At 39.4% G+C, this 144,179-nt stretch overlaps 6 protein-coding genes across 13 annotated transcripts in view; 2 read left to right on the forward strand and 4 right to left on the reverse strand.

The window, feature by feature from the left end:
• The first annotated feature begins 212 nt into the window (after positions 1-212).
• ctnnal1 (catenin (cadherin-associated protein), alpha-like 1) lies at positions 213-63,560 on the forward strand. Of its 2 annotated transcripts, none has more exons than XM_059349579.1 (19): positions 213-546; positions 37,941-38,130; positions 42,685-42,872; positions 43,640-43,759; positions 45,143-45,232; positions 45,497-45,667; positions 46,932-47,132; positions 49,387-49,473; positions 49,769-49,927; positions 51,956-52,048; positions 53,788-53,938; positions 54,936-54,973; positions 55,062-55,112; positions 56,125-56,279; positions 57,146-57,194; positions 57,755-57,811; positions 59,995-60,114; positions 61,827-61,910; positions 62,400-63,560. In XM_059349579.1, the coding sequence occupies exons 1-19, from the start codon at positions 451-453 to the stop codon at positions 62,568-62,570; spliced, it is 2,271 nt and encodes a 756-aa protein (XP_059205562.1). In that variant the 5' UTR covers positions 213-450; the 3' UTR covers positions 62,571-63,560. The 2 variants fall into 2 exon arrangements, with proteins under 2 accessions (XP_059205562.1, XP_059205563.1); XM_059349580.1 differs by having other exon boundaries at positions 53,788-53,929.
• Positions 63,561-64,046: 486 nt separating this feature from the next.
• abitram (actin binding transcription modulator) lies at positions 64,047-66,418 on the reverse strand. The gene is made up of 6 exons (XM_059349583.1): positions 66,255-66,418; positions 66,027-66,078; positions 65,200-65,329; positions 64,986-65,062; positions 64,830-64,899; positions 64,047-64,520 (listed from the first exon to the last, which is right to left on the reverse strand). Exons 1-6 carry the CDS (start codon positions 66,334-66,336, stop codon positions 64,383-64,385), a joined length of 549 nt encoding a protein of 182 aa, XP_059205566.1. The 5' UTR covers positions 66,337-66,418; the 3' UTR covers positions 64,047-64,382.
• A 13,196-nt stretch (positions 66,419-79,614) lies between these two features.
• sla1a (Src like adaptor 1a) lies at positions 79,615-85,366 on the reverse strand. Of its 2 annotated transcripts, XM_059349582.1 has the most exons (8): positions 85,202-85,366; positions 84,694-84,789; positions 84,286-84,385; positions 84,022-84,108; positions 83,656-83,759; positions 81,962-82,093; positions 81,273-81,402; positions 79,615-80,361 (listed from the first exon to the last, which is right to left on the reverse strand). In XM_059349582.1, exons 2-8 carry the CDS (start codon positions 84,764-84,766, stop codon positions 80,160-80,162), a joined length of 828 nt encoding a protein of 275 aa, XP_059205565.1. In that variant the 5' UTR covers positions 84,767-84,789; positions 85,202-85,366; the 3' UTR covers positions 79,615-80,159. The 2 variants fall into 2 exon arrangements, with proteins under 2 accessions (XP_059205565.1, XP_059205564.1); XM_059349581.1 differs by lacking the exon at positions 85,202-85,366 and having other exon boundaries at positions 84,694-84,919.
• An 18,676-nt stretch (positions 85,367-104,042) lies between these two features.
• ccn4a (cellular communication network factor 4a) lies at positions 104,043-113,587 on the forward strand. Its single transcript, XM_059349358.1, has 5 exons — positions 104,043-104,338; positions 108,721-109,009; positions 110,045-110,299; positions 112,078-112,274; positions 112,556-113,587. Exons 1-5 carry the CDS (start codon positions 104,291-104,293, stop codon positions 112,853-112,855), a joined length of 1,089 nt encoding a protein of 362 aa, XP_059205341.1. The 5' UTR covers positions 104,043-104,290; the 3' UTR covers positions 112,856-113,587.
• ndrg1a (N-myc downstream regulated 1a) lies at positions 113,382-129,519 on the reverse strand. Of its 2 annotated transcripts, XM_059349356.1 has the most exons (16): positions 129,365-129,519; positions 124,698-124,772; positions 123,613-123,648; positions 121,003-121,108; positions 120,586-120,706; positions 120,194-120,256; positions 120,035-120,095; positions 119,187-119,273; positions 119,018-119,074; positions 118,812-118,915; positions 118,656-118,712; positions 118,515-118,566; positions 117,382-117,429; positions 116,875-116,910; positions 116,487-116,538; positions 113,382-114,938 (listed from the first exon to the last, which is right to left on the reverse strand). In XM_059349356.1, exons 2-16 carry the CDS (start codon positions 124,752-124,754, stop codon positions 114,682-114,684), a joined length of 1,194 nt encoding a protein of 397 aa, XP_059205339.1. In that variant the 5' UTR covers positions 124,755-124,772; positions 129,365-129,519; the 3' UTR covers positions 113,382-114,681. The 2 variants fall into 2 exon arrangements, with proteins under 2 accessions (XP_059205339.1, XP_059205340.1); XM_059349357.1 differs by lacking the exons at positions 123,613-123,648; positions 124,698-124,772; positions 129,365-129,519 and adding an exon at positions 121,525-122,120.
• A 14,456-nt stretch (positions 129,520-143,975) lies between these two features.
• Positions 143,976-144,179, reverse strand: part of si:rp71-45k5.2 (uncharacterized protein LOC560783 homolog) — a 3,223-nt gene continuing 3,019 nt past the window's right edge. For all 5 annotated transcript variants that reach the window (XM_059350073.1, XM_059350078.1, XM_059350074.1 and 2 more), the window contains one exon: positions 143,976-144,179. This exon is cut by the window's right edge and continues 741 nt beyond it. The gene's annotated coding sequence lies outside the window, so the exon portion shown is untranslated.

Raw genomic sequence — 144,179 nt, forward strand, 5'->3', positions numbered from 1 at the left:
GACAGGGGGGTTCAGATCAAAGCAAAGCGATCATCCTGATTATCAGAAAAATGATGAAGTGCACTTTGTAAAGCCTTGAGCTGCACATGTGAAGCCAGCAGTGATCGCCTGAAGGTGTGTGTGTGTGTGTGTGTGTGTGTGTGTGTGTGTGTGTGTGTGTGTGGTTGCCCACAGTGGTGTGCTGCAGTCCGCTCCCTGCCGTTGTTGAGTACACTACATGGACATTAGCGGGCGCAGCGGCACAACCACCGAGCCGGAGTGGATTAAAACAGCGTGCGTGCGTGGAGAGCCACTCGATAAACGACTGTGTAACCAAGTCAGAAGCCCCGGTGTGCAAATAGCAAGTCTGTTCCACCGGTTTGCAGCCGCGAAGCAGCAAGGGAAAGGCTCTTAGTAAACTCAGTAGTGCCGTGCATTGTGTGCCAGGCAGGCAGGGAGAGCTCGGCGGGAATGGCTTCATCTCCGTGCGGCAACAGTAACTTTGATTCCGGTCTGGAAATCAAAACTCGCTCGGTGGAGCAGACGCTTATTCCCTTAGTATCGCAGGTGAGTACACTTTAAACGTAAAACAACCCGTTGTGTTGTTATTTCTGACCCGATTGTACTTTAAAATGCACTTCACAACAACAGCCATGTCCGCACACATGAGGCTAACTTTGATTCTCGTGTTTACCTGCTTATATTTCCTTCTCGTGTTGTGTTTAAACACTGTCCCACGTGCAGTTGCATTTAAGTTTCATGCTACTTACTGTTATTGCTGTTACTAATAATTTATTACAGTTTACGACTAAGTTGTTAGAAGTTGCACATAGCAAAGTCCAAAGAAGTCAGAACTTTAACATGTAAGACAGCCAGGGAGATATAAATAATAACAGACTAAAGACAAGTTTTGTTGTTGTTAGGCAGAAGTTGGTGGTCTGTAGAATTATATAACATGCTGCAATGTAGTGGAAAGAGGAAAGTAAAAGGGAGAGCAATTAAACCAATGTTCAGCCATCCAAAAACACCTAAATCACTGTGATATTAATCGCTTTTCTTGTTGGAGATCTCTCCTGGAAGTCCTCACACTGCTCAGAAGGGCATAAAAGTTCCCCCAAGAAGTTGTGTTCTTGCTGCCCTTTGCCAGTCCTGAACTGCACTGACTCCCACTTCTCTAATTGGGCCACTTTGAGGCACGTGTTTTGTTTTTCAATAAACAGAAAAAGAAGAAGAAAGACCCACTTAAAGCCACTGCACTCTTGCAGCAACTCTCCCCTTGCAGACTTGAAACAGTAGCCCTGGCTTTAAGAGCACGGAGCTTAGGTCAATGAGTTAATTAATCATTTTATTGTATGGTGCAACAAAGTAGGCTGCAAACTCTTCACACTGTTTTGTAATAATTTGTTATCCATTAATGCCATTTTAGGGTTTTAATGTCTATTTGAGGAACAATAGCAGCTTCTGCTTTTACCAAGACTGTTTTCCACTGTTGGTTCCTGGGAGGTGGGTTGCATCTCCTGAATAGGGGAGTGACCAGCAGTCTTATAAATGCTAATATCCCCTTGTTGTGCAGGAGGCTAAAGAGTGACAGACCTGTAAATGTAGTGTTGTGAGAGAGGCGCCTCACTGGTGGGTTATCACAGTCTGTACAATAGCACGATGGAAGGTCCCTGACACTGTCCTTCCCCCCCTGTGAACACTGAAAGCCTGCTTCCTCCCTCTCACGTGAGAGATATAAGGTCATCCTGTGGCTTACTGAATACATATGGGTTGTCCTATGTAGCCTGTTCATTCATAAGTATGCAAAAAAAAATGTGTAGTTGAGAAATCAAGGGCATATTGAGGTAAAGTTATACCTCTGATGCAAACAGCAAATACTGAAAGACTATTTTTACTAAGCACTGCTGTAATTTTGTGCAAAAAGCATTGAGTAAATCTGCTGTACTCTGCGTTATCTTAATAATAATTACGCTGCAGCAAACTTATGGTGCACTCCTACCCGCTGAGAACCCTGGCTGAGCTCCAGCCTGTAGTATAGAAGAATGTGCTGTATACTGTAACGGCATTCAGCATATAACAGTTCGCTGTTGAATAGTGAGCCTCAAGGACAATCTTTCCTAACTTTTTTTTTTCTCAGTGTGAGGCATGTCCCCATAGCAACAGAGCTCTGCAATGCTGAGAGAAACAACATTTCCAAGGGCCGTTCTCTCTATATGTAATGTGTTATTGTTTTTATTGTGATGTCATCTGGAGGACGGTCACCCAGTCGGTGCTGACCGGGACGTTAGTTTCACCTGCTGGGAGAGCTTTTCATCCACGGGGGTCATATGCACAGAAATCACTCAATTACTGCACATATGCACAACATGTTTTTTTAGAGCTGAAACTATAAGTAGATTAATAGAAAGATTTCTTTCGAGCACAAATTGTATTTTCAAATGTTGCTGTTTTTTGTTGTCTTATATGATATAAAAATTAATATTTTTAAGTCTGTTGGTCAGACTAAACTAAACATTTTAAGATGTCACCATGAGCTCTGGGAACTTACGAATCAGAATTTTCTGATATTCTATCAAACACACCGTTCTATGGATCGCCTCATGTTTTTGACATTATGCTTTCAAACAAACCCTTGTTAAGTGGATTTTCATAAACTTCTATATATTAAATTAATGTTATAACATATTACCTCCATCGGGACAGAGGAATTTGTCCATATTGCCGAGCTTTCATAATCACTGAAAATCATAAATTATATTATATTTAAATTAATCAGCTAGCTCTTATGTTCATGACTTATATGATTGTTGTGTTAATGTCCAGAAGTAGGTGTGGCAGCCTGCTGGCTAATTGGAAATATGAAAATAACAGGAAAATGCACAATAGTTATTGTCTTTGGCATTCACAGACATCCTAAGCCGGAGCTGTGTTAGGGTGTTTGTGCACAGAATCTAAACGCCAAAAGGAATCTGTGTGACTTGTGTTTGTTCCAGTGGTCATTAGAAAGACTGATGTTTCACGCCGCTGTGGTATTCTGATTACCGCCTTAATGTGAGAAAGATAACTCAGTTAAGCGGTTTACGTGACAGTTCTGAGAATGAGTATTGCCTTACACCGCTTCTAATTGAATCATTATATCTAGTGTAAACACACTGGCTGTGTGGGCTGTTTTGTGTGGCTTTTCTTTTAAAGGAGCTCTGTGTGTGTGTATGTATGTGTGTTTTTGTGCCTGTGTGTAAGATCATGTGCTGTAGGGGTCATTAGATAACTATCAAGGAGGAAATGAAAAAGCAGTGTCAGTGAGAAAAGCCGGCGCGTGATAAGGTATCATGTTGTGCACTACCCCTTTTTTTAATTTCATTATGTATCTCTCCTCTCCTCTCCTCTCCTCTCCTCTCCTCTCCTCTCCTCTCCTCTCATGACGTTGATATCCTCAGGCCTCTGTTATCAGCTTCACTCCCACCACGGTGTAATTATAGGCCTGGGAGTCTCCCGGTCTTGCACTGCATACACACAGCACACAGTCCCACCCACCTCTTCTCTTTTCATGCAGCTTGTATGTTCACCTGTCTTATTGAGTCCTGCTGTGTGCATTTATCTTTTTGACAGTGAGTTTTTAAAGCCGACTGCATTCCTTCCGTCAGTGCCGCTCAGAGTTTTTGCAATTTAAATGATGCCTGTGTCGTGTTTTCGTAATGCGGCCACCTGGATGCTTTCTATCTGCATCCCAGATCAATTTGACCATTCAACCTTTTTAAAACTCTTCTCTGATGTGCTTTACTTCACCTTTTCTGCGACAGCTATCTCCATACCAATTGACTTGCATTGTGAGGTGCATGGTAAGGGTAATGAATTGCTCTGGTGGTGGTCAAAAATGTAATGGGCATCACACAGAGAGAAGGGAAACTACGTGAATGTGTCTGCTGTTGTGTGTGTCCTACCTGTGATGTGTTCTGCAGCCAGCTGGAAGGCAATTAGCAATAATCTGCCACTTTTTTCCTTGAGATCTCATTCCTTTTTTTGAAGTGGTGATTAGTGAAATAACAGTTCTTTTCCTGGGTTTCTTTATAATTGAGGTGTGTTCCTAGTAAAAACACACCCTCCCCATGTGGGTGCGGACATGGTGGTCCTCAGGCTGACGAGGTGTAAGGGTGTTGTTTTGAGGTAAAGAAGTGTGGGAACCAATAAGAGCTCGGGAGTGAAATCTGAGACTTTGATCAGATCGCTGAACATTTAAACACTTGTGACACACTGGCCTTGTGATTACATAGCGATGCTGGCTCCATCACTTTTTTTTGTTGCAGGGCTAAGCCAGGAGTTTCTTAAAAGATTTTCCAACTATAATTGGGCCTGGAAAATCCGTTTTCTGTCCAAGATTGTTAGTGTCGACTTTGTCATGCTTCCAGGGGTTCTGTTGTGCTTGCAATTTTAATGTGCTAAAAGGACTGTGGGTAAAAAAGCTTTTCCATCTTCATTTCGCTCACAAAATGGATTAAAATGGCATATTTATTACCCAAACAAAAGCTCAGTGGCAGGTTTGAGGATGTGATTTGCTCGGAGCATTAGCATTTCGTCTCATAAATTCCGCATTAAACAAAATGCCGGACAAAAAACAGCTCCATAAACACACTCCTGTTTTTAACAGCTCTGTAAGCACGGCCATCGCTCACATATTCATCCGTCATTTCGGAAATATTGAAAATGCAGTTTTATTGAGGCACGAGGCACTATTTCCTTCTTTAATGTTCCTGGTCCTGTAGAGGGCTGACATGACAAACGTCCAGGTATTGAAGTTGTTTTTTATACCCGGACAGAGAGGCATTACCGTTGCCACGAGCCCTAACAGATCTGCTTCCTCCAGCCGTATGATGATAATGAAGACAAATGGGTCCCTGGCATGAAGGTGAAACCACAGGAGGATTACAGTGCGCCACAAGCATGACTGCATGTGCACTCACAGTCACAGACCAAAATATACTAGCCTCCTGGGAATGAGACAAAATAAGCCTTTATAGTGTGTATTTGTGAGTGTTTATGCCAGAAAGGATCGGGGCGGGGGATTCCAGTGTGGTTCGTGTGTTTTTGTATCTGCATACGTTGGTATGTGTGATTGTTTGCTCACGGACAACAGAAACTACATGAATCTGTGGTGCTGGTGTTTGAGGTTTCATGTGGAGGCACCTGCAGCTTTTGTGTGCTGTGTGTCGCCACATAACTTGTCACTTCGTTTCAACCCTTGGAGGCCTCGACCAGAACAGCATTGCATCTGATAACACATTTTAGGCGCAGGTCAGATCGTCACCACAAGGCCACCATTTTTCTTGTTTTGCCATTATCAGTCGAAGATTTTCAAGAAGGGCCAGCGGATAAAGACCCTGTCACACATCCAGTGCAACATTAACCAGAAAACGTCCATATCAGTTGGACTGAACATTAAACGGGTCATTTACCCAGTACACTCACTTATTTGCTTAAAACCCTGATTCCCAAAAAGTTGGGACATTGTCAAAAACATAAAAAACCCAGAATGAGATAATTTGCTAATCCCTTGTAACATACACAGTCATGGAAAAAAATATTAGACCATTGTTTTCTTCAATTTCTTGTTCATTTTAATGCCTGATAAAACTAAAGGTACATTTGTTTGGACAGATATAATTATATCATGATATAATGACATATGTTTTTTTTTGACAATGATTTTGTTTATTATCAAGAAAACCATGGAAAATGGCTAGATATCAGCTCTTAAATTCAACTCTTATGAGCTATTTTTGTTGTTATCATTACATCTGTCCAAACAAATGTACCTTTAGTTGTACCAGACATTAAAACGAACAAGAAATTGGAGAAAACATGGGTGGTCTAATAAGTTTTTCCATGACTGTGTGTGATTGAAACCTGCCAAAAGACAGTATTTTTTCTTTTTTGTAATTTTACACTGAATTCTGTTTTTATTGACATTATACATAGCGTCCAACCTTTTTTAGAATCAGGGTTGCATACAGAAGTTGTCTTTCCTCTCTGAGCCAGACGGAGCATGTGGTTTAGTGTTTTGTTTCGCATCAAACATAAGAATCGCAGTGAGCCTGACTCCCATTATTGTTGTGTAAATGAGGATGTGAAGCAGGTTCTTGCTCAGTGGTAGGTGGTATACACAGGCAGTCAACAGCCTTGTGTCATCAAATTGAAATGAGATGTAATTGCACTCAACTCCCCCTGTTTTCGAGTAAAGTGGCTGCATTAGTCAGCTAACTTTGCCAGTTTAGAGAATATACGTTCTTTTGATGATCACACACACTGCGCTAACCCTCCCACCCCCTTACTCTCTGTCACATCCACTTCTTTGTATCTCTCTGACACACACACACACACACACACACACACACACCAACGTTAGTGGCCTGCATGACCAGCCTTTCCCCCTTGTCCTCCCTCTTTTGCTCTTCTCACTATTGCTATCAGGGGAGTCATTACAGATCGCTGTTCTCTTTAAGTGCCGATAAAAGGGTCTGTCTCACATGTCGATCGGTTGCCCTCTCCTGGGCTAATATACTTCCACATGAGAAAGTTGTGTATTTTTGTGTGCATGCACATGTCTATGTGTGTGTGTGTGTGTGTGTGTGTGTGTGTGTGTGTGTGTGATTGCACGTGTGCGCTCAAAACCTCTAAATAACCCAGCCTAAAGGGATCAGTCACCTGGAGAGAACGGCAGAGTTAATTTAATGGTGAAAAAAGCTATCTCACCCTCTGCCATTTAAGTTATCTGAAGGCTGTGGCTAATAGTGATAACCGCTTTTAATTGTCTCAATGAAAGCTTCTGCCTACCAAGATGTATTGCCGTAGCTGGAAGGTTGATAAAGTATTGATTAAACATCCTTCCTATTATCAGAGAGACTCAAAGTGGCACAGTGTGCTCACATAGCTCAGAGTCTTGCATTTTGTGTCAACTGGAAATGGAAAGCAATTTCAGGGACCTGTTCACTATTAAGTAAAGTCTTCTGATGGCTTTTTGGTCATACAGATCATCAAGAAACAGTCCATAAAAATCTGTTGATCGTGACTTCTTCTCAGACCAAACCAGGACATTACCTCTGCAAAGATATGTTACTTTTTTTTATTATTCTATTATTGCTATTACAGTTAATTTAATTAAAGCAACTATAAAGAACTTTAACTTTGTGTTGATTTTGGCGACTCCTGTGGACAAAAGTGGACTTGTGACATAAAGATCTGGCTAGTGCATGCATTTGGTTTTGGACTTACGAATAACTATATAGAAACCTTCCCGTTGTTTGCGTAAGCAGGTTATATACAGGCATTATATTGAGCCTGTCCAATAACCAGTTAAAACATCTTGTAGCTGCTTTCATCTCAGCTCCCTGTTTAAATGCTTCTTCACCGTGTTCAGCTTTCATGTTTCTACGTAAAGGGTCCTTGAAGGCCTGCAAAAGCTATTAAAGGCCGTTTTATTTAGTACCAAGTGGCTGTCTGGCCCATTACCAGCCCATATTTACAGTATATTCTTAGTTTATAATGATGAGATAGTGATGAGACGTCTCATCTCGAAGTGTGAGCACACAGGAAGAGATCTCTATCAGCGGGGATGTGGTGCCTAATGTAGCATGGCGTTTTGTGTTGTCCAGCCTGACTGGAAGCGCCCTGTGGATAGAAACAGATGCATAAACACACGCCCAGAAGCACAGACAAGGACATACTTATTGACATTAATTACTCTGTAGTCACACAGAGGCCATCTGTGCAACTGCAAGAAAACAGCACAACAGTTTCCCTGCTGGTCCGTCTGAAGCTGAGGTAATATACATGTTGTCAAACTGGATGTACCTGAGATAATAAGATAGCAGAAATATTGTTTGGAAGTATTTATGTATCAGCACTAAAAGCAGGCAGATAGATAGAGACTTGGACAGAAACCTGATGTGTTACTGTACATACTGTCAGGACAGAGGAGACTGATGACTGCTGGAGGACAACCCACTTACTGTAATCTTGTTGGCATGTGCCCTCCCACTCGTCTTGTCATGTTTTGCCAGAGATATCGTATCTATATTGTCTGCTGCCTGGACAACCACAGGTAAACAGATGAGTATTTGGCAGGCAGCTGTTTGTAATCCATTGCTTTTCTGTTGGCGGCTCCTTGGCTCGGTGCGGTGATAATTCCAGCCTTGAGCACATGACATTGACTAGGACAGTTGTTGCACAATGTGAGGTCTGGCCCTTGCTGGGTTAAGCTCTGCAAATCCTGGGGAAGGCAGGAAACCTTGCCATTTGGGAAGATGTTTAAAAAAATATTGGTGCATGCCTTGTTTAGATGAAGCTATTTCAATAGATGACTTTTAGATGCTTTGTTTCAACTGTGTCCCCTTATGCTGCTGTCTACTGTAAAATATATTGATACCACAACATGAATAAAGTTTATATTAATGGATTTAGGATTGAGCGTTATGGCAAAAAACTACCCTCTTCCTGATACAGGTTATTTTCCATCTTGATTACAAAATATATCACAATTTTGCCTTTTTATTGCATGTAATTCAAAAAGTTATAACATGATGAATCCAATTTCTGTATACTTTTGTATACAGCACCTCTATGATTCATCCCAGCTTTGCTCCAATGCTCAAGAATCAGAACGTTAAGCATCCAAATGACATCATTTTAGCAGTAAAGCAATTCGGCCGTTGATTTTTTGACATCACTATAGAATCTATATATAACACATATAGGAAATTATATATTGTTTTGACAGTATACATTATCCAGCCTGTTCTCCCGTCAATCACATCAATATAGGTCATGTGTACAGGCAGCTAAAAGGAGCGATGTCTCCGTATTCCACCGTTCACTGTAATGCGTCTGCCACCGTCTTGCTAACGTAGTAGTGATTGACAGCCAAGTGAAGTTTAAAAGGCAGTTCGGTTGGAGGTTGGGGTAGCGGATGGGTCGAACGAGTAGCTGACTTTCACCCAAGAGAGTGGGGTCTGCATCTCGTGAAAATAAAAGTAAACCATTTTTTACTTATGTTACGTATTTAACATAAATTGCGGCAGTCACGTGACCCTTGTAACTACTTCACTTCCAGCATTTATGTACATTTATTTACTGTGTAAACTGTTTTTTACAATGCCTTTTGCCCTAACCCTATGGTCAGTGGTTTTACAACATAAATCCACAGAAAGAACAGTATTACAGAACAGTAATAGAATGCGCCGCACATATGTGCTGTGAAACTCAAGCCACGATATGTACCTACTACGTGCCGTTATTTGTGTTACTGACACACAACCTCTTCTGCCGTTTCTGTTGGAGAACTTGTTGACTGTATCATATCGCCAAGGCTCCCTTCTATTATTGTGTTTGATCTAACTTGTGTTCTGGAATTTCAGTTCCCACGAGAGATGTAAACAGGAAGCTAAATGATTCCATGAAGTAAGTCTGTTAGCTGTGGGCTACTCTTCCTCTGGATGGAGACTGTGGCTATGAGCCTGCCACTGGTTGCATCTCTCATGTGGCATTCTCCTTCCCCTTATGCTATCTATTTTGCAGGAGCACTGACTCTGCATCCTGAACTTAGCGCTGCCCAAGACGATTGTGATTGGTTTAATGAAATACAAACAAGCTGCAGCAAACAGCAGAATGATAATGGGTGCAGCCAGACGTTCACCAGAGCTGGACGGAGGATAGGTCTGGCTCATAGACTTATAAATAATGGACGTAGTCACCGTGACGTCACCCATTGGTTTGTGGACTGCCCGTTGGAAGCCTCGAGTTCAGCGTTATACTCGTCGCCATCTTGCGTCGCCATCTTGTTTCCGATACCCAGAGCAGACCATATATGGACTGTGGCGGAGCGAGAGGGATCTGATCACTGACTAAACTAAACGTCCTCTTTTCTATCTATATAACGTCCTCTTTTCTATCTATATAACATTATATATAACTTTATTGACACGTCGCCGTGTTTACGCATTGCTCTGCTTCTCTCCTGATGACGGCTTGCCTTGTCAGTGACCTGTCAATCAAAGCTAGAAACGCCCCAAACGATTCTTTATCTTGTATTTTCTTCTAAATGGGGCCATTATTAGAACTATTGACATCAAATTGTCTTGAAGATCATTTTTAACTAGTGATTGAGACCATAGTGTTGTCCTGAAAAAATTTTCTGAGGTAATAAATCAAGTCAGAAGTTTTCAAATTTAGCACTGAAATGAATGGGCAGATTTTTTTTTAAGCCAAACTTAGCACCCCCTACTGGAATTTTCGGTGGATTGCAGGCTTAAGGCACTTCCTGGTTGGCCTCCATGCTCAGACACGGAGATTGCCACCTGGTCTGGCTATGCGAGACTAGCTGTTGGCTGCAATAGAGCCCTGATTTTAAGCCTTTTTTCTTATTTATTTTGGCAAATTGGCACAATTTTCTTTAAAATATATGTTTTATAAGGGTGTTCATGGACGTTAAGTCTCAATGGACAACAGAAATAAGGACACATTTGACTGAAATAGTGGCAATCAGACTTTGAGGGTTTTTGTACCCTAAAGTATTTTACTTGCCTTTCATCTCACGCAGTAACTTTGCCTCACATCTCCCTCCCCACCGCGCTGGAGAGGAGTGCATCACAGAAAACCTTTGCTCTATGCAATAGGCCAAACCAATACCTCATGATCCTATGCTGTCGGTCACAGCATCACTGTTTCATAAAGGAAATACAAAACAAGATATGTGGAAAACTTGCTGGAAAACTGGCTATCAGTATGATATAATAAATTCATGAAGTATAGTTGCCTAATGAATTCTGTCTTTTAAGGTCATAGAAAACAGAAATATCTGACGTACATCCCAAAGCTCTCCAAGTCATCATGTTTGTTCTCCTCTCCTCAGCAGCAACATTGCTGACTGTACCACAGAGGAATCCTTCAGTCTGGCTTGTATGTGTTAATTGCTTTCTTCGAGCGTCTTTGAACTTCTCCCCTCTCGATAATGAGTTCTTTTAAAGAGATGAGGTTTGACATGACAGAACAAAGACAGTGTGAAGGACAAGAAGAACACAGAATACCAAACATTTTCTTATCTTTTCTAATTCTGAATACTCAGAAATTCAACTACTTAAAGTCGGTTATGTTACTCCAACATCTTTCCCGTGGTTTAACTTATACAGTATACATTATATATATATGTATGAGGACGTGTTATCTGTTATATTTATATGCGAATGTGGTTTGATCAGCAGTTATCTAATAAATTGTACTGTAAACTACTTTTGATCTTGTGCAATAGTATCACTTTATGAGGCCATAAAACCCAGCAGAGTAAGACTTTAAGTAGTCGTTCTGAGCACACACTGGAATTCTTCACTTTATGATGTGAGTCAAGGGTGTTGGCGTGTGGAAATATCAGTATGTAAGATGCTATAGCACCTTGTTTGTATGCCTTCCGCCTTTCCTCTGTAGCTCTGTCCAATTTCCTGATTTTGTTTTCCTGTCACACACCTTACTCTCATGCGCTTTCATTCCGTCTTCAGCCGTGTGCTTAGTTTCTCTCCCCACTTCTCTCTCCACTTAGCCCCTTGTTTTCTCCCTTTTAATCTCAATCTCTCCAGAGAATCCAGTGTCCCTGTATCACCTCATTGATTATGCAGCCCAAAGAAAACCTAGCCAGAGGCTACAAGTCGTGCACAGAGCTGAAAAGTTCAGACTTAACTATTTCTCTAAGGGATCTTTTACCCTTTTTTTCCCGCTGTGCTGTAAACTGAGACATAATCCTCAGCCCTGCACCTATTCTGAGGAACAGCAACGGGAACAGCATGTAACCAGCTCAGCCAGATTTGGCTGTCCCTTTCTTTGACACAGAATTCCTGAGAGTGATCAAGATGACGGTATTCTTTCCATCTTTTGTCTGATCGACACATATCTCCAGGCGAAATGTTTTTGGAAGCAAATGCAGCATTGCGAGCACAATTGTAAGCAGATATGATCTAAAACATTGTGAAAAGACTTAGGAATAGGACAATCAGTTTAACTTGATACTGGTAAGATTACACAGTGGCAGTATGATGTTTCTGAACAAACAGGTTTTGTTCTCAAATACTGTGCAGGATGGTGCAACATTTAAAGAAGCCAGATTTTCACAGGGAATTTTAAGTTGTCTTTTCAAACGGCAGCATCAGTCGGGGGTATATCTATCAGGCCAGCAGCTGTGGAGGAAAAGACACAGCAGTGTGAATCCTCTTTAGATTGCCCTGTTATGTAAACCAGTTCACAGACAATTTAAACTGGCCCAAAAAATAGTCTATCAGTCAAAGATTCAGCCTGTTTCTGATGCCCCGTCGTCCAACCCGAGTGACGCTGGTCCCCGATCGATAACCTGAAAGTACCTGCTACCTGGCCCTATCAGTATGGGGAGGGTGCTCTTATCTTGTCACTGTTTCTGGGTGACTGGAGCCGGTGGGTGACAGCTGGGGGCCAGCCAGCCGGGAAACACAGCCCAGCGTGGGTGAACTTACAAACACATACACAGCCAACCCCTATAAATAAGTTAAAGTCACTCACCTTCTATAAATAATGTTCCAGTTGTTCTGGACGTTCAACCGTGTCTGTTATCTGAAGGGCTAAAAGGAGCTTTTTAAGTTGCTGATGACATAAAAAGTTTACTTTTGTTTGAATGTTAGTCTGTGATGAGAATTATCTGAGTATTTATCATGGGTTGGACTTTATTTCTCATGTTTAAAAATGGTTTTATGCACCGTTTTTAATATCACTGGTACTGAAAGATAAGAGCCAAGGTTATTTCCTGTGAGTTGTGAAACAAAAAAACACAAGTCCTGGGATTAAGCTCACGCTAACCAGATGGATGGACTCAACAGAGGAAGTTGGAAAAAAAGAATAAAGCAGGTCATGTCATTTTCGCTGGCTGCACAGTCCCACTTTGAGCTGCCATCTGTATCAGCAGAACTCCATTAAAAAAATAAGGAAAATAACAATGCAGCTCTAATTACTGACCAAATGTACCAAGGAAATTAGACTCGCCATGTTTTCTGAACCTGTCCAAGCATCTCCTGTAATTTGGCAAACACATGATCCACCAAAGAGCACGGAGGAATATTTGTCAGTGTTTCTCATTACTGTGAAATGGACAGAAAAAGCAGTACGGTGAGGGTGACATTCTCTTCACAAACTGAGGAACTGATTTTAGGAGCTGAATTTATTCTATTTTGTCGGTTTTTGTTTTGTTGTACAGCGTGGAACACTGTAGTACCACTGATTGTGGTGCTGTTTGATAAGTGATATCTGGTTCCAAATATCAAATAAGCTATCAGAAACTCAAATATGGGGACACCAGCTTACTGCAACATTTAATTGTAATTTTATACATTTTTAAAATTTTCATTTATAAAAAAAACCCCAAAGAATTTTAAGTTCCATGTTCTGTCATTTTCTGATTCCATTAATATTACTCAGGTTTTAGGTTTTTACCGTGGTATCATTTCAGCATTGCTATTGAGATATTTAATAGAGATGTGAGATAGATTTTATCCTGATACTTGAGTCATGATATATTATTGCGATTTTAAGCATTTTGCGATATGGTGAGTATTGCGATACAATATATCGCGATTTAACTGTTTAACTGCATTTTGTGTCCACAAAATTAAATTCAATCAATAATTGTTTAGTCAAATAAGAGAAAATTCTCACTCTATTCATCTCACTTCAGTGTTTTTATTTCTCCTCAATGAGAGTCCCACAGACTGACCAACAAATTATTCAGTCAAACTGAACTGAACTGATATCAAACATGTATGGACGACAACAACTGCAGCATTTTCTCAAACTTTCAAAAACTTTAAGATTCACTGTTCTGAATTCTTTGGAACGAAACATAAAAAAAGCCTAATTTCGACAACTCCCCGACTCGGTATCCTGACGAACACATTGTCTTTGGATTCCTTTCATATGATCCCAGTATCTCCAGTATAATCCTTAAACTGAGCCCGTTACGGCCTCCAAAAAACGTCATAACGCTAAATATCGATACTTGGCGGACATGAATCAATATATTGCCACTCAAAATATCGCGATATGCTGTATCGGTTTTTTTCCCCCGTCTCTAATATTTTGTGAGGGTATTGTATTGAAAAAAATATTTTTGTGTGGAAACTAAACACTAATTACTGCTTATGTATGTTGAGGCTCGTTTGTTTTCTTTGCGGGAGTAATAGAAATTCTCAGATCTAAGTTGTTTGACATACTATGGTTGACTAATAAGAAAATAAATAAATAAATAATAATAATAATAATAATAATACATATTTATTTGACATTAAGTGGCTATATATAGAGATACAATTTCTTATTTTGAAGTGTTGAGTATCAGGGGATAGGCCTAGATAAGTATTTTATACTTCAGCCTACTCCCTTTTTTTTTCGAACCAAAATGATATAAGGAGATGCATATTGAATATTAAGTTAGCTGGTTCTTATTTCTATCTTATTACTCAGACGGGGCAGATGCATGTATATGTATTGGGCTTTATATACTGTATGTGTGTAAATATTTATATGTTTATGTACATCTGTTTAATGGTGCCTATGTGAATATGTGTATGAACATGTATATGCATCTAGCCTACGCTGTTGTAGTTTATGTTGTTTATTTTTTTCGGTTCGAAAAGAAGAATTAATAAAAGGGAAAAAATAAAAAAATAAATAAAAGGCTCCTGGTACAAATAAATGGTTATTGGAGGTTTAAATAGATCCTGAACAGTGCTGGAAATACTTGCAGACATGGGTAAGTGTCATGTAGTGAAAGCATGTTCGCTAAGCCCCCCATGAGTGTGTGTGAAAGAGCTGGTGTGTCACAACACAGGCCATTATGCAGTCTGAAGTGAGGGGGGCTGCATTCCTTCACAGGGCTCGTATTACCAGCTCCAACAATGTGTAATAGAGTGCTGTCTGAAATTGTGTCTATGTATTGTTTATAGGGGCATCACGACTCGGGTCAAAAGTCACATTCTCAAAGGGTGCGACCTTTATGAACTCTATACTGGCTGGTATGCATGAGTTAGAGCCTTCTCTCCCCCCAAGGGCTTGAACTTGGCCTCGCCTTGTTCACTCACCACTTTCATCAATGAATCATCCCGGTCGGCCACTATCCTTCTCCATTGGGTTTGATGTTTGGGTTGACGCACTTCATTGACTTATTAATGTAGTCATTCACATTTTAGAGTCTCTCTCTTCTCAAATGTCAATCCTTCAAGACCAGATTATTAGAACTACCTTTTTCTTTTCCCTCCTTCTGGGAGAGGGCTCGTCTCGCCGTGGGGATAGTTTGCGGCCATGTTGACTTTCTTCCACACCTGACATCTTATCTTCCCATCTCCGTCCTTTCATCTGTGAAGAATTTTCAGAAGCTCAAAAACCAGGAGGGCTAATAATCTTGGAGGTAGCGTGTGAGAATTATTTTGGCGCTTTCATCCGACACTTTTGTTTTTATTTGATTTGTGGCCCCAATAGGCCAGTTAGAAACAAAGCCCCATTTTTCTCTGTCACTCTGCCTCTTATTTAAGAAAAACAGGCCTTATTATATTCCAAGCAAGCCAGTGCCTTAGTGTCAGGTGTATGAGGTCAGCGTCCTCCGAGCAGCCACTAAAGTCATTCTTTTTTTTCCTCTGCAGAACATGTCATCACTGTAGGAGGCTGTCACAGAGCCTGGTTAAGCCACTTTCACACACTGTTCACCGAACACTATTATTTGTCCATTACTTGTAATTACCCATCATGATGACTGATGGAATGTTTTCGAGGGTGAGTTGGCAAGCAGTTAGGATTATCCTGTTGAGGACTTTATATAATTACCCAGTCATTAAACACGGCTCAGTGTGAGGACAACCTGAGGGGGGCGACTCGCCAATGGCTCCTTGTTGTGTTTGTACCTCCAGGTTGTGGAAGCCGGCTGTTGTCTTCATGCTATGTTGCATCCAAGAAAGTCACTCTGGGACAAAGGCTGCATCACTTTTCTTTCTCCAATACTGGCATTATACCCTCAAGATTATATTTTTGAGGCCTGTTTTACAAACCGAGCCGATGACGATAATGACGGTAGAACGCAGCCTCTAATTGTCTTGATTGTTCTGGATTCGTCTGAAATATGTTGCGAGATGACTGAACTGGAGGCAGTTCTCTGACAGGTTGCATCGATTTACAGTTCCGCCTCTTTGGCTTTTACACAGGTAGTCATCAATCTTTACTGGCGGGCCAAGAGATCCTCACTGAGATAATTGAGGAGCGGAATGAAGAATACAATAGAGCCTCATCAGGAACTGGAGTTTGCCCTTTTCAAGTGCTTTCATATCAAGTTACAACCACACAAAGAAATGACGGAGGGGGATAATCAAAGTTTGGCGTCAGATGGTAGGAACAAAGTCGGAACAGTGCTTTGGGCCACATTGTGTTATTTTGCGCGTCCAGAGGTTTCAAAGGGAAAGATTTGTTACAGCCTATGTAAATTTTTTCCTTGTTTCTTTTGAAGGTGCATCATCCCACAAGGTGAGCCTGATCTAAATTATTCAACTCCTAGGAGAAAATTATTTTCATGGTTGCCTTTGTGGAGTTTGTCGGCTTTCGTACACAGTACAGAATCCAGTGCACCTTGCGATTGTGGGGTTTAGTTATTCATTAGTTGCAAATTTTGTCTGTTTATGCGCCCCAACAACAGGCCATGTCTGTGAATGAAACCTTCCACTGAAATGTTTTTGTTGTCTTTGCCTCTTCTCTTCCTGGATTGTAACCACTTGCCTAATACAATTATATGAATATTCTATCACAGAGCTGCAAGTCTTGTTCAGTTAGTGAAACAAAATGTGGCTTCACTGTCCAGGCACAAGCTTATTTTTTTTATGAACCAAGCTGTTTGAAAGTTCTGAAACTATCCCACTGAATGTTGCCTGCAGCCAAATGTGGTGGAGAGATTGGAGACCTCACATATAGATGTAATATGTGATGGCTCAGTGTTTTTGCTGCTGTGTTTTTCTCCCTTTGTTACATTTCCTCGCCAAATTAAACAACTGCCATATCCCTGTAAAAGATTCACTCCCAGGCAAAAGTACGACAAGCGTCTCTATGAAATAACCTGGTCTCCTTTGGAACAAAGAGCCCAGTGTAGCCTGGAGAAAATTGTAACTGCATGGGGTGTACATTTCCAAGTGGGTGGGATCTCATCTGCATTGCCCTGCCGCCCGGGCCAGAGATGTCTTTGATATTATGTCTTGGATGTTTTGGGAAAAAGTTGCTTAGATCAAAGATGTCTGTGCTGTCAGACTGGCTGTCTTAGTTTCAGTATGATTACAGTGAAATCCACGTGAAAGATTCTTTGTGCTGTCAGTACCCTGTGCTGTTCTTGTCTGTTTTAGGTTTATTACAAGCTGACATTACTTCCTTCACACTTTGAGACCCTGTGAATCTCCGCTACACTATGATTTGCCTATTTTTCAAGGGTTGTTTTTTAAGGCATTACACAGTATTTTACATATTTTTGAGATAACCAAGATGCCTGTTTTGTTCATTTCCCGCTTCTGAAATATTTGTCAAACCCTTAAAGTGAGATGTTGTCAGTGCTATTCAGATGCAGATGCCCACATTCCAGGTGCATCACTATAATCATCACCCACACACTGCTAGGAAAAAGTTAAGCTTATCTCCAGCATATAGGCTATTGCTACACTAATGTTACGCTGAGGAACACTTTGATGTTTGATTTATTGATTTATTATTTATTTGACAGCAGAACCTCCCTGTATTGTGTTTTGTTGAAAACAAGTGCTGAAATGATTATCTTCAACTACAGACTCTCATATAATCTTGCTAGAATGAGAGCTTTTGAGTGTTATTGTACAGATTATGTCTTAAGACTTTGCTTGTGAGATAAAAAACAATTCACTTCTCAGGCTTTGGTGGTATAAACTCTACTGCGTCATGTAAGGAAGGACAATTTCACTTCCCTGCTGTAGAGATGTAACAAGATAACATCACATATTCATGTTTCGATCATCATTCACAATGAGATTACATCCGTTCCACTGAAGAGGCTATCTGACTTTTTGGTATATATGCTTATTTGCTTTTTTCCTGATAGTTGCAGGGGATGATCGATGTCACTCTGTAGATACTGTATAAAGCTGCAGCAAGAACACTAGACTTTGACCCAGGAAATGTTCACGTCCCCTGTGAAAACCGAAAGTCAAGATATTTTAACTAATGTAACATTCTGCATCACATGTGTAATTATGTCACAATCTTGCATATGGAAGTCGAGTTATGTTACAAACCCAAACAATGATCTTTTCCTAAACCTACCCTAGTTTTGTTGCCTAAAAAACAGCCTGCAACCATTCACAACAGGTTTAAAACTGCAACTGTCATGTTTAAATATAACAATGTGTTGATCTCCTGCCAGCGGTAGGGGTGCTAATTAAGGAAATGCTCCTGTGGGTCAGATTACATCCCTTTTTCCACCAACACAAACCTAGTTGCTGGGCTGGTGCTGGTGCTGCTTCACAGTTGGTTCAACTCACGAACCTTCTCAGGACCTGTTTGCTTTTCCACAGGCTAGAGAGACACTTCATTACATCACTGTAAACATCTGGAAACATCTCCATGACTATGATAACAACAATGATGGACTACATTGTCCCTTTACAAATGTGGCTCCTGGCTTTGCGAACATACATTAGCATCGAAAGACGACTGGTACAACACTTTAGTTCTGCTCGTCTTGAATGTTTTGAACAGTGTCGTGGCAATTTTGACAAATTGCACTAAGTTAGTGGGTGAGCTGGCCAAACACAAAGCACTCAATACTCTGTTCAGCAAGTTTTATTAGCACATTCATATTCCATACACCGCACAATCTGGAATGGCTCTTTTACAGTACAACAGAGTCCCGTACACCGCTCGACTTATATCTGTTGTAGTTCCCAGCAGTGATTCTTCAGTAAGCCTCAATGTGGCCCTATCTTCCTGCCCTATACATCACATCAGGACAGAGCCCACTGGTCAACACGTTCCCCTCAGTCATGGTGTTAGAAGAGTTGAGTTCAAAACTGAGTTCCCAGAAGGCTTTGTGTCTTGAATACCAAGTAGGTCGCCGCCTACTTCATGTCCCACCATGCAGGAGACACCAAATTTCCTTCACAACAGCGATTACTGTTAAGGCCAGAATTTGTTGTAAGCTAACGCTAGCCTGCTAACGCTAACCCTTATCAGTCACATTGCAGTTAAACAAATCAAATGGATGATACATGTAGTAGTTGGTCTTGTTGGTCACGATAATCCCGCTCCCAGCCACTGAGTGAGTGGCATAATACGTGTATTCGCCAAAAATGTATATCTATAACTTTCAATTTTCTGATTAATGGTAGTTGATGCAGTGCTTTTTATATATAGACAGAGAACATCTAATAGCTAAATATGAACAGCAGTGGAGAAACACAAGTAATAGTCATGGTCTTTTGATGAGGCGCAGCTTGTCAATCATGCTCATAAAGCGCTGCTTGGTGCGCTGTTTAATTCAATATTGTTATTAAATCAATTTTAATCTGATTTTCTCATTCAGAGCAACTGTAAAAGGGTTTAAAGTGAAACGGGGTTGGTGAACCACAACAGTAGTTTGTGTCATGGTCTGATGCTCTGCAAACAGTGGAGATCGATTCCCACTGCTCCCCTTCCCATCTTAGTTAACCTTGGATCGTGGTTAACAGAGCAAAAATTGATCGGCAGCCTTGTTGTTTGTCTGCCCCCCAGCAAGGACCATTGAATCAGAGGTCACACTGTCTCATCTCGTCTATCCCCAGTGTCACTCTTAACTGAAAGAAAGTTCTCGGATACAGTAGAGTGAGTTGGTAAAGATTAATTTGCTTTGTTTCCTCTGTATCTCCTCTCTGCCATACCTTCTGTTTTTCCAGCCTTTAGCTGTCCACCCTCTTCCCTTATTTACTGTATGCCCTCTGCCACTCTCCCGTCTATCTCTCCATCACAGCTGTCCCTCTGTTTTTCTCCCAGGTTTATCATTCTCTCTTATCAGCTGCTGCTGGTTCCTCTAGGCTTCCTGCTCCTCATATCAGCCTGACTGATTACACTGTAGCAATGCTCTGCTTTCAAGAGACATTATGTGTTACTGTCAGGGAGTGCATGAACAAACCAGGTCATTGGGGTCCCATAATACGTGTTTTACTTCAATGAGTAATACATCCGCTCAAATATCAAGTACAGCTTTCATGCACATGGGAACCGAGCATTGAAGTAAAAGTGTAAAAGGAGATTTATTTGAATGATTTCTTTTATGGCTGATAAAAGTATGGCTGTTTTTATAAAGAGAGATTTGATTTTGCTTGTCATAACTTGTCACAGAGTAAACTACGACTAGCTCAGGTCAGAGTGACTCGGGAGAGCTCTCCGCTCTCAGTGGACCCACTCAAGACTTGATAGATTTCCCATTATTTTTAGACAGCCATGATGGAGTACCAGGTAGCACACAGCCTGTTCGGCTTTCCTTTTAGATTCTACTTCCTGAGTGGAAACACTACCCCCGCTATGGCACACAAATGGTAAACCAGCCTGCTGCCAATCCCCTGAGATGAATACTTCTCTTCATGTGAAACAATCACAAATATGTAATCCTAAAGTCCCGCGCCATGTTTCCGTCCCTCTATTTGGAAATCCGTCTCAGAGAGGTTTCAGAGAGGCTATGAACACTTGAACCGTGGCAGAGCACCAAGGATCGATGCCAAGCCGTAATACCAGGCAATAAGTGGGATTATATTTGTCATTTATTTGACAGAGCATGGTCCCTGGGAAAATATGAGCAGAGTTTATTGGGTTTGTCTTCTGCGTGCCAACCTTACAATTTATTCTGTTTCTGCCTTGGCTTCTCTGCATACACGTGGGCAGGCCGAGCCGATTGACTGTCAGATTGCTGTAATATGGAGCCAATTGCGCTTCACAATCACAACAGTTACAGAAGAAGCACTGAAACAGATTCAAAATATGTTTAAGTAACACAACTACAATTGGACTTGCTGCTGCATTTTCTGATTCACATTCCAGTCAAAGAAATCTACTTTTGACATTGTTTCAGCCGAACCAAAAGAAAGGTTACAGCAGGTCTGCATTGTCAGCATGTGAAATATTTTGACTGATATACTCATTGTTAAATTGGTTGAAGTGCTTTGTTCAGTAAAACATATCTGCATTTTTCATTATATTCAAGGGGCTACTTGGTGAGTCAGCTAATCTGACCAAGCTTGAATTTCTTAAAAAAAAAAAAAAAAAAGATGATGATGCACACTGCAGCAGCACTTGCTGTTGTGCTGTGGTGCGACAAAAGCTGGAAGAGGAGAGAAAGACTATAGTGTTTGACACGTTGCTGCGTTGTGAGTCATACGAGGAGCCCGGAGCAAACATTTCAGTTGACTACTCAGGGGTTAGATGTCAGCTCAGCTTTAATGGGAAAGTCACGGTCACCTGCAGAGATTTAACTGCAAAGAGAACAGATGCGACAGTTTAGTTGGCAAATCATGTTATGCCTTTGACCATGAAAATGCACAGTGAAAGCAGCCTAAATCTCAGTTCTGTAGTAGGATTGTTATTTAGAACAATGGGAAGATAGAGCTGGGTTTAACACCTCAGTGCTGTTCCAGCCCTCGTGTGTTGAGTAATTGAAAATTGCCTAAATATTGAATGTTGGCATCAAAAGCCTTGTCAGATTTTTCTCTTCAGTCTTTTCACTTTTTCTTTAATTGGCTATTTTTCTTCATTGCTAATTATAGATTTTGACTTCCTATTTTGCACGGTTTACATTTTTGTTGTTTTGTTTTGTTGCTTATGTTAAATGCATAGTGCAATATATTTGGAAATACTCTTATTTGCTTTCTTGTTTAGCGTTATGTGCCAGGATCGATACTACTCCCATGTGTGTACAATATATGAAGCTACAGCCAGGTTTAGGGCTGCAGAATCCCATGAATATTCAAGGTGAAACTATCCATGGATCAATAAATCAACAGGAATTTATAGGAAATAACTAAAATTATTTATTTAGGCTGCATTTACAGTGTCATATGCAAATAGAAACAAACTTTTACCATATCATAAACAGACATAATCCATTAATTTGCCATATAAATCAGTTCATTTGTCAAATATATATAGTATGAAATAAGCCATGTGGTGAGCCGACAGTGTGTTAAAGTTAATCATTTATGAAAGCAATGTTTTACAATAGAGAGTCAATGGAAAGAGATAAAACTCCTTTATTATGCTCAGTCAAGTTACATATATTTAATTAAATGAATATACTATTATCATTAACGCCAGTAATATAATTAAAACTTACATGAAAGCATTTTATGAATGATTTAGCATGCATGGGGTTAAAATTCTACTCTTATTTAATTGTACTCTGGCAGATGATTTGTACAGGGGTTAAAGAAGAGCAACTGAATGCAGTGCGTGGTTACTATTTAATGAAATGGGCATAATTTCAAGGAAAACATACCTTAATACCTATTGCTTTTTAACTTCCCTTGGAAATTTTCCGGAAATGTTCTTACCCATTGCAACCCCAGCCAAGATACAGGAAAGATGCTTATTTTCTTGAAAACAGGGCACTGAGAAAATCTTGTTTGGGTATTGTGTTTACACCAGGATCAAAAATATATGCCCAGCTGTAGTCCTGCCTGCCAAAGAAAATAAATGATATTAAACATGTAGCAGTCAGTCAGTCAGTCAGTCAGTTTCTTCAGTAAAGCAAATAGTTAGCGCACAGAGAAGTCACAGTATAAAAAGCATGGTGCATGTAGGTCTCAAGGCCCAGGTGAGCCGCCGCCTCGGGGCTGCTCTGTATCTGATGCTGACCCCCGAAGGATCCCCAGGTACACCGGAGAAGGGGCAGGTGAAACGGTGGAGACAGCCAGAGGGAGTTTGACCCGGCAGTCACGTTGTGTTCAGGGCACATCTCTCCTCTCCTTGGCTGACCCCCCTCCCTGACTTTCTCTTTGTCTGTCTCCGTCTCTCTCTCCCTCCCTCCCACTTACTATCCAGAGAATTACGTGAGCAAGAAGGAATGAAAAGAGGTATTGTGCTCTGTTGAATGCAAGCTGGGTGTGTGTGTGTGTGTGTGTGTGTGTGTTGGTGTCTCAGTGGCTGTCGTTTCTCCACTCTAGAGCTATGCGATGCAGACTTGGCATACCACAGTGGTCAGAGGAGCAAGTTTTAACCAGCGTCACATGTAACATCCTTTCCTGTGTCAGGGTCAAATCTCACATGCAACACACACAGAGCATGCCTCTACAAGATTAGCTAGACAGAGATTCCATTACAACATTTTTACATGTCCACACAATCTGTTTTATTTGCTAAATAATGTAGACAGTGGAATGTAGCCTTGTGAAATTGCACTGTACATAGTGCATTGCCTCACAGTACTGGCTTGGCTTGATTTGTTTTGGAACAAAACCCAGCACAATGCTGTGTCCGTTGACATGCGAGTTAGAGAGCAATGCCTATAAGTTGCCTCTTTCTGTGCACCACTCAACTGGAAGCATGTGATTGTTCACAGTGAGAATGAAAGCATATTTCATCATGCGCCTTAGTCCTTGAGTCCTTAGAAAAAGTAAGAATAGTTTTCCATGGAGAGGAAGAAAACACATCAATATTTGTGGTTTTTCCACCGGTTGTAACGTGCAGTTAGTTTTATGTGAGTGGCATGCACTGACACTAGGATTAGATACTCATTTAGTGCTGACAGAAATATGCTTGTAGCACAAAGTATCAGGAACCGCAAAGCACTAAAAGTTGGCATTGAATATCTGGACAGATTTAGAATCTCATTTACATGTTCTTTGATCAGATAAATCCTGATTTACATTTTTTAAAATTCAGATTTAGACTATTTTTTGTTGGAAAATGTTCTTTTGCAGCGGCTTGTGTTTAGACAATCTTCAACCTTGGCGATTGGCTGCTTTTGTTGAATAATTAAAGGGTTTTTGTGAAGAAAAACCTTCATATTTCTTAAGAATTGTTATAAAAATTATGGTATTGGCACTAGATTCTTCACAATATAATATTATATTGATTCTTTGGACAACAATACAATGTTGGCTGATAATCACTTAGTCTGCCATGTCACAATATTGATTTGATTCAATTTAGGGGCCCTTGCTTGACATGAGACAATATCAGATGTCCATTAAACACATTTAGATTAATGTCAACTCATAAAAAGCAACTGAAATATGATTTGGCAGTTTTATTGCTATACTCTTCCCGACATTAAAACAATCTAGCCGATAGTTCTTGCTATAAAGAAATTATTAAAAATTAAAAATTAATAAAAAAATTAATTAAGTACAAAATAAATGCACATCTTTGCGTTGATGATACTATTTTATTGATTATTGAATCAATGCATCGATTTACTGATGTATTGTTACATGTCTAGGCATTAGTATAAAACTGGTCCACAAGTAATCATTGTGTTTGGATTGACTATTCACTGTAATGTGTTTCAGCTCTTGAATAAAAAGCCTCACCAGTGCATCCATAACAGACCCGCTATGTGTCATTCAGACTCACTAAAGCGAGATGATGCTCTATTATTGGTCATTGTCCTTCTTGAGTAGTTGGTAACACACGCTGGGACGCAGCTAGTTGTTATTCATCAGTGATAACCTTTCTCCCTGATGTTTGCTGCCGATTCAATCTGCCTGTCTACGTATTCAAATGCCAGCTCTGATTGCTGAGCCAAAGCTTGAAGGCCAAACACTACCCTTCTTCTCTCATACAACTCCAATGGGCTACAATCTGATAAATATACAAACTCACTCAACAGCCCATATGCTGTTCAGGTTGTCTTTCCCGTCCGTCAGATTTTGTCTCTGTATCTGCGAGCTTCAGTACACCCACTTCTGTGTCGATCTGCATCAGTGTCTGCTTGCCGCTCTGTCTCGTTGGCTGCATGTCTGCTGGCCTACATGAGTGAGTGGGCTAAGGTTCATGTCATGCGTTCGTCTCCTGATGTGACCTTTGTCACATGTCGCCTGCTCTCTCGCCCACCATGTTTACTGTCAGCTGTGAGCATCTTAGAATGTGAAAACAAGACACTGGAGAGAAAAATAAATCTAACTAGAGATAATAACTCCATCCTCCCCCTATGTTATTATGTTATATATTCTATTATATGTTGTTTATTTTTATTTTTTTATGTACGTATGTACAGTACAGGCCAAAAGTTTGGACACACCTTCTCATTCAATGCGTTTTTCTTTATTTTCATGACTATTTACATTGTAGATTCTCACTGAAGGCATCAAAACTATGAATGAACACATATGGAATTATGTACTTAACAAAAAAAGTGTGAAATAACTGAAAACATGTCTTGTATTTTAGATTCCTCAAAGTAACCACCCTTTGCTTACTAGAATATAAGACATGTTTTCAGTTATTTCACACTTTTTTGTTAAGTACATAATTCCACATGTGTTCATTAATAGTTTTGATGAATTTACAATGTCAATAGTCATGAAAATAAAGGAAACGCATTGAATGAGAAGGTGTGTCCAAACTTTTGGCCTGTACTGTATGTGTGTGTATATATATAATAATTATTATTATTATTTTTAATATTATTATTTTAATTTTATGTATTTAATTAGTTATTTTATTTATTCTTGTTTATTTGTTTTCTCTCTTTCTTTCCTCTTCCCTCTCTCCTCGCGTTAGCGCTTCTTGCTTCGTTTGCCTATTTATTTTCATTGTGTTACATACATATAAGTGAGCCATGTTATATATATTTCTATATATGTCGTAGCATCTGCCCCTCATCCACATACACACGCACACACACATACACCTGTGATGCCTCTGTGCAAATCGTTTATCATTTATGTTTTTCTTTGTTGTTGTTTGCGCTGTATGTCTGCTGTCTCTACATGGTGTAGTGTATTTGTCTCTCATGTCACCTTGTTTGTTACGTCATTTCACCAATAAAAAATAAAAAAAAAATAGAGATAATAATTCCACTTAACAACTATTAATGCTAAAAACACATAGGAAGAGTTCCTAGCTAAGGGTAATGCTATATTTAAAATGACCGGAGGCGTCAAGAAACAAATCTTGACTAACTAGAAAAAATCCTCCTCTTGCAGTAGAAAATGTGAATAATTCAATACCATGGGCATAAATTCAATATCATAATTTATTGAGTGCACATAATTGTATTGTAAGTAAGTTTTTAAAGCATCATTAATAACTTATTTTTCCCCTCCTGGGTTCAGCAGAAACAAGTTGTAAACATCAACGTATTATCACTTTATAAATTCATACATCTCTGGCCTATTAGCAAAAAAGTGCCTGTTTTCACAGTGCAAACATTTATTTGGTGGCATGGTTTTGTCCACCTCTTGAACGGAATTCCAATATTAATAATATAATTAATTATTGATATCAAACTAATGCTGTGATAATTAAAGAGAAATCTGAAATAGAAAAGCAGCGTTCTGATGCAACTGAAGGTCAATAATATCCTAATGAAAATCTTCCAGTCTGAAAGAGACATGAGCACACACACACAGATGACTGCCTCTGGGGCATAAATACACAGGAATGCTAATCTGTTTGTTGGTTATACTACATTTCTGTCTGCTTGGCTCTCTTTTGGCCTCTGTGCTCGTTCCCACATCCATCACCTCCCAGCGTGCTTTGCCCTCCCCACCCCTCCCCCCTGCCTCTCTTCGGCAATCAGCTGGTATTATCCCAGTCATCTTGTGGTTGTGTAGGCACGCAGCGTTTTGACTATCTTTTCTCTGGAATTATCTTTCTTGCTGGGTAAAACCATCTGTGTTCAATCATCCTAAAGGGCTGCAGCTACTACTGCCAAATCACTGCACTCTCTAGTTTTATCTCTGTAAAGGTGCTCCAGCCTGATAGGTGTGTGCATGAGAGGGAAAGTAGCTTTCACTAGTTGGATGCAGCCTTGGATTGTTAGGCCTATATGCTGCTGGTTTAGGGAGCCTAAATGAAGCTCCTGGATAAGACTGATCTGAGGTCTGTAGTTTTATTGGAGCATAATGTGGAAACTTTCTGTGTGACCTTCACAGGTTTATTACAACAATAAGCATAGCTGATAAGACATACGTTCATTTTCACTTAATATTCCTTATTTGTCTCTACCTTCCTCCACCATGCACTCACTAGCTAATTAGAATGTATTTACTGTTGTGCATCAAGATAGCCTTACTAGGTGTGTGAACATGGATGGATTATTGAACAGGAACAGGACAGGTCTACGAAAGACCTGCAAATGTCCATAAAAGAAACAGATGCAAAATATCACAAATAGACACAGAAAGACTACCGAGAGACACAAAGAGCAACAAAAATACTACAAAGAGACACAGAACAACAAGAAAAGACGTACAATTACCACAAAGAAATGCATACAGACCATGAAGAGATGCAAAATATCCACAAAGAGACTGCACTTGAATGTGTCACATGTTACATCACCAAAAGCCAAATCGTCTCAGTTTTGTTCTTTGGGTTCTTTACTTCCTTTAGCAGCTAGATTTTGTGTTTATGCTTCTTTCTGTTAATTTTTCTAAATGCAGAGTTGATATTGGCACGGTGTCAATTCCTGTAGGTTTTTTCAGAAACCGTATAAAGATTAAATTTACTCTCACTCCTCAGGGTGGCCCATCAGACAGAGTGGTGGTGTGTAAACGTCTCTGCAGGTGTGTGTGTGTGTGTGTGTGTGTCCATGAGGAGTACCAAATGAAGAATGGCCCTGCATATGCAATCTAATTCCCAAAGAATGCATGACCAGTCAGGACCACATATGGATGTGGTTCAGCTCGGCTTTTATGCTAAATTGAACTGCTGCCTTGTGGTTCTAGTTTAACAAGGTGCACGAGAAAACTTGCTTTCTGCTCCCATTAGCTGACTCTGTAACTTTTCCCCATTGTGTCAGTAGGCAGCTGAAAGCATAGAATAGAGAGCAACTTACATTTGTTAGAAGAGGGCATGACCCATTGTTGCAAAATATGGGTATAAATTGGCCACTAGCCTGGTATGTTTTGCTTTCCAGTAATGATTAACTGGTGTACTTTGTCTCCAGGAAACTGCTCATATTAGTTCAGACCAATTTGTAATTGTTGTTTCTGTGTGCATGGTGTCATTTCATCAGCGGAATGAAAGGGCTTATGTTTCTAATGAATATGTTTTTGCACTGTAAGAATTGGATGGTGCAGCAGCTCTATTTCTGCTGTTCTGTGCACATGTTTTTACAATATACCCCAAAGGATGCAGCTTAAACATCACAAGCTGCTACTGTAGGGTATCGCACTGTACTGTACTGCAGCAGCCGGGCTCTAGGGACTTGACAGACTTGAATCGTTTACAGCACTGCACACAGAAGACTGCTGGAGAAGAGGTGGAAGAAAGCCTGCTGAAGTCACCAGGGAGGGAATTTCAAAAGATAGAAGAGTGGCGTTAGGTACACAGTGAGGAAGGAGCAAGTCAGGGTAGAGTGTGATGTGGATGTGACATGTGATCTGCTCTTTATTCTCTCACTCCCCTCACCTCTCTCAATCTATCTGCATCCACGCCTCCTCGCTCCCTTGTCTCTCTTTTCATCTCCTCGTATTGCTTCTCTGTTCTGGCTGTGGACCAGCGCTCCATAGAACTCCCTTCTGCCTTCGGCTAATTTGGAAGGAATTTGCTCACCCATTAAAGTACATGTTCAGTGCGACTTTCATCCCTTTCCTCTTATGTTTTTTTCCCCTCTTGCCGTCCCCAGCGAGCAGTCAGCCACGTCTCTCCTTGCATCAATAAAAAGCAGCTTTTTCAAGAGCAGATTCTGTGGAAGACAAAAACAAAATGTGTGGAAACCTCCAGAAGCAATCCACACGGTTAAGACAAACCTTGTCCTCGTCCTTTTAGGTGCCTGCAACAATGATCCCTTTGTGCTGTAATGGGCTGAAATGAGAGCTGCTGGAAGTATTCTTTTTCCTGTTTACTTTAACAAAGTGATCCATACGCTGTAGAGTTTGTATAATGAGAGCAACGATCTGAGGTGTACAGAAACAGGAGGCTACCAAAGTTCAGAGGATTCTTTTTCACATTAACAAGGACAAACACAGAAACTCACTCAAACAAAACAATGCAGACGGTTTCATAAATCAGAAATAAACACGACCAAATCGTTAAACCTCTCCTTTAGTTTTTCTTCTCCTCTTCACACGAGCTCCTGTCCAGTTATTTCCTGCCCATACACATTATGGTTATTCAAGCACACATACTGTACAAACAGCAGTGCTGAAATAAAGTCAATTCCTATATCTGCACTTACATGGACACAACCATGAACTCTCATATTCACTGACTTTCCATACTGTGCAATATTTCTTCGGCAATGTGCAATAATTTGTTCAATAAATTGTCCTTCAATGTGCAATATATTTATGAACACTAAATAGCATCATGGCAAATTGAATTGAAGACTGTGCACCTTACCTCCCTTTCTTGCCTATGTTTTACATTATATCTTTTTTTTTCTTTACATTTACTTGCCTAAGTAGGTGTATGTTTATGTTTATATTGTATATCTTTTATGTATTTTATTTATTGTCGCACTGCTTTCTGGAGTCAGCTCTTAAATCTCATTGTACATGTGTATAGTGACAATAAAGGCATTCTATTCTATTCTATTCTACTGCTCATTTTCAGGTTCATACTTGTATTTTGGGTTTTCATTTGAACATGTCTATATGCTCCAATGTTCAAAAAACATTATTTTCATACCAATACTTTATTCATTCTCTGTTGTAGCACCTGTCCCTTTAAGCCCCTTTTCTGATTAGGGCTGTTTATTGGCAAGAATCAGTCCCTGTAACATGAAACACCATAGCACTACTTTTTTAAATTATTTTTTTTAATGTTAACTAAGGCTTGCATTCACACCTGAGTTGTTTGGTCCGCTTGAAACGAACACTGGTGCCTTTTGACAGATAGTCTGTTTGGTTTTTGCTGGTGTGAATGCTCAATTCAACTCTGTTATGGACCAAAGACCTGAACTCTGGTCCGCTAAGGTGAGAACACAGTCCGAACCAAAGGAAGGAAGTGAAACAAAACACATCGCATTCTGGGCTGAACTTGAACAATGTCTCATGAACTGACGTGATCTAATGATGAAGTAAAGGTCCTTATCCAAATATGGTCAGACGACCACATAACACAGTTGCTTGCAGCTACAAGCAATAATGACTAAATCTTCAAATTATTTAGCGTCAGAATGGTGGCGAATGAATTCAATCGCACTGCGGATCAATGTCATATAAAAGTGAAAAAAGTTGACTATACTTACAATACATTAAAGTCTGCAACTTCCTTCGAAAAAGTGTCAGCTTTCCCTCACATATTCTGTCCAGTAGACGAAGGACAGTGTCAGCAGTGAGACAAATGAAAAACAACAATGTTGCAACTTTATCACTGAATCATACCGTGTCCACAAGACTTTATGCGTGAGAGCGTCCTAATACAACTTGTTTTTGAGGATTGATATAGTTCATATTATCGTGATATTCAAATGTAGCTAAATTTTCATACACCCCCACTTCTGAACAAGCCCAGTCTATCTGATTGGTGTGTTTGTGGGTCTTCCGCATTTGTGATCTTTTTGTCTCTGCACCATCATTGCAGCTGGGGAATAATTGTTACAATTCCTGGAAATAGGCTGTGTGCATTACTCCCTGAATTTTGATGCTCTCACAGTTTTTATAGATCACCTAGACCTGCTTTTTAAGACATGGAAGTCTCACTTTTTATAATATACGTATAAGTAGACAAAAATGAAAAAGAACTGTGGTGTCATTACAGATGGATGGATAATGTTTCTTCTTTGATTTACACCCCCACATTGTCATCAAGGAAAATCCTACTGAGCTTGACTGCTGAAGGCTGAATGATTTTTCTAAGATTCTGTTTTTAATCTTAACTTTACATTCAATCTCTTTGGGGAAAAAAAGTTCTTTTTGAGTTGCTGCTTTCATCAGCAACCCAAGTAAAGCTTAAAGGAGTCAGAGCCATAATTCAGACAAATAAGCAGGCCGATATAACACTTGCCAAGCAAGCAATTATTGTGATGAATGGCTACAATGTGTGTTTAATAAAAGCAGCTTCAAGGCTTCAGGATGAGCTTGTTCACACTTACTTTTATCTTGCTGCCTTTTGTTTGGGAAGGAGTTCTCGAAGTTGTTAAATAAAAGAATGACGCAAATTTGCCATTGGGATACAGGCTTTGAATTGATCTGTTTTGAGAAAGCTGGATTTTTCTTCCAGAAACACACCCATTTATCTACACATCCATACAAGTGCATTATCTAAGAATGTGAAGAATTGGAGACGAGGCCAGGCAGAGAGAAGGAATGACTCGGATAACACCAAACTTTCTCCCAGCATAGCCATTCAGTGAAACTCAATCAGTAGCCATGGGAGGCAGCTACAAATGTTTCCAGCTTTTGTTACCCTCTGATTTATAGCCGGTCACTGTGTCCTTGAGGTGTGAGTCTAAATTTCCCGCTAACCAATGGGTGTGCTCCGTTTGGTGTATTGTGTTGCTCAGAGTAAGCTGTTGATGTCGTTTTTATAGCCTTGTAATTGTCCTCCTAATTATGGACAACAAAGAGATGAGAGGAGGAGGGTTTGAAATTGACTGGTTGTGTACCAGGGGAGAAAGTTAAAAGAAGGGGAAGGACAGGCTCTGCTGTGTTAATGTGAGAGTGAGAAAGAAAGTCTTTATAAGAAAGTGTGCACAGAACAGTGTGTGAGCAGTGAGAACACTTCATTTTAATCCTGATGTGAAATTTCCCCCAAATCAGGGACGTCAAGGACTTTGATAAATTCTTCAAATGGGCTCATGAATATACCAGAATGTACATTCCAAGTTCACCCCCACATTTATTAAATTAGATAGAAGATAAAGTCATTTTTCCTTTTACAGAGAGCCCCTCTGAGTCCAAGCCGATACAGCACCGGGGACCAAACCAGTTATCCCTTTCAATAAACAAATCTGCCAGAAGTCTGACTCTGCATCTAAAGCAACATTTGTGCTTATGTCACGGATTTCATAGCGTGTAAATCCTCTGTGGGGTTATGGAGGCTTTAGGCCGGATGCTGCTTGGTTGGTTGTGCTCATTGGCATTCAGACGTTACTGGAGTGCAGCAGAGCACAGCAGCATGGTATAGGGTGTGTGTGTGTGAGTGTGTGTGTGTGTGTGTGAGAAACAGAGAGATGAGTGAACTGAGAGGAGATATTTTAAATTAATAGACTGTGGTGAAGTGTACAATAAAGTTCTAACCTTTGGCCTGAAGGCAGCTTCAATGATTGAGCAGGTCTCTGAGCATTGAGTGGAGCCCCAATACTCTACTGTTATCAATATCACAATGAAACACTGACCAATCAGCAGACTGGGCTTTTTCTTGAGACAGGTGCTAAAACTGAGTCTTTCAGACAGAGTGAAAAGAGCTTTATTCAGACAGACAGAATGAGAAAAATCTGTTTTTTTTAACATTAAACATGTTCTCATAAACCCCCAAATTACAAATAGGAGCCTTAAAATCAGCATGACACATGCCTTTTATGTAATCTTGGAATGAATGTGCACTTTTCTCCGTCACTGCAAAACGAAAGTGACACAAGTTCCTCTGAAACACACACAAACACAATGGTCTCTTTGCTGCGATGGCACTGTATCAATATTATGTTCTCCCCACCCTGCGCTGTTCCTGTTTGCACAGCCCAGTAAATGTACCCACCTAGTAATCTCTAATGGAGGAAATCCCAGGCAGAGCTTGTTCTGTGCTCCCTCTCCCTGCCTCTCTTTGTAATTGACGCTGACTTCTTTTTTCCACTCTGTTTGTCTTTCACAGACACAATGTGTTAAACTTGTTAAACTAAGTTCACCCCCTGCTCATCTGCTGCAGTGGAGAAGCAGCTCTTTTTGCACGGACTGTCTGTGAGGCCTGCTGTTTGTGTACCTTCACACATGCACATACTTAAGTTGTTCTCTCATGCTCTCCTAAAACACTGTTTTCTGGATCAGTGCCAGCCTGAGTGTTCATGATTGTCACCATTTGTTTGTAAAAGTCAGCTGGGAAAACAATCAGGCCTTTCCCTGCAATTACACATGCAGACATAAGAAAACCATGCATGCACACTTCCAGTCCTTCCAGATGCTTCAGGAGCTTTATGTCACAGAAATGCTTGTCAGGTCGCTTGTATAACATAAATGCCACTCGACGTTGAACAACAGTCTTTTTTTATGACGTTGGTCTGAATCATGTGTCACTGTGCCCTAATTCCTCCTTTTAGGCTCCATCATGTCCAGCCGGCGTTGGTGTTTTCTCCAGAGTTTCCTACTGTGTGTGGATGAGTCAGTGAAATACAGTGGGCTCGCCGGAAGGGAAGCTCTAATACTGAGATAAAGAAGACAGGCGATACATAAAGCGACAGACCAAAATAAGTGCTTTGTGAGCACATTAAGGGGCAGGATTTTGCTCCAGAACAATGATCTTTCAGAGAATGTAGAGCTTTAGTTCCAACTTCTTGTAATGTATTAGAAAAACATGATGACAGTGAGATGGGTGCTAAAAAAGAGGCAGTATGGAGAAGCAATAGCAGCAGCTGTCTTTCGTGCTCTCTTTATCTCATCTTTAATTTTTAAAAATATTTTTCTTTCTACCTTGAATTTCAACTTCTTCTTTCTATCTGTCAGTCTTTTTTTCATGATTTATATAACATAAACACTAGACATGTATCATCTTTTATGTCATTTTATAGACAGTAACAGTAGAAATCCTTGGCAAGTGCCATTGTCAGAGTGAATGTGTTTTTTGTGATTAAACCGAACCACCATTGGAGCGTCAATACAGTGGAGTGATGGGACTTTTATCATTCAAGGACTTTAAGCCGTGCATTTTTTTGTTATACAGAATTTATGCAAACCAGGTAGCAATCTTTTTCAAAAACATTCCCAGTTAATTTCATTTTCTCTGCAGTTTGAAGTTGGAAAATCACATTTTCTCCTTATCCAGCTGTCAAGGTATTTCTCATCAAGAACCTTATTCGCTGCGCACAGTGCTAATGAGCAGAGAAACAACTTAGTGTAAGCAGCAGTAAGCATCAACATCAGTTTAAAGAACTTTGAAAGTTGGCACTGCAGGATGAAAGTGTCACTGTGGATGATGTGTGATGTAGCGTTTTAATGTGGGTCATGTCTCACAGGGCAGCAACTCCAGAGGTTTGCTGACTCAGGCTAATTTAGCATTGTGGCATTTAGATTCAGGAGGCATTTGTAGCAGGTTTATAGTCCTCCTTTTGTTTTGTGCCATTGGCAATCACAAATTTGCATGAATGGAGACAAATAAGACATTTGAAGTCATTGTGATAGGATTTTTTTCATTATTCTCTGACATTTTACAGACGAAAAAATGATTATTTCAATGACGAGTTGAAAGAAAAAAAAATGAATTGGAAACTGTTGTGATAATAGATTCCATTTTTAAGCTGTTCAAGAAAAAATGACAAAAATGTTCACATTTTTGTGACATTTTAAAGGGGTATGGCATTTTCTGACACGTTTCATTGCATTTAATTTCTCTTTTCAAATCTCTTTTTTTTATTAGTTTGTCTTCCTACTTTTGGGTTGCCTTGCAGAACAGACAGTTGTTGCCAATGCAGGAATAGCAACTTTTTTAAAAATGTAATCGTCACAGAAGCTCAAGATACAGACACATAGATTTAAAAAACAATACAAAAGAATATAAAAAATAAGACATATACATACATTCTGATACACCTTATATACATAGATTACTTATATGATTACGTGCATGCATTCTCATTTGCATTTATAGAAAAGCCAATAGTAACACCCTCTCTCTGAAATGACCTGTGATTTAACAAGAAAGTATTCCGTCATGAGATTTCCAAAAATCTTAAGACAGAGCCAAGGGAGGGTGCAAAAGTTTAGTTTTCCCTCAGACCAATTGAATTATAATATGCTAAAAGGTTATTTTGAAATGCCCAATGATGCCAAAGAAAAAGGCTTATCCTAGCTTTAATTGAGCTTTTTTTTGGGTTAGAGAAAATAATAATGAATCAATAATCGGAATATTCAGAAAAGGCCATCTTTGGTTGTTGCATATATAACATAGGGCTACCTTTACAACTATAATGATCAAGTAATCAACTAGTCAGTTGATAGACAGTTAATATCCCTAGCTTATTGAATTTTGCTTGATTATAAATCTAAGCTAAGGACCCAGATACAAAAACCTCATTGTCATGTTTTGGCACAGTTTATGTGGGTGTTTTCTGTCATGTACTGATCTATAACAATCCTGTCAACTTGCCATAAGATCTCATGGCTAATTGTGTGATACACTGTCAAACATATACAGACAAAAGGAGTTCATTTTGCGAAAGCAGAAAGTGGCAGCCTGGCGTGTTACATTCCTGTGTCACGACGCTGCTCGTTCAAACAGCCGTCTGAGCTCTGCAGAACCAGCGTGTGTGCTGTAGCCTACAAAGTCTTTACTGCAACAGATTCCACACTTGGACCACCTGCAGCTGCGGACCAATTAAAATCACCACCCACCACTCCCCCGACCCAAATGGTTTGACACACATACAAGCTCTCACACGCACAATGATAACAGCTGGAGAGAGTGAAAGCAATCGATGAATAATTGATGATAATTGGCGCTACCCATTCATAATGCATATCCCCAATTATCACTAAGAGGCCCCACCTGAGTTTGGTGTGTGTTTTTCCATGTACCCACTGGTCGACTGTCTTGTATGTGTCACAGAAGACATGTGTGCCCGTCCCTTCTGCTCCGTTGTTTCTGCTCTTATGTCAGATTGTACGAAATACAGCGTAAAGGGTGACGGCTGCGTGTTTCTGCTGTCGACATGCTTTCTCTCCCTCTCACATGCACAGTCGGTTCTCCACATGCCGTCTTCCAAAATGTTATCTCCACTTGTAGCTGCACAGGCAGGAAACTCCTCTCTTCTGATAAGCAAATGGAGTGTGAGGAGACTCAACATGCTCCCTTATCAAAGATGTTGTTTGGATACAATCGAGGCATACTTTCACTATCAAACAAGAAGTTATGAGATTCTAGATAGGTAATGTGCAGCCGTGCGGCTTGTGTTTTCATTTATCTTCTTCCTGTGGGTCAGTGGAAAATAACTATAAACTTTATAGTTATTTTATATATAACTATGCAAGGCTTAACAGAATACTTCATCTGCAAAATGACCTTTTCATATCATATATTCGTCCTGTGTTGCTTGTTTTTCTTGCATGCCTCCATGATGTAACCTGATGCTGTCAGATGGTTTGTTAAACCGAATTATCTGGGAAGCTGTTATCGAGAAGTACAATCCTCATCCCAGAATGCACAATATATCAAATTCTGAATTTGATGTATTAGAGTTTGTGTGTGTGTGTGTGTGTGTGTGTGTGTGTGTGGGGATCAATACAGCATAGTATCGCAATATTTTGCTTGGCAATATTATATTGATTCGTGGCCGCCAAGTATTATATATGTCATTTTGTCATGTTTTTAGTCATTGTTGTTTTTTTCTTGGAGGCCGTAGCGGGCTTACTTTTAGGAATATACTGGATATATTGGTATCATATGAAACTAGGAAATCTAAGGAATCTACAGGCACCATGTGCATCATTTGCATATCGTGTTGGGAAGCTGTCGAAGTAGCGCTGCAAAGTTAGCCTTTTTTTATGTTTCATTCACAAACATTCAGAGCAGCGAAGCTTAAAGTTGAGGAAAGTTTGAGAAAATGCTGCAGTTGTTGTCATCCTTACATGTTTGATATCAGTTAACTTCAGTTTGACTGAATACTTTGTTGGTCAGTCTGTGGGTTTGACCCTCATTGTGGAGAAATAAAAAGACTGAAGTGAGATGGATAGACTGAGAAAGTTTTCTTATTTATTAATAATAATAATAATAATATTAATAATAATAATAATAATATTTTTTTTATGGGCGCCTTTCTGAACACTCAAGGTCACCTTACAAAATCAACAATAAAATATTTGCCAAAACAATTCTTGATTGAATAAAATTTTGTGGACACAAAATGCAGTTAACCCTTTATCAGGCAAATAACTATATTTGGTAACTTCAGCTAAAATTTCAAGAAAAAAGTAGCAAATTTAATAGATTAAAGTGGCAAATCTACAAGAAAAAAAGTCGGAGATTTATGAGATTTAAAGTGGCAAATCTGCACGAAAAAAGTCGCAGATTTACGAGAAATAAGTGGGGAAAAAGCAACTTTTTTCTCCCAGATTCACCACTTTAACCCTTAATAGGACCCTCATTGAAATACTTGCAAATTCCAAATTTCAACCCTAGAGAATATTGGAGGATATTACATACTGCCAGAATGTATAAAAAAAAAACATAGTGGTGAATCTGGGAGAAAAAAGTTGCTTTTTTCCCACTTTTTTCTCGTGAATCTGCGACTTTTTTGGCGTAGATTTGCCACTTTTAGTCTCTTAAATCTGAGACTTTTTTTTTTGTAGATTTGCCACTTTAATCTAGTCAATTTGCCACTTTTTTCTCGAAATATTACCTGACTCTACCTACCAAATAAAGTTCTTTGCCTGATAAAGGGTTAAACAGTTAAATCGCAATTTATTGTATCACAATACTCACCATATTGCAAAATGCTTAAAATCGCAATAATATCATATCGTAACTCGAGTATCGGGATTAAATATCGTATCGTGGGGCCTTTGGTGATTGAATCAGGGTTCTATGTGTCGTCCCACATGAATAACATCCACCTATTTTCCTTCCTGCAGATCACCACTCTGATTAATCATAAGGACAAGCCAAAGAAGTCCGAGCGCACCCTGGCAGCCATACACCGGGTGGGCCAGGCCGTGAGCGTGGCTGTGGGCCGCTTCGTGGCCGTGGGGGAGGCCATCGCCACAGAGAACCAAGAGCTCAAAGATGAAATGGGTCAAGCCTGCTTCGAGGCACGCAGAGCAGGTAGAACTCTTATTATCTTCTTGATATTTCACTGAATTTCTGCCCTTAAACTCGACACATTGTCGAGTGTTTTTCTTTTATAGGAGAAAGAGATGTAATTTATTTTTGGGGCCCAGATTAAAACTAAGTGACGGTGCTTCATCCTAAAGGCTTCGTCATATTGGATACTCTATCTTCCTTTTATAAGCTCGGCTTCATGCTGTTCAGACATTGCCATTGAGGGTGTTATAGCTGGTCAGCAAATAATACCTTTCAGTGTTTATTAGTTAAGACAAACAGTGACAGTTTTATAAAGCATCAGGCTTCACCTTCAGGCTTCCAAGTGTTATCAAATTTGAGCAAGTTTCGATTTGTCTGGACAGCCTGGCTGTCAGATAGTGTTACACAAAAGGACCTCCAGAGTGTTCTAAAGACAATGTTGTTATTAGGTTGGAAGTAAAGGCTGAAAAAAGTGCTTCTACACCCAAGGGTGAGGGAATGAATGTGTCTGTGCTGGCTTGGAAAACACTGCATAATGGATTTTGATAGAGGGCTCCTGGAGACTTTATGCATCAGGCTGTTGGCAAGAGTGAAGTTGTAGTTTTGCCGATATCCACTGCCTCACAGATTGCATCTATGTTGAATTAAAAAATATGTCTCCTCCTGAGGTCAGGACCTCTCTTTTTTCCCCAAGTTTGAATCTGCTGGCTTTGCCGGAGTTTAATATTCTCTCCACGTCCACATTCCTGCAGTTTCCTTCCCATTTCAAACCTGCAGGTTAGGTGAGTGACTGGCAACCTGTACAGGGTGTAGTCTGACTCCTGCTTAATGTGCAAGAGGCTTCATCCTCCCTGCACATCTGAAAAGATAATCTGTGTGATGGATGTATGGATATATCAAACACAGTGCACAAAACAGTAAACAAATGAGAGAGACAAAGAGGTACAGAGGGGTTGTAGGAGGGGTGGAAACAGTGACAACCAGTGTGAAGGAACAAGAATGTGTGGATCATTCTTCCGGGACTGTCAGCTTTTATTGAACCCAAGAAAGAAGCGGTGATGGTTTTGTCAAAAAAAGTGTTTCTGTCAGTGTTTCTACACTCTCTTGTAACATGTTGCCGTTAAGATGCTGTCTAAAAATATTCACTGAAGACACACGTCTATCTTCCTGTCTATCTAACCGATCTTTCACTTCTTCGTTTGGATAGTTGTCACCACTTGGTGGGTGAAACAGTTCTTTATATCTGGGAACTTGGTTCTTATCAGGCAAAACGAGGACCTCATTTAGCCTTCTGTGGAGCACACCGGAAACAATATCACATTGGATAAGAATTTAGACACAACACGGTGATAATAGGTTTATGTTGGGGGAACCGGCTTGTGTAGCAAAGCGTTTAATCCTCACACAGCGTTGATTTGTAAAGACGGCTAAAACTCAGACAAAGGAGGGGTTTGGTGGGAGGGGGAGAATAGACTGATGAGAAAATGTGCGTGTGAATGTGTGTGTGTTTGGAGGTGAGGTGAAGTGTGTGTGTGCACACAAATGTCTGCATGTGTGTGTTCCCACTGCGACTAATTTATTCTAGTTCTCAGTTTCCTCTGAGGGAGGTTTTTTCACAGTTTTCCTTGCACTTCTCTTGACAGATACTGTACAACTGTTCCCTGATTAAAAAAAACAAAAAAAAAACTTTTTGTCTCCCTGACCATTTTAAAGAAATGATGGAGACATCTTCAGGGATGAAAAAGAAATACTTTTAGAGGATTTAGGTCTACAGGAGAGAGGGGGGGCTAGTTAGCAAAGGATTGACATTTCTCTAATACCTAGCCGCAGGGAGGGTTTAATCAAGCAGGCTTCAGCCCTGTGTGCCATAATGAATGAAATAAAGGCAGGCTGAAAGCACTAGTTTAATTAGATGCTACCCATCATCAGAGCTGTGCAGAGATCCAATGAGGCAGGTCAGTGAAGGCAATCTGTGTTGGATCTCTGTCTCTGTCTCTTCCACTCAGTCTCTCTGTGTCATTCTCACATTCACGTGCTTCTGTCTCACTTTCTCTTTCTCCCTCAGAATGATTCAAGATAACATGGTTGGATCAAAATAAAGTAATCGCACATGGAATATGTGAGTGTTTAAATAGTGGAGTACAGGTGCAGGACAGTAAGTTTGTAAAAAAGAAGCAATAAGATTGCATCTAAGGGCTGCACCAACACATCAAGGATTGGCCTTTTTTAACTTTTCACTCATGAATGATATATAAATGATACAGGAGCAGGACTGAGGCTGTACTGCAGCACCGCAGTGCTTTGAAATGCTACATGCTGCAGTGTAGCAGTGATAGGGTTTTCCATGGTCACCGTCTTAGTTTAGCATGCTAATGTCTGCTAATTAGCACCAAACACAATGTCAGTAGTTTTGAAGTTATTTGGTCATAAATGAAAGATTTTGACAAATCAAACAGTGTCTCTAGATGAAACGTTAAGGAATCACCAAAGTCTGGATCCGGAGCGACAAATGAAGGTCTATTAAGTTTCATCGCAATCCTCTGACAGACAGACCTTACCATCCACTGAGTCATGCAAGATTAACTGCCTGCAAGCTCTGTACCAACACATGAAGGATCAACCTTTCAAGTTTTCACTCATGAATAATACATTTATCATACAGAAAACCTGATACATGATTTTCCATGTAGGTACAATTTTTTTACAGTGAAGCAGAGATATAGAGGTCTACTCAGCTGGACTTGCTCTTTTTTGGTTTTCCATAAGCAAAGTTGTTGATTGTACCTGGTACTTTTTTTTGTATCACTTTGGTTAAGATTAAGTGAGCTGACTCAATACTAGATGGTTTAGTTTAAACACTGCAGACCACCCATCTGTTGCAATAAGGGCCATCCTGCACAAAGCCACATTCTTTAAAAAGCCAAGCTTCCGCCGATAGCAACCACAGTTTTTTCACTAATTTCACTCGATCCATATTTTATTTTTTTTAAATTGTAGCATGCAAAACTATGCCATACACTACGTCCACTACGACATACAATTGACAAAGTGCAGACTTTGCTCTGGTTTCAGATAAAAGCATTCGGCGAGTGTCACCTTAAAGATGCAGTCGCTCTAGTTTTATACAGTGTCGCTATGGCGATCTGGTGGGAATTCCACCTACACTGAGGAGATACTATCCAAAGTGGAAAATGAAAGTGAATCAAGTGGAGCCAAATCATGCAGTGGAAATGAGACATAAGGGACCAGTGGGATAGCTCTGTTTCACATTTAAGGTCCATCCTCCAGTCTACACCATCCATATTCTGGGATTTAGAGACACGAGTTGGCTCCCTCTGCTTTCCACCCTGCAAAGTGTCATGGGGGTTGAGCAGCATTCTTTGCGAGCCAGGCCTAGATGTTTTAACTGGTTAGCGGAGCTGGCACTGAAAAGCAGCCTGTCGGATGCAATCAGTTCGTCAGTGCTGCTTCTTCTAAAGGACCGGCCAAACCGAATAGACAGCCAAGCTGCATGACCCGATAGAGACCTAGCTATATCCCCTCCCCCCTCCTTTCTGAGCTCTCTCTTTCTGAGAGATTGCTCTCCTCCTCCCTTTAACTCTGAACATTTTCCTTTTCATAGGGTCTATTTTGGTGATGGGATTTCAGCCTGATATCTCAGTATACTTCCCTTTTTGGGGCTATGGAGAGCAGGTTAGAGAGAGAGAAAAGTGAATGTTGGACCATTTGCAAATATTTCATTTTTATATTTTTGCCTATGTATGAATTTGTTCTAGCATGCTTGCCAATTGTATTGGAGGGCCTGAGTTGCCTCGCGTCACCCAGAAAGCATGCCAGTAGTGTTTGGGTCAGGCAGGCATAGCTGTCGTACCACTGCGCTGAATATAGTACCGTTTTGTTTCATCCTGTCCAGGACAATATGTTCTCCCAGAGGTGGAGAGTGGAAGAACATTGTGCTGTAGTGTTGTCTAACCTAACTTAGATGGCAAGAAATTATTAGAAACCTCCCCCCATCCTTTCATTTTCTGCCTCTTTTCTGCTTTCCTCCTCTTCTTTGCCTGCTGCCACTGAGATCTGGACCCAAACTAGCCTAAAGGTTTTTCTGGCCAGCCTCGTCCTCCAGCTCTTCTGAGGGAATCCCAGGGTGCTCTGAGGCCAGATGGGATATGTGAACCCTCCAGCATGTTCTGAGTTATTCAGGGTCAGCATTAGTCTGGCGAAAGTAAATGAGTTTGGCTGTCTTTATTCGTTTAAAGACAAATGAATTAGATGTGGGTAACAAAGGCTATCCTGGCCACTCTTCAAAACAAATATCCATTCTCTTCTTGTTCTTCTTCCTTTTGGGGGACAGTCTGCACAGGCTCTCACAGACATGGGAGGGTGTCAACATTTATATCACATGGAACTTAATGCACACGGAAACTATAATGTCCACTTCAGAGTTTAGGTTTATGAATCAGTAGCAGGAGAGGAAAAGTTTCATCCCTACACATGTATCTGAACTCATGTTAGATACCATAATAGCTGAGCACGTTTATGCTCTTTCCTTCAGTTTCCTTCTCTCCTCTCTTGCAGGTGATGCCATAGCCCAGCTGACAGATGTGGGAGCAGCCTTGCCGTCCCAGTCAGACGGACGTGTCACAGTGTTCAGTGATCGGACAGGCATGGTGAAGGCTGCCCGCCTGCTCCTCTCTTCAGTCACCAAAGTCCTGGTCCTGGCTGACCGCATCGTCATCAAACAGATAATCACATCACGCAACAAGGTGAGACATGCAAATTTGAGATGTCACAACTTCTAAGGATATGCATGAGCTCTCTTGCTTAGATCTCTCTCTCACACACACACACACACGCACACACACACACAGTGAGCCACACACACCGTATCAAACTCCACCCCGAGTCCTTTATGTCCTAATAGATAAGCACTGGCTCTCTGAAGGAGTACTCTGGAGGTAATTGGAGGGAAGCAGCACATTTAGCGATCACATAAAAACACAGAGCAGGAGCCTGTCCCTCTCCATCGTACCTGGCTATGCTCTTAGCCAGACAGTGTAATATGGAAGTAGCTGTAGACTGAGCCAAGAATGGAAACAGGGGGCCTTATCATGAGTGGTTAGCCTCGTTTGGATAGACAGTCAACAGCCCCCTGTTCTCCATTACTGGCAAACACAATTACATCTCTTCCTCCTCTTTGTCTGCCGTGGATAAAAGCTGCTGCGTTAGCGCTGCCAGCTAGCCTACCCTCGGCAGCTAAATTAGCAGCTACATGGACTACTATTAACTAAAATGCAGGTTAGGAAGTACTTGTTCAGCTGGTTTTATTTCAGGATATCATGATATAAGTGCATCACATTGAGCTATTAATACCACAAAAGGGAGTAATACAGAAATAAAAGGTAGTAATACATTCCAATAACTTTTATTCTTGATTTTCTTGTAAGGATAGAAAGTTCATTTTCTTTTGGAAGAAATTTAAGACCATATGTGGCCGTTCACCGAACTCCTCTGATCTTTTCACTCCTCTCAGGTCCTAGTTACCCTCGACCATCTGGAAAGAGTCAGCACCTTCCAGGAATTTGTACAGATTTTCAGCCAGTTTGGCAACGAGATGGTGGAGTTTGCCCACCTCACCGGAGACAGACAGAACGTGAGTAGCAAGTGAACAACTCTCTCTTTTTTTGAGTGTCAAAATCATCAGCACACGTAAATGTATTCTCATTAAATTGATCTCTATGTGGTCTTGCATATGGATATAGTGTGGTTAAGGAACATGCAGTTATTTTTCTCTTAGTTTCTGCAACACTTGTTTATTTATGTCGGTGTATCCTCTAACAAGCAGAGGTTTTCTAACATGGTATTCTGATTGAGCAAGCAGGTGTTGGAATTAGACTTTGAAACCTGCAGCGCTTCCACTATGAATGTGCAAGCAAACTCAGAACAAATCAATAATTCAAACATCAAATATTTACTCTTCCCAAAAAAGCAAACAATGAAGTAACAAGGTTTCTCCAGGCTTCTTCAAATATTACTTTCTGTATCTTATTATTTTCTACTAGTTTCTAATCCAGGTCAATCCAAAAAAGAAATGTGCCGGTCAGTTATGACTCATACTCTTTAAACTCATCACGATTCAGTGGTGATATAAAGTAACCTTTGCCTCCAGCGATGCATTCTCTCTGCAGTATAGGAGCTTATGGTATAGCACATTTGCAAAACAAAAGTTTTGCTTAAAGTTTTAGAGAAACAGTGCAACTGAGGGTTCAAACTTTGTTCTGTCAAAGACTGCTAATCCTTCTTTGATGCATACATTCAGCCTCTGCTGCTAAAGCGCTTTGCCTGCAGAAGCTGATGTAAAGTGCACCGGCTGCGATATCTAGACAGGGAGAGAGGATCGACCATCCTTCTTTCTCAATTTCTCCAGGGCACGTGTTTTGAAACACACATCATGTCTCTCCCCAGCACACCCAGCTAATGCTCCCTTTCCTCATTTGCCACCCTGTTTTCTTTCTCTTTTTTTTTTAGGCGTATTCACTCCCACTCATGCGTTTTCATGCACGTACACAGCTCCTTTAGAAAATCTACCATCTTCGTCTATTGAAGCCAGATGAGCACAGAGGCAAAAATAATGACAGATAATCACATCGTCTTTGTAATCTAAAGCAAAGTAATGGAAGAAGAGTTGATTCAGCTGCCTTTTTTCTAAATCGCAAAATACCTCATTCAAGCTGTATATTTCTGTTTGGAATACATGCAGGGGGTGGAGCAGGTCATACATGCTGTATTTTTTTTATTAATCTGGTAGCATCTCTTTTTATTAGGAGACAATTAACCTAGGAAGTTTCATGTGAAAAGAATCTGTGTCGCATTTGTGTGTCCCTTCATACCAGCATGAAAGAGATTTGTTGCATATTTTTGATGCTTCGTGTCCCTCGGACACCCAGAGAGTTCTTTAGAAGTTGCAACTGAAGTAAAGCCACCCATTACCGTGTGTGTGTGTGTGTGTGTGTGTGTGTGTGTGTGCGCGCTGTAGGACTTGAAGGATGAGAAGAAGAAAGCACGGATGGCAGCAGCCAGAGCTGTGCTGGAGAAATGCACCATGATGCTCCTCACAGCCTCCAAGGTAACCGGCCAACACTCTGAGCAAGGGTTATGAATTATGTTCGGCTTATGTTCAGATTTAAGGCTTACTCAAGTTTTTTTTTAGTTTCAAGGCTTCTCAAGTGCTGCGATCAATGGTTGAACTCAAAACTCAACTTCAAATTAAAAAAAAAAAATACAAGGAGTGAATAATCGTGGTTGTAAAAGATGAAAAAAAAAAGGCAGGAGTTGACAAGAGCAGAGGAGGGCACGAGCTTTGACATTTTACATCAAATTCCTTCCAAAGACTTGCCTGAGGCACCCAGATTGTGAGTCGGCGCGGATCAACAAGGACGCCGTGTTCCACCGGATGCGCTGTGCCCTGGAGCAGGTCATCGAGATAGTCACCGAGGCGCGGAGCTGCGGGGAGAACAAGATCCTTCCTGCCAGCATCTATAATGGCATCAAGGACTTCAAGGTAGGATCAGAAAGTGGCCTTTGTCAAGGTGTCCGTGAAGTTAAGTACTGATCCTCTCGTGGGTGAAACATCATGCTGAACAAGTTTTTTTTTAGTTTAAAAATCACTTTAATGGCAGTCACATAATCTGTTCATATTAAAAGAAAGACCAGGGCGCTGTGGGAGTGTTGATTCATGGTGGCAGCATTAACATTTAAGCATTTACTGTTCAAATCACGGAATCAATATGTAGGACCAAACCTATCTATTTTATGATTTGGATACTAAGGTTGTGTGAATCACCGTAAACCTACATCACTATGACTAATCCTCTCCCTCCTGCTTGTGCGCTGACAAATGAAAGAAAAACAACAACAACAAAAAAATGTTTTGAAGGGGTCTTTTCCATTGAGATGAAAGGAGAAGAAAGTATTTTAATGAAAGGGCCCAGGGATGCGTATTGCTTTTAATAAATGGCTTCATAGCTCCTAATGGCAGAGTTTAACTAAAAGCTTATATAAACCTGTCATCTTAGGACACAGAGGCAGAGATGTTACTCATTTTTAAAAACTTTGTTGTAAAAAAGAAAATGCATTAGCTTTCATGTTTGTGTGCTTGAGACGCTGTTTTTGTGCACCTTTGATGCCCCAAGGCTAAACACATACCCCGCAATCCTTGTGATTTAATGACGAGGTCAAGTGAGTAAGGATAATGAGACAACAATATATTATGTTTTTCACCCTCAGGACACTGGTTAGTAAAACTCATGTATGTGTTAAAGCAAACCTCTAAATCAGGCGCCTCAAAGTCGCGGCCCGCAGGCCAATTGCGGCCCTCGTGACGATGTTTTGTGGCCCTCACCTTGATATGAAAGTTTAATGTGAGTTTTATATGAATGGCACTTTACCGTGTTGTGTGTGGAAGGTCCATTTATTATCTGCTGTATTGTTTTTACTGGAAAAAGTGGAAATGTTATGTAATGTAATTTTGTGTCTTTTTTTTTTTGTAATTTTGTGTCTTTTTTTTCTAGAAATTTTGTGTCTTTTTCTAATAATTTTGTGTCTTTTCTTAGTAATTTAGTGTCTTTTTTGGGGTCATTTTGTGTCTTTTTAAGTCATTTTGTTTTTTTCTTTCATTTTGTGTCTTTTTTTTAGTAATTTTGTGTCCTTTTTTTGGGTCATTTTGATACTGCCTCCAGCGGCCCCCAGGTAATTTGAGTTTGAGACCCCTGCTCTAAATCCTTCAGCTCGCAGCCCTAATTCCCAACCCTCCTCCTCTTCTGCAGTCCAGCGTGGAGTGCCTGCGGGAGAACCTGTACTCCTTCCCCCCCCAGAGCATGGACAGCCAGCTGGAGGCGCTGGTGGAGCGGACGGAGGACTTCACTGACTCGGCCTACACCAGCCACGAGCAGCGGCAGGCCATCCTCGGTCTGTGCCAGCTGGCGCGCCAGGACACCCAGCAGCTGGTGCACGCCTGGGTTGAGGCGGTATGTTGGCACAAACGAGCACACTTGCACAGATGCACCTACACCTACAGTACAAGAATATTCATAAAAACATATGCTACCATATGAAGAATATTAATAAGTGCCTCTTCTGTAAGAAACTTGTAAAATAAAAGTGTGATAATAAGATGCAAATCAGCTTTTCAAGATGTTGCTTGGATTACTGATTGGGAGGGATATAAAAATTTTTTTAGCATTTAATGTGTCTATTCAGCGCACACACAGCATGCTACACACACCCACGCACATTAACGCTCCCTCCCAGGCTCACTCAGTCATTCTTCTCCCCTACTCACTCTCTTTTCATGCACTCCTCCTGGAACAACAGAGCATAATCACCCACCTGAATGACCTTTTTTTATTTATTTTTTTACGAAGGCTCATTCAGCCAAGAGCAAAACATCACGTTGTGTTCCGTGTCTTGCTGCCATTCAGCAGAGTCTCCTTGGCCTCAAAATTGATGGACTCATGAAACACAAGTCATTATGTCGCAGATTCTCATTGTAAACTGTCTTCGGTGTGTTCAGAGTACACAGAGAAACTCTTGCCACATAATTGTGCAGTAGCGCCTCACCTAGCTTATGCAACTGAAGGCCATATGGTGAATTGAAAAGACCAGAAAATGCTGCAATGTTTTGAAATTGCAGAACACGTCTGAATCTGCACATATTTATCTGTACTTCAGGTCTTGAGTTTTGTTGTAGAAACTTTAGTAGAATATAGAGGACTTATGGGTCTAAAAGTATTAAATGTAAAAATTATTTGTTCAGTTAAGTAAATTGTTGTGTTTGTGTTTGATTACTCAAATTGCATGCTGAAATGCTTAACTGTTGCAGAGGTTACAAATGTATTTGGAAAGTCATAAACCACGCTATTAAAAAGTTAATCTCCTTACCCAGTTCCTATCTAGAATAGAATATAACTTTATTGTCATTGTACAAGACAACGAAATTTTGTTTGGAGCAGTCCTCCTCCAGTTGCACAGTTCAAAATATTGATATTAATATCAATATGAGAAAAATACTTAAAACAAAAACACAACATTATCAACATTATCAACGGTGTCAGCAATATATGTATAAATAAAATATACAGTACAGGCCAAAAGTTTGGACACATCTTCTCATTCAATGCGTTTCCTTTATTTTCATGACTATTTACATTGTAGATTCATCAAAACTATTAATGAACACATGTGGAATTATGTACTTAACAAAAAAGTGTGAAATAACTGAAAACATGTCTTATATTCTAGTAAGCAAAGGGTGGTTACTTTGAGGAATCTAAAATACAAGACATGTTTTCAGTTATTTCACACGTTTTTGTTAAGTACATAATTCCATGTGTTTATTCATAGTTTTGATGCCTTCAGTGAGAATCTACAATGTAAATAGTCATGAAAATAAAGAAAAACGCATTGAATGAGAAGGTGTGTGACCAAACTTTTGGCCTGTACTGTATATCTCTAAGTAACAATGTTTTAAAAAGTCCAAGTCCTTAAGTGCAATAGTGCAATCATGTGTGTGTATCAAGGTTATAATAGTTTTGGATTTTTCATTAGTTTTAGTTTTAATTTCGTTGTGAATTTTTGTTTTCAAATTCAGTTAGTTTTAGTTAGTTTTTAGAGTGAGTTTTCTAGTTTTAGTTTAGTTTTTATTTTTTGAAAATGCTTAGTTTTAGTTTAGTTTTTATTAGTTTTAGTGTTAGTTTTAGTTATTTTGTAATGGGCTATGTGTTGGGTGCGAGATTCAAAGTGGTCATAATAAATTTTGCCTTTATTTCCTTTGGTTTATTCATCTCAGCCCCAATAAGGTTATTAACTCTTTTTAATTTTGGTTCTAGTGTAGACATCCCAGTCTCAGTAAACATATTCACCATGTGTTGCATGTTCAAATAGAAACTCTGAATTATGAATGAAAAAAGTGGACAAAAACGAAAACTAAGGACATTTTCACTATAATTTTAGTTAGTTTTGTAACCTCACAATACAGTTTCAGTTAGTTATCGTTTTTTAAAAAACTCTAGTTTTTATTTTTATTTCAGTTAACGAAAATCTTTTTTCAATTCTAGTTTTTGTTATTTCGTTAGTTTTCGTTAACTATAATAACCTTGGTGTGTATGAGATGAGATGGGGGGGGATCTATTGCCGTATTGTTCCAGATAACAATGTAGGTTTGTGTGTGAAACCTTGTTGGCTCTCATGTTGTATTCCCCTTTGTCTGTCTCACCGGAGCAGCAGTCTGTCCATGCCAAAGAAGCTACGGAGGACATGGAGGTAGCCATCCTGAAGACATGCCAGAGCGTCAGTGACCTCAGACGTGAGGTGAGCAGCAGTCTGTCTCCTCTGAGTCTGAGTAGATGAGAGAGAGAGACACGACTAGCACGTCTCTCACTAGGTGTTGTAGCTGGTTCCCCACTTCCCTTTTTCCCATCACTCATCAGCTTACCTGTCGTCTCTCTGTCAACTCGACCGTGTCATTGTGTCACCTCTGCTCCTCTTCTCCTTCTTCTTTTTTTTTCTTTCTCATCTACCTCCCACTTATCTCTCTTCCTCTTGTGTTTTCTCCAGCAACCCTCTCCTTCTCATTCTGCGGTTTAATCTGTGATTCCTCCTCCAGCTCCATAAGGTGGCAGTCTGTCGTGCCTCCGACTTGCTCAAAGTTCACGGGGAGCAGTTGCCTCTACGGGCTCTCAAAGCGGCGGGCGCCGAGGGAAACCTGGAGGCAGTGGCGGAGTATTCACGCACGCTCACCGAGCAGAAGGAGCAGCTGGTGGAGGTAGGTGGGGGCGGGAGCTAGGAGGCTGCGGAGGTTTAGTTGTAGTTCAGCAGGTAGTTTCAATTTTGACTTGTTTGTCAAGTTGCAAGCTTGATATAAATACACTGAAATTGCTGTGCAAGCAAACACAACGGCTCACAATGAATGAAATTATAGACTCCACCTCTAATCTTCAACCAAATAAAAGTCAACATGTGGCTTTGTTATGCAAACAGTGAGCAGAAAAATGCCATGCAAGCTTTGTCATGTCTTTGTCAGTGGCCATAACAAACAGAACGCACAGTATGGTTTCAAAAGACATTGTGCAAGAGCAAGGCACTCTTTTTGAAGAATAATAAGATTTTCTGGAGAATCATTTACAAAAAAGTACAAAGAAAATTGTTGCTGTGTGAAACCTTTTCCTACCAATGACACCTTAAGAATCACTCATTATCCATGCACACACAAAAAAAGAAAAAAAGAAGAAGATTGCTTTCTTTCATGCTGAAACCATAAACAAAAATCTATCCATTTCTTTAGGTTTTTATGCAGTTAACATGGCTGTATCCAGTGTTGGAATGTAACTATGTACATTTACTCAAGTGCTGTACTTAAGTATGATACATTTTAGAGGTAAATATTGTACTTTTTACTCCACTACATTTAGCTGCCAGCTTTAGTTACTTTTCAGGTTAAGATTGAACCTCAAAAAATACAATCAATTTAAAATGATTATGTATGTTTATATATTCAACCACATAAAAGTATATTAATTAGGTAAAATGAGCCCTGCCTACCCTGCTGCTTACATAAATGCATAAAAAAATGATAATTCCAATTATACAGCAGTCTGAGTGGGGCCATTGTACATAATGAGTACTTTTATTTTTGTTACTTTAAGTACATTTTGATGCTGATACTTTTGTACTTTTACTTAAGTGAGTTTTAAATGCAGTACTTTTATTTATTGTGGAGTAATTTCACAGTATAGGTTTAGTGCTTTTATTTAAACAAAGAATCTGAATACCTCTTCCACCACTTGTAAACATACTCATAATGCTTTATAATCTAGAGCCGTTTCATTATAATCTTTGCAATAACAATATCTGGAATTGACCAGCATGAAATATTTTGATACTTGACCTTGTAAGTCATTCTAAAAAGGCTTATGTGTTACAATTATTGCTGCGAAGCATTATAAATATTTTCCTTATAATTCCATTATAAGTCCTTATAATTACAATTATTCAGTGCTTAGAGTATGTTTATGATGCATTATAGACATGGGTGTCATAGAAAAAAACCTATAATTCCTAAATACACTTTAATATGGTAGTATATACAGCAAATCTGAACATGTGTCCACTTTCTGCAGTACCTCAGATAATCTTCTAGGCCAGGGATTCCCAAAGTGTGGTGCGTGTACCCCTGGGGGTGCGCGAGATGAAAAATGTAATGGCGGTCTGATAATTACACAATTAAATTTTTTACCCCACACAATAAAGAAGTGTAAATAAACATTTCCTTAGTAAAATGTAAAATCAAAAACTGTAATATTAATTAATAAACAAATGCAGGCTATTCAAAATGCACTTGTGTTATGATGACGGGTTGTTTAGCTCCACGCTCATTTAAACTTGCTTCAATTTTTGTTCAACACGGCTCAAAATATTATAACATTTTCCCCAACTTATGTGCTTTGTGCCTCTGATCCTGAGCCTGTCATCATCCTCTTTGCTCTTAAAAGTGTAAGCTTGCGCATAACTTTGTTGCATTTTATTGAAACTGTGTTCAGGTTAATTCAAATGCGAGACCGCATTGTTGTGATGGTGATTATTTAATTATTATTTGTGTTCTCATTTGAGCATGATTAAACATGCCGCCTTTAATATGGCTATAATAAAGCTTATTGCATTTTGGGTTTTTTGAAGGTGTGGGGGATTGGGGGTGCGTCAACACGGTTGGGACATAGAAGGGGGTGCGCAGCTAAAAACGTTTGGGAACCGCTGTTGTAGGCAATAATTTTTTCCGTCTGTGTCTGTGGTTCAGACGTGTCGGCTGCTGTGCCATGTATCGGGGACGGAGCCTCTGGAGATTACCTGCATACACGCTGAGGAGACCTTCCATGTCATTGGTCCACAGGTAACATTAACCCTCCAAACATTTCCTTCATGTGTTTTTGTTTTAGTTAGTTTGATAATATACCCTGTTGACTGGCAGCAAACGCAGGAGACAGGATCAGCTGAGAAAGACGCACAGGTTGACCCTAATTGATTCCATTCAACACTTTTATTGCATGTCAGTGGAGTCAAAGCAGTCGCACAGTAGTCTGGGAATAAAATCAAACCTGAGTAATATTCTACTTAGACTCAGTGGGGAGGGAAAATAGACAAATTACCTCAGTCTACCTCCTACACCTGAGAACATGCTGTCCACCTAGTCCCCTTATCCCAGATCTAATTATGTTTGCTCTTGGAAACCATCCATGCCAGTAATTATCCAGCAATGTAGAATGTTCCTGTCCTGCAGTGCGAATGTCAGGCCCCGCATGACTCTGCAGTAATGACTCCACTCCTAAGTTCAAAGGTCAACCAATCAATAACGCTGCGGTATTTGTTGGCGGTGGTGATATGTCTCTGTGTCTGCCCAAAGTAATAGAGGGGTGGCCCAGAGGGTAATTGGCTATTAAATACTACACTGTAGGGGATGGGTGTAGTGTGTGTGTGTGTGTGTGTGTGTGTGTGTGTGTGTGTGTGTGTGTGTGTGTGTGTGTGTGCGTGCGTGCGTGCGTGCGTGTGCGTGTGTGTGTTTAATTTGTTGAATGTAGATGTAAACCAGACTTGATTGCAGATATTATAAATTCTTAAATGTGTTTATTATAAACTTAAATGTGTTTCAGACACATTGGAAGCTTGAGCTCGGTTAAACATATGATGTGTCATGCAGCAGCTTTATTTTGCTAGTGAGAGATACAGAGTGAATGAGGGAGACATGGGGGGCAGAAAAGCCTCCTAGCCAGATTCGAACCAGGGCCTCCTGCTTACAGGGACTAAGCCTTAGTGGTATGAGGTCTTCTAGTGTTCCACTGGGGAGCCCCATACTTATCAACCATAATCATTTTATTTTGTACAACAGAAGGTTGATGATAAAGCCTTAACCCTTTATCAGGCAAAGAACTATATTTGGTAACTTCAGGTAATATTTCGAGAAAAAAGTTGCAAATTTACTAGATTAAAGTGGCAAATCTATAAGAAAAAAAGTTGCAGATTTAAGAGATTTAAAGTGGCAAATCTGTGCGTAAAAAGTCACAGATTTACGAGAAAAAAGTGGGGGAAAAGCAACTTTTTTCTCCCAGATTCACCACTTTAAATCTCATAAATCTATGCATTTTTTCTATATATATATATATATATATATAATATAATATAATGCATTTTTTCTATATATATATAATATAATATTATATATATATTATATTATATTATATATATTATATATATTTATAATTAATTATTAATATAATTATATATATGTATATATATATATATATATATATATATATATATATATATATATACATACATATTTGGAGTTGTAATAATTCCACTCTATTACTTTTGGCCGTAGAGTTGCAGGGACATATTTTATTATAAGTATTATTTCATTATAATTTGTATTAGAGGTGCACCAATTGGAATTTTCTTGATTTTTGATGTCACCATGCTCCCGTTTGTTATGTTTTAATTGGGAGACATATCATTTAAATTGATAAATCACCACAGTGAGTTTCCCAGTTGTGGACAAAAATCACACCACATTTTCTTCCTCTGTCTTTTACTTCACCAACTTAATTTAAATAGTACATTTCCCATTCTGCTCAGATCATCTCGGCAGCCCAGACGCTGGCCCTCCACCCGTCCAGTAAGATCGCTAAGGAGAACCTGGAGGTGTTCTGCGAGGCCTGGGAGTCCCAGCTGTGCGACATGGCCCTGCTGCTGAGAGAGATCAACGACGTCTTTGAAGGCAGGCGAGGTTCGGTTTTTTTGTGGTTTATTTTTTCAGTTAATGGGCACTTGAGTGCATTTGGGTGGGTCAGCACATAACATGAGGATCAGAGATTTTTTTTTTTCCAGGAAGAGTCAGAAGCAGTAGCGAGTATAGGCAAAATGTGCTGTCAGTGGCATTTTAGCCTGAAAGAATGAAATTCTGTGATAAAACCTTGGTGAATCATTTTGCCCCTGAACACTTCAATAGCCTTAATGAAGTGGAAGCAAAGCAAGCAGCGTGCAAGCACATACCTTTGAAAAATTAATCATCATAGACTGTGGGAAGCATTTTGCAAAAAGAGCGACGTCAGTGCCATTAGACACCCGTGCATTCATCCCTCCTCTGTTCTCCCTCTCTCCAGTCATTATTGGACCTGAAGTGTCCAAATCATATCTTACAAATCAGCTGTTTGTATCCTCACTGACTTTCCTCTTCAACTGTGTGTGGATTTGCATCTACTATAGTATTTGCCTGTGTTTCACACACTGTAAGCCTGAGAAATTTCAAAGACAGGGGAAAGATGTTTTGGCATATTTCCAAGCCATAGTTGCCCTCATGAATGTGACTTTCACATAAAACGTAGTAAATATTTTGAAGTGCAGCTCAGCAGGTTGAAAGGATCGCATCCATCACACACTTGTATTACCACGAAGCCAAAATGTTTGTGAAAGTGTTGTATTGACACTGTGGAGAGATTTGCTTTTATTATTTTCTCCTAATCTTGAGTTTATCGTCCCTGCTGTAGTCGCTTGAAAGGAACCACGCTGCTCGTGTTTATGATGAAAGATAAAAATGTGTCAAGGGTGGACAGTGATAAAAGCAAAACAATTTCAGCACCGTAATTACTGAATAACCATAATTGCCAGCCTAATTGTCTGGGTTAGTATCTACACACAGAGAAATAAAACATGATTATTTTAGGTTTCTGTTTTTTTACTTGTTATTCTGTGTTCAGATGATCACAATAACTCTCTTCTCCTAGGAGACAAAAGACCTTATTTGTCACTTCCCAGACCCGGGGTGAGTATCACACCATCCATCCTCATGAATATTCCAACGATCCCATGGTTTGTAATCCTCTGATTAATGCCACTCTCTTTTCCAACAGAAACACTCAGCTAACTTGAAGACTGCCAAGGCTGTCAAGTTGGATGCAGAGGTAGCGTACTCCATAAACTCCTCTGGCTTTCAGCACAATGCATCACGGCACGTCTTGTACCCTGGTCTGACAGCAGTATATTCATCTCCAGGAAAACTTTGTCACTTGTTTGAGGAATTGATGGTGTTGGTATGCTAATAGGCTGCCATTTTTGCCGGGCTGGTAGTTTTTTGACATGCTGTACCATCACAGGAAGCGGGATTATGCTGATTATGGAACTTATTATGGTGTAAACAAAGGAAAATAACCCTATTTGCTAATGTACATTTCTAACATCCATCATTTTTCAGTCTTTCCCGTAGAGCCCCAACCTATAAGGACATTTTGAGACTGATGCCAATACTGATTTTAGAGGGGAAACTTCATCGATAACCGATATGGTGGCCAATTCACAATTTTTTTTGAGCTGTAATAAAAAGACCTTTTTATTTGGATTTTGCTCCGATTTTTCACCACACCAAATGTACCCAGAGAGCAACTTTCTCACTTTTTATTAAATAATATTTAACATTGTTATACATTATACAAACAACGTATTACATTGTCAGCCAATTATATAAATGATAACTGAGAAAATAAAGAATAAATAGGAAAAGAATAAATAGCTAAATAAACAAAAAAAAGGATTACATTTCTAAATGACACCAAGCAACATTTTCTGCATTATACATGATTGCCCATAAAGTTGGAATAGAATATTTTTTAACTCTTTCCATTAAATGATTTATGACAAGGTGATTTATTATTGACAGATAAAGTGTATATCTTCTCAAAACTTTATCAATCAATCTTTTCTGAGTCTGTGTCTGAAAACAAAATGATTCCAACTTCATGGGTGTCCGTGTATATTGTATGAAAATGTTTTTATAACGCCACATATCGGACAGCATAAACACTGATGCTGATATTTACTGACTGATATTGCAGTATCGGCCGATAATATCTGTGAACCGATATATCTGTTGGGCTCTACTTTCCTGTATAGAACTGTTTGTTTTCTGTGTACGTGCAGGAGCAGACGAGCATGGCCAAGCTGGGTCTGGAGCTCCGTCTGCTGTCGTCGGACGTGGACACCGAGGTGGAGAAATGGGAGGAGCAGGAGCACGACATCGTCCGACAGAGCCAGAGCCTGGCCAGTATGGCCTACAACATGTACCTGTTCACCAGGTGAGCAAGCATGATCAATCTGTTCCATTCATTTCAGAGCTCAATACTGTAAAGCCTCTTAACCCTTTATCAGGCAAAGAACTATATTTTGTAACTTCAGGTAATATTTTGAGAAAAAAGTTGCAAATGTACTAGATTAAAGTGGCAAATCTGCGAGAAAAAAGTCGAGATTTAAAGTGGGGAAAAAAGCATTTTTTTTCTCCCAGATTCACCACTTTAACCCTTAATAGGGCACTTATTGAAATACTTGCAAATTCCAAATTTCAACCCTAGAGAATATTGGAGGATATTACATACTGCCTGAATGTTTAAAAAAAACATACGAAAATAATATTTTGAGAAAAAAGTTTACGAGATTAAAATGGCAAATCTTCGAGAAAAAAATGCGTAGATTTATGAGATTTAAAGTGGTGAATCTGGGAGAAAAAAGTTGCTTTTTTCCCACTTTTCTTTTCGTAAATCTGATAATCTGATAATCTGACTTTCTGGCGCAGATTTGCCACTTTAAATCTGTGAAATCTGTGACTTTTTTCTTGTAGATTTGCCACTTTAATCTAGTAAATTTGCAACTTTTTTCTCGAAATATTACCTGAAGTTACCAAATATAGTTCTTTGCCTGATAAAGGGTTAAACATCCACATGAATCTCTTTAGAGGCTTACTGTTAATAAGATTCTCGAGCAACCGATATTCACCAGGCATAGTTAGAAGCTAAAGTTGACTTGCCTATGACTCATTCTGTCAATAACATTGATTCATCTTAGTCACAGTTTTTCTTGATTGCTGTGGATGTATTTTCTCCTCATCCCTCTCTCTCATCCATGTTTCCTTTCCTCATTTTCTGCGTTTCCCATATTGATTCCCTAGAGGGGAGGGGCTGCTGAAAACAACACTAGATCTTTTTCATCAAGCTGAGGTATGTGCATCCATATCCGCTAATCTCCACTTCTCCCCACCTTCTGTTCTCTTTTCCTCCCCTTTTATCGAAGTTGCAAATGAATGCATCTGTTGTTTCATTACACCAAAGACATGCCGTGGCTGGCAGATCAATAGATTAGTAAATGCCAGCATCCTTTCATTCACTTCCCTCTGGCATCTGATAGGGTACGACTAGTAGGACTTATTATTATGATGGAAATATATCGCTGTGTGTTCCCGGCCACATCGGACGCACGAGGTGGTAACAAACAAGTTTCTATTGAATTGGGATCATTTCCAATAATGTGCAGTAATTTGTAGAATTAGGGCCCAAAATGTCAGCCAGGATTTATTCCATTTGGCGTGAGCGAGGGAGATAAGAGAAAAAGAGGAACGAGAGGGGAAAGAGAAGGGAAGGCATGCTGATAAGAAGAGCCGAGAAAAAGTAAAATCTCATAATATTTACCGACTCCGGCTTCCTGGTGGAAGAGAAGTTAAGAGAATTATAGTTCTGCGTGTATTTGTGTACAGTTTTTGATTTGTCTTTTTTTTCTTCAGGTTCTCTCTGAAGAGGGGCTCCAGCTGTGCTCATCCCTCCGCACTTTTTCCACTCAGGTATATGCTAACGCAGTAAATCTCTCTCCGCACACACACAAAGCTAAATACCAAATCAGGATGTGCTCACATAAAACCATTTCCAAATATTTTTTGCAAGCTAAGCACTCTAGAAAAAGAAATCTAATGTGTGTTATATAAAAGTCTTTGTACTTTGACATTTTTGCATACAGCAAGGAGCAGTAAAATGAGTACAGTAGAAGATTGAAGCTGGGGTCAGCACTTCTTTTTGTGTCACTGAGCAAAAATTCCATAATGACCTTTAAGCCTATTATAATTTGAGTGATCTTAGAAAAAACAGCTTAACTCTGTTTTCAAGCTTAATAAAATCCAGCTCATGATGGGAGTCTTTGGCTAATCACAGGTCATTTCAGAGAGAGGGCGTTCCTATTGGTTCAACTAATGCACATGCACGTCCCTTTAGATGGTAAAAAGCCTGAATCAATCTTGGAAAATCAATCAGAAAAAAATGTGATTCCAAAATGCTTTTTTTTCCTCAGAAAACTGCCTACCCCAACTTTAAAACCAAGAAATATTTGTTTTGGCACACAGAATGTACTTCATTCGCTGGATGGATGGATGGATGGATGGATGGATGGATGGATGGATGGATGGATGGATGGATGGATGGTGGATGGATGGATGGATGGATGGATGGATGGATGGATGGATGGATGGATGGATGGATGGGTGGGTGGGTGGGTGGGTGGATGGATGGATGGATGGATGGGTGGGTGGATGGATGTGTGGGTGGATGGATGGATGGTGGGTGGGTGGGTGGATGGATGGATGGATGGATGGATGGATGGATGTGTGGGTGGATGGATGGATGGATGGATGGATGGTGGATGGATGGATGGATGGGTGGATGGATGGATGGATGGTGGATGGATGGATGGTGGATGGATGGATGGATGGGTGGATGGCCATATAAGATGGCAGATTGAAATAAGGGTGTCAGGCAAGAATGACATCAGACTAAAAAACAAAGCAAATAATAAAAACAGACAATTAATAGTTCTACAATTTTTTTAACTGCCATTTTTTGAGATCTGATTTAAAAATCCTCCACTGGGATGTATCAGTCAGAAAGTCACTGTAACAGAAAAAAATTAAGGCAAAGAGAAAAGTAAACACTTTATTTTCTTTTGCATAGGCTCAGTGGCTTTCACATCTGTATGCATACACACACTGGCACCTGTGCCCCCACCCACATTACACCTCACACACACACACATACACACCCATATCACCCATTCCTGCATGCCACGGTGCCGGATCCGCCTTATAAATCACATAGCGAGAGCAGGAAATTAAGGCTGTCACACACTCTCACCATCCCTCTTTCCCCTCTCTGAGTTGAGATCCAACAAACAAACGTAGCCTCTGTGCCTTCCTTCCCCTTGCCCTCCACCAACTTCTTCCCCAGGTCCTCCAAGTGTAATTAAATGGCTCTTTTTGACAGCTATTAACGACCGCCATTTGTCACTGCTGCGTCCACAGGTGTGTATGTTTGTGCACATGTGTGGAAGGGGACGAGGGTGAGGGGAGTTAACTGCAACCGCCCAGGACTAATTGATAATCAGGAGGCTCGGCTCTTCAACTTGCCTCACGCTTTCTGATTAATTACATCAAACAAACTGGTGCTAATGGAGTCCCTCTGTCTCACCCTCCACTCCCATAGTTCTTTGGCGCCAAACACACTTGTAGCACACCTGCGTTGCCCTCATTCAAACTATGAGGCTAGTTATGCAAATTAGCTTGAGCATTTGTAATTAAAGTTTAAGAGGTTTTGTGTACTCTTGTCAGTCATGAGCAGTGCTATGACGAAAAAAGGAGCTTGTGTTTTTTAGGTCGCTCGTGGCATGTAAGTGAAGTAGATTGATGGCCCCCGTGACTCAGATTGAAGGATTAACCCAGCTGGATAACAGACTTAAGCAGTAGATCATGACCTGGCTGTGGCTGATGGATTACATCAAGCTACACTACATTTTAATATATTTCACCCTCCTTTTTGGCTTTTTGTGAGGCTTGTGTCGAAGCAAGAGCACTAAATCCAGTCCAGTTCGTCCATCAGCGTGTGTGTAAACGAACCCAGTCTCCCTAGATAATACTGTACCATAAACCATCCCTGCTGTCCTAAAAGACGTCTCCCCCGCTGTCTATCTTTCTCTCTGTTCCAGCTGGTTGATGAGGAAAAGTCTGTGGTGATGACAGAGATGGAGAAACTGGTGGCGTTATGCCAACAGCTGCAGATGGGGGCCAAGACTCCCGTGCAGGGCAAGACTGCCACCTTCCAGAAGGTACCCACACTACGCTTGAGCTTGACTTTGTTTCTGTGTACACTTTTTGCAAAAAAAACGTGTTTATGCCCCGAGTCTGTTTTGTTTAGTTCATCAAATTAGTTACAGAGTGTGCAGAGTGGCCTCACTGTGTATTTATTCTTAAAGGGATAATTAGCTCCAAATCTACATCCCCAACAACAGACCGCATCATTGAAGCACTGAGCACACAATAGAGCATGACTAACTGTGTTACTTCATTACCGGCTATGGCGTAATATTTGAGTGATCTGCGAGTAACAGCATTATTGAACACAGGGCGCTAGATTAATGAATGTCTGTGGGAAATTAATGAGCATCTTGGGCTGAGACGAGCTGCCTTAGGTCACCTTGTAATAAAGGCGAAGGTTGGAATCAAAAGGACGGGATGAAAAATAGCGTGCCCTCTGCTGATTAATGAGCATGCTTTTGATGTGTATTGGCTCCCATCTCTCTGTCTCTCTCCATGCTGATGTTCACTTTATCACTGGTCACTAATGAGAGGGTGTGTGTATGCCAGGGGTCGGTAGAGCACCGATCAGGAGACGTTAAAGTCTACGTCCACTTTTAGGGAACCTAAAATGTCTTATGACCTCAACTATACTGACTCTTATCTGTCACCTTTCTCTACTTAAGGTGAAGATGGCATTTATCTCAAATCTCAGGTTCAAATTTAGAAGCTAGATTAGGTACGTCACAGCTTTTAAAACCAATCAAAAGTCGTAAAAGGCAACTCAAACCTGCAGAGCAGAGCGGACTTGTCAGTACGGAGAAAGATGTTAACCTAATGTCACTGTATCACCAGTCAGCCGTCTTTTGGTTATCGTAATTTTACATTAACTACTACTATAAATGATCATGTTATGTTTCCAGTTAATTAAGTGGTGTAAACTAGAGTCAAGCTTCTTATCTTCAAACCGTTTATTGTTTTTAACCATGTACATTAGCCGTGGGTTTACCAGAGTCGGCTAAAGGATGCTAATGCCCGTGAATTAGCTGTTCGCTATCTTTGTCACGGATCGACGACTTCCGTTTTCTTGCTGTAGAACAATGGGCGCTGCTGTCTTTTTTTAGGGAGAAGTGTATGTTTTCTGGGTAAGCCGTACTTATCATGGGACACCCGGGACCGTATTTCCATCCTTCACAATAAAATACAATACAATGAAAATACAGACACACTTTTTCATCGCCCCAATGTTGCCCAAGCATATTTCCGTATTTTGATTAGATATGTAAATCTCCATGTACTTAATTTAAATTTCACATGTAGATTGTTAAATATGTATAAATCAATTCTACCTACACTGATTTTGCTGAGCTTATTTGAAATGCCAGTGAAACATCAGAAAGTGCAACACTGCGGATGTGACCAAATAGGGCCAAAGTACAGAACGGAGGCCGACTGGTGAAATAGTTACTTTACCATTCTGATACATCTGCTAGTCAACAATATTGGTGCAAAACAGACTCCACATCCGGAGGCAAACTTTTTATGTAGGAAAACCATTTAAAACAGAATATCAGTCATTATCATGCGGGTAATTTTTTACATGAAACGTGTCTGGAGGAGTTTTAAGTTATATGCTGATATGTGTGTGTGGTTAGTAGGCTGATGGGCATTTATATCAAGCTGCACCTCATTAACTAGTTCTTTATCATTAGGTCTATTATCATTATTATTTCTTTGTCTGCAGGTGGATTCATCAATTCAGACAACCAGAGGTATCTTGACTGTTGTCCTCTCCCTCCTCCCATTCTGCAACAAGCTCAACAGAAAGGTGATTAAACAGGACTCATGACTAAATGACTGAATTGTAGTTTGGCAAGTGACATGGACATTTAGTTTAGCAATATTTTAATATTTTTAGAAATATCTACATAGGCCAAGAAAGTATGATGGATTAAACTTCTAATAGCTGTTTTTTACCCAGTCAGGGCCAGCCATGTTTGATGACATCTGGCTAAAATATGTAGTTAAAAATGACCAAGATCTAAAAAGTTTATTGTGAAAATGTGCCTTCAAACTGGGATAAAAGTGCATTTATCACATTTCCTGTGGGCGTTAAACACAGGTCTAGTTGATTGTAAACATTTTAATGAGGGAAAGTTGCATATACCTTTAAGTGTATATCATTTAATAGCTTGTTTTTTATTCACAAAACAGCAAAAAATCAGATAACATGAATAAAATGAATGCTAAAGGCTTGTATTTTTTCCTATTTTGTTTCTTTCAATTAATTTCGTCTACACACTGTGTCCACTTGCAGTACAAGTCAGAGAGAAGTAGCCTGGGCTCCCCGCAGGACTGGAGAGAGAGGCAGGATGCTTCCACACCTGTCAAGGAGGAGGGAGCTCTCAACAGCAAGAACAGCAACGGCTTTGGTGTGAAATCCTTGGAGCAGCACATGGCCGGTCTCAACCTCCTGGAGAGCAAATAATCCAGGAAACTGTCACCTCCTTGTCCACGATTCTCCCCTCGGAGCAGCACATAGCCAACCTCACCTTTCTGGAGAACTATTAAAATCCAGACAAATACTTCACTCCCCTCATCCTCATGCATCCACCAGAGAGTGGGCTAGAGCAGTGTGTCGAAGATGGTTTCCTCGGGTCAGCCAGAGTTTGTATTTGCTGTCTGAATGATAAAGTGAAAGCTTTACAGAGGAAAAAGCAGATCCAAGCTTGCTGTGCCCAGGGGCAGTTTTAACCCAGGGTAGTTTGTTACTGAAGCACCACTTCCATCCCCAGCCAACAAGATGGAGACAATCAGCAAACATTATGACTTAAAGAGAGAGGCGCCTGACACAGACCTGATTTTGGAATCACTTTTATCACTGCTCTGAATAGTTGATAAACTGATCCGAAATCAGGAGAGAAGTCCTCTTAATGCTCAGCCATACATCTGTCTTCACCATGTGCCTCTGTGTAACAAGCCTATTTGCTTTGTGGTGTACTGTAAACGTGTTGCACATGTTAGCAAAATTGGGGGTTAAAAAAAATACAGTAAAATGGCTGAAAACCCACCATGCATGATGCCATCATCACCAAACCCTTGTGTTTGAGTCTCTTATGGTCAATGTGTCATAGGTTTGTAATGTTAACACTTGTTCTGTAATATTAGACATTTAGTGGTACATTTTGTCCTTGATCACTGGCATTGTAGTCCTCTCGCTTGGATAAATAAGCAAGTCATCTACACCATATGATTATTGACTACTTTCCATACAGTTTGCCATGGAATGTTAGCCATGTTAGTAACAAAATCACAATTTAATGCCAAATATGATTGTTCTTATGAAGAGGCTGTGATCTTCAGCTTGCTACTAGTGTGAAATATAAAGCTCTTACATCTCCAGTGTACATCACTGGAGGATTATTTTTATTTCCGCCTGGTTTCTCCAAAAAGTTAAAATGATAAAGTTTATCACTGAGATGCTTCTGGACAGTCAGGACTTTACTTTATACTGTCCTATTAAATCATATTGTGTGTATAGTTGCATATTTTTCCTCACAAAAGAAATGGAATTCTGAACTGGCACCTGCATCAAACGGAGCCATGAAGTGTACTTGTTATGAAGACTATCATTGTGAAGCTGCCTTGTAGGCCAATATGTATTGAATGGTAAATGGTATGTATAATATGGTACTTGAAGCATAGATATATATATATATATATACAGTATGTATCCTAAGGTAAGGACTTTGGTACTAGGTGAGGGTGTGATAATGAATGAGATGTATAACATACATTAAGCTTTAGAGACGCATTGTACAGTGTGAGCAGCTAAGGATGCTGGGTATTGTAGTGGCGCTACAGTTGTGAAGAAATCAAATCTAGTTTTGGACCATCTATTCTTTTGACAATTGAAAGGTTAATAAAAGTGACACGTAAAAAAAATAAACAATATTTTTCTTAAACCACTGTTGCTTGTGTTTATTAGCATTCTAGAAAAATAGTTCAAACTGAATATTAGTTGGGGGTAATAAACAAAAACAAAAAAACTTTAATTTGTCATGCTTTCCTCCTTTTTTAAATTAGAAAACTAATGCAAAGAACTTTCCGAAAGCACTTGCTCAATTTCTGAAACAATGAAAAACAAGTATAGAGGCACAGCTTGCATTATATGCAATAGTCCCTTTGAAGTGACCACACATTAATGTCACCTTCCAGGATAGTGTCCTCAGTCTCCACCCAAACTGGTGGGAGGGGCAGAACAGTTTTGTCTTAAATAAGGCAAGAATGTGGAGCTCCGTCATGATGGTTGAGACTGGGCGACGGTACGTTTAGAGACGATGCTCTCGAACTCCTCTCTGCTCAGAAGATTCTCAGTTATGCTCTTGCTCTCCTCAAACTTTGGCAAGATGACAGCGATGTATCCTTCAGTGAATGGCTGTTCAGATTTGATAGAAAAAGGAATATTTAAAATTAAAAAAAAAAAAGATTAGGTGAAACTACGATTGTGGGAGAGAAACTCATCAAATCGTCTTGCAGTCGAATGACATTGACAAAAATACCATAAATTTAAAGTGTTTTTATATTCATGCAAATGTATGGGCTAATTCAAGAGGGCATTTCATTATTAGTTAAAAACAACAACATAACTAAATTCACAGAAGTCCAAATGTATACATGGCATCCAGATGTGCACATTATAATGATTACGATGTAAAAAAGAAAAGAAAAAAAAGTATATATTTACCTTTTCCAGCAAAAGAGAAGGTGTTTCTAAAATACTCTCATTGACCTCAAGTAGACGGCCCCGGATGCAGCTGAAAAGATGAAAGATTTATGTGAGCGATCATGACCTACAAGCATGTGGAATGTATGGAATGTAAGAAAAACAAACTGATCCCACCTGTAGATTGTGTATTCAGTTTCATCCGTGCATGTTATCCTACACAGAGGTGCAAAATCCGTAAGGAACTGACCCCCCTATAATGGGGAACAAAAAGAATTGAAAGGGCATTTAAGGCCAAGCTGAAAAGAAATGTAAAATTAAGCTACACAAGTACATACTTTTGCAGATACATCAAAATCATCTGTAGCTTTATTAATTATTATGAATTTACCCGCTTGGACTTCCCAGACACTTTATTGTTGAGCCGACTGCAGCAATTACTGATCTGGTAATTGATGCTTTTGATCGTACGGCCATTCTGAAGGATCGGGTGAGTCTCTGCCAACGTGATGACGCAGATTCTGCAGAGAACAAAAACAAAATGAAAGGTTTGCCTTTAAAAACAGCACCAAAAGTTAACCATTTCAGTGTATGCAAGTCACTTTAAGTTTTGATTAAATCAAGCTAAAACCCTATGTGACAGACATCTTTAAAGTATACTTAAAAAGCGAGTTTAATTGGGAGTAACAAACAACATATTCACATGGAGCTCAAGAAATAGGACATTAACTAAAGAAATTGAGTCACCAGAAAAATAGAAAACCCTGTACACTGTAATATGCAAACTACTTTCTTACACTATTAATTATTCAAGATATTTTTGGTGATTTGCACAGGTACAGGACAGTACAGGTAATACTTGTGCTTTGAACACTTCATAAAATACATACTGTGAATTATAGAGACAAACACTGAATTATTACATGAAACGATAGACTGGGCCACAAAGGCTTATTGTAATATCACCTTTTTGTGAAGCTTGTACTTTGTGTTGTTGTTTTTATTGGTTTGCATTAAATATTTATGGATGATGGATTTTAGTTCACCCATAAACATTTTTTAAAACATATTATAGCATAATGTAATACCACTACAAAAAACTCTAATAGTATTTTATTAGTCTTTGTTATGTAGGTACATACTTATAACCAGCTATTTAAAAAAGATAAAATGGTAAAAATGGTAATTATCTCCACCTGGTGTTGATTTCACTCTTACCTGTTTGAATGCTGGAGGATGCAGTGGTCCTCACACGGCTTCCCCTTCATATCTAAATAAAACAACAATACACTTATAGTATTTAAATTATGTTATCCATTATGAGAATACCAAAATAGTCACAACTCTCCATTCCTGAGGTCTTAAGTTCAATGAACGTTAGCTAACTTAGCCACCGGACAGCTAACAGCATGAGAGACATTTCAGCTAACGTTTGGTCTTATTTACCGGCTCTGAACCATCGTGTGTAATATCGGTCGATAACTGAAGGCGCCGTCGCTTCTGTGTCTTTTTGCTCCACACTGTCCATCAAATGTATTCACAAAACAGACTGTAAAGAAAAGACTTAGTTTGCAGCAATGCCAAGGCTTCTTCTTCACTATTTTGTGTGACGGACAGTTAATGGTGTAACACCAAGCTGTCCGTCTCACAAACTAATCCGAAAGTTTTAAGAGCAAAAGGTTCCGGAGTTCCTTAACCTTCTCTAGGCGAATTGCACATGTTAGAAACGTACATTACATCAAAAATTAATGTTAATCTAGTACAAAAATGAACTAAGTGGTATTTTTCAAATTTGCAGCGTTGAAACACGAGGGAAGATCGGATATGTGTCGATTAAATGTGGTGTTGTTTCACTCCTAGCTACAGCTCACATCACTATAATTTAAATCAGAGGGCATTCAACCTTACTTAATAGCGGTTTGGGATCAATTAATAATTAACTTGAACTGGATTTGTCCCCTGTGGACAGTTGAAGTCTCGACTCAACTCCCAAGACTACTCATGGTGGAGTAATTCTCTTCTGTCTGGACACGTAAGCAAAATTTGTGTTGGCTTTGGTTGTCAGCATTATAAACGTTTACAAACATTTATTTCTCTGTGCTTTTCAAGTTAAATAACAGTTGTGAAGTTTTTTTAGTGACATATTTTCCTTTTACACTGCACCAGGACTCCAGAGGTTTAGGGGCCCAGAGACTCCATTTATTGTGTTCACTTGAGTTGACAAATGTCTAATTTTCAACAGTAACCCACAATATGAACTCAAATAATAAGAACCTTGGGACTGCTCGCACATTATAACATGGCTGGTGTTTGTCTTGTAGAGGGGCCCGGTGTTTAAAAAAATCTGGTTTGAACTAATATGTGTAATAAACGAATAATACTAATAAATTTGCCACAAACAGGGGTCAATCCCTTGCTGAAAGCAAATGTTTTGCACTGTTGCCGCCTGGTAGACATTGTGGAGCATTTTTCACATTGTCCACTAGATGTCAGTCTGCTGCTAACAACTGCAGTATACTCTGTAGTCCGTGTGATTTAACTGTATGCAAACAACTCAGCTGACAAAGTTTATTTGAATGCAAATCCTCTGCATGTTGTGGGTACATTAATATATAATTAAATTAAAGTAATATCTCCAGCTGAACATTTTTTGATATTTTATTAACATGCATTCATGTGTAAATTAACATTATAATATATTAGTAATGACATTTCACACTGCCTGTGATCATCTGCTCTATTTCCAAGCTTTGAACTACGTGTCATTTTCTTTTCCCATTTAGCTGTAATGATTTTCACAGATGGCAGATAGACACATAAGTATGTTGAGTCTGCATCCCAGTGGCTTATATAATGTAGAGGTCTGAGAGAGAATGGATGAAGGAATGAAGGACTGTTCCCCTCCCTGGATCAGTGAAATAGCCCCTCTCTGACCCAGACCAATCACATACCAAACATATCTGGCTCCATGTGCTACTTGCACAATGTGGACAATGCTGAGGGAACATTTCTCAGGGATTGGCATCGTCACGAGGAAGATTAAGTAATGATGACTTCATCTTGGTCACATAATTGAGAAAAGGAGAGCGCGAGAGCGAGTAAGACTCCGCTGATATTTGGGGGCACGATGAGTTTTCCATGCATCTACTCACCAGTACCAAGACCTGGAAAGTTTTGCTGTCAGACTCAGGACCCATCATAATGACTTTTTCCATTACTCCCCTGTCTGTGGTAGGCTGCGGTCTGCAATTAATTCAGAGATGAAACACAAAACCATTGTGGAAACAGTGGACACAAAGGGAGTAACCCCTAGATATGCAGTCTTGCATCAGGCATTTCTTATAAATAAGGCCATCATTGATACGAATCAGCAGCTTTACCTGCATTTTTTTTCCACAGCGAGGGGAAAGCTTGTTGCTATTAACCCATTGAAGCCTGGAAAGCGTTTACGTCGTTTTGTACTATTTGTATAAGCTCTCAAATACTTTTTGAATTTAATTTCTATCTGCTACAGAGGCTGAAAAATCTATTATTTAGTAGAAGCGTTGACACTTCTGTTGAATTTCCAGAAAAACTTCAGGTTTTAGGGGCTTATTTTAAAATCGCCCAGAGGTTTTACAGGAAGTTTTAGGCGTCAATGGGTTAAAGCAACACTAGATGAGAATAGATTCTGTGAAAGATAATTTCTCATTTGTAATTGTTGTGTGAGAGGAAAAAAGGCCCTCTGTGTCCTGTTAAGTAGCAGGTGACCTCCTTGGATGTTTGGATGTTGGTATATGTCAGTGTGCATCTGTGTTTATCAGTGTGTTCATCGTCTATGTATATCTGTCAGTTTGTGTACATTCCCAAGCCTTTACTACATGATGTTGGAATGAACCATTGCTCCGTCTCCCATTCTTCAAGACTTCGGGGTTCACTGGCTGGCTGTCAGACAGGCATCTCGAGTGTCTCCAGCTGCACTGGCTTCTGTGTGTGTGTGTGTGTGTGTGTGTGTGTGTGTGTGTGATCCACGCACAGCTCCACGTCAGCTACCGCTACAGCGAGCAGCCCTTCTCCTCTGGCCTGCAGTTTGTCTGTTTGGCTCCAGAAGTTTCTTCCTCTGCATGGAAGCTATCCAAAGCTTTCCGTTAGCTGGTCCTCAGCACCTGATAAGGAAAGAGACGCTCTAAGGAAGAGGGTGATGCCTGCGTGGCTTTCATTATATTATGAGGACTGTACTGAATTGAGGATTTCCTGGTTCGTGGCACACAGTTAGCTCTGTTTTAAGCCAGAGAGACAGATGAGATATTTCTGTGTTGTTATGCAGATGGAGAGAATTATTGAGAGACAGGGGATTTTTCCTAAGTGGTTCATGCAGACAAGCTATCAGCAACACTTTCAGCAATTCATTGTTTATGAGAAGAATTGTATGCAATCCAGCCTCGCTATCTCATCATGTGATAAATGGGAAGGAAAATAGAGTGTGCAGTTTAAGATGCTGCACAACTTTTTCCTGGAAAGCATCAAGGCACACACACACACACACACACACACACACACACACACACACCTGCATTTGCCATTTAACTGAATGAGTCATATGCTGCCAAAAGACACATTAGAAACCCATGATTCACTGATGCACAGTCGGTTTAAACGACTGTAGTTTCATGGTCAACTTTTAAAGTGCTGTCGAATGTGCTTTTGTGTCACAGTGAAAGAAATAGATTTAGTAGATCCTATGATGCCCTGGTAGACTGATCAACAAGAACAGTGTCACAGTGATCCCCCCTTAAAAAGTTGTAGATGAATTCATGAAGCTGTCAGTGAATGTGCTAACAGAAAGCCTGCAGCTCCTCTTGACCATCACTTTAAATCTGATGCTTTGTGAATGTAATGTCTGCAGAGTAGCGGTTCAGGCTATCACTCTGATAAACTGGTCCCGTGTCAAGTTATTATTAGCGTTCTCTGTGGTAATCAGCAGCCAAAAGATGCAATCAATCATGTCAGAGCTTCTCTTGCTTTTCTGGCCTCTCTCCAAAGACAGCAAGGCCCGAGGCTCTGAAGATATGCATGTGTGCGAGGCAACGTTATGATTCTCTTTAAACATATTTCATCACAGAAGTGTTAACATGAAAGGGTGCACCCTCCCTCGACAGGGGTAACAATAAATTCAACACAACTATAGCATGACTGTTTTTTTCTGAGAAATTTTTGAGACTGATGAAAAATGTATCAATTACCAGTGGGTGATATAGTGAAAATAAACAATTTATACGTGGATTGTGCACCGACATGATGAGGCCAAGGTTCTCTGAAGGCTGTTTACCTTAACGCATAACTATATTAATTAACAATATTGTGAATTATACACACAATGTATTACATTGTCAACCATAACTCTTCAACACGGCCTAGCACTACTAACAACTCTCATCGTCCTTCTCTTCTCGTAGATTTTTTCATCTCAGTATTGTTTTTCTATGTTTTGTTTTTGTTTGGTAAGCTGCAATATAAGTCCAAGTTATTATTATCAATATTATTATTTTTTTATTAACCAATTATAGAAATGAAACGGAGAAAGTCAGGAATGGATAAGAAAAAAGCTAGACAGCCAGCACTGTTCCGTAACAATTGATGACCATTTAAATAAAGAATTAATAAAAAATAAAATAAATAGCTTCATGACACAATTTCTAAATAACCAAAAGCATTATTTTTTGTATTATATGTTCTGTAAAAAAAGGTTTTTATATCAGAAAACATACAAGCAGATATGATAGATACTAATATGACAGTGATTGGCCAATGACTGATAAATCGATCAGGCTCCAAATACAACTGATCCAACTGAAACAGAACAGTTTGATTTGTTTTGCTCATATAATTAATAGATTTATTGTTACCAGAGGAACAAGACTGTTGTCTCTAACAGCTGCTGATTGGTTTGTAATACTCATAAACTTAATAAAGACGTAGTAGTTTGCATGAGCAACACAGTGATTGACAGAGAGCAAGACCAGAGCCAGTACCATAGACATCTGCCTCTGATAATCTGTCAAAAAAAGATAAAAAATTATATCAGTATTTATGTGTGTGTGTGTGTGTGTGTGTGTGTGTGTGTGTGTAAAAGAAAGGGATTTGGTGTCCCTGGCAGCAGAGCAGGGTTCTCCTCCAGGAGCTGAAATGCTCGTATATCACTGTCTTTGTTATGTAGAACTTTATAACACAAACATGCGTGATGGCCAAACAAGTCTCTCTCAGTTCCCATAAAAGTTATCAATAGAGAGAAGTAGTTGGTTTTTCACCCAGCAGTGACGTCTTTTCACTTTGACCTCTAATGCGTGGAAACAAGAGGAAGTGGTCTTCAGTGGTTTGTTTCAACCGCTGCCTGTCAGCGCAGGACACTTTACTTTCATCTTGTACTGGTTAAAGGCAATCAGTAATTTAATAGGATAAAGATTAATATTACATTAATTGAGAGTCACTGGTGCATAGCAGATCTGGTTAATCAAATCTTTATTTTAAGCCGATTATGAGACGATGCGCCCTGACATACAAATAAAAAAATGAAAAAATCTTTTCTACAAAGAACTCTATATTTGTCTTACCTCTTTTTTAATGTCTCTTTGACATGACAATACTCTCTTTGGAGTAATTATGTCTCTCTGTTGTTGTTTTATGTCTCTTTGCAGTCATTTTTGTCTCTCTGTTGTTGTTTTATGTCTCTTTGCAGTAATTTTTGTCCCTTTGTAGTTGTTTTATTTCTCTTTGTGGTCATTTTGTATCTCTTTGTGGCTGTTTTATGTCTCTTTGCAGTCATTTGGTATCTCTTTGTAGTTGTTTTATGTTTCTTTGTGGTCATTTTGTGTGTCTTTGTGGTTGTTTTTGAGTCTCTGTATGGGCATTTTGTGTCTCTCTGTTGTTTTATGCCTCTTTGCAGTCATTTGGTATCTCTTTGTAGTTGCTTTATGTATCTTTGTGGTCATTTTGAGTCTCTTTGTGGCTGTTTTTGAGTCTTTTTGTGGACCTTTTGTGTCTCTCTGTTGTTGTTTTATGCCTCTTTGCAGTCATTTTGTATCTCTTTGTAGTTGTTTTATGTTTCTTTGTGGTCATTTTGCGTGTCTTTGTTGTTGTTTTTGAGTCTTTTTGTAGTTGTGAGTCTGTGATAATTTTGTGTCTCTTTTACCTCTTGTCATAGTTGCTATGAGTCTCTTTGTGCTCATTTTTCTTTGTAGTTGTTTTCTGTTTGAGTCTCTTCCTGGATGGCAAGTGTCTCTTTGACTGATATTTAGCAGGTGAAGGCCACGGGGCCTCCTGACTCTTCGGGCCCCTCGGCCTGCGCCTGATCTGCTCCTTCAGTAATCTCTCCATGAATCACATATTACTTTCTGTCTCTGCGACACAGTTTGACCTGATGCCCATCCATCTTGACTGCCCTCCTTTCCTTTCATGTCGCTCACTACGAAGTGCTTCAGATTCATTCCTGACGCTAATTCGTTAGCAGCTGTCATCCTGCTTGTCATTATCCAGAGACGAATGGGGTTCAACAGGAGCTGAGGGCAATGGAAAGAACATGCATGCTGCCAATCCACATGCACATACATGGAATAATTTACAGGTATTAAGAGGTTTCAGCTTTGGATTCTTCCCACATGCTTTCTTTTGCCAAAGTTGTAAAATTTAACAAGACTTTTTTATGAGACACTGAAAGGCATATATGCATATATATTAAGTCACCAACTGGGCTTATTTAGGTTTACCAACAATTCTAATTAGAAACCTGCCTGCACGCTGCTTGTGTTAACTATTTGTAAGAAGCCACGTGGCAAACATTCTGAAAATCGAATGGAGAGTGAACTTTTCTCCAGACACAACTCTCCACCTCTTGTGTTTGCTTGTAGCGCAGCAGCAGGCAGGATGCTCTGAGCTCGAACTCAGCCGGCGGTTGAATGACAGCAGAGCCAGGTTGTTCCTTTTCATCCAAATATCCACCCTTCAACTACTTCCCAGAAAAGCTCATTTATGCCTCTGCCTCACTGCTTTCCTGGTCCAAACGGTTGTTTTCTTCAAAAATATTCTCTCTCTCTCTCTCTCTCTCTCTCTCTCTCTCTCTCTCTCATTCTCTTTTGTCCATTCAAATAGGCTTCCCAGCATTTCATTATGGTGCTCTGCTGTTACTGTATTGTTCGGCTTTATCGTGGTCACTCAATAATGCAGTGGTTATATGAAAAGTTCCCTTAGGCCATTGCACAAACCTGTATGATGTAAATGAAAGCACATAAAGCAAAACATGTGTTTTGCAGCGATTGTCGCCATGTTGGGGTTTTTTTTGCCTTCATTTCATTTTCACTTTTAGTTTACATGATTGAAAACGGACTCCGTGAGCACAATGGACGTCATCACCTCATTCCAAAGCGTTACTAGATGCAGGAGAAATAGTTTAAGGAGTGAGAGTAGACTCAGATTCCTAGCAGGTCACACAAGAACACTCCATTCCCTGGCAAAGATGTGGACATTTGGAGCTTTTTTTTGTGGTTCTTGTTTGTTTTCCCCTGGCTCTCTGGACAGCCTTGGACATGGTTGTGTGTATTGGCTGAGGCCCTTGGTTCAACATTAAAGGACATGTTCTCATGTGCTGTTTCTGAAAACGAACACTTTGTGTTGTTGACAGCACTCTATGGGAGAGAATATTTCACAGGTTTCGGTGAGAATTGTACAAAGCTCGTACATGTTAATGTGTTAATTCAGTCTAGTTTGGCACTAGTGGGTGTTTTTTCTGATTCTCAGTCAAATATTGTGATTATCTTTTAATTTGCAGCTGCCTTTTTTGTGTACATGTTGGAGCCACAGAGCAAGGGAGAAAGCTAGACTGATTAGTGATCTACACCAGCAGGAAGTGGTTAGAGTTAAAGTTAGAATGGAACATCACATTTTGCACTGAATCTAAATGTGCTCATTGTGTGAGGTTTTCACGCAGGAAACGCTAAAACTATAAATACGATTCTTGAAAACAGAGTAAAAGAGAGCTAAACTTTTATATTAGAGCCGTGCTGAAAACCCTACAAGAGTATTTATGTGCCAGTTTCATGTGATAAAGGCAACGGTCTGCAGAGAGGAAAACAGCAGTTTTAATTAACAAAGGGGGGAAAGTACAGAATGCGTTTTTTTGATTGAGCAAAGCAAATATTTATGTGGATATTTTGCAGCTCACCAGCGAGCATCCAGTGCAGAAGCGATGAAGTCAGAGGTTTGGACAGCTGGGCCTCGGGCTAAAAGGGAGGATGTGGCGAGATTAGAAGAGGCTGATTAACAGAAAACAGACTGAAGGAAGAGGAATCTCCCTCCATCTTTTAATTTCCTTCACTTATCCCACTCTTCTCTCCATGCCTCCATCCCATTCAGCAGAGACATGGACGGGCCTCAACTCTCCTTCCTCTTCTTGTTTTCAATCAAGGGGGGGAAAAAGTCTAAGACCAGAGTGCATTGAGTGTTTTCCTTGGTGCTTACTTCCACTGTAACATCAAACAAAATTCACATGGAGAACAAGGGACTCAACCCTGAATCCCTTTTGTCTCATCATAGAGTCATCTTGGGTTTTCTCTTAAGACAACATGCGCCGTGCGGGTGTCTGGTTTTGTTAAGTTTGAGCTGTAATTCTTCCGCTCTTCATCCCACTGAGAGCTTTTGTTTTCGCCATTTACACGCACAGATGTGTGATGATTGGCAGGGCGATGGAGGATTGTTTTTCTCATCTGCATTGTTTTTACAGGAAATGCTCGTGCGATTTCAGGGAAGAGTTGTTTTTTGTTGAATGTTCACTGATGTGAATATGGATGAATTGGTCGGTCAAAGGGAGTTTGTTTTGAATACATGAGCGGCCTTTAAGGGAAAACATGTTTCCCACAACTTTGCCTTCATTCTGATTCAGAGATGAACTTTCCAACTTCAGCCTTTGCTTCACCACATGGTCTGTATAAAAGAGGCAGTCACTGTGACGTCAGTTACTGGTTTTGTGGACTTCGGTTTTGAAGCCTCGAGTTTGGCATTGTGGCCGATGCTATCTTGTTTTTTTGGGAACCAGAACCAGAAGGATGGGAGAGGATAGAGCTGGGGAGGAGAATGTTAAGTTATAAGCTGACTGCTGCACAAGTTAGAGTAGTTAGCAAGGTGCTTCAGTAATTCAAAAAGAACAGTAGATTCCTTAAAGTGTCTTTTGGTGCAACCAAATGCTGAACAAGACATTTTTAGAGAGCCAAAAGGTTCCAATTAATTATTTAATGCAGTGAAAACACACGTTGAAATAGTTAGAGTTAGAGGACAATAACGTAAAGTGCACTGTTTAGCCACACCATAAAGCATACCCTGCTTAAGCATGTATCTTACTCTAAAAAGGATCATAATTTAATCATTGAACACCATGCTGTACTGAAGAAGACTTTAAACTAGCATGTGAGACCATAAACTTATTAGAAAAAACTTGTATTTTTAGGCCTAAAACAGTGATTTAAGTTGGTGAAACTTGGAAATATAAACTACTGACATTTAGGGCAATAATGTAAGTTAGCACAACAAAGGAAGCCAGTTGTCTGCTCAAAAACAAGTTGGTGAGTTGTTGTTACTTATATCTTTAAGTTGGGGTTCACAACAAGGGACAATAGTTCTGCTAACTCTTATTTCTTTGTTGTGAAATGCGGGAAAGCTAGCGAAAGCTAGCGGCTAACTGATGCTAGCGGCTAACTGATGCTAGCGGCTAACTGATGCTAGCGGCGCTGCTTGTTATAGCTACAAGAGTAGCCATTAGCGTATCAATGCTAACTCAAAATTGTGGTCGCAACATTAGCTGACATTTCATAGCGGCGTTACAATCGTGCCAATTCAGCACATTGCAGAAATTAGCGGAAGTAAGGATTAAAAGTTATTACAATTTAAATTATAAGTTAGTACAACTTACAGTTGAGTTGAAAAAAATCTGAATTCAGAGTTGAGCAAACTCAAAAACAAAACTTAAAATATTTAGTTTAATTGTCCAACTTAAATTTTTATCGAAGTTTGTTGCCTTGAATTTTTTTTTTCTTTTTTCGCAGTTATTTTTGCAACCAGTGGAGTCGCCCCCTGCTGGCCATTACAAAGAATGCAAGTTTAAAGCACTTTTACATCGGCTTCACTTTTCAGGCCTGGAGTTTACCGCTTGCTTGACCCCAGATGTAACACACATCTGACTAAAACTGTCAATGAATTATATCGTCATTAATCAACAGCAAATTCACCCAGAGCACGCTCTCCAGTCCTTTCTAGACTGGTTCCACGTGGTCTGGAGAGGGAGCCTGATGTGAGGAGTGAGTAATGCTGACTGGACAGCAGTCTCTGCAGGGTGCAGCAGTAGGCTACCAGATGTGTGTGTGTGTGTCTGCTTCACTGATTGTTCCCCTAAACACACACACTGCTTGACTTCGCTCCCAAATCTGTTACTTGCAGGTATTTTACGAGACTCTAAAACCAAGAAACACCAGTATTTGATCCTGCTTTTTAACTGAGATGAAAGTGCTGACCTCGTCTTAACTAGTTACACACAGTTGGCTCGTTAATTTAATGAAAACAAGTAAATTATAGTTGGCAACTTTGGGAATTTACATCAATTTCCTGAAACTGGTCTCCGACAATAAAAGTTTTTTGTTTCCCAGCTTTTCACAGCAGCCATGAAGTTTCACATCCACTGATGCTAACTGCTAAAATGTCACAGGCTGTTTAACCCAGTGAAGCCGGGAAAGCGGATACCTCGTTTTGTAGTTTTTTCCACCTATTTTCGGTCCCTTGGCCAATGAAATGCATCGGAATACATGTGGGAGTGTCGCAATGCCACGTGGGACTTTTCCAGAACTTTGAAATCATCACCAAAAAAATACACAAAAAGACACAAAATTACAAAAAAAAGACACAAAACGACCAAAAAAAGACACAAAATTACTAAAAAAAGACAAATAAATTACCAAAAAAGACACAAATTGACTAAAAAAGACACAAAATGACCAAAAGAGACACAAAATTACTAAGAAAAAGACACAAAATGAGATACTTGTGGGAGTGTCGCAATGTAACATGGGACTTTTCCAGAACTTTGAAATCATGGCGGAAGACGACTATAGCTGATGGAGCTCAGATATAACAGCTATAAGCTCTCAAATACTTTTTGAATTTAATTTGTATCTACTACAGAGGCTGAAAAATCTATTATTTAGTAGGAAGCGTTGACACTTCTGTTGAATTTCCAGAAAAACTTCAGGTTTTAGGGGGTTAAGCTAGTGCTTTTCTTAAGTAAGGAAAGGGATCTCCCCTTCTTAGACTGCTTCTTTTTAATATTTTTAGAGGCCTGAAGAGAAAAAAAAACTGTGTGTTATTTCACACAAAAGGGAAAAAAGGAGAAAAATCTGTTTGTGTAGTTGAACCTAAATGTTTCTTATTCACTAACCAGCGTCATCTTGGAACCATGAGTCCCGACCCCCTTGGTGGAAACCACAGCTTTATACTAGAGACCCTTTCTTGTTTTAGCCTGATGCCTGACTCGTAGTTAACATTTCCTCACTGACTAACTGACTCCGATATGCTTCTGCTGAAATTCTCAGACATATTTATCATGCCTTACTGTCTGTCTGACTCAGATGCACCAGCAACAAGCAGAAAGCTATAGATAACGACACATGCTGCTCTCTTTATTTAGAGCTAATTTTACGTTCACATACAGTCTGCTTTTTGGGGTTAGTGGTTAAAAATGTTTAGTTCAACATCATAAAAACAGAAGAGGAAGTTACACGAGCACAAAAGTGTTTCAGGGGAGTTCATGTTTTTCTCTTGTTGAGATCATTCTTTTGCAATGGTGATAGATGTTTGTTTGTTAAGCAGTTGTTTTCAGTCAATCTGTCATCTGGTGACCATGTGAAATAAGTGAGACTGTCACACTGGCAAGAGTAGACACAGCTGGATTGAGGACGTTCAACAAATAGCGTTAGTCTGGCTGGATGTTTGTGAAGACATTTTAATTTTAGAACACTCAGAGCTTTAGCCTTTAAACCTGGATTCTGTTCAGAAAATTAAAAAAGTTCCCTTTGACTGAAGAAATGCTGCTGTGCAAGATGACAATCGTATGAACCGAGTCAACAATATTGTAACCAATGATTCAGATTTACAGGTCTAGCACTGCTAGACCTGTAAATCTTTTACCTGAATGGACAATACAACCATCCATCAAGATGTCCAACCTAAATGACAAAACAGGTCAGTGGAGCGGAGTGGAGTGTTAAAAAACAGCACACACCTCATTATACACACATGTACGGTTTGCGGTTGTAAAAAAAGGCTGCAGTTCCGTTGAATTAAGGCTACTAAAACCACTGATATAGGTTCAGGGCAAAAACTTCCTGGTAAGGTGTTATAAAAAACTGTTAAAAAAGTAAATTTATGTACGTTAATGACGGAATTGAAGTAGTTACGAGGATGATGTGACTACCAGAAGGGACATAGTTACGTAAAGGTAAAAACATGATGCACAAAACGAGAGGTATGGAAATTCAGTGATGCTTAAGGCCACGTTTATACATAGCAGGGTATTTAGAGAAACGGATATTTCCCCACCTCCGTTTTCAAAAATAACATTGTGCACACAACATCGTTTTCAAAAAAGTTGTCATTGACATCAACCCGCATAAATACGCCGTCAAGCGATATTATAACTATGCCAAACCGATTATATGGGCAGCAGTGTAAGGACAAGGACAAAGCCATGCAAGCCAATCAGAATCCTCAGAATCAACAACAACGAATAACACAAGCGACTTCCTGTTCCTTTCAAAACAACTAGATAGAATGAGCGTGAAAACCTAAAACCCCGTTTCTCCCAGTTGACACAACAACACATAACCGGAGTTTTTGAAATTCTCCACCGAAGTTTCTTAGAAATAATTGTTTTCTGTGATAAAAACGGGGTTTTCGCTTTGCATCCTTGATTTTAAAGATTTTTTAATTAATTTTCCAAAATATCATTATTTATGTAGGACGTGTTGCGCCTGTTAGGGGAGCTCCGCCCCATTGTGTGATAGGCCTACACCTGGTCAGTAACCCAATTCGCTCTGGATTTCTCATCTTTAAGTCTATTTAGCCTACCTATCTTTCGGAGTTTTAAAGTGCGCTACAAGGTTCGATTTTCTAATAATATTCAAATAGTTTCCAGCAAATATCAATGTTCAATGTGTATGTGCTGGATGGTGTGGTACCTTATGAAAAGTAAGTGTTTTATGGAGTTGCAGACGTTGTAGTGGTCTGCATGTAATGTGCAAATTCTGTTATTCGCGATTAGCATGCTAAGCGGATATTTAGCTTTATTCACTTCTTGTGTTGCATTACTATGTAATTCAGGAATGACATTCATGATGCTTAGCGTAATGCCCATAATCATTTGATATGAGATACTTACATGCAATATAGTATATCAGCTAATTGGGTTCATGTTAATGTACTTTTAGTGCAGCATACTGCGTAATGTGCTATCTCACCATTAGCATGCTAACGAATATACTTCCTATGGGAACTGCACTAGTATATTTAATATAATATCCAAAAGAACACAATACATCATTGTAACAGTGGCTTGTTTTTGTTAACTTTTTTATTACAATGTAATTTTTTTTACTCTAAGTACTGAAGTTTATAATTTTCCAAATCTTTCTACTTCCCTCAGACCAATATTTAAGACTTATAGCTGAAATGACTGTATAATGTGCAAGGTGCTGCACATAAAGAGAAACTCTATCTGACAGCTGCCATCTGTGTTTTTCTTGTTTTGTTTATCTGTGTGTTGTCCATGGGTGGCTCATCAGACAGGCATACCCAACATGTTTTCCATGTAAACCTAATAAGGTGAAAATGTGGCAAAGTGGCAAAAAAAAAGTTTAAATTAGAAAAATATATAAATGTACAAAATATAACAGTTTTACCATATAACATTTATTAGGAACACAATAAAATAGTTTGAATATCACTTATAGTCACATATACATTAATTACCCCCAAAACACCCGTAGCATTCAAGTCTCCGTTTTACCATCATAATGCCGGGCCGTTCCTATTTCTGGCTCATGTGCAGAAAACACATCACAGTTCAATTGCACCATCGTCCAGTTCAGCTCCATCAAGTCCCTTCTTATCAGTGGAGTGAAACTGGTGATGCAATTTGCATTATTGTTAAAGTACTTCAAAGTGCTCACATCAGAAACTATGTATGACACACTTCGATGTTTTGGATGTCGGTTCGCTGCCGACTTTAGAAATGTGGTTGATTTGAGAGAAAGTATTCCAGTCTTTTAAACCCTGCTGCTGTCTCTAGAAGTCGTCCTCGTAGTCCATGTTTCCACGATTGTGTTCAGGGATCGCATAAACAGATTTACTCTTTTTCTTTCTGCTCTGCGATCTGCTCTCCCTGGAGCCTTCAGTCCCAGAAAAGGACAGGTAGGCGGCAATGCTGTTCCTGACCCCATAGCTGACCATGTTATCCGTGCAGCTGTCCGTGCTGACCAGCTGTGTCCTGTTAAGGGAGGAGATGAGAAAATAAATGACAACAGAACGCTTTCTTTTTTTTACTTCACGTAAAAAGAAAACGATAAAAAAAGATACTTTCTATAATTCATCCAACACAAATCTGCCTGTATATCTACAGTACAGGCCAAAAGTTTGGACACACCTTCTCATTCAATGCGTTTTTCTTTATTTTCATGACTATTTACATTGTAGATTCTCACTGAAGGCATCAAAACTATGAATAAACACATATGGAATTATGTACTTAACAAAAAAAGTGTGAAATAACTGAAAACATGTCTTGTATTTTAGATTCCTCAAAGTAGCCACCCTTTGCTTACTAGAATATAAGATATGTTTTCAGTTATTTCACACTTTTTTGTTAAGTACATAATTCCACATGTGTTAATTAATAGTTTTGATGAATTTACAATGTCAATAGTCATGAAAATAAAGGAAAAACATTGAATGAGAAGGTGTGTCCAAACTTTTGGCCTGTACTGTACATACAATGATAAGTAGTTAATTCCTTAATTAGCTGATCAAAAGAAAATTAATTGTTTCAGACATTTTTCAAGAGAAAACACCAAACATCTCTGCTTCCAGTTTGGGGATTTGCTTTCTTATATAATAGTAAATTTAATACCTTCATATTTACACTGTTTGTTAGATAAAACAAGCTATTTGAATAAGTCATTTTGGCCTCTAGGAAATTATTATGTACAATTTTCACAGTTCTTCAACATTTAATACATGCAAAGCAGTTATTTTGTTATTTAATAAAGCAATCAGCAGAATAATCAATTTACAGAATCTGATTTTATGTGTGATCTTTCCTATTTGGACACAAAGACAGAAATATCATACACTGTTTTAAGATTAAAGCTGGTAAATATCATGACAAGGCCTCGGCTGTACCTGTCTATTTTCTTCCAGTCGAAGTTGCGTCGCATGACTACAGGCGGAGCTCCAGGAGTCACATCAGATGGCGGGATGGTAGTCGACAGACAGGGGGCGGTTAACACACAACAGAGGCCGTCTGCAAAGTCTGAAAATGCGAAGATAAGGGAAGTTAAGTTCTGCTCACAAGCTTCACAAACTAACAAGAGATTGTGCATCATTTGCATTAACTGCTTTCACAGTCAACTGCTCAAGCAAACACGAAGAAAGTGGGTTGAGGCGTCTAAATTGGCCAAGAATAAGCTGACTATTACAACAATGACTACTTTTCTCACTGTGTACGCATCAGTAGTTAATATCAAGCACGCATATTTTATCTCGTTTCCTGTTTTGGTATAAAAATGATCTGTCAGAGCAGGAAATGTATCAAAACTCGACCGCTGATAAGAAACAGTTCTATATAAAGAACATGATACATTATTTTCAGCATAGCGTGTGAGGGTTTGGCTCTGCATGTCATGGTGCTTTGTTTTCTTTTTGGGCGTTTTTTGAGCTACACCTCTTTGTTTCGAAGAGGAAAACAGTTCATTTGGGGGGAAAACAGATAAAAGCCATTTTTAAAATTGATAAACTGATTACTTTTCTTTGATTGAACAATAAAAAAAATACATGATTTCTTGTATCTAAGTGTTGGTGCATCCACCCACCACAGTAGTGGTTGATCATATCTTCTAGGCACTGGAAAGTCAAGCGAGGGGAGATGTAGTACCAGCTGTTATCCAGTCTGAAGATACGATAGTGCTTTACCATCCTGTGCTTCACTGAGAGCGAATACAGACCTGAGGATGTGAAACACATACAATTCACTTTACAACAAGTTTGCAATCATGAAAACCAAGCTGTTGTGTCCCAGAAAACCAGCACATAATGGCATCACATTACAGTCATTTTTACCATTATCCAATGTTGATTGATGACTATTGATTCACTTACTGAAAATGTTGACAGTGTAAAAGCAGAGTAATATAAATGTCAGTCATGTATGTTGGCGCTTAGTCACTGTAGATTTTTCCAACAAGAGTAAAGAAAAGTTTCAAATGACAACACAGAATTATTCTCAAAAGAATCCACTAATTAGTCATTTTAATAAATAAGAATACATATTTTGCCTGTCTGTCTGAAGTGCTGTTAATAGCTTCAGTCTAGATCAGGGGTCGGCAACCTTTACTAACAAAAGAGCCACCGTTGGCCTAAAAAAGGAGAAAAAAATGTCCGAATGGAGCCATAAACCTTTTTTTCGGCCTTACAATGAAGATAAATTAGCCTAGCAGCATCACTAATAGGTCATAATGAATGAGAATTTCTTAAAATGATTTTATTCGTTGGTAAAAATTTAGAGTTTAAGGCACCGAGCTGTAGACTTTCGTACGCTATGCTGCGCATTTTAGTTGACTAAAACATTTTTTAAACGTTGTATATAAGCGATACATCTTTACAACTGAAGAATACAAATTTCTTTGGGCCTGCACCAATGATAAATGAACATTAAAATTTGAATAAATAACCTATTAATTTCATATAATTTTATTGTCACAGCCACAGGGAGCCACTGCAAATGGCCTGAAGAGCCACATGTGGCTCCGGAGCCTCAGGTTGCCTACCCCTGGTCTAGATTGTTCTTTTTTTTTTAGATGGGTAATTTGGCAGATTTTTAAGGGCGGTTTTGACTCTTGACTTCTCGGCTATATACTAATGCTCAGCAAAAAGTCGTTTTATTTGTTGTTTGGTTGTTGCTTTTTTCCTCCAGCAAGGTTATATTTTCACTTTGTTTGTTTTTATCTGTTCAATTCCGGAAAAACAGCTTGTTCCGATTTTCGTGCAGCATACAGTATATAAGACGTGACCTTGGCTGAGGTCTGCGGTCTCATGCTGCCCTTCTCCTTTTAGACTTCCTTGAGAATTTTGCCATACAGACAGAAAACATTGATTAAGAGCAAATGACACATAACAAAGATCCTCCTCAGAAATTTGATGGTACTGGCAACAGACGATGTGGACACGCCAGCTGATGCAATAAACCGCTTTAAACTGCGCAAAAAATATATTTAATATTTCTCCATTCCAGATCCTCCTTTCCTTTTATTTCTAGTCCTCTCCCTAAGAATCCATTCAGATGGAAACATCAATAAATACCATTGTTTTGACTCATGATTTGGCCCGGACCAGATCTTGTCGTGGCGTGGCTTCTTCACCGCTGCTCTTGTTTTAACATCATGCTGATCTCATCTCATCACATGCTTACTTGTTGACAAGGGTTTTAATAACTAACCTTTTACAGGAAGCCATAAACCAAACCAACACAGCTTGTTTCTTATTTCTGCCGTAAACAATTTGTGCTCACCTCTCTCTCTGGCGCTCTCCCGCACCAGGAAGGAGCCCACTCTGGTCCCAGGTAGACTCAGCAGCTCTTCGGCCTTCTGCCTCTCCACCCCCTCAAACAGCCAGCTGAGCAAACAAAAAAAACACGGTATGAGTTGAAAATTGCATTAAATACTTGGTGCATTTTAAACTTCAGCAGTGGAGGTATTAGGACATTATCTTCAAACCACACAACTATTATCTATGTGCAGCTACTCCCTTAAGAGAGAGAGAGAGATCTTAGATAGCGCACTAGACAAAAGTTTACTTTCATATTTTTTTGCCGTTATTAATCTGAAGCAAGCTCAAACAGGCCAATTCTAGGAACTGTATGTATAGTTCAACTTACCCATGGTACACTTTTGCCACATGGCTGTTGGGTATGTAGTTCTCCTTTTGTGTTAAGACACAGCGTACTCTCCACCAGTAGGCCTCCCTGACCACCATAAAGAAGCAAAGAGGAATCAACCACTGACCTTTTTATGTGAACACTTCTCTTTCAGCTCAGAGCATCGAGTTACAAATTAGACTTCATTTCCGTTATTTGAGATCTTCCGTCTACCAATAAATACGTCTGGATCGCCAAACACGAAACAAAAAAACATGAACTTACTGAGCGACGAGTCTCAGCTTCTCCCCCATCCTGAAGATGGGCTCGCTGATTTCAGGCGATGGGTAGTCGTCAAGCACCACCACCATGTCGTCCTCCGGACCTGCCAAGAGCAACATTTACAGCATTTACAAACACGCTGAAACACAGACATCATGATTTGGCAAAGTCCGAAGATGTCTGAGACCAAAACCTCTGAAACGATTGCCAAATAATTTTGTTTTGAATTATTTTTGAGTGTAGCTCAAGATTGTGACATCTCTGATACCATCACACTGTTATCATATCACCGGATGTGCTAATAGTGCATGACGCCTGTTACTGACCGCAATGGAACATTTTTAAAACTTATCAACTATGCAAAAAGCTTTAATTAAAAAATATGTTTTTTGAAATGCAGGGAGATCTTACCTTTCACAGAGCTGTCCATTTTGTTTGTCTTGCCGTTGACCGTGGCACTAACGCCTCGCATCATATTCCCCATCCTCCACACGGACCAGGTCCAGCCTAAAGTCAGAATGATACTGTGAATGTACGCACCAATATGTGGTTTTCTTAACCTCTTAACTTCTCTCTGCTGCTGCACCATGTAGGTTTAACTTCCCATGAGCTGACCATTGAACTATCTCCATTGAGACACTCCTTGCACAATGGGGAAGCTGAGGCCAGATGTTATCGGACTAAATTTTCCACTGCACCAACTACCAACGCTGAATAATGACACTGAATTCATGTATTGCAAAATGATGTTCCCAGGTTGCAAAGCACAAATAAAATAAGAGTCATGGTTATGCATTTCAACAGATCCTGTCTACGTGTTACATCACAGTTGGACTGTATGGAGAAATAACCTATCAATACAGAAGTTACGAGCGGTACATAGAAGCAGCAGTTGATGTGATGAAATATAGACGCCTACCTGTGGGACTCGTAGCTGGTCTGCTGTGGTGGCATCAAGTGTGCTGAGAGAGATAAAGACCCGGACGGGGCATGGCGACAGTGGTGGAGTCCAGTAGAGAAGTACGGTGTTTTTAAGAGTTTGCAGCAATGACCTGTCAACACTGTGGTGACAGCGCTGCCTCTGACTGCAATTCACTTCCTGTCATGAAATGAGGAAGAGGACGAGCTAAAGTGTTGTTGAAACACAGAACTGATTATGAGAGAAGAGCGTACACAACACCCCTCTACATGTAGTTAGTCAGAGTAACTATAAAAGCAGTAATTGAGGCTTATGTTTTATTAACCGACTGGATTTTATCTCAAAATGTTTGGTAATGTTCAAGTAGATAAACCTGATTTAAATATCCAATGAGCTGTTATTTACTGTACTATGGAAAGTACAGGGGAAAAAATTAAAAAACCACAGCTGATATAGTTTCACTTGTCAGTTAGTGTCTGACAGTATTTGAGTCATTTATCATGCATTACTTAGCATTACCTCTATCCAGCTACTCCATTGTATGGGTAACGCTTTATATTAAGGTCCTTGTAATAACCATTAACAAGTAATAAGGCCCTTGTAAGTCCTTACAAGATGCTTATTAACATTATTGTGTGTTTATAAGCTTATATAAGTGTTAATAATGGCATTACAAACACCCATGACCCACCCATTATGTCTTTGCCATGCCTTTATTAATCTTATTTTGTTTGCTGATTGATATTAAAATATACTTTATTGCTCATCTATTATAAGTTAACTATAAGTTAACTATGCTTTTTGCAACTACCGGATCTAAAGCGAGAACAGTGCCTTATTACTTGTTAATTAATGGTTATTAAGGACCTTATTATAAAGCGTTACCATTGTATGTACTTGATGTCTTTCTTTGGTTTATATGATAATAATTGAATGTCTTTGGGTCTTGGATTGTTTGTTGGACAGAACACAATATCAGTACACGTCACGTAGGGCTTAACAGATGTTTCAAACTATTTCCTGGCATTTCTTGGACTAATCAGTTAAAGGAAAAGTTCAACATCTTGGTAAAAACATGTTTACTACTAACTTATTGACAGAGTTAGAGGAGAAGATTTACACCACTTTCATGTTTCAACACTAGAAATAAGGCTGGTTAGCTAAGCAAAATAACTCAACAGAAGGCTCTGAATTGAAATAATAAAATCCATTGCAAGCACCTCTAAGATGACTAAAAATATTATATTTAATACAATTTTTTTTGGTAGGGTTATGTCCGAGGCTATTTCTTGGCTGTGACAAGTTATTATCCCAACTTCCAAGTTCCCAGTCAGACATTTCAACTGGAAGGCCCCCCTGAAGAACCTCATCATCCCCAACCTCAAAATCCTCGATGGTCACTCTGTGCATCAACACTGTTTATCTAATCTTCATCTTGTTGACTCACACCCTATTTGATCACTTATAACGTGATAAACTCAGGGTTGACGTCATTACCAGCTCTGACTTTGGTGGTTGGCAGAATGCGGCAATACCCTTGAGCAAACTCTTTGCACGAAAGTAGATGAGTCAAACTATTGCTATTCTCATTTAATTAAAAGAATAATTAGGAGATTAATCTGAAAAGTATCCCTTTAAGCATGTTAATTGTTGGTGTCATGCAGTAAAACAAAACTTGATTTATCTTTCTCGGAACCCACAAAAAAAGAGATCAAATATAGAACTCATTCTACCCATTGGAACTGACGTCACATGTTTTACATTAACCGTAAATTATTTTAGGTCTGTTAAACAATTTTTTATGCCAAGAGGAAGTCAGCATTTAGCAGCTTTCATGCTTGGTTGGACAGCCAGAGATTGTATGTGACATGATGCAAATGGTTATGTGCATATAATGCGTCATACCAGCAGTTAGGGAGAACTTTATGGCCGTTTCATAAACAGAAATAAATTGACTGGTATGAAGTTTTATGTGATAGATACTTAATGATAGCAACAGAAATACGTAAAAGATGTATAGCTCTGTAAGGGACAGAGACAGAACAATAAAATAAAGTCACTGTGGTGAAGCTTTCTGCCAAGTGGAAATATGTTGGGCTTATCTTTAGCTGTGGTGTGTATCTGGTGTATGAAACCATCCAAGAATGAAGCGGCTGTTTCCAATTAGGGAACCCAAAACCATTTTGTTTCAGATCCGCAACCTTAACAGACAATACATCTCAGTCTGTATGAAATCTGTAAATGTTTGTTTTCTGTGGGCTACATGTGAGGACGAATGCAGTATATCTGAAGCTTCAGATGCCTGGCGACATAAGAATATTCCTCTGTGCCGCATTTTATTATTCACAAGACAACTTAGCTCATGTAGTTTCCATATTAAAACCTGGATAAGACCATTAAGCCTCTTTCTACTGCCACCTTTTCTTTTCTGAATGCAGGACTGATACAATAAAACAAACAGAGGGAAAATAAAATGATCTTTGGGGATTTTTAACAGTAAATAAATAGGGCTTTTCATATTGGCGTCACTGTGGGGTTTTAAAGTCTTGGCAGATATTTGTTGTTGTCAGAAAACAGTGAGGTGGCAGTTCCTTTTGTTGGCTTCCTGCTGTGTGTGTGTGTGTGTGTGTGTGTGTGTGTGTGTGTGTGTGTGTGTGTGTGTGTGTGTGTGTGTGTGTGTGTGTGTGTGTGATAGAGAGAGAGAGACAAAGCAGTTCTGACAGATAAATATTCCTCAGAGGAAGCACACAATAATAGCACATCTAATCGTGTCTAAACTGAACTGCAGCTAAACTGCATTTTAGGCCACACCGACAAGTTTTTGCTGGTTGTAGAGAGAAAAAAGCAGATGCTGTGGCTTGGTGGGTGGTGGCTAGTGTCAGATGCCAGGACTGTAACTGTTGTGGCTGCAGGGGAGGAAGGAAGTCTTCATCAGCTTTACATGAAAATAAATACTAGGTCAGTGTTGAGCTTGTGTGGTGATGGTGTGAAGAACTGGCAGAGGAGAATTTGCACCATTTCCTGTGGCCAGTTTGATTCCACTTTAGATCGCTTCAAAGTAGATTTTACTGGTACTTTTGGTGAAAATGTTATGGGCAAAATGTCTCAATCTTCTTTGCTTCTCTCAACAACTTTGTGCTACAGCAGACAAGGCTTTTATGGTTGAGCCACATAACAAAGCAAAGCAAAGGAACAAATGAAAAAACATATTGTCTTACTTACTTACCCCTAGTGGTATCTTGAGATTAGATATTCCTATATTAGTCCCACAACAGGGATATTTCTATTGTTACAGCAGCAAAAGTGTACAGCAAAAATTACAAAGTAGCATCAATAAAATAACAATAAAGTATGGTGGTAGGTTCATTGTCAGTATCTAGAAATTATAGTGGAAGAAGTAAATGTATTATGTATTCAGATCCTGTATCTATTTTCTTTATATATTTTTATTGGAAATTAACATTCATAAGCATCAGTACAAGACATAATTTATTCCACAGCTGTTTTCCACATTTTTGTTTTTTAAAGGGTACATTAGAACAAAGAACCACAAAAAAGACAACCCACAAAACAAAAAGAAAAATAAATACAAAACAAAACAAAACAAAAAACATAGTATTATAATAATATATAGGGAGGCAAAAAAGCAGAGAAACAGAAACATTAACAATTATACTAATAATACCAATACATAAATAAACACAGGATGCCAAGTATGCTCATTAAAAAAAAAAAAGATTTAAAAAAATACCATAATAAAATAAATGAAAATTGGATGCATCAAATCGACTCAGTTGGGGTCCAGAGAGGTGAGGGTACTCACATATGTGATGACAGGCTGCCATCTTTTATAAAAAAATTGGCTGCTGAGCCTCTCAAGGAATGTTTAATTTTTTCAAAAGACAGAAAAGACATTAAATCACTCATCCATGAAGAGGCAGGGGGAGCGTTTGGGCTTTTCCAATGCAATAGAATACGTCTGCGGGCTATGAGCGAGGCAAAAGCAATAATATCGCAGATCCTGTATCTATTGACAGAAATGGAACATAATAATCATAATTGTGTTTTCTTTAGTGTATAATCAGCTGAAACTAAGAATTGTTGTGTTTTTATTACAGCAGCTTAGAATGAGTCCTTCATATCTGGAGTGGGCCCTCTTCCATCGAGTCTGCCATGATGCACCACCATGTTTCTACAGAAGCATAAAACAGACTGTCCACATCCAAAAAACAGCTCTTTAGGTCTTCTGTGCAAGCAGCCTTTTGCACTTCACAATTCAGCATTTCTGTTTGTTGTTACATCATAGTAACTATGATGGGGTCAAAGGAAGAAGGTAAGGTGACGTGGTATAAAGAGCGACAAAGTCTGCTGGGGGGGGGGGGTATGGTGGATGAATGGGTCAAACAATCACAGGACTTTCAGTCAGGAGACCACTATCCCTGTTCTGTATACAACAAAAAGTCAGAGTTTAGTTATTTTAACTTAACTGTTGGTTATGTGAGGTCATGTCTCAACATCATGTTACAAGGCCATGTATTTATTTTAAGCCAAAACACGGTCTGACCACATAGTTTTGTTACTTAAACATAACCAAAAGGTTCCATTTCACCACTTTCATCACTGGCTCAAGAGAGGACATCAGGTTTTTATGTTATATGAAGGCTACTGTAGGTTCTTAACTCGATGAGAGGGGGTATTCCGTTTGTTGCAATCTGCAAACTCAGCACTAGATGCCACTGAATCCTTCACACTTTGCTTAACTCTGGAACATTTTACTCCTTCACTACACAGTTTTTTTTATTTTGTGTTTTTCTAACCAGGTCCTGGATCATGTCACTCACTGTACCAGGGCCATGTGTGTCTTAGAGTGAGTCACCAGCAGACATAACACAGGTGAAACCCAACCAGTGAAGCACTGACCTCCAGCTCAATGGACTCTTTGTTCCATTGGGCTGAGACATATAGCCAATTAGGTCAGGTAATTGATCGAGACTCCTTCCAATCTAAATTGCCTCTATTAATAACATTTGTCTGAAATTGGATTAGGCAGGTGTTTATTTGGAAAATGGCATGAATAACATCTCATAGGCTACTGCAGTTAAGAACCAGGAAGAAATTAAATCCTAAAGGGGCATTAAACTGCCAAACACTGTTACCTCTATAGGTAAAACTAACATGATCCATTTTTATAGACCCCTTTCTTCTTCAGTAAACACAAATATACACTTGTAACAAATGTTTTTATTCATAAAATGCTCATAAAACCCGTAGCAGCAGGTGTTTGCAGATGTTACACTGGCAGTGAGGCTGATATTTAGCTGTCAGAGACTTCCCTTGCGTGGGTAATTGTGAAAGAGCTCTGTATGATTGATGTCCCAGTGTCTGTTTATAGCACACTGGTGGAAGTAAAAGCTCCATCTTTGAAGATGGACAATGATTTGTAAGCACTTTTTTTTTTGGGAGCAACGCACTCTTTTGCAAAGACAGATGCTTTCTGCCTGTGGCTGGCGTTGGCCACAGTTGCCAGTGGCTGCTGTGTCGGAGAGTGGATGTGTTTGAACATTTCAAGGAGAAGTGACTTCCACGCCCTCTGTCTAAAATTACAAAATTACTGACTGTAAGGAATTCCCCTCATAATTTATTTTTTCTAGCAGTCTAAATCAAGACGTGTTTCTGTGCCTTTAAGGCTTTTGGCAGGGAGTGAAAGCAAGAGGTGAGTGTTGTTATAATGAAGCTTTCCACAGTTCCTCTTTTCCTAAAAACAATACACATTCCATACGCCGGACACCGGTAGTTAGTCCTCATGCGGTGGCTCTGTTCTCTTACTGTAATGAGCAGTATCTAAATACAGAAGCGAGACTGACCCCAGTGGACTTTCAACCGCACTGACAGGAACCGGGCGTGTGTCGGCTATATGTGCATGTGTATAGATGTGCAGCTTTCATAGCCACAGACTTTAAAGACAAAATTACTTACATATAGAACCTCAAATCCTCCAGCAGTTAGCCTGTAATCATTAATGTAATGTGGTCATTGCATGTGGGTCATTCAGGCATCTGGAGCATCTTATCCACCAAACCATCTGCACAAGTAATCAGCCATCCCTGCTTCTCACATCCATTAAGGCATTCCTCCCAGCTTTCACAGATATTCCCCGGGAATAATCCTCGGATGAATTTCAACAGCAGTTTTATTTCTGTTTGCTTATTTAGAGATTTAAAATAACTATAATAACAGCATCTTATCCCTGAGCGCACTTCAGCAGAATCATTTTGGTGATTTTAATGGTAGCATAATTGGATGAAATTGCATTAAGAAATCTGAGCCTGTACTTGCAAACCACTGCATCATTATAGCAGAGTTTGCAAGCACAGGGCTGCAAACTCGTCCTCTTTTTAGTCTTTTCTGGCAGCGAAGAGAAAGTAAATACCTCAGTGAGACAACAACAACAACTTTTAGACCTGAAAACATTTCCAGACCTGAAACATTCATTCCAGTCGGCTGCAATAATGAGACCTGACTTAATGGCTTTTTTTTTCATCTGTGTAGAGGAAAATATTACTCATCAGAATTACATCACTGACATAACAGTGAACCGCGACCACCATTAAAATAATTCAGTACTAGGCCATGTGATGGCACTTAGTGAAGTAGAGGTACTTAAGAAAACTGTGGCTGGACCCTCTTGGCAGGATAACTAACGTGTGATGCCACTGTTCCTTCTCATTCGTATACTGGTCTGAAATCAAAATATCAAACCCATTTCTGGTACCTTTTTATCTTTGGCCTTTTTTCAGCAATACACATATAATATATTCACAGTCTGTAATTAACTTACTATATAGTAATTTAGTTTTCATGGTATGTGGCGGAGTCCGACATTACTACACATGGTTTTGCTTTTACATGCTTTGGGGATTGACAGGAAGTGATGCAGCATGTAATCATAACATTAGCTTTTTACTCCTGGCCGATTTACACTTTAAAAATCGTAACGGTGTTTAACTGTGAAGATTATCCTGCTGAACAGAATGTGTAAGTATCAAACTTCTGTTTACCACAGAGCATAGTTTCTGCAATAATCTAAAACGCAATGGAAAAATACCATTGGCTTTTTGTAAAGCGTACCAGTGCTGTGTATACGTCCGGGTTGGCCTTCAAATATACGTCTTCCCTGCATAACTCTATATTGTTTTGGTGTTAGTCGCTGAGTGTTGGAGATATCAGATGTAGAGATGTCTGCCTTCTCTCTATTATAATGGGACGAGATGGCACTTTGCTTGTGGTGCCATCTAGTTTGATTATTTTTGAGAGAAAGCAGACATTTCTGATAAAATAGCACTACTTGTAAGAGGAAAATTATGTTTATAGGATTTTTACTGAACTTTCCCTTTAAATGGGCCTCCAGAGAATTAATTGTGTGCTTCCATAAGTTGGGGGATTTGGGAGAAATAGATTTTAAGAAGAAAGGTCAAAGCTGAGATATCCTGACTCCTATTAATGCAACTGAATAGCATACTTTGAGTTCTTTCTCAGGAGAAAGCTCCCTCCGGAGCAACAGGAGACATTATACGACTGTTTTCGTTGGCTGGGATGACGATTAAACCCACTTTGATGTGTAAAATCTTTAGAGAGCCCCTTTAATTCTCAATTTCACTCAGGTTACCTGAGGACAGAATTGACATCATGCATGCATTAGTGGAGGAGGTGCAGTCTTACACTAATTGTGCAATTAAACTAACAAGTCTTTGTGCAACAGCGTGGTGAGCTCTGCAAACAGGGAAAGTGTTCATAATGGCAAGGCATCATTTTAGCTCTGTTATCAGTGATTTCATGTGGGCCACCTGTGTATCCCAGCAGCCCCGCCCCCCATCTCCACCCGCATGCTCACAAACACACACACCAAGGATAATGCCAGCCTTCACATCCAGGGCAGGGTAACTATCGGTTACCTCGCCAGCCAGCCATGCCAAGCCCATAATAAGAGTGTGCATCGGTGGACGTAGTTGCTCTCTTCAGTAATCCAGATGGGAGTTTACCATTTATCGCTGTGTCATCATCTATTACCCACTCATTATACACCAGCGAGCTATTTTCATGATGCATGTTTTGGCCGTGCACCTGTGAAAGTACATCCACCCCCCACTGCAAACACACAGGCACGCAGCTGTTTTAAAGACATGTTAATCCCTAAAAAGCCCAAAGCCAGATCTGATAAAGACTAAAACATTCTTGTTAGTTAGTGGTGTCAGCAAGTGTTTTGCTCTCTGGAAACATGTAATAAGTGACGTATCACTGTGAGAAATGTAATCATTCACCGCCCAGAGCAGATAATGTCATGTAGATGTCATGTTGGCTGATTTTATTTGACATGGGGTTATCTTTCCAGAAAGTTTACTTCAATCAAAAGTTTTATTATATTTTACTTATTCAGCTCAGTAAAAGTAAAGAAGCGACACAAACACACTGAGCTGTTTCACTCGCTGGGCCCTGACTCACTGATGATGTACCTTTTCAGTAAAAGTAAATCCAAAGAACTGTTACATAATAAAGGAAAAACCTTTTTTTTTTTCCACTGGCTGCTGTTCGAATCTTTCAGCTCCTGCTGGCAGTCCACGCACATCATTTGCTTTATTACTTTTCTGAGAATCAATCCACAACGGAACTGTGAAAATTAATTGCAAACAGTTCTTTAAATTTACAGTCCATTTACATTTAATGGTTGTCTGAGCTTACTGGCTTAGTACAATATATAGATCCTGTCATGGATGCAGGACGTCTGTGGAGGAAAGCTCAGCGTCTCTCACACACACACACACACACACACACACACACACACACACACATTGGTGTGTTTGATGTGAAACAGAACAGAATGAAATGCAGACTGTGATCCCAGGCATGCAGCTAAAAAGGCCCTTTTTGTGTGAAATAAATTATTTTAGAGTTTATAAGCAGAACTTAACAGTAAGCTTATTTCCTTTTTTCTTTTAATGACACTATGTCATTCAATAACACAATTCTCCTTTTACAAATGAATTCATAGCAATAAAAGCCACTTTTTTCAATTCAACACTTGATGGTTTTGCTGCTGCAGCCTCACTTGGTGTGATATGATCAACTTTAAATAGCTTAACTTTGGATATTTCTGTACTTCTGTGAGAGAGAAAATACTTCCTGGTGTTCCTTCCACTAATGTAACCACTACTGAATATGTGTAACGTGATTCCTGTCATTTCCCTCATTCCTCACATTCCTGCCTGATGTTTTTAACTTTGGAATTCACCTTGTCATGTGTGTCCAAGGTATTAAGCCAGAACTGACCAGTGCTCATTCAACCTCCTTAATCAGAGTCCAGTGAGAGGTGTTGACATATCTATTTCTGCTGTCTGTGGCTCTATTTTATGTATTGTGATTTTCTTCCTTTTCATTCAAGTAGTTTATTTAATCTCCAAGATAATGCTTCATTTTTTGTTTGTGTGAGCCTTTTAAGGTCAAAATGAAATATTTTGTGTTTTCAGGAGCAAAGACCCCATGACTGGAACGAGTGGTACAGATAACACAGGAAACACTTGAGAACATACTTCACCCGTCAGCAGCCACATGCCTTGAGGAGAATCTGACCCCAGGCCACCACAATATACTGACTTAGAGTCTAGTTTTACATATTTCATGGTTGAGTGCAGATGCAACTGAAGAGACTTCCACTGAGCACCAGTTTTTCATCCCAGTGTGTAATTGGCCCTCGTTCAGTCCCATTACCAACTTCACAGAGCAGTAAAGGTCGAAGGAAAAATACTGCAGCTATCTGGAATGATGTCTTCTTATTTATACAAGTCTGTGAAGATGGAGCAAGGCATAAAAGGAAATGCTGTTATACCGTCGTTTCAACCGGTCCCTGCAGGCCTGGAGTTGTGATTGCGTAAAGCAGACAGACGTTTAAAGTGCGGTTTTCGCTGTGGCGGGTTCTCCAGGGATGTTCTCAGCTCTAAATCTTGTTTACGGCTTCACTTTACTTTGACAAAATGCGCTCAGCCACAATGGCTCCAAGATTCCCTTTACCCTTTTTAAATGTTAAAAGAGATGGAGCAGATAAGGAAGCCTGGACTCTCACACTGATTATAATCTTTGTGTTACTGATGGTGCATGTGATTCTTCGAGCCTTTCAAAAATTTGTCGTTTCCAATCATCGACTTGATCGTATCAAAATGAGGGTAAATACCTCCAAAAGTGCCAATGACTGATTCCACGAATGCTGAGGGGATTAGCTGCCGATGTAAGAGATCTGGCATTAAAGCCTGAGAATGCCTTGAGGTCATTTAGGCCTGTCAGTCATTTGATTATGCACAGGCTCCAGAGGGATTGTGATAAACAGCTGCTGAAGAGCCTCAGCAGAGCCCTAATGTTGGTGCTGTGTACCCGTCCGTATATGAGATAGCACCTTGTGCTAAATCCTGGCTGCAAATGCAAGCTTTACAAATGACACATCCTGAGGCTAGGTCTTAACAGACAGCAGGTCAGCCAGGGTAAACACTCTTAAGACAAAGCATTCCTGCAGCGGGATCGGCTCACGCAATCAAGAAATGCCAGCACCTCAACAAATACGCCATTTATAACCAAGACATATTCAGCCGCATGTTTGTGTTTTTGCAAAAGTCAATGTCTACAAGAAGTTAAAAAGGAACCGGAGCCAGTGTTTGGTTTGAACTAGAGCCAAAGCCATACTGAGCTGAAACGTATACGCCTCACTGGGCTGCTTATTGCTGACCCACCACACACAGATGCTCTAAAAGACAGCTTTTGTTGAAAGCCATAATCTCGAGAGCAGTTGGGATCTCGCAGCATCCTAAGTCCCTCTTTTGGTCGACATGTCACCTCTCGCCTGCCAAAAGCTAAACAAAGCAGCACAAAGGCTGGATGCAGGCTCAGTGTGTTAGAGGCTGACAAGAACCTCCATTACAGCTGGACCTTTATTCATGAGATGTCAACCCAAACCTTTGGAGAAGTGTGTGTTCATGGCACATATGTTCATACATACACATAGGCCCTGAGGTTCCTTCTGACGCTATCACGCACACACACATACACTGTATTGGTGTATAATGCTTCTACACAGTACCAGCATGTGCAATACATTCAAATAAGGCATGCCTGAGCCTGGACTTAAATCACAGAACAAGGCTGACAGGAGGTGAGGAATTTCAACTCATGTTCAACTCAAGTCACCAAAGCTACACTGTAAACAAAACAAACAATAGCTACTCAATACATTACATTACATTACATTACATTACATGTCATTTGGCAGACGCTTTTGTCCAAAGCGACTTACAATAAGTGCATTCAACCTGATGGTACTAGACATAGACCATAGGAATCGAGTAAGTACATAACTTTAAGAACTAACTGTCATCGCTAAAGGAGTGCTATATGTTAAAGAAGAAAAGAAGAGACAAGAATAAGAGCTTTTTTTTTTTTTTTAAATATATATGTTAGGTGACCATGACTTAACCGAGATATTGTTGAAAGAGATAGGTCTTCAGCCTGCGGCGGAAGATGTCCAGGCTGTCTGAGGTCCTGATGTCGGTAGGGAGCCCGTTCCAGAGTTTTGGAGAGGAACGGCAGGAGAGACGGGTCTGTAGTTGTCCACTAAGTCTGGGTCGAGGGTGGATTTCTTTAGGAGAGGATTCACCCTTGCTTCTTTCAGAGAAAATAAAATTGAGGCAACAGATTGCACGCAATATTATTACTTAAATCTAACTACGTTACAAGTTCAGTTAATAACAACTTAACAGGAAGTGCCTGTCATTTAAAAACTGACTAATTCTATTGTGTTGGATTCATTCAAAATTCTCTTGATTTAGAATTACATACACATAAAGATTATATTTAATGTGATCAAAATGAATACATTTTATATTAAAGTTACTTAAACAACTGCCTCATAAATCAAGGACGCATTTATATTTAATACATTTTATCAAATATATTAAGTAAAATAAAATGACTACAGAATAATTTATTACAGTGTATATTCACACAGATGTTGAATTAATGATAACATGAAACCACATGCTAAGGCATTATTTCATGAAATGATGAAATTTGGTCAAGACATAAGGGTTTAAAGGAAAAAGCATTTTTCTATGCAGACTTTAACATATTATATTTAAGTCAATGTAATGGGAGGATTAGTATGAGTTCAGACTAGATCATTATGGTGGGTGGAGAAAGAAATTTCACAACCGCGCATCAAAAGGTATAGCACAGCATGCTACTAGAGTCTGAAAATACTCGTAAAACACACAACTTTGACTACAAAAATAACAATCATCCATTTACATCATATCCACAGTTGCAATTTACTAGCATGTGCATGTTATGGGCTATATTTAAAATCGGTAGGCGAGAGGGGATTACTCTCTTTTTTTTGGGACAATGTGCATTTGTTTCTTCTATATTTACTTTGCACTATCTGCATTTCTTTCTTATTGTGTGTTTTAATTTGTTGCTTTCAGGACATTTCAGGACATTTTTAACGAATATTGCTCAGTGCAACACTGAAATGCTCCTTTAGATTTAATCCTGTCAGCAAACCATGTGTCTACAGTACTTAATGCCAGTCCTCTTTTCAGTTGGAGTTCGTGTCTGCATTATTTATTATCTTTCTTAGGTGTTAACTGATCATGATCAAGAACAAATGACAAAATTCCATACCAACCTTTATTGTGATAATATGTGGACAAATGTGCTTTAAAATGTGATGCAAACAGCTTTTGCAAACCAAAAGCTGACACAAACCAGAGAGAAAACTATATCAGAAGTTTTTCAAATACAGCTTGGACTAAAGATTGCTTCCTTAAATGTCTTACTTTCAGTTAGTCAGACTACTCTTATACCGATTGATCGGTTCTTGTCTATGTGTAACCGCAGACAGTTAAAGAGGAAATATTAAAGCAGGTCTTGGATATGAAAAGGAAATGTCAGACAAAAATGTTTCACCAAAGTTATAAATCTAGCCTTGCTGGATTGGCCAGTGGAAATCAGCTGCTAAGAGAGAATAATAGTTGACATTTAAGGCCTTTGGTATAAATCATTTTAATCACAAGCAAATTATTGTTCACCTATTAGCCTCTGGTGTGTGTTCTTGTGTGTGTAAATGTCTGCATGCATAACATACCACTTTTCATACAAAGTCTATTGTACAGAGCCGGCAGCACTGGGCCGAAAACTAAAATAAAAGTTGTTTTTTTTGGCAGGGTTGAGAGTTACTAAATGTTTGCAGGATTTTCCACTTAACAACAAACACAGGCATGAATGGAAAGTTGTTTTTTATACAAACAGTCCTCATCAAGAACTCTTGGTTACCAAAGGTGGAGAACCATTTATAAAGTTGTGCAACCTGTCAGAGGAAAATACATCAGTTATTAATAAATATAGTCACTCCTACTCATATTTACTCATATAACAAACGTAAGGGGATTTCATGTAATAGATCAGATGCTTAAATAGTTGACTGAGTGACATCTATGATTTGTCCAGTAGCTATTACATGGTAAACAAATACCTTCAACACTGCAAAATCTATAAGGAGTCACTCGCCATTAAGCCGCTTTGACTTCATGTAGAATTCTCATATCTGTGGAGCTCAGCAGATGTTTTCCTCAGTCCATGAGTCTCAGACCACAGCTATATAAAGTCTGTATAATTACTGGACTGGTCTGAGCACAGACTGCCATGCCCTTTCTCTGTCAGACACACACACACAAACACACACACACAAACAAGCAACTCATATAGTTTATGCACGAAGGCCTACATATAGTTTGACATTTTGGGAAATAAGCTTTCTTTCTCAGAGTTAGATGAGAAGGTTGCAATGCTCATGTCTGTACGGTAAATATAGCTTAAGATACAGACTGGACACGGGTTGAAACAGCTAGCTTGGCTTTGTTAAAAGTAGCAAAAGGCGCTGTTTGCAAAATAGCACCTCTGAAGCTTGTTTTTTTTATCTGTACTAAGAGTGAAGTGACACATTGTGGTTTAACAGGGACTATTTTTCACAGGGTGAAGTCACTTCCTTGTTAATTGAGGTGCGGCAGGCATATTTAGCTGTGTCCAGTTTATGCTAAGCTAAGACGGGAGACTTATATATGCTAATTATAAGCTACTAAGCTAAGCTAACGGCAGACTCGAGCCTCATACTTACTGAATTGACATAAGACAGCTATCAACATTCTCATCTAATTATCAGCAAGAGATGAAGAAGCATATTTTCCTAAATTACAAACTTTTGGATATATACAACCTGTTGTTTTTGTTTTAAGTATTATTGCTAGTTTAGGAGATATTCTAATCACTTTCAAACTTCCCTTTTCCTGTCAAAATACAGACTGATATTCTGATTTTAAACTATTTCAAGCTGCAGAGAAAACACTGCTGTTTTAATGAGTTTACAGGCTATTATTAGGACACTGGCTGCTGAGGACAAAGAAAATCTGATTATTTTCTCCCCACACTACTGGTGTGATGTGAAAGAACTTTTTTATGTATCACCTCAGCAGTTTTTGGTCGCCTCAAGGTGTTGTAAATTCATTCTCCCATTCTAAGAAGGATTACCAACTCCACTTGACTTTGAAGCTTGAAGATTTCCAAAACACGGTTTGACTTCAAGGCTTCTCTGTGAGTTGAGGGGATTTTAATGAGGGGATTTTGACTCGAGTCATAGATGGTCGGCTCCCGTAATCAGGCCATCTATCACACTTTTATACCTGGAGTGCTTTTACTGGCTCCTTCACTCTCATGGGACAGATACTGCACTGTGCTGAGGGGGTGCTGTCGTTTTTTCTACCTCAGATACAGGAATGTGATGCACCCGAAGGATCTAGGGGATCATATTGGATGACACATAATTAGTACGGTTGACCTCTGGGTCAATGCTGTTTCTGTGTGCAAACTTTAAATCAAGTACGGACTTTAAGCTCACCACTAATATGAATGAGTGAAGGGAATGTGTCTTTAGTGTTTCCAGCTTTTGAACCAAGGCCTGAAGAGGATGAAAGGAATAGTTTGAAATTTTAGAAAATGCACTTTTTTTTTATTCCTAGCAGAGAGTGAAAAGATTAATACAATTCTCTGTATTCTAAATATGAAGCTACAAATAGAAGCATGTTGGCTTAGCATATCATAAAGACAGAGAACCAGTTAGCATTGCTCAAATTGATGCAAACAAATTAATAAAATAAAATAAAAATAAACTGCTTACCAGCACTTCCATATCCTTTTAATTACCATATTTACCAAAATGTTTAACCAACTTTCTTAGCCAAGAGCTGTTTAGCAACCTCACAGCTATGAAAAGACTGCAGGAAATAGTCTGTGTATGGAAAAAAATAAATAAAATATTCAGTGTTATAAGCAGTTAGCTTCAGGGGGTGCTGGTGTGGTCCTTGTTAGCTTTCAACAGTGCCAGGCTAGCTGTTTCCCCATGTTTCCAGTTGTTATGCTAAACTAAGCAAACCCATTTAGCTTCATATTTTGTGGACAGACAGTGAGATTGGTATCAATGTTCTCATTTAACTTTTGGTAATAAAGCCAATTAACTAATTTCCCAAATTAGCCATTTTTTCTTCTCTCACTCCCTTTTAACCTTTAAACTTCCACTGAATCATTAAACACCGTGAATTCAAGTCAGCTGACAAATTGAGCCCTGTATCCACTTCATGTGAGAACAAAGCAGAAGTTGCCTCAGAAGTGGCTTTCATCATGAGATATTTTTTACCAAATGCACCACAACAGACACACGAATCACAGAGACGAGATGGCACGCTGCGCCGCTTTGATTGACGTCAGCTAATGATGCATATAGGTCCAAGTTAAGGCCTGCAGTTAACGCTAACTACTGCTGTCGTATCAGACCAGAAAATGGAGGACAGATGCTGGCATGAGTGTGAATGACACCACCTGTGGTTTGAAACTCTCCTTTCCTGTCTCTTTATTGTTTCAGAAGAGGATGGCAAGGCCTTTGGTGTGTGAGGGAGCCAGTTTCTGACAAAGACAGGTTCGAGGAATGAAGAGAGAGGGAAAGAGATGAGAAACTGAGTAATGCACAGAAAATCATTGTTAGATTTACTAAGATTTATTTAAAAAAAAAATCTCCATTAATGAATGAAATAACTCAAAATCACAAGGTCTCAAAATGAGCTCACTGACCTTTAAACTGATTTTTTACCTAATTATACCTCCCTGGTGTATATAGATATAGATTATATAGATTTATGTGTTTTGTCCCAGGGGATTCGCAATAACAAAAAGTTTAAAACCATCACTAAGGAAACAAAACAAATACATGGCATGAAAATATAACAAATGTACCAGTGAACTGATATAACCTGAACTGAACTGAGGTGGCAGGAAATGGACTGACGTGGTAGAAAGAAGGAGAGCAATAGAAAGTGACAGAAATGGAAAAGTAAAGATGGAGAGAAATTGAGCGTGAGAGAAAGAGAGCAGCAGAGACAGACAGAGTGGGTACATTGTGCTGTGGAGTCGGATCGGGTCGTCCCGGTCAGAGCAGAGAGAGAAGCGTAGCTCAGATCAGCTCAGAGGCTGACAGCTCCCTGACAGGGATTAGAGGACTGCCTGTAAATAATAGGGGTTCAGACCTGGGGCACCTTGCTCCTTGACAAAGTGCTCATTTTTCATCCATCACTCTTTCCCTTTCTCTTTCTCTCTCACTGTTACTTAGGGGTTTAAATTATTTACAATGATATTTTCATCAGCAGAATAGTGACACGAGAGGTGCAGCATAATTGAAATAAAAGACCTTTTCCATATGATTTAATAACAGTGCTAAATGGAATCCTGCTGGCAATCATCTGAGTCATTTCAAAGAGAAACATTTAGATTTCCAGGAAAATGAAAGGAAAGCAAAGGAGCAGGCTTTGAGATGGATGACATCATTGATTCAAACTGAACATCTGTGGGCCAGACACAGTCCCGGCCTTAAAATAGGTGCTGTAGGTAGGAGGAAGGCAACCTGCAAGGTATATTTGTTCAGTCCTTTTAAAAGCAAATGTTCGTTTTCAACAATCTGTGTGCAGTTCAGGTGATTCTTGGAATAGGTACAGCTGAGTGGTCTGTGGCAGAGAAAATGTGGCCTTAAAGTGCACACATATAAACTGAGATAAGATGAGGTAAGATGAGATGAGATGAGATGCTGTTAAATGAAATGTCATTGATGCTGACAGAAGTGGCTTTTCTGCTCAGATTATACAGTTATATTGTGAATGTGGGTATGGATGGATTATTGAACAGGCTTAACGGGCACAAGCTCAGGGGCTCAAAGTGTCAGGATCCCGCTCTGGCTTTCATCTGCAAAATGTCACTCAAAGAGACATGTGGCAACCAGAAATATCCTAAAAATGTCCACAAAGAAACATAAAACGACTATTAAACACAAACTTATGATTATGAAATTGGGTAAAACAAGCACAAAGGTAAATGACCCCAAAAAACAACGACCAAGCGGTGCAAAACAACTGCAAAGAAGCACAAAAAGAATCACAACTACCACAAAAAGTGCTAAACAACCAGAAAGAAACTCAAAATGGTCTTTAAAAATTGACACAAAACAACTTGGAAAAATGGGCGAAACAACCTCAGACAAAAAATAACTACAAAAAACAAAGAGACAAAACAATAGCTAAAAAGTCTATGTGTTGCTCCAGTTGATCCTATGTAGGAGAGGTGGTGGGGCCTTGTAATGTCTCATAATCTGCCCATGCATGGAGGTATCTAAACCAAATGTACATCATATGGAAGACCATTAGTCAACAACCAAGCCCACTCTATCAATGTGAGGTAAATTATGAAGAATATGTTGTGCATCCACAGTAAATATATTCTGCTCCATCATAAAACAACACTCACATCCTCATATATACCCCATGTGCTGTACATTTAAAGCAGTATTGGTTGTGTGACAAAGGAGGGAACAGTGTGTGACCAGTGGCGGTTCTACACAGGGGCCTCCAGGGGCCCCTGCCCCTGTGAAGAAGCCCTTGGCCCCTGCTGTGGCCCCTGTGTCAAATTAATAATGAAATGATCATTTTATAACAATGAATGACAGAACAATTCTTACCTATTTTTTCTTCAAACAATATCGCATTGTACACAAAAGGAACCCAAAATGTGTACATTGTGTAGTTAAATAAAAGCAATAAAAGCTTGTGCATATAAAAGAAAAAGATCATTCTCACTGTACTGCACTTTCAAAATAAAAAAAAGTAATTGTGCACAAAGATGAGAAATACCATTGTCGTACAAAAATAACTGTTCTTGTTGGTAAGTCTCATTGTTTCAATCAATGTATTTGTATCTTCCAAATATACTTAAATGAGATTATTAAATAAGCTAAAATAAAAGGTTTAGAATACTTAAATATAATCTTTGCAGTTTTTAAATATGCCCCTCTGATTAAACACTGGCCCCTCCTTGGCCCCCACAGCAAAATTGGTCTAGAACCGCCACTGTGTGTGACAACCTAAATACATTTAAAATAATTCCTTTTGTAACTCCTTCATGCAAAACTCCATCACTAGAGCCTACAGTGAGATCCCACCAGGACAGGATCTCTCACGGTCAGCTAAAGACAACATATTATTAAAGAAACCAATAACTCTTTTAATGTGCAAATGTGCATGAGAGAAACACATGTGTCAGAGGGGACCTGAGCCTGGCCCTGAGTGTCTTTGGGTTTCCGGACACGCCCTGTAACCTCTGGGGCTGCCAGTGCTCCGAAGAGGAGGAGGAGGAGGAGGAGGAGGAGGATCGGGTGAAAGTGGAGCGGAGGGAAAGCGGGAGAAGAAGTCGTCCCCCTGTCAGAAGTATGCGGGGCTCGTCCTCTCAGACCTTACGTCAGCCCGGACTCTTTAACAGGCTGTCAGACCCGGTGCCGAGCACACTGAGGTGCGCGGAGATGACAGCGGCGGGACGAGGAGGATGTAGCACACCTGCGGCCAGCGGCGTGTCGGACGTTTAAAACGGGAATAATTCTGGACTCAATGCATTTGCAGTTCCTCACCAGTGATGAGTTGGCTCCTGTTGTGGATTCTAACTGCAGCCGGGATTCAACAGGTGGGATGGAGGATGGACTATTATTATATTAGTATAAGAATCGTTTTTAATGTGCAAACTGCAAATGTAGCCCAGTCTCCGGATGCAGGGGTGTGAGGTTAGCACTATTGTAAAAATAACTCATCTCTAGCGTACTTAACATTTACTGTCACTTTCTATTTGCACAATTAATAGCTACTATGAACTACCTATAGGCACTTACAGCATGTTTGACAGTAAGTTTAAGTGACTGCTGACAGTTATTATTCTTTTGTCACAACTTTTGCAATAAGGACAGTTAAGCAGACTTTTTTATTTATTTACTTTTTTTTTTTACAGTGTATGTTCCTATAGGGGCTTTATAGTGGTCAATGGCAAGTTTATAGTCACGTTTTTCTTAAAGGTAACATAAATTAATATGACATCATAATGACTTGGCAGTAGATCTGTAGATGTGGCCCCAAAAGATAATTCAGAGCTGCTTATGATAAATGTTTTAACTGGTGACAGAGTAAGCTTGATGGAATGGCCTGACTGACCATTATTCCCTCTAATTGTTTCTGAAGTCTTTTCCTCATCAATCATTCCGGCCTGGGTTAACTTGCAGTATGATATGCTGGCAGTTGCCATACTGCTGCTTCACTTCCCATCGTTTGTTATAGAGTAGTGCCACCTCGTGGTTATACAGGAAACTGTTTTTTTTAAATAGCTTTTTAAAATAACGTTTTCCTGTGTTATCAGTTACCCCTTTTTAGGCCTATATGTCCGTCAGTGGGTCAGCTTTTGGAAATGTGATGCTTGCGTAAAGCTTAAAAAAACATTGTTTTATTGTTTGTTTTATTTTATTTATTTAAGTATTTATTTAGGTATTTTTCTTTTCTTCTCATTTCCCCCCCAAAATTTAGCAACTGGAAGAGTAATTAATGTAACACTTATTTACATTAATATTGTAATACTTATATAAATATACTAAAATGTCCACAGTATATATTAAGATAAATTTAGATGGTATGATAATGTTATGTTATGTATTGTAATGCAATTTTATCCTTATTGTTACTGTTAGCGAGACAGCAAAAAATGTTTTAGATTAGGGGCTATTATGCTTCAATAATGTGTTCTTTCAGACAAAGAAACCATCCTAAATACATTTAGGTGCTAATTTTCACAGTTATTTTTTCATGAATCCAAAACTTTTGGAGGAACATTTAAGAAAACAATACTCCAGTGACAGTTTCCTCCTTTTTTTTTTTTAAGTGTCCTTTTTCAAATGTTTTCTCAACTCCCTGTGGAAGTGTTTGTCCATGCCTGTGCATAGAGCAGGGGTCATCTGATCTGACAGGAGGAAAAGATCAAACCAGCAGGGGAAGGAGGGTCATCAGAGAAAAGATCAAAGAAGATACCATTATCATTCACTGGCCATCACCAAAATATGACTACTAATAGAGGTCACACTGAAAAAATAGTCAAGAAGGTGACAATATTGAAGAGTTGTTTCACTAATATCTAACAGTGTAAAACCTGAATATATAAGCTCACTAAATTATTTCTCTGCTTGTAGCCAACTCCACTTTCCTCAAATATCTGTTTCTCTAATTCATTTAGTGTTCTGTTATTTCTCCCTTTCCCGGCAGCAATTAAATACTTTTGAAATAAAGTCATGCTGAATTTAGTCAGCAAAGATAAACGATTCAGGCTGATGATTGCATTAGGCTAACCCCATGTTTTCATAATTGACTTATGAAACACCCACCCCTCTCTGCTCTCCTGTCTTTGTTAGCTTGATGGACAGCTTTTAAGCTCTGCTTGTTGTTTTTTTCTTCCTCCTCTGTAAATTAGCCCGATAACTGCAGGCTAAATTAACTTTTCTGAGGAATGGCTTAGTGGCACTGCTGTGATTAAAACTCATTTATCTGCATTAGCTTTCAACACTGCGCACAACAGTTATTAATATGACCACAATTCTATTGAAGTGCAGAGAACAAGCTCAGGGATAAGGCATAAGATGATTAAGTATGTTTTCCTCACAATTAATTGTGGATTAAATGCACGTTTGTGTGTGTATGCATGTGTGTCTTTCATGGATCACAAGCTGATTACTAGAGTGCAGAGCTCTGAGCATATGGATGTTATTATGATTTATGAGTATACAAACAATATAGGACCTCCAATATATTGTTTGCCTCCCTGTCAAGACCAGTTAACAGTATGGCAGTTATGATGGACATGTTATCTGCTGCTGCTAAGATGCATCTTAATCAGGAACACTGTGATTTTATGTTACTTTATGTGAGCCTAATGAAAGCTGACATACTGTACATCTATGCTGTGAAGTCATATAGTAGTTTAAAGGTCCCATGTTTGTTAAAAGCAGTTGTTGGTGCTATATAAAGAATCAAAAATCCACAAATTCATACAGCCCATATTAGAAACTGTGCCTTTAAACGAGCCTGCAGTACAGGAAGGTAGTGATGTCACAACTTTAGTATATATAGGTAGAAAGTTCCACTCCAGTGCTGTTTCAGGCGTTATGCAGCTGCAATGGCCTTGCAGAGCATAGATGTATTATAGAACTGAATAAATCGCTGACGTTAAGCCCTGCAGCCAGTTATTCCAGTGGCCATTCTTGGTATCGCAGCACTAATCCCAGTGCAGCCCAAATAGTGTTTCCCCTATAGACCACTATTAAAAAAACACATCTATAACACTGTTGACAGGCCACCTCGATCTGCAAACAAGGTTAATTATGACTCTTTCTATTATTTATTGTTGATTCACGGAGGTTGTATGTTTGTGAAACTTTCCTCATGCCTAAAAAAATGATTTAAAATTCTTAGATGCCATCACAATGTTATGTCTGTAAGCTGAGAGAGGATGCAGATCTCAGTGTCTCACTCAGAATGATGACCCAGAGACCATGTTGTGGCATTTTCCCAACCACAGCATGTTCTCAAAACAAGCAAAAATTGAATTTCGGCTTCTAATATATGTGTGTTATCTTTTGTCAGAAAAACACATTCTAAATCAGAAATAGACAAGCTTCCTCTGCTGAGACCTACCACTGTCCAAAACTAACCTCGCAGTGCTAGGCTGTTAATGTGGCTCATGAGGCCTGTTTCAGTGGGAACATCTGCTTTTAAGAAACCACAGAACTGTTCACTGCCTGACCTTGGCTTCACAGAGCAGCTTGTAAGAGTCAAAACACAGTGAGGAGGGAACATTGATTAAGTTTCATTGGCAGGATTTTATTGTAACTTGTCAGCACCATTGCAGATTTAAAAAATGACGAGTGTAAGTGCACACAGGACGAGACCGTGTCATTGATTTAATATGACTATCTCCACCGGGCATTTTAATTCATTTTTATAGGCTTAATTGACATATTGCACAGCATGAGCAGACATAAGCTGGCTGCTATGTGTTTCACCCGTGTAGGCAGTGATACAGAGGTGTTTGAGGCTGTTGAGATCAGCAGCTTTGTGAGACAGGGTTACCACAGAGGGCAGGATATGAAAGAATTCAGGATTAAGGATATTAAGAATATTGCTGCGCCACATGGGGCCAAATACCTTTCATGTAATAAAAGATGGCTTAAGAGGAGCTACTGAAGACTGCGTGTTACAAAGATGGTGCTAGTGAAGGTTCATTTACGATAGTACAGAGATTACCCTTTATCAGGCGAAGAACTATTTTTGGTAACTTCAGTGGATATCTAAATGGGTCCCCATGTCTCTCTGTTCGGTCGTAGAACCACATGGATTTTTCTTCCAGCTAATCAGCAAAGATCAGACTACATCACAGACAGTGACACCATGACATGTGACCAATCAGTATGATAATAATATAATAATATTAACTTTATTGACCTGGACCTCCAATTTAAAAATGAAAAATTTAGAAAAAAAATCTGAAAGAAACAGTCGTACAAACAGAGTTATTCTTCAGTGACTTTGCAAATTTACTAGATTAAAGTGGCAAATCTACAAGAAAAAACTGTACAACAACTGTATAACAACTTTTTTCTCACAGATTCACCACTTTAAATTTTTTTCTCTTGTAGGTTTGCCACTTTAATCTCGTAAACTTTTTTCTCAAAATATTACCTCCCTCCCCCACAGTCCACATTCTGGCTGTATGTCAATCAATCAATCAATATCCTTTATTTAACCAGGTAAAATTCATTGAGATTAAAATCTCTTTTTCAAGAATGACCTGGCCAAGAATCAGAAATGTAATATCCTCCAATATTCTCTAGGGCTGAAATTTGGAATTTGCAAGTATTTCAATGAGTGGGTTAAATGATAGCATAATGAGAAGGCAATTGGTCAGACAGTGAAAACATTAGATTTTGGTTGCTGCTGTTGTTAAACCCCACCTAATATGTCCACTTTCCCTCTCTCCAGGCCTACTCCCAGAATTCCACTGCCATGTCACCTGCCACAGCCGCCACCACCCCAGCTGCGGACCTGTACAACCGCACGCAGTACTGCAAGTGGCCCTGCGAGTGCCCCAAGGTCACCCCCACCTGTCCGCCGGGTATTAGTCTCCTCATGGACGGCTGTGACTGCTGCAAGACATGCGCCCGGCAGGTGGGCGAGGTGTGCAACGAGGCAGACACGTGCGACTACCACAAAGGACTGTACTGTGACTACAGCTCGGACAAGCCTAGGTACGAAAAAGGATTGTGTGCATGTAAGTGTCACTCACCAAAACCGACAAAACAAACAACCAATTTTACACAGCAGGGTTTAGTTTATTAGGGCCCGAGCAGGCAACGACCTGCGAGGTCCCTATTGTATTTCGAATGATTATTTATTATTTTTATTATTATTTTTATTATTCTCATGCCCAAATGATCTCATTTTTCACTGCCTGAACATACCCCAAAACTCATGAAACTTTAAATATAAGTCACACATGGCGAAATTTTTTTTATAATTTTTGGATGTATTTTAGGTTCACTGTCCAGACTGTAAGTGAGCAGGTGTTTGCTGCACACTGGTTGAACTAGCACATGTGTCACTCGAGCAGAATACTTGTGTGCTTGGTACTACAGGCAGCATGCAAACCATTCTTTCATAGTCTCAGATTTTTTTAGAACTGCATGAGCCATTTTGACAGCATAATCATAACAATGCATCATCATAATAAAACATAATAATGTGCAGAGCTCTGTTTGCTGCTCTCGCTGAGATAACAGATAACAGTTGCATGTCCACAAATGTGATGTGCGTCACATTACAAACCACATATGGAAGTGACTTGTTGACATGAAAAGCCTGACTTCCATATGTTTTTTATGGGTTTACACATGGGAAATATAACCAACACATGCAAGAAAAGCATTACGTATTAAAGAGGAACTTCATCCTGAAGCCTTTTTCCCCCATGCTTTTGTTGTCAACTAATGTTGTCACTTTGACACAATAGCATTTGAAAATGGGGTCCAGGCTGAACAATACAGACATTAAAATTTTCATGTTTCACTTTTCACACAGGAAATTTTGGTGTGTACAATATAGTCACTTGCTAGAGTTATTTTATATTGTATCATCATTCACAGCATTGATATTTGTGTGAAACCAGCCTGATAGTCATTTCATAATAAGTCATTTTTCCATTTTTAATTCATAACTGTTATTACTGGCATTGATATAGCACCAAGTATTTGCAGTTTTCCTCTCACATCTCTATAATATGTGACTGCTTGTCATCCCTCTCTGCCAGACATGGTGGGAACAGGCTGTGAGCATGATGGCGTGATCTACCGTAACGGGCAGAGCTTCCAGCCCAGCTGTAAATACCAGTGTGTGTGTGTGAACGGTGCCATCGGCTGTGTGGCGCTGTGCACAGAGTCCCAGCCTCCACGGGTCTGGTGCCAAACACCGCGCCGGGTCAAAGTCAAGGGACAATGCTGTGAGCAATGGATCTGTGATGAACCCAAAAGAGGACGCAAGACGGCGCCGCGACACGCAGTAGAGAGTAGGACATCTTGGATATTTATACATACACTACTGGTCAAAAGTTTTAGAACACACCAACCTTTCCAGAATTTAATTGAAAATTATGCCCAGTGTACTCTGAAATGAATGCACATTTGCAACATTTAAAATTCTTTATTGAGCATGATAGTGTTTTGAAAGTAAAAAAAAGATTAAAAATCACATTTTATGTTGGACTAAAGGACTAAAAAAAGACACAAAATTACCAAAAAAAGACACAAAATGACTAAATAAAGACACAAAATGACCAAAAAAAGACACAAAATGACTTACAAAGACATGAAAAGAATTAAAAAATGGACAAAATAGCCCGAGACTCCATAGAGTTAAGTTGTTAACCCATTTCTTGTTCCCTGAAAAAGGCCTTCTTGTATAATTCTGAAATGTACATTATTTTTCAGTTTTGGTTAAGCTTACCTTTTTTATTTACCTCTGGCAGTTCACCACTTACCTTTGTACCCTTTCAAGCTGTTCATTTGACTTGAACTGCTTGAATTTCAATAAAAAACTGGAACAATTGGGGTGTTCTAAAACTTTTGACCAGTAGTGTATATATGTAGACTAGAGGGAGTAGTGTGTTCTGTTGCATGTTTTTTTACAATCCCCAACAGCCACATCCCCTAATTTCCTTCCAGCCCCTGAAAAAAATGTAGTAATATGCCAGGGAATGCTAAGTATTATGGCCTCAATGGCCTCTTATTGACTTCATATAGTTTAACGTTTTGGACATTTTCTAAATAGATTAGTGCTACTTTACATATTTTGTAAAAGAAACAATTCCTATTGTTTTTAATAGCAGATGGATATGATTGGGTTTGATAAGTAGCAGCAGCTGTGTTTGAAACTGGCAGTACAAACATCTGTAGTTATGTGAGTCCAAGAGGATCATGAAGTCGGGGTGTGTGTGTGTGTGTGTGCGCAGGGACAGACCAATCCTTTCCTGTGGAAGCCCTCCCACTGTTTCTGGGTCATGTCCAGTTTCCAGTCATTTATTGCAGCAGAGCTGTCGAGGGATCAATGTGAATGAAGATGTCTTTGTGTTGCATAAGGATACAAATCAGATCCAGATTATAAAGGAAACCGCAATTTAAAGATTTAGATTAAAAGCAGATTTAGTACCTGTTCTTTATGCTCCTCACTTTCTGGGATTTGACTTTTCTCTGTTCTCTATCATCATTTTATGTATAAGTTCTATTATTTTGCCCAAATGTCCTGGAAGGGATCGTTTAGATTTCTTGAAGTGGAGTTGTTTGAGGTACTTATCGATAGTCAGTGTATTAACTACAGTAGATGGTGAGCATGTAAGCTAAGTTATGTACTGCTTTGAACAGGGGCAGTAACTAAACGTAATTAAGCAACTTTTAAAAAAAAATCAATATCTGTTTAATCTATGCTATTTTTAGAATACTTTCGTTTCCCTTTCCCGTTGGGGACAGAAGCCATTGTACCTATCTTTGCTCTCTTCAAAGCCACCAAACCCCTTTGACAAAAACAGTCATTTTATTTTGCAGAACAAGGGAGGTGGTGGTCTACTGCTGCCCCAATCGGTTATTGTGTGTACTCCTGACTGCTTCTGCAAACTGGGGGCGTGCAGATCTCCATCTACTATAGATACACTGACAAGTGATAAGAACCTCATACAGCCCCACTATCCCTTAAAGTGGGCATCAACGTTGGGAATGTCTGTATCAGAAATGAACTGTGATATCTGCAGTTTGTAGATGTAATCTGTTTACCTCATCTCTCTATGCTGATCAGCTTATCCAGCTGAGACCAGGAGCTGGCACAAGAACAACTGCATTACCCAGACTACCTCATGGAGTCCCTGCTCAAAGACCTGCGGCCGCGGCCTGTCCCTGAGGATCTCCAACGCCAACGAGCAATGTGAGCTGGTCAAAGAGTCTCGTCTTTGCAACCTGCGGCCCTGCGAGGTCGACATCACCAAACACATCAAGGTAGTGCTTCTGTTTTATATCTTAAACAGTTAAACGATGATAAAAACTGGATGTTTTTTATGATTCAACTTTTATTGAGTTTTTACAATTTTTTACAAGACCACACTAACAACCAATTAAGAAAAGGAGAAAAAAAGAAACAAAAAAATAAATAAATAAATAAAACAATAAAATAAAAATAAGTACATAAGAGGTCCAAGACAGGTACAATTAATCCATGCGCAATATAAAAACCGGATGTTAAAAAGACTCTTTTTAACATCATTTTCTTCTTCCATCAGCCGGGAAAGAAATGTCTGAACATATACAGGGAAGACCTGCCCTCAAACCTCACCATCTCTGGCTGCACCAGCAGGAAGCAGTACAGGCCCAAATACTGCGGCGTCTGCACAGACGATCGCTGCTGCATCCCCTACAAGTCCAAAACCATCGATGTGGAGTTTGAGTGTCCTAACGGGACGGGGTTCACCTGGAAGATGCTCTGGGTCCAGGCCTGCTTCTGCAACCTCAGCTGCAAAAACCCCAACGACATCTTCGCAGAGCTGGAAAGTTACTACGGTCACCCAGAAATCATGAACTAACAAACGGGACTAACGCTGTCGGCCTGTTCGGAGGATCCCGACTTTCTTCTGGCTTCTTTTTCTTCTACAATATTTTGTATTTGTGATGTTGTTATGCTTATACAAGGGTCTTTTTTTTCCTATTGGAAAAATCTGTAAATATGAAATATGTACGTGTCTCCAGATTGGATTCATAAAGCATCATGTGCTTTTGAAAAATATTTGAAGAACTGCTTTGCAAAACAAAAATTCAGCCAGCGAGTGTGTGAAATACTGAAAGCTTAATTTATTTATGTCGCTTCTTGCATTCGTAATAACATATGTAATGTTCTTGAAATGCTTTCAAGAGCAGTCAACATTGTCTGTCTTTTAAACTCACAAGTCAACATAGATAATACGTTTTTAATGTAGATATGTTTCTATATATTTCATAAAATTAACTTTATAATAAATGTTTAAAAAGCAGACATGGACTTAGATGCCAAAGACAAAGCATTATTTTAGGACCACATGTCCAAATGTGCAAGAATGACAGGATCAGGGAAGATGAGTTACAAGTTTTTTATTGTCATTTTTTTTAATAAATACAAACTGTTATGTCATTTTAATGCTTTTCTACAGCATTAGACGGTTGTGCATCGCATCTTTACAAAGCTGTGTATGTTCTACAAAGCAAAATGTTGCTGTAGTGCAAGTAAAATACGGGAGTAGAAGGTGTCAGGTAAGTTCTATGGCTATCCTCATGTTATCATGTGGACCTATCACTTCACTCACCCAAAAATCCACAACCACATAGGAGCATCTTGTCTACAAAAAGAACAATTCCATGGCACATCTTTGTTCCATTGTGCTTGATTGCATAGAAATCATCATAAAAAAGAAAAAAAAACTTTTGTCTGAAGCCATGATCCATTAATAAAGCATACAAAGTGAAAACTTTTGAATTTTGTGTTTCAGAGTGATTAATGACAAAGCATACAGCCTCACTGGAATGTACCAAAAATGATAGTTTGATTCCTGAAAAGTTTGTAAGTTCAGCAGTGAACACACAGTATTACTGTTAAAATGACAGACGTTTTGAAAAAAGTCAAGGAAAATGGATATCGGCATGGTGAAACAATATTATTTGCTGTATATACATGATATACTTGATATAATGAATTCTGTCCCTTAACTTTCAAAGTTACATAGCAGTTTCTGAGGTAAACTGCCATTTTTATTCATCCAAGTGCCTCCCCATCCTCTCTCTACAAATCTGCTCCTACGTACAAACGACAACACTTCAGACATGGAAAATAAAGAATAAATGATCAAACAATTACAGTAAGAACAGAAAACAGTCATTTACAGTCAGGTATATTTGAGAAAGCTGTGTCAATATGGTAAAAATGGATAAAAACGGGATGAGGGGATGCAGAAATGGAAATTAAAACTTTTTTTTTTATACGTATGAGAGATTATGAGATACATGTACAAGCTGATGTACTCGTAGCCACAGCTTTCTCCGACATTCTCTGCTTCGGTGTCCCAAATGCTGCGTTGCCCCTAACGACACACTTGCCTGTTTCTGTTCAGACATGTTTGACTCACTCAGAATGAAAAAAGACGTACTCTGACCTCGCACTCAAAAAACATTTTCAAATTGGGGCATCTCAGCTGCACTGGGTAGTCTGCAGGTGAGTGTCTGTTGTGCGTTTGTACAATACCAGGTCTACTATCATAGTGTCCCTTTCCACATCAGTGTGTATGTGCGTAGGAAGGTGTATGTCTGTGTGTCAGTTAGAGGCAGCGCAGCACAAACCGAAGGGACCTTGAGAGGTTTGGGTGCCCGGAGAGTGAAGGTTCACTTAACAGGACACTTCGGTGGACTTGGGCACGGCGGTGTCCACGTTGCTGTTGGACGTGCCGTCCGTGGAGCCGCCCGTGTGGGAGCGACCGCGCTGGTTCTCGCCCGTTTGGCTGCGGCTGCGGCCCTCGTTGGTGTGCGCGCGGGAGCGGTTTCCCTCGCTGGTGTGGGAGCGGGAGCGGTTGCCTTCAAAGGAGGTGACGCTGGAGCCGGAGGCGGTGCGGGAGCGGACCAGGCGGGTCATGCTGGCAGAGGGCACTGAGGGGAGAGGAGGAGGAGGAGAGGAGGATTAAGTAAATGCACTGTTTTGAATGATGGTTTGTTGGCTGCCAAGATTAGAAAACACTGGATTCTATAGAATTTGGCAGCCGTTTATTGATCATTTCAACCGCAACACATAGTCTGGCAAGTTTTAGAAGTGCCCTTAACCACCACTAGAAGGAAAGAACTTTTATTTACCCTTTTTCAAATGTTTTTATTTACTTTGTATTTTATGTATTTAATTTTTATTTTCTGTCTTTATTTTTTTGTTTGTTTTTATTTCCGAACGTATATATGTCTGGGTATATTAATATATATAAGTACAATCTTGTTTCTTAAAGTAACCCCGTTTATCTGTTTTTTTCATACTGAGATATATTAGTTGATATCATTTAAATGACACTTAAATGCGATTGTGTATGTGTAAATGTGTATAGTGGATGTGTGACTGTTATGTTTTATGTGCAAAATGAGAAAATTAATAAAGAGAGTTGAAAAAAAGAAAAAAAGAAAACACTGGATTCAACAAGCCATTCAGATCTGGCTCCCCTTCCTATTTCACATGCAGGCTCATTATAATATTCCATCAATCAAGTCAATCAGGGCAGACTTGGATTTTTTTTTAGAAGGGGCTTAAGACTTAGTGTCAGAGACTGAATAAAGGTACATTCAGACAGTATGAAAAAAAAAGAATGTGTTTTTTTAATGTTAAAGCATGTAACATCTAACAGAAAAAAAATACAAGTATGAACCTTAAAATGAGTTTTTTCTTTGTCATCTTTAAAAATGCAAAAGGAGCCTACAAAATAAAATTGAATCTAATACAGTAAATAAAAAACACCCAACAGTAATATAATAGCAAGAATCAGTTCCATCTAGACCAACCAGAGGGTGTTTAAATGTAACAGAAATTATTATCCACAATAACTGTGAAACAAGCCTTAAATTACTTTTAAAAAAGACGCTGCATATTTATACGACCACAGCCAGCTGAGAGGAGGAGGAGGAGGAGGGAGGAGGCCTTTCTAGTCTAGACGGAATTGTCCAAAAAGTGAAAGTGAGGAGCATTTATGGGCCTATTTTTCTTGTTTCAGGGGTGCTGAATCAAAAGGGGATGGTTCCCAAGCCAAATTTTGAGTCAAATTTTGAGCCAAATTTTGAAAATACCTAATATTCGTATTTTTACCTCATAATCTTCATAATCTTAGGAAAATGTTACTGATAATAACTGATAATAACTATGTCTGTTTTAAAGGTCAGTTCTAAATTAAGAAGACTTTTACTTGAGTAGTACTACTTTCTAATCTAACTATTTGTATTACACAAAGATCTGGAGTTGAACTTCAGTTCATGTCACACTCCAATGAGTTCATGAGTCATTTATTAACCAACACCAACACAGGGGTGAAGAGGAGTGGGTAGACTGGGTGGACACTCATTGCATCACAAATATGAACAAGGTGTTAACAGTCCTAACTCTAACCTCATCATTCCTGAAGAGAACTTGTCACCCAAGTAGAAAAACTGCATGTGTTGAATACTTACTGTATCCCATGCCCTGAATGAAGTACTTGAAAGCTTCTGTCAGTTTGGCAGGCTGCAGAAAGAGAAAAAAAAAAAACAAGCAGAGGAAGAATTAGTCCTCTTGTCATTAATTATCACACTTGTTTACACAACACTGAGAGACTCAATCTCTCATCCAGCAGTTTAACTGCTCAGGGTCTGAAGTATGACAGCTGCTATGAGCAGGTGGAGCGCAGGGCGGAGGATTACAACCTGACAACAGTGGTTCATGTCTGCCACTTGCTAATGCTCTTAAGTGCAACCTTCTTATGCCATGCACCCGTCCACCTGACCCTCTGCGCTGCTTATCCCGCCCTGACCAGCCTGCTCTACAACATTAACGCCGTCACACAAACATAGACTTACACACCTGATCAACCTGGGGCATGCCTCCGCAGTCAGCCATCTGGAGAGAGGAGGGAAAACACAAAAGAGGCCTTTAGCATTTTAGCATGTAGCCGATTGTACACTGGCGCAGCAGCGGATACACGCCATTACCCCCCATTACACTCAACACGTCCCATTCGAACACGCCGAACACTTTGTCCAATCAGTGTTCCTCTGCACCCTGAACGTTTAACCTCAATAAATGGCACCCGTTTTAGCTCAAAGGGCTATTTGTTTTCAGTTGTGGATCATAAAAGGTTGCCATGGGCCAACAAAAGTAGGTCAGTTGCAGCAGATTGCGTCCTCAGAGGCGATATGCATACGCACGTCGCCTCATTTAGCTTTCCTACCCCTGGTTAATATGTCACCAGGTAAATGCTGAGCCACTGGAATCTTATCAGCAAATGCGTGTCCATCAAGGCTGTTATAATCCGAATGAGGATATAGGACAGGAGGGGGAGGGCAGAGGGAAAGAAACAGGCCGATTTACCTTAAGCAGGGTAGTCTTTGTTGGGTCCAGCTTGGTGTTGCACTCAACCTGTTGGCACAAATGAAACATCTGTTCAGTAAAGTGTTATAAAGCAGTGGTGGAATGTCATTTTGAGGTATTTGTACTTGCGCACATCCATTATGTGCTACCTTATACATCTAATTCACTGCATTTGGTGGACTGTAAAACTGCACAATTAAAGTGTAAAGTAAAAAATAGGATGCTTGCAGACTGTATCTAGAAATTGTTCCAAAGTTGAGTGAGTCAGTACAAACTAAGACGAATTTGCATGTAAAAATGTACTTATATTATATATATTATATAAAAAACATATAAAAGAAGGATACAAATGCAAAAAAAAGTAATCAAAGGATGATATTTGTGGAATAGCAAAATGAAATGAAAATGTGTGATACACTCATTAGATTAAAAAAAAAAAGAGATGATTAACACATTTAAAACTGAGGTATAAATGATAGTGTATTAAAGATTATTTTAGTTTAGGAATTTTGGGGTATATATATATATATAAATAATACACATATTTGTATTCTTTTTATGTATAAATCTAAAAGAAACTGTCAAAAATAATTAAAAGGGTAGCTGTAATAAGCTAAGCGATGAATACATGAATGAATCAATGATTATAATCCAATAATACGATGTACATTATTCTGATATGGATCATTCTGCATAATGACAACTTTTACTTTGGTAGTTAAAGTATATTTTGATGCTAATACTGTTGTACTAAAGTACATTTTTGAATACAATAATGTAAAATAAAATGTTGATAATGCATCAAATTTAATCGCTTGCTTCAGCTCATAAATTCTAACTACTGTTTGGGGGTTATTTGGGGTAGCTCCCTGAGCTAAAAACAGTCACACAACTCACTTTTAACAGATTAAAACTTTTCTGCGTCACTTGATTTCTGTTCCTAACTTTGTTCTGGCCTGAGTCATGACAAACTGTTTCCCTTAAGCATTTAATCTTGCATATCTCTTGGGCTTTAACAGTTGACTGGAGTGAATGGAAACATGTCCAGGTTAGCCGGGTTAACAGTGGTGGGTAATCATTAGCACCGGAGCTTTGTTTTTCATGCGACAGACAGAGATTGTGCCTTAACTCACCACAGCTTCCACAGCAGGAGAGCTGTCGCCAACCACCAGCAGAGAAGGACACCTGGATAAGGGAAACACATACAATTATTAAAATGATATTGTGATTTAAATGAAATGTGCAACAGGTGATGTTGCTCGGTGAGAACTTACTTGAGAGTTCTGACGTTGCTTCCAGGGACCGGCCTCTCAATTTCCAGATCCCTCCGACTGTAGAGAGAGACACACGTTATAGAAAAGCTTTCTATTTATGTTACGTCTTAGGTTGTATTTTATCTCATGTATTCCTAGCTGAAGTGTGTTCTTTACCTTTCGTAGGACTTGACAAAGAGATGCAGGTTAAACTGGTTCATGTCATTTAGGATGTGGTGGCGGTATGTTCCGATCAGGTCCTGGTTGTGGTGGATCTCCTCCTGTAGTGACCAAACATGAAATCGGTTTAACTCACTGAGACTTAAGGACCTAGAAAAGGTAGTTAACAACACACTGGCCTGTAACTCAAAGAGAATCTGTACCTTTCCAAAGAGGTGGGAGATGATCATGTCAGGCTCGGCGTGGGTCCAACCGCTGATCTAAAACCAGACAGCAAAACTACATTAAGCATGAATGCAGTGGTTTTCTTATTCATTATTATGATCAATTATTTATTTATGTGTGTATGTTTGAGCTATTAATATCTGTTACCTTGTGTGCAGCCCAGTCCATCCATCCCTCAGCACATGGGTTGATGTTGATGAGCATCAGCCCCTCCACCATGTTCGGGTAGTCCAGCTGGAATACACATAACAAATAACAAATAATAAATAAAAAATAAAAAACATAAAAAAAAACTACTCATTCATTATATTTAACATGCAAATAGCATACTTCATTGTGTGTTTTCTCTTCAGGAATACAATGCTTTTTTTTCTTTTTTAACTTTTTTCAAATGAAGTCTGGGCTGATTATAGTCACTTATTTTCTAATCTGTCTGCATAATCCTGACTACATGCAATCCTTTACTACCAAACGCTGGCAATGATGCAAACTTTACAGATTTAGTTACAGCTGCAACAATGAGTTAAAAGTTCTATCTCTGTCAGCCTTGTATCAACAGAGTGAGACTTCCTACTGAGCACAGTGTTAGTGTTGAGCTGATCTGGAACATTCCTGAGGCTTTTATGGCTCAGCAGGCTCAAGCAATAAGCAGCGCTATATTGCCAAAATCAGCAAAAAGAAGAAACACATTAGCTGGCTCTGTTAATCCTGAAATGATTAAAACTCATAATCATTAAGCCTGATCACTGGTGGACTCAGGAGGGTGATGACCCCCTGTCCTTGGTGCCACCATGTTAAAAATAAAATAATAATAATGATGCAAAAAGTGCCCTTTTGGATGTCCTTAAATGGAAAAAATATTAAGTGAAATGTCGTGCCTGGTTGCTCTTCATGCTAGAAAGCTTTTTACACGCTGGTGCCCTTTTTATTCATTTCACCCCGGCCCCTCAGATGTCCTGAGTCCACCACTGAGCCTGACTGAGAGAGGAACTTACAGCGAATCTGGTGAGAATGTAGGCCCCGGCTCCAGTGCCCATCCCGACAACACTCTTCAGCCTGTGGTCAAACATACACGGAAACTGTTAGAACAACAGGTTAGAAAAATCTTAAATTAGAGAGTAAGGAGTCAGAGTGAAAACTGGAGCTCAACTTACCCAAAATGCTTCAACACCAGAGGGAGGGTCTCAGAGACTTGGTCCATGGAGGGGTACTCATATCTGGAAAACAAAAGAAATATTGTTACAATTAATAGTTAACAACTTAATAATACCCACTATCTTATCACTAGTCTGTATTGCTCTGTTTTGTTCTGTAATGGCCATCTGTTTCCATATCATGTTCAGCTCAGGTAGCGTTAACATGAGGCAAAGTCCCACCATCAAAGCAGAGATTAGGCTGAACGAGATAAGCACCTGTCCCTGAAACACTCTTGTCAAAGTAGGTTGTCTTAAGTACATCCGCAGTGATCTACCTGCAGAGTCAAAGGTTACAGACCGCTTGACATACATCAAGTGTTTGTGCACACTTGTTTGTGTGTCTGGCTCACCCAGTAGAAAAGGTGTTAGCTCCCTCATGCTGCCCGGGGGCGTCGACGTGACACACAGCAAAGTGCTGCATGATCTCTGACATGTCCTCGTGGTTGAAGAGCGTGTCCCAGCAGGTTTTGTCTGGAAAACAGTCCAAGGACAAAGAGGTGGATGACTTGGCTGAAGACCTCAAGTAACTGAAGAAAGTGTTTTTGTAGAACATGCAGGTTTCTCATGTCTCATCTTCTTACAATGTTTGACGACAAAAATGTGTCAGTAAGCTTGGAGGAGTTTCGATACTGTACTGTAATAGACTTATATGAAGTTAGCTTGGTGAACCTAATCTGGTCCCACGTGATACAGTAATTCACCCAGAAGCTTTAGGCACAACAACAGATGTTTCACGTAGATTGAGCTGAATAAGAAGCCAGGCTTACGGTTCAGTCCAATGTCATGGAAGGTGAGGATGACGGGTCTGTCACCCTTGGGAACCCCCTTCATTGTACAGTGGATTCTACCATAAGGAGTCTCCACATCGTGCTCCTATAGATACAAAAAAATGACCAAATTTAGCTTAAAATATGTGGATAAAAAACAACAACAAAAAAACAATAATGAATTCAGCTTTAGTACAAAGACACATATTGAACAAAATAAAATACTGAGATTCATCATGTGCAATTATGCATTCTCATGTTCGTTTCGTTTATTTGTCTATATTGTAAATGCCATCACAATGTTATGCTTCTTACTTTCCAGCCAAACCACAAAACTGCCAAACCATTTTAAAGATTGTCCTCTTATTAAAATCCAGTCTGTGTCTTTTAATAAGCCACAAAACAGAAATATAAAACCATTCAGTGCTGAAACCTGTTAAACTCCATCAGGGAGCAAATCCCACAATTCACTCCAAACTACTCAGCGCAATGATTTCAGTAAAGCCTATAAAGTCTACTCACAGTGACTTCAAGCTCAGCCACAATCATTTCCACATCGGAATCCTCCAGAACCATTTTTGCAGGAGAGGAGTTCAACGCTGCCCGCTACTGAAAAAGTGTAGTCGCAGTGGGCTCCCTGAGCTATAGATCCTAATGTTGGTAAGCCTCTGAAGCTGTTGAGAACTGCTCTGAGAGCTGCGTTTTATACCCCCGCTGCTTACCAGTTGGCCTAAGCTCCTAACCTCCCATGGTGCCTTGCAGGCTGGTCAAAACAAGCTAACTCTAGATGGAGAGATCCCTAAATTGGATCAGCCAATGTCAGACAGAGGGGCATTGGCTACAGTGTTGACATGATGAGTATGTATGTGTGTAAGCGGGGCTGAATGAAAACATGCTGAATGAGTGAAGGAGGGGGAGACAGTTGGCAGCGTAGCAATACTTTGGGAAATATTTTCAAAATAATGGCTAAACTAAGGAAACTTTACCTAAAATTTTACACACCAGCAAAGGCTAGAAAGAGTGAAACAAGTAATTTTATTAACATTATAAACATTTCCTAAAATACTGCATTAACAGTAAATAACTGACTGATTTATTAGGCGTATATAACCTGATGCAATACAGACAGAATACTGTGTTTTTTCTATATAAAAGCTTAAACTCTAAATGCTCTTAATTCAAGATTTGTGGTTTTTCAAAATAAGATAAACACCAAAATAACATTTTGGAATCGAACGGTTTGTGAACAATTTGAACCCTAAAAATATCTGCCCTAAGGTGACCTGAGCTGTAGTTCTAGCACACTGCACAAGATGGCTCATTGGGTGGTTTTCAAACCAGATTTAACTGCATGGGATCTGCTGTGGTGGAACACTCAAGAAGGCGTTTAACCTATTTACAGGACGTGAAGTGCCTGTAAACATCTAAAGGACTCACCGAGCCTCGCTCCACCCACTCTCTGCCTCCACTGGGCAAGCACGTAGGTGACCCAGGCTAATCCTGCAACACGACTCATGTCAGCAAGTGCGTATGCATTTAATATGAATGTCGGGAGTAAATCTGCAATATCGTCAACTTCAACTAATCCTATGTCATCTACTGTTGGGAACACAGATATCCAACACTTGCCCTTGATACCCAACCCGTTAGTGTGGCACCAATGTAAAGTCAGGCAGCTTTAAAGGTCCCCTATTATGAAAAACCTGTTTTTTCGGGCCTATTTTCTTTAGTCATCCTTCAGCCAACCAAACCTGAGCATGTGGAAAGCTGAAGCCTCTGCTTTGTTTCTGTGGCAAAATTAGCTCTTGCAAAAGCTTGGTGAAAGATCTTCACCTATTGACTGGCTAACCAGTAGACCCATAACCTTACACACTTTAACCTCCCAGACTGGAGTCACTTTGTTGTTTTCAGTCTCTTAATTGGAGATTTCCTGCATTTCTTTGTTTTGTATTATATTAAACTGAATATCTTTGATTTTTGAATGAAAAAAACAAGACAGTTAAGACACCATTTCTTCACTTTTTTTCTGACATTGTATAGACCAAACTATTAAATCGAGAAAATAATGAGATAAATCCATAGTGAAAAGAATCCCAGCCCTAACTGACGCTGTACCTTTAAGATCAGCAACTTATCTGACTGATTTTTTGAGTAAAAAGGGTCTGAGCGCTGTCCAAGGTGCTGAGAAGCCCCCAGACTCAGCAGCACTCATATGCTAACCAAAATGTGTGTGAGAGTGTGTGTCAGTGTGCCGGGAAGGGAAGTGAAAGGGTTGATGCACTGTATCTGTCCAAAGTCTGTGTCATCACTCTCAGTAGCCGACTGAATTAGCGAAGGCCCAATTAGATTTCAGTGCTAATAAAATCACAGCGGAGGAAAGATCATCACCGTGATAGATGAGCCACTGCAACAACTATACCGAGTAGTGACCCAGTATTTCTTTTTATCCACCACTAGATGGTACCAAACAAGCCAAAGTAATAAGCTATGGAATACAACCATCTGTATATACAACCAGTGATTGGAATCATCTGTCGACTTAAGTTTCAAATAACAAATCTGGCGGGAATGATACGAGCTGGAGCTTATTTCATACGTCTTCAAACATACCTTCAAAACAAGCTGCTGCACAGCCTCTCTCAGGCCCTGCAAGGAAAGAACAGAGTCATGAAAATACAATAATAATGCAATTACATTGCAACATGCTTTAATCTCATTTCCTGAGGGCGCCATCCTGTCACTGGATGTATTGTCACATCCATATGGACTCTATTACAACTGCACAACTTTATTGTTGAAGACAAAGATCAGCAAACTACTTGCATAACCTGCAGAAAACTACACTCATTTAGATTAACCCTAATGTGTGAAAACTTTCTTTTTTTTTACTCTTGACAAACAAATTATTGTTTAAGTCCCATTTATGTGTCAGTGTTAGTGTGTGATAATTAACATTATCAATATTAAAGAGCATATCCAAATCCAAGTCCACAATAGTGAAATTGCATTACTATTTTTCTAACGAACTGCATATCTGCACTGTTTATATATGATATATTACTATGAAAAGTATTTGGCAGGTGTGGAAAAATGCCTAGAATAATTAATGCTGCTTTGAAGGCAAAGTGTGGTCACACCAAATATTGATTTGATTTTAGATTTTTCTTCTGTTCACTCACTTTGCATTTTGTTAATTGATCAAAATAAACTATTAACATTTCTATTTTTGAAAGCATTCTTATTTTACAGGATTCTCACACCTGCCTAAGACTTTTGCACAGTACTGTAAATTCATGACTTTATTTGTCAGGGACCATGTAAAACACATTACAACAGGTTATAAATGGCCTGCTGCTACAGGTGTATTGCATATAGGATGTTGAGCCAAGGTCCCTGTCCGTCCTGGTTATATGAGCATCTCTATTACAGAGTGCTGTCTGATTTCTTACTAGTGAGTTCTCTATAAAGAAACCCTTTTTTTACTGTGATTTTACTTTAATTAAGAACAAAAATAATGAATCCTAATGTTTTATATCACTTTGATGGCTCAGCTGTTTTATCAACACTGTTTCAGATGTTATAGGAGGGATATACTGTGAGAAATTTGTAAACAAATGTGCATACTTCATGCAAAGCTGAGCGATATAGTGGTCTTTTCAAACTCTGTTTGTCTTGGCTCTGTTAGGAATACATACCGGCAGCTCCCTGTCGACCAGCAGGGGTTTGGACTCAACAACCTGGATGTCATCCATTTCAAAGAGCTGTAGAGCCTGCGTGTCAGAGAGAGCAAAGAGAGTGGTTAGCGAGTGACTGGTTGAACCTGTGTTTGAGCTTTCCAAACGGAACACGCTTCAGGTTACATTGGAGAACTCCATAATAAACATAATGTTCTTTTTTAACATGTCATCATTTAACCCCAACCTCTTTGAGAAATGTGTGGTAAAAGTTGGTGGGCTATTGGAGGCTGATTTGCAGGCAATTAAACAAGAGTTTTCCTGAACTTTGTGGCAGGCGTGTCTTATTTATACAAAGCTCATAAAAAGGAGACTAGTATAGAACTGCTCCCTCACGTAGGCAACACACCCACGCAGGTGTACAGACACAGGAACATGCAGAGACTGGCGCTGCAGATCTGCTCTAACATGTGGGGAACATAACGGGCCACACCTGTGAACCGCCCACAACAGAGACACACAGAAAGTCTCACAGACACAGGCAGGAAGACTTATGCGTGTAACTGACAGCATGGGCGGATTACGAGACAATGAGCCCCAGGCCACATACGTGAAAAAGGCCCCACCATCTTTCCTACATAGGAGTAACACACCTAGCCTGTTTTTGTCATTTTATGCCCTTTTGTAGTTGTTAAACAACTTTCTGTAGTCATTTTGTGTCTCTTTGTGGTTGTTTTGCTCATTGTCTCTCTCTGTGGTCTATTGTCTCTTTGCAGCTATTTCACTATTTCTCTTTATAGTCTTGTGTGTCTTTGTAGTCATTTTGAGTCTCTTTGTAGTTGCTTTGCTTGTTTCATTACTTTATGTGAGTCTGTGGTCTCTTTACAGCTGTTTCACATCTGTTTGCCATTGTTTAGCTTCTCTGAAGTCTTTTGTTTCTTTTTGTAGTCGTTTTATGTTCCACTGTCATCATTAGGAGTCTCCTGGTTGGTACATGTCACATTTTATAGGTCAAGGCCAGGGGGACCCTGACACTTTGAGCCTGTGCCCGGTAGGCCAATTCAGTAAACCATCCATGACTGACAGGTTAAAGGATGGTCTAATAGAGCAGGCAAGAAAGAAAGAAGAAAACGTGACTTCTAAGCCATTCTCACTCCACTGAAACATGCCTAAAATACTGGCCAAAACCATCTACACATGCTTTTTGCAGACTTGAAGACTGAAAATTGAAGCAGTGCCTGCCTGATAATAGCTTCAAGATTGGGAGCATGAATAAAAAAGAGAGAAGAGAGGGCAAACAGAAAGAGGCTGGAAAAAAGAACGGCAGGGAAATAAAGAAAGGAAAGGGGGCAATGTGAAGAGAAGCCAGGCATCCGATTGTGCTGTGGGTCATGGTGCTGTGTTGGAGGAAAGCGGGCAGCCTGTTGCTCTGCATGCAAATCAAATTAGCCAGTTAAGAGGGCTCTTTGTCCGCTGGCACCGGTGGCTCCTGGGAGCCAGGGGCCTGCCCTGCTCTCTCTGGGCCTTCTCTGACCCACAAACACACAGGAAGCCACGGATACCCTGGTTTCCATCAATACATCCCAGCGTCTTTTCACCCCTCTCCTGGCTCTCTCGCCCTGTGTCACTTTTCTCTGTTTGCCTTGGTTTCTTTCTGCTTGGTTGCAGTTGCTATGTTTGCTCTTTCCACAGTCTTTCCATCTGTTCTGTGCTCTCTGTCGTTCCGTTTTGTCTTTGTATACAGACAGCTAATCAACATCAACCAACAGGACTGCACAAATTCTTTTTTTTTTTTGGAGGATGTGATTAATTACATTTCAAACGCGGAGATGTCCGGCAGAACACGCCCTGGACACACACTCACACAAGTGCACACACATGCTCCTCTGACTGGGAGACCGGAGCCAGCCGGATCTCACAATAGCTCAGAGGAAGAGGAGTATCAAACAACAGGTTCATTTTTCTGCTGAGGCCTTCAAAAACATGGCCGCCATCACACTGCAGGAGCTTTGTTGAAGAGGACAAGAGATCAGCCCCCGTTGAGATTCCACAGACATGTGAGAGAAGTCATGTTTGTGATGTTGAAACAAGTCGGGCTGTTTCGGATTTAAAAAATATTGGGGGGGGGGGGGGGGGGGGGGGGGATCAGCACATGCATCAAAAAGGGGGAATCCTCTAAGCTTTTTTTAAGTCTATTTTTGAAAACATAGCTACGTAAAACCAGACTAGACAGCTCATTAAAAACAAAAACAGACATCCTCTGTTCTTGGCCACCATCACCACCTGTTAGCAGGTTGGCAGCATAGAGAGAGTCTGGCTGGACAGCAGGCTGAGACAACTAGGTCACCTGCTGTTTGCACCAGCGGTGTGCCTCCAACTGTTCGCCTCGCCAAGCTAATGTTTCACCTGGCCAAGAGGAGCAGCCGTGTTTTCTGTCAACCCCACAGGACCAATGCAATATGAGTCTTGACACCTCTTATGCAATGATTTGTCAAATTAATTTAATAGAGTTATGTAATGTCAAATGAGTGCTGTGGGAAAACGCTGCTACATTCTAAGCGTAAATGAGGAAGGGTTTTCTGTTAGATTATCAGTAAATTGAAACAATATAATAAAGGGAAGTGATGTTTTTGCACTGCATCTTTTTCTCACAAGGATTTTATGTTGCCGCTGCAGCAGGGGGCTCTCTGTAAACTGGCTTCACTCCAAATCTCTCTTGGTGTCATTGGCAACGTGTTTTCTTTGAGCGAGTCAAACCAGTTCCTAAATGCATATTCCCTATTGAAACTTGTGGGAGGTTTTTTTTTTTCTTTTAAAAAGTCAGGCTGTGGGGAAGAAAACAACTATTCACTGACACAGCTTTGGCCTGGCAGAAGTGAGACTGTGTTATGCAATCGTGAACAGGAAGCAGTGGGAGGATATAGGCTCGGGACGATCCGAAATGTGTAGCCCAAAATCAGCTGCAAAACAAAGAATGCAAACCCTATACTTTTTGGTGACATACTGGCTGGAATTTCACTGTTTCTGAAAGAAGATCATTTGTGGACTGAAAGTCCCATGACATAACAAGAAAGCCTTTACATAACTATATGCTCATACCCAACTGTTGATAATCCATTCCTCTTTCCATAACTTTTATGATTAGTATGCTGATTCCTAAAAAGCAGACGTTTTGAAAATCCATTTTTTTCCACTTGAGAGTGAGATAATTTGGCTTAAGCTTTTAGAGGAAAACAAACAACACTGATGCGGGCCTACATACTGTAACACATTAGTGCTTGTTTTGCCACAGTAAATCCACAGATATGACACACTACTTTAAGCCAGAACATCCAAGTTACAAAACAGCATGAGCTCAAACTCTTTCTCTGTTTGCTCGCAGAGAGAGAGAAACATATGTACTGATTAGATTTGGAAAGCAAGTCTCTATATTAGGAAGCCAGAATCAAGGACAGGCCATCCTTCCTCCATTGCCTCCATATAGTTTTAAATCCACAAGCCCACGGCTTCCATCTGCAGAAACAATGATTGCTTCCCTAATCTTTGGGAACTCGCTTAATCTGTCAAATCCCTGGTTCTGAAATATCAGCATGGCGGCAGCAGGCCTGCAGGACTAAGCTGTCACAGACCTACATTTTCAGATAAAAGATATCAAAATGTGGGTGTCTCCATTACTACATAAGTTGTTGAGTAGGGGGGGGGTTGGTGTCAGGGCAGTTTGAGGGGATCACAACATCACCGGTTCAAGCAGCTGCTGCTGTTTATTATGAGGATCCTGTATCACCATAGCTCAGCAGACCTCCTGAGATCAGGTTCATAATCTTTTAGACGGGATTGAAGACTGGATTTTGCTCAACATTAGAATTAGCTGGAAAAATAAACACAGCCTTGAAGCAAGTCAGGATGCAGTGTTGTTTTGGTGACGACCAGTGGAGGATACTCTTTATATTTCTGGCAGACTGCCATTAATACCTGAAATTAATAAACAACATTTTTCATATTTTGGCCAGTTGCAAGCACTCCCCCCTCCCCCTGCCCACACCCTCATGTTTTTGTTTGTTTTCTTCAGATCAAGGCTAGAAAGCAAAGAGGATTTGTTATGCAATTATGGCCCTCATAATATTCAGTGTCAGTGTGTGTAAAGCATGTTGATCTATGACCAAGTTCCTGTACCTGCTTCCATGTGACACAGGTGTGTCCTACCTAACTACTACTACTATGCATTTGAGAAATTAAAAGTTCATTTCTAACAGATAGAAGCCATTCTAAAAAATAAAAAACCCCAAATCAAATTAAAATAAACAATCACTAACTTGATTGATATTTCCTTTGCATAATAAAAAAAAATAGATGTCTTATTTGTGTGTATTTGGAAATAAACCCTTCACATACAAAATGCGCTCCTAAGAGGTACGTGCACATGTTATAACTCGTGTTTTGCATTACTTTAATATGCACAAAAATATCTAAACAATCTGAAATGCATGATATGTATGTGGTCGAATAAAAGTGACATAAATGAACTGAAACACTATCATAAAAAAATAAGTATTTAAGTTGCACTGCCAAACAGGAATAACAACATGCTCAGACATGCGGGGGACAAACAAACAACAGGGAAGTTAGCGCCCTGTTCCTTAAAAATACATATTTCAAAAACATTCATATTACTTAAAGTAGAAACCTACCGTTGGGTTTAACTTCTGATTGTCCTGAGATGAACACTCCCGAGATGGAAAAAAAGTCCACAAAACTTTTTTTGTTCTCTTTTCAAACGGCGCAAATTGTTGCAGTGACAGAAGCGTTGCTTTGTTTATAACGTGCAGCGCAAGGCGGATGTATGAGGGAATTTTATAAAGCCTTGGGGGTGTTCAGCCCGGCCCACTTTCCCTCGCTGCTCTCTCGATTGGGCAACAGCAGCTGTGGGGCTGATAACGCAGCTCGACTCTTTCCAGCGGTTGCATGATGAGGAAGCTGGTGACAGCGACTCGTGGGTTCATGCTCCAAACGAGTCAGGGGATCGACTCTTTTCACTGATTTTATTACCAATATTCTCATTTTGTCACCCTGCCATATTGTTAAAACCCTGCCCAACGTTTCTTTAAGCACTCGCCCATACTTCTCTAAATTTAGTCATTTTTCTTATGGAGTTTGGTGCCTGTTGAGTCATAGAAAAAACACTTTAACTGGAACTGAGATGTGTCACATTTAATTATGCTCACCCAGCTGTTTGTACCGTCATTGTGTCACCGTTACACCTTCTAATGCGACACATTTGACAGCTTACTTTTATAGTTAGGTGGTAATTAGTTTGGTACAACAGAGCTCAGTCGCTCCACAATGAGCTGACAGGGTGTGGACAGGAATCTTGGAATGGCTGTCTGTCTTTTTTTACATAAACTATGATTCATTACGCTCTAGGAGTCATAATGGTATTTTTTGATACATGCAATCCAAGCAGCTGACATTTTTTAAAGATGTGTTTGAGGTTTTTTTGCGGCTGTATGAGGCAGAGGGGGTTAGGAATGCAGCCAGGCCTGCAACCTTGATTAGAGGCCAAGAGGAGATAAGTCTGTACAAAGGGAAGCCCTTCCCTCTGCTTGGATCGAGCCACCTTTCCTTGATAGCACACCGCTATTGTCTAATCAAAGCTAGCATGTCCTACTGGAGCTGTAATCAATACCACAACACAGACAGGTAGCTACTGTGTGAGCTGCGATATAGATGTTACTGTGAGGGAAAGCATTAAAGACAGGTTATCTGCAACAATCCATATAGATATCCTATCTGAAGTGATGCTTGTGTTGAGTGGCCACTTTGTAGTTTGACACCATCTACCAGTACATGTAATCTGAGCGTGTGTGTACATCAGCACCTCGAAGCATGATGTTTTTGATTCCAGATTGATACGTTTCGCTTACTAAGCATGTCCTGCAGGCCAGTGGAAATTTCCACACCTGCAAGAGTCTGACTGTCACACTGTGAATCTGCCAATAAGTGCTAGTATTGGCAATGAGTGTGTGAAAGGTCCTTGTCAAGATACAATAGCTGCACTGTGGGCTTGTAATGTGAGGCCTACGATAGGAACAAATCAGACAATAGGCGCATTTGAGGGGGAAAATATAACCACTATGCTAATTGCACGGTCAGTCACTTAGTACACTGCAAAACATGGGGAGCAATACTGATGGACGCAAGTCAAACAAAAATGTTCTTTACATATCTGGCCTTTAATTAAAAAAAACACATAGTGACACAGTTTCTATGTAGCATAGTGTGCTAAAAACAATGCAGACACAAAAATTCAAGTTCACTAAATATTTTATCCAATAATTGCATTATCCTTGGCAATATGTCTTCAAATGTAATCTGATATTCTAGTTACTTATTCTCTGTAATCTGTGTGTGAATGAGTTCCTGGGGGTGAGCCGACATCTCCTTTTTCCAGCTATCATTGTGAAACAAAGATAGCATTTGCAGGCCTGCCAACTGTAATGGATTTAGTGCAGCACATGTGGGTTGCAGAGTGTCTCAATACTTGATAAAAACTAGTGGACTTTCACCTGGCTGATTGCAGGGTCTGTGGCAGCAGCTGGCAGCCTTTACAAGGCCAGAGCTCCTCAGGTGCTCAGGTGTGGGCTTCACCCCTTCACACATCTCAACACAAGGGATACCTTATTAGGAATGTAAAATATATTTGCTCTTCTTTTCTGAGTAAATGTGATAATCATCTCAGAATTCTGAGAAAGGTTTTCATCTGAGTAAAAATCACTCTTGTGTTTTTGGAAAATTTCAGAAAAACTTGTTCTGTCTTTTTTACTAAATCTCTATTTTATGTACAGTATCTGCATTCTGCCAGTCAAGGGTCAGCCAGTAGAAGTCTGTTTGATTTCCAAGTTCATGACCACAATGTTCATTGCAAACAGAGCAGATAATAAAAGACAGGCAGAGTATGTGGCGCTGAAGATCAAAGCTCACTCACTCCACCCGCTACTGCTTAATTCTGTATAGCAAAAAGCATTGAATAGAATATGATTATGGGCAGTTTCCTAACATCTGCCTATTCATTACACACGCCCATCCCAGAGTCTTTGTGTGGCCCTACTCAGTCACCATTCATGACAAACACAGTGATGCAACAGGCTTGTAACAGCTTCTGTGTGATTCAGACCCACATGACATGAAATGTTCCTGTAGGTCACGTAGCTAATGGTGTGTAAGGCGTGTAAATGTGTGACTAATGGAGAAAGGTATGGTAAGGTAAGACAACAGTAATGTTAGGGCTTTGACTCTGTTGACCTCAGTAGTAAATCTTTACAGATGTTTTTGAAAAATAATAAAGAAGTTGAAATGTTACTTTTTCAGAGTTACCTGTGGTGTCCAGATAAATCATTACATGTACTTTGTGTGTTAGTTCGTGTTGGGTGGCACACTCTGCAAGCAGCAGGAGCATATCTATGTCCTCAGGGTCCAATGTGCCCCAGCAGAACCCTTTCAAAGGGTTTTATATTCTCAGCAATGTTGTTTTCCATAGGTCACCTACACTGCAAAAAAAGCCAACTTGTATTTTTGGCCTTAAACAGTGATTTAAGTTGGTAAAACTTGGAAATATAAATTATTGACATTTAGGTCAATAATGTAAGTTAGCACAACCAAGGAAGCCAGTTGTCTGCTCAAAAAACTATTATTTCTTTGTTGTGAAATGCGGGAAATCAGTGAAATTCGGTCATTAGCGAAAAGCTAGCGGCTAACTGATGCTAGTGGCGCTGCTTGTTACAGCTACAAGAGTAGCCATTAGCGTATCAAAGCTAACTCAAAATTGTGGTCGCAACATTAGCTGACATTTCATAGCGGCGTTACAATCGTGCCAATTCAGCACATTACAGAAGTTAGCAGAAGTAAGGATTAAAAGTTATTACAATGTAAAATTATAAGTTAGTACAGTTGAGTTGACAAAAATCTGAATTCAGAGTTCTCTTTTTATTGTTTTTTCTCTTTTTTGAGTTGAGCAAACTCAAAAACAAAACTTAAAATATTTAATTGTCCAACTTAAAATTTTATCGAAGTTTGTTGCCTTGAAATTTTGAGTTCACCCAACTTTTCTTTTTTTTGCAGTGTACAGCTCATTGCCTATTGATGTTACTTCTTGAAAACTAAGCCCTCAAATTTGTGAGCAAGTTTTCTTAACTTTCGACATTGATATCTCCACAGCTGCTGAATGAACTTTTACTATTCAAACTGCATTTGGTATGCCTATTTGGGGCCAAACAACTGCACGTATATGGCTTCATTTGAACAGTACTTTTTTTTGTTTCTGAAAATGTGCTTGTTTAGCATGTGGCTAAAACACACCCGAAACTGCACCAGTTCAAACATAGCTTTTTGGGGGAGATTTTACTCTAAAATAAGTCATATTTGAATTCCTATGACGATATTTATGAAAGAACTATCATCCCATACTATTATTATAGGTACCACTATTCTATAAAAGTCTCTAGGCCTAACCTTATGGGCACTAAAGAGTTTTTAGTTTGTGTTTTCAGTGGAGAGACACTTTTTGATGTATATAAAGAGGTATTTGTCATCTAACTTTCACCAAGAAAGTAAAGTAGCATCAGCATACTTTCACAGATAATGAGTACTGAAGACCACTTTGGCATGATAGCTTATTTTGTGGTTTTCTATCTTGGACAGAGACCTTTTTATGCCCACAGACAGCACCCAGGTATTCTATGGATTTATGTAGCGTGTAATTATTGCACCTTATTTATAGGTCAACAGAGAAATGTACCCTGTGGACTTTTATTTGACTGTAAAATGAGTTTAACAGCAGTTGTGGTGTCAGCTCCTGCACTGTGATGTGACATTTTTCCCCTGCCTGTCCTATATTCAATATTGATTATCTCTAAAAGGTGCAATAACTGCTGTGATAAGACTGTCCTGTTTTCTCTTGATGTTGATAAGGTTGTTACTGAGTGACTAACCAGCCTGGGTAAATGTTACTGCTGTATAAAGGGTCATAATTAAACAGTAAAGCTTTAATTACATTGTTTGTTTGGTCTGTGAGCTCCTGGGGGAAAAGGTTAAACCAACCTATAAAATGTGAACACACTCTTTGGGACCTTGTTGAATTAATTAAGTTATTTTCCAGAAATATTATTTTACAGGGTTTTTCCCACTTTTTTTCTACAATAAGTGCAAATGCCATAAAAAGGACTTACTTTTATTACAAATATTAATCATAAAAGCTGAAAATCAAGGAAGCTGAAATCTGTAAATTAATATAACGAGACATTATAGTTTGTTTTTCTTTTTTTAACCTTTTTTATAGCATTATTCAATTGCTTAATGGTCTTGAATGTTATGTATGTATATAATGCTATGTTGAATTCTATGTAAAAAAAAAAATGTAAAAAATACACAACTTATTGCTTAATGTACTTTCTGGTTTTTTTTTGTTGTTGTTGTTGGTTTTTTTTTTTTTTTACAGTAAAACTATATATTTAATGTTACAAAATGTCAAACTGTGATATTAAAGTTTAAAACAAACTATTATTAGTTATTCAACAGATTTTTTTTACAGTTTACTGCTGGTTGTATGAGCCCATAAAATTTGTAAACCGTGAAAAATAAAAGACAACTGCCTTGTTTTGAAGAAAGCAACTTAGTCACATAACTGCAGGGAAAGTCAGCTGACACACTCTCTGAGCGGTCTGTGTAATTATTTAAGACCATATCTTACAAGGAATAACAACCTTCTGCCAGTCCTCAGAAAACAAAAGCACAAGACTAGTAATACATTAAAGTGTGTTCATTCATGTGCTCACACTGTCTAACTGATTAAGTACAATGCAGTCAAGTGACCGTCTGAGGTGTCGGCTGTATGAATGACCAGCATGCATCTGACTGTCTGTGTTGCATAAGAAAAGAAGATAAACAAACAGTCAGCTAACCTAATCCTCCCAGAGCCAGAGTCACTGTTCAACGAGTTAATATCCTCATCACTAGCACTAATTTTAGATGCTGTAAACATGCCAAGGCACAATGGGTACTGATGACTAGAAACAAAGCTGGAGTAGCACTCTCAGTGGGTGCCATGTGTAAAATTGTACCGTAGCCATATACAGGCGAAGCATTTGTAGACACACTGGTGGCAAACTGATGATGTGGTTTCATTCTGCCTATAACACAAAAAACCTGCTTCCATTTCATATTGTTTACTTTTTCAGGCACATGGAAATCCCACCTGCTCTCAAAGTTATTTTTTTGCATTTACACTTGGCAGGAGCAACACATTCCAGCTGCAGCAGGTCAGTTGTGGAAGCTGCACCTAACCAGCCTCTGTTTTGATTTCCTGAGGAAAATATGTGAGGTCGGGATGACAGGATGTTAGCTGTTGGGTGAGACTGCATTGTGCTCAAACTTTTCACCTCACTTTCACCTTTTAACTCAGTGCCGTATCAAGTCAACATTTAATCCACAGCTTCAGTTCCTATCAAGTTGATTGGAATTATTGGAGCCTAAAAAAAGTAAATAAAAAACCTAATCCTGTTCACAGGCTTCTTCCTGGATGTATTAAAGGGGCGGACTGTATGTTTTGTGAAATACAGAGGTAAACTGTGAGCCCCCGCTGTGTCACGGGTGGGACTATGTTTTCACTCGTCATGGATGTACTTTGGAACAACAGGGTTGATATAAACAGTCGACACAGCTGTTTGGATTATTGGGGTAGGGGGAAGGGGTGTGCATTGAAATTGATATAAGTAATGGTGGTACGCTGTAAATGAAGGGTCATCAGTACCGTTGCGCTCTTCCAATGAACGGCACCTGGCTCTACCCCCTGTTGGTCCAAGGCAATCCAGACTCTTTGCATTTCTTGTTTCCTGTTGGTGGAACACACTACCAGTTCCTACCAGAGCAGGGGCGTCCCTCTATACCTTTAAAAAACTCCTGAAGACCCAGCTCTTCAGAGAGCATCTTCTTCCTAGCACCACACGATAATTCTACTCCTCAAAGAATTGTCACTAGCACTTATTGATGCACAAATTATTATTGCACTATACCTTGATTGTTTGTTTTTACTCTTCCTGTAAGTCGCTTTGGATAAAAGCGTCTGCTAAATGACTAAATGTAAATGTAAATGTAAATCAGTAGAAATCAGAAAGGGAAGGAGAAAGGGGTAAGGAGTCAAACACAGGAATGAGCAGGGATTATGGACTTGGGGTAAAAAGGCCCATGGACAGATTACTGAACAGGTTTACCAAGCCAAGGTCCAAGGCCTAAAGGGTCAGGACCTTCACCTGCAAAATATCAAACACACACATACCAACCAGAAAAAGATAGAAAATGACGAGAAGGAGAGACAGACTACAAACTGACCAAAACAACTGGAAAGAGATGAAAAACAGCTGCAAAGTGGCTCAATGAGACTTATACTGACTCAAAAGGGGCACAACACAACAACTAACAGACACAAAATGACCACAAAGAGACACAAAATGATTCAAAAGATTCAAAGATTCAAAATAGCTACAAGACACAAAATCAGATAGAGATGTGTAACAGCTGCAAGCAGACACAATCAAATCAAAACAAATCAAATCAAAATGTATTTATCCCTGAGGGGAAATTCACTTAGTCTGTTAGCTCTTAAAGAATTAAGGAGGCTTAACAACTATAAAGTCTGTGTGTTTTGCTCCTGTGAAGGAGAGGTGGTGAGGCCTTTTGCATATTCCAAAATGATGAAGTGTTGCTTTACAGGTACCTGAGGGTGATACAGAGGCCATGTGAGGCTTTGGAAGGAGACTATTGCATGACTGCCTGTGTGTGTGAAGGATGTTTTGACTGACCGCGTGTCCTCAGAGTTTCAGATTCATTCATGGCCAAGGAAAACTTTGAGTTGATTAATTCACTAGATGCTAAACCACACTGCACCGCTCAAAGGAGCGAACACTGCAGTGCTTTTTCAATGATTGACAGTTTATTTTGGAAAAACACTGCAATATTACGTGTCCTACTTCACTGTCCCAGAGTTGTTGTTAATAGTTAGCGAATTAGTTGGTGACCCAGATAGCCGAGCTGTTAATTATTGCTTATTAACCTTATTGTGAGGATAAACAAACAGCAAACTCTTCAAGATCAGATAATGTATTCCTACAATATCACTGTTGTAAATCATAGGTCACTCCTACGCCGCCTGATAAAACACGTCTCAGTGCCGTTAATAAAAGTTATAGTAGGTACTGTAAAGTAAATAGTAGCCTATTGTAAACCATGACTGGCATATTTAAAGTGGCCATCAATGTTTTTCTGCTGCGATACAACTTGTGATAACCCTGCTATTTTTACTTTGACCAGTAAAAAATAATGAAAAAAAAAAAAATGTGCCAAATAAAGTCATAGATAAGAGATAAAATGTCATTTATAGTATAATTATAAAGACTATGATTATTCCTAAGAGTAAGTTAAATTGAAACTTGTTTGACATCACTCACCAGCACATTTAAAGGAAACACTACAAGGATATAATCAGTGTGTAATGCTGCCTTCAGGGTCTGTTGGACGTACTGCTTTTGTGATTAGACATGAAATTCAATGAAGTGAGAAAAGGGCTGTGGTGGAGGAATTATTCACATGATTTACTTAAGACAAAGTAACAATACATGGGAGTGTTATAAAACTGTATATGATAACATTATTGCAGAAATATTAACGTGTGAGTAGCTATTTGTGGTTGTATTTTGTCGTGGTGAAGCTAATCTTAACTGTTGTATATATTTTTGTGAATTTTAACTAATGAAAATGCATCATATGTTTTGTGTTTGAAATCCTCATTTGTACGGTAAAAAGTAACTTTATCTGTCAGGGGGAAAGGGAAACAGGAAGTAGTGAAGTACGTATTTTAAATATTTTTTAAGTACTTGGCAAGGCAAGGCAAGTTTATTTGTATAGCACAATTCAACACAAGGTAATTCAAAGTGCTTTACGTACACATTAAAACAGCAAGACACAATTGAAAACAGTAAAAACAGTCAATTAAAACAGGGAAATATAAATAAAAATATAAATAAGATAAAATAAGATACAGCAGGATAAGAAAAGAGTATAATATATAATAAAAAGCACAAGTCAAACATTGTGTAGTTAAAAAGTAAGGGCAGTAGAGTAAAGCGGATAAGTGTTAAGAGTAAACAATAGTGTTTTGAGTCCTGATTTAAAGGAGCTGACCGTTTGGGCAGACCTCAGATCTACAGGTAGTTTGTTCCACTACTTGAAGAAAAGTTCACGAGGAAATGACTGGAAAAGGTGAACGTGCGGTATCTCGTTTTTACGCAGTGTTATTTAACGCAGCACAGCCCCGCAGGCTGAATGAACCGGCTGCGATGATGATACAGTAGTTTCGGGATGACAGCAGCTGCTGTAGGCGGCGCGGGGCGGGGCCGGGACGAGGAAGACGAGCGGGACGTGACTGCCCCGATTGTTGTTTGTTGTGAGCGGAAGCCAACGTGGTGGTTGTTTATCCTCTTTCATCCGAGAGCCACGCCTTTAGGACACCTCCAGTACTTAACTCAGGACATTACGGCATGAGTACAGCGAGTACAGGGACTTGAGATTGTACTGTACCTTTAAGAGGAATTAAAAGTTGTTTACTACTAATATGTCAATGACCCATGATTAAACATTAAACACTATGTTTATGGTAGGCAACTTAGTACAAGTTTGAAGCCCTTGTTTTTTCTATTTCTACTCCACATTTCAAATATTTTTTTTTTTACTCCTGGACATTCATTCATTAGACAGCTATAGTTACTACTGCTGATTTTCAGATTAAGATTTTGATATGATGCATTGTGAGGTGAAAAAAAAAAAAAAACAGAACAGAATTAACAATTGGACTACTTAACATAAAATTAGCTAGCAGTGGATTGTAGTTGAGTACATTAGCCACTCAAGCACTGTACTTAAGTACACTTTATTTGACACATAAAGTTACTTGTTTCTTAAAAAAAAAATAAATAAATAAATAAATAAAAAATATGCCCATATACTATGATGCAGCACTATACTACTACTCTATACAGTAGCATCTAATTATCTCAAATTGGCTCAACATTGACACACTAAAACACTAAAATGCTCTTACATGTTTTCACTATAATAAAAAAATCAGTATAACATAACACTCTATGATAACAAAACACTGTAATAGGAGCCAATCTGAACAATCAGCTCCTTTATTATTATTAGTTTATTCCTCAAACTTTATGTCGAATATACAAACATTTTCATTTATATCCCCTCGAACATACATTCATTCACACAGACAAAGAAAATGAGTAAATAAAATGGAGTGACAACAAACATCAATCTAATGCAAAATAAGTACTAAAGTGAAATAAATAAGACTGAAGTGGAACAAAATAAAAATAAAAAAAATAAAAATAAAAATAAAAATAAAATAAAAGGCAGGATCATTTCATAACCTATTGTTCAGTCAGTGTTATCCGTTCCATTGGTCAAGAATGACATAAATGATTCCCAAATCCAAGCAAACTCCTCCTGTTTACCTTTAACAATGTATGTCAATCTCTCCAGTCCAAGACAAGTCATCAACTCCTTCTTCCATATTGCCATTGATGGTGGTTCTACATTTTTCCAATATAGTGCAATCACTCTCCTTGCATGGAGAAGAACAATCAGCTCCTTTGCTTTTGATATTTTAAATACATTTAGCTGATAATACTTGTTTAAGTTTTAGTAACATTTTGAATTTGCCACTTGTATTTGTAATTTTCAGACAACAGTTTTCTACTTTTACCTGAAGAGACAGTTGACTGTTTTGGTGTGTTGAGTACTTATTTTTTACCCATTTTATTTTTCTTCATTATTTTCAGTATTTGCAAAACAAAGCATGACACCTTAAGTAATGGTCACAGTAAGACATTTTTTCAATACTCTAGAGACTTCACTGTCAAATGGGAGGAAATGGAAGTTTGAGAGCTAATATTAGTGCATTTGTCCTCAGTGCAGCAGGTTCCCATGGTGTCTCCCGGTCTACATGTAAACAAGCTGCTGAAGAACTGTCCAGAGATTAGCCTGAAACCTGCGAGCACACACACATGCACGCGCTCACACATGCTCAGAGGCAAGGGCCAAAACAAAGTTTAGTCAATACTGATTTGCAATGAGATGAGAAGCAGATTTTGGTACAGGGATGAGGAGTCACATTGGAACTTCAGTTGGTCACATTTTGGTTTCAGGATTTTTGGGACCACTTTACAAACAGCGTTACATAAAAACACAGATACAGAGACATTTGTACACAGGGTGAGGTCAGGAAATCTGTGACATCCAGAGCAATACAGGCAAATACAGTGAGGATCCTCTGCACAATACAGCTTCCAGAGGGGATTAATGCTTGAACCAGTTTACTCGATCAGTAAACACAAACCAGCAACTGAAGTTAATCCTTAACAGTAGACAGACAGACACACAGATACGCTCCAGTTTCCTCTGATTGTGCACTTAAAGGAAATCCTGTCAGCTCAATCTGCTGATATCAAATTCTCAACACTTATATGTCAAATCTGAGGGTGAAAACACTCAAAACAAAGAAGTTCCTGTGTCTGAGAAGGCCTTTTTCATCCGGAGATCAATGGAGGTTCTATTTACGATGAAAGAGGGGCAAGCTTTCACATAATATGTCTGGACGCCCCACTGTGGCAAATATTTTTGTACATTTTTCACCCCGTGTTTATCCCCAAAGAAGGGAAATTTAAATTACTCACGGGCAGTGATGAATTAAATGTGCATTAACACTGAATGGGTATTCTTGTGTTTAAATGTATATGTGTATTGTTTGTCTTTAGGAGAATCTACAGTTATGGAAAAAAACATTAGACCATTGTTTTCTTCAATTTTGTGATCACTTTAATGCCTCGTACAACTAAAGGTACAATTGTTTGGACAAACATAATGACAACAAAAATAGCTCATAAGAGTTTAATTTAAGAGCTGATATCTAGCCATTTTCCATGGTTTTTTTTATAAAGATTTTGGTCGTTATCAAGAAAACCATATAAATGGCTAGATATTAGCTCTTAAATTAACCTCTTATGTGGTATTTTGTTGTTATCATTATATTTGTCCAAACAAATGTACCTTTAGTTGTACCAGGTATTAAAATGAACAAGAAATTGAAGAAAACAAGGGTCTAATATTTTTTCCATGACTGTATATAGGTGCTTCTAGTATAGACCCCTAAAATTATTCCATATCTAAAATGCTATAGAACCCCACCTACACTGCAAAAACGCCAACTTGTATTTTTTGGCCTAAAACAGTTATTTAATTTGGTAAAACTTGGAAATATAAATTATTGACATTAGGGCAATAATGTAAGTTAGCGCAACAAAGGAAGCCAGTTGTCTGCTCAAAAACAAGTTGGTGAGTTGTTGTTACTTATATCTTTAAGTTGGGGTTCACAACAAGGGACAATAGTTCTGCTAACTCTTATTTCTTTCTAACCGATGGTAGCAGCTAACTGATGCTAGCGGCTAACTGATGCTAGCGGCGCTGCTTGTTACAGCCACTAGAGTAGCCATTAGCGTATCAATGCTAACTCAAAATTGTGGTCGCAACATTAGCTGATATTTCATAGCGGCGTTACAATCGTGCCAGAGAAATTCAGAGTTGAGCAAACTCAAAAACAAAACTTAAAATATTTAGTTTAATTGTCCAACTTAAAATTTTATTGAAGTTTGTTGCCTTGAAATTTTGAGTTCACCCAACTTTTCTTTTTTTTGCAGTGTATCTGAGATAGAACTGAATAAAATATCCTTTCAGAAGCTGCTCTGGAGTATGAAAGGTGATGTGTAAATTACGCAGCAACACGAGGGATACAGTAGAGGAGAGGAAAATGAGAATCAGTGAAGAAAAAGACAGAGAAGTGTTTTTTCTGTCTCCCGTCCCTCAGTGTGTCACTCACTCGGTCACATGCTCAGCCGTTCTGTCAGACTGCCAGGCTCTGCTCTCTGAGAGTAATCTCTGTTGACCAGTCAGCAGAGGGAGGGAGAGAGAAAAAAAAGATGGAGGGCAGGAGGGCTGCGTCTCAATCTAGGTCGTCCACCAGTAATCCTGCAGGGTAGAAGTATGTCGTGGGCACACAATGCTAAACGCTGAGCTCACCCAACTCCTCTTCCTTGCCCTATGTTCAGCCGAGTTTGTGTCTCATGACAGACTTCCCTCAGTTTGCCTGCAAGACCTAAACACTTTGATGTTATCTGAAAGAAATTCCTGACCTTGATAAGGGCGGTCAAGTATGGAGATAAAATGATAGGAATTAACATTTGAACTTGACCTCAGATCGCGTAATCTATTGAGTTATTTGTTTCATAACTCCAATGCTGAGATGCTGAACGTTTCAAATGTGATATGAATTGAGGCCTATTTACCACCAATGTGGCTGTGACCACAACAAGATTAGACACGGAGAATATGCAGTTATTTTGTAAACATTGATGTATGGTGTTCCAAGTTTCTATGCTTGGAGACATAGAAACTCTATAGACAGTAGACCGAATCTGCTATGATTGGCTGATTTTCTTAACCCTTTATCGGGGGAAGAACTATATTTGGTAACTGCAGTGGATATCTAAATGAGGTCCCCATGTCTCTCTGTTTGGTCGTAGAACCACATAGATTTCTTCCAGCTAATCAGCAAAGATCAGGCTACGTCATAGACAGTGACACCATGACATCTGACTAATCAGCATGATAATATAATAAAAAATTTAGAAAAAAAATCTGCAAGAAACAGTTGTACAGAGTTATTCTTCAGTGACTTTGCAAATTTACTAGATTACCCCCCGGGTCCGTATGTTGTTTTTTTTTTTTACACATTCTGGCTGTATGTAATATCCTCCAATAATCTCTAGGGTTGAAATTTGGAATTTGCAAGAATTTCAATGAGTGCCCTAGTAAGGGTTAACATAATCTGAACATACTAGGTGTAATAATTTCACTCTGTCAGCAGGATAAAACTACTGGCAAGATTTTAATGAAACTCAGCAGAAGGGTGCAGCATGGTCAAAGGGAGAACCCATTAAATTTCAGAGTGAATCCAAATCATGGGACAGGTACAGGCCTCTCCTTGGCAGAGGTGTGCACTCTCAACGCATTCTTGTCCCAACTCGTCAGATGACTTGTACACTATGATCTTCCATCAGTTTCACACACTGATATTGCGACAAAGCGTCTGCAGTTGGGAGAGTGGCCAGCCTGGCACTCGGTACCGTTCTAGTTCTTCTAGTCTAAAGTCCTTAAACAGCTCAGGTAATCCCCATGCACTTCCAGGGATGCCTCCTCTCAGTCTATTAGTTGACTAAGTAGACATTTTGCTCTTAGTCAGACTTTGGGTCATTAGTCTTTTTTTTACCATCATTACTTTATATCATTGGATAGGAAATAGGGAGAGAGACAGGAGGGATGACATGTAGACTAAGAATTTCTTTTGTCAAGGACAGCTACAGTCTTCCTCCTAAGAAGCCTGTTCTAGAGTATTGTGTTGAGTGAGTGGGTCATAAATTAACACACCCATATCGCATGTGTTCATGACTCATTTATGCTTGGCCTCACATTCTGTAGTCCAGGAGTGTTTGTAAAAGTATGTCAGTATAGTATGTAAAGAGCCCCTGTGCAAACATGAGTTAATGTAGGTTTCACTTTTTCATAATCCATGACTCTGGACCTTTGTACCCTGACTTAATTTTGACTTCAGAAAATTTCCATACATCATTATGCAACTTCTCCCTCCTGTTATCAGCAGCGTAGTAACCGTCGATGTGAATCGCAGCACAGATGTTCCGACACACTAAGTAGGTTATGGTTTGGACATGTACATTGCAAAGCAGATGAACTGCAAATAGAAAAGCAAACAGATTTCATCCATGACATATTTGCTCACCCTACTCTTGCCACGGTGGTCAGTCAACTCAGCGTAATGTCAAGGATTAAGTAGGGTGACTGCAGCCTCGGGAAGCAGGGTTCAAATTTAACAGCTGAGGCAACTTGTTTGGTTAATATGGTTTTGCTGTGGTTAATCAATCACCGTTAGATTGTTGATCTCATTACATCCTGAACATGGCTTGATAGACTGTCAGCGATGTTTGGGACGGCCGTAGAACTATAAATAGACAAACGAAACCATATTTAAGTATCCAAAATGCAAAAGAGACATCTTTAATTGTAATGTGTTCAATACAAGGGAGTATGTTCACATTGCGGTATTTCAAATTCAACTTTGAAATACTATGCTGTCCTCTTGTGGTCAGACGCTGACCTCAAACACAAAAGAGCCAGTGTAAAAAAAATATATAAAATATCTCAGTAAACATATTACACAAAGCTAATCAAGTAGGGCTTCAGGAGGTTTTGACTGCCAACGAAATACAGCCACAGATAAGAAATATAACACAATTCGACACACATGAGACCATTTGTGGG

Source organism: Centropristis striata, chromosome 14 (assembly GCF_030273125.1).
Source record: "Centropristis striata isolate RG_2023a ecotype Rhode Island chromosome 14, C.striata_1.0, whole genome shotgun sequence".
Taxonomy (NCBI): domain Eukaryota; kingdom Metazoa; phylum Chordata; class Actinopteri; order Perciformes; family Serranidae; genus Centropristis; species Centropristis striata.

Coding starts and splice junctions, on each gene's coding strand:
- sla1a (XM_059349581.1), bottom strand. CDS start 84,871: ATGGTGCAGCAGCAGAGAGAAGTTAAGAGGTTAAGAAAACCACATATT. Junction 83,760..84,021: donor GTGGCAAAAGTGTACCATGG/GTAAGTTGAACT, acceptor TTGTTTGCTCAG/CTGGCTGTTTGAGGGGGTGG. Junction 80,362..81,272: donor GACTGGAAGAAAATAGACAG/GTACAGCCGAGG, acceptor CTCCCTTAACAG/GACACAGCTGGTCAGCACGG.
- ccn4a (XM_059349358.1), top strand. CDS start 104,291: ATGAGTTGGCTCCTGTTGTGGATTCTAACTGCAGCCGGGATTCAACAG. Junction 104,339..108,720: donor CTGCAGCCGGGATTCAACAG/GTGGGATGGAGG, acceptor CCCTCTCTCCAG/GCCTACTCCCAGAATTCCAC. Junction 112,275..112,555: donor ACATCACCAAACACATCAAG/GTAGTGCTTCTG, acceptor TTCTTCCATCAG/CCGGGAAAGAAATGTCTGAA.
- ctnnal1 (XM_059349579.1), top strand. CDS start 451: ATGGCTTCATCTCCGTGCGGCAACAGTAACTTTGATTCCGGTCTGGAA. Junction 54,974..55,061: donor TGTCACTTCCCAGACCCGGG/GTGAGTATCACA, acceptor CTTTTCCAACAG/AAACACTCAGCTAACTTGAA. Junction 61,911..62,399: donor GCAACAAGCTCAACAGAAAG/GTGATTAAACAG, acceptor GTCCACTTGCAG/TACAAGTCAGAGAGAAGTAG.
- ndrg1a (XM_059349356.1), bottom strand. CDS start 124,754: ATGGATGACATCCAGGTTGTTGAGTCCAAACCCCTGCTGGTCGACAGG. Junction 120,257..120,585: donor GCTAACACCTTTTCTACTGG/GTGAGCCAGACA, acceptor TTTGTTTTCCAG/ATATGAGTACCCCTCCATGG. Junction 120,096..120,193: donor CTGGTGTTGAAGCATTTTGG/GTAAGTTGAGCT, acceptor GTTTGACCACAG/GCTGAAGAGTGTTGTCGGGA.
- abitram (XM_059349583.1), bottom strand. CDS start 66,336: ATGGACAGTGTGGAGCAAAAAGACACAGAAGCGACGGCGCCTTCAGTT. Junction 65,330..66,026: donor ATCCTCCAGCATTCAAACAG/GTAAGAGTGAAA, acceptor TGTTCTCTGCAG/AATCTGCGTCATCACGTTGG. Junction 64,521..64,829: donor CTTCTCTTTTGCTGGAAAAG/GTAAATATATAC, acceptor AAATCTGAACAG/CCATTCACTGAAGGATACAT.